The sequence below is a fragment of the Macrobrachium nipponense genome, chromosome 34 (genome assembly GCF_015104395.2).
Source record: "Macrobrachium nipponense isolate FS-2020 chromosome 34, ASM1510439v2, whole genome shotgun sequence".
In the NCBI taxonomy this organism is placed as follows: domain Eukaryota; kingdom Metazoa; phylum Arthropoda; class Malacostraca; order Decapoda; family Palaemonidae; genus Macrobrachium; species Macrobrachium nipponense.
In genome coordinates, this window is record NC_061095.1 from 47710932 (window position 1) to 47843431 (window position 132500).

Consider the following 132500-nt stretch of genomic DNA (forward strand, 5'->3'; position numbering starts at 1 on the left):
CATGACCTATGGATATTCGATTTCTGGAAGTTTGACTCTTCGTAGACGTCTATTGCCTTTTTCAGCTCGTTGAAACTTGAAAACATGTTTTTTGGAGAAAAATGATGTATTAGCCTATTACAAAGTTTATGTTGCTCTGTCGCCATTTTCTTGCTGTCAGTCATATGCCTGAGGCATTAACAAGGGTTTGCGCAAGCACAATTCACAGCCGTACCAATATCAATCGCAATCAGGATACGGCTGCCATACAAATATCCATTTCGTTATGTTTTATGTAAACCACCAAGGGGATGCTACCAAACACATGAGCCCCATTGCAAGGATACTGGAAGTTGCTGAATTTGAATAGTGTGTAGGCCGTGGTAATAGTTTCAAGGCCCGAGATCTGCACCACACTCGAGCAACATGGAACACTAGGCCTGCCTCATGTGGCAATACATACACCATAAAGACAATGGTATTTATAAGTAATGGACTGAAAGGAACGGTCCAGCAAATATGCTAGCCACTACGGATTGGGGGAAGTTAAATGCACTTCGCCATGTTTAGTACTAGCCCCTGGGGGTTCATTAAACTCGTCTGCCAAAAAATAATAATAATAAATTATGTATTACTAAGAACCCAAAATAGAAAAAAGTCAATTTCCAGGGAAATACCCAACACAGCCCTATTACTTAGATCTACCACACATACCTACCGAGGTATACTCTGTATTTTTCCATCTGTCCACACGACTGTGGTGTTTTTGTATGGTAATACTACGTCCCGGGCTTTAGATTAGTTACATCCAGCTTACATTCAACAGTTATAATAATATCCTATTTCAAATATTGATGGTGTCATTCGCATACAGTAAATTATTAAAACACTTTCCAGTTACAAATGTACACTCAGATATCCTTTTATTTACCTAAAACTTACACGCAGCGTAACTATCTAAAGCCCAGGACGCAGTGTTACCATAAGCAAACACCAAAGGCGGGTGGACAGATGGAAAAAACAGAGTATACCTAGTAGCTAGTAATCAAACAACTAAGCAACAACCTCAAACAGATTTTACAAATGGATCCTCAGAAGCATAAACTAATAATTAAAATTGAAGAAGAATACGTATGACGAATATTTTTTGGGTAATTCTAAGCCCTCATTCCGCGGTAAAGCAGACCTATGGCAGTTGACATTTTCCTACGTTATTTTACTTACTGAACAAGAATTTAAAGTAATATTTATTCGGACAATTGTAATTAACACCCAGGGGCCAGTACTAAACACGGCGAAATACACTGAACGCCCCAATCCCTAGTGGATGTCGTATTTGCGGTTATGTTTCTTGCAGGGTAATTCTAAAGAATAGTTCCGCACGGACTGTTAGGAACGTAACCGCGGATACGACATCCACTAGGGATTGGGGGCCGTCCATTGTATTTCGCTGTGTTTAGTACTGGCCCCTGGGGAGTTAATTACAGTCATCCGAATAAATATTACTTAAAATTCTTGTTCAGGAGGTAAAACTGCACAGAAAAACCGCAACTGCCATAGTCTAGGCCGCCGCGGATAAGTACCCTAGATCTACCTTTTTGGTCTTCCAAATAGGCCTACCCCAAACACACCATCACCCTCAGGACCATAGGCCTAGAGCTACATAGGCTATCCATAGGTAAGTAGCTAGTAGCCTAGGTACTACTAGGTAGTAGCTAAGTAAAAGTTACGTAATCACCTTCATCACGACAAATATAGATCTTCTGAAGCGTGAATCAATAAATATCTAAAATTAATGAAATGCATAAGAAAAATATTTTACGTCATCGTAATAGGCCTAGTATCTACTACCTGTCAACCACAACCTTCCCGTCCCCCCAAAAGGTCGTAAGACTTAATTAGGTAAAACCACGCATTCCAACATGCAATTACGCAACCACCTCAAACATAAGTTTAAAAAAAAAAAATCTTCAGAGGGCTGGGCAACTAAACATAGGATTAGGTATTTATCGTCATCCTCATACTACCTATAGCTAGGCCTACCCCAAAGCCGGTCCCTCCTGGGGACGTAGGCCTATAGCCCCAAATAAGGTCACTTACGCAAGCAGTACTAAATTTCATCACAAACGGACGATTAAAAGCGTACATTAAACCATTGTAATCAATAAATAATCTGATTATATATATACAATTATTCCATCAATCAAAATAGGTAGGTAGGCCTACTCCCTAATCTGAGCCTTCGGGAGATCATCAGCTGATTGCGTATGAGGGAGGGGGGTCGTTATATTACTCCCCCGCCCTCCATATTTCGTCGAATACTCACAGCAATCAGACGGCAGGCACTGCCAAACTTCCCCGGGGTTAAAGCCCTGGTGACACTCGCCATCGCAAACACTCGCTCAGATTCTTTCTGGGGATGAAACGGCCTCCGCTCCGCCTTTTAGGTCTGTTCGTCCGGTGATTTAGGTAACAACTAACTACTGCGTGTAGGGGTCCGGGAACGTCGGGTGGGCGGAGCCTAAGCCGTGACGTATCAGCCTTACAGCGTGCGTCGAAATAAACTAACCCAGCGATTCTGCATGTCCACTAACCTATTCCCGGTCAAATTCCTTAATATTCGCCCTGAATTTGTATCATTATATAAATAACTAATCTAAATTAACATATCTATTATTTTATTGTAAGTTATAACAAACGTTATCCAAATTACATAACCCTCCGTTGAGACTTATTCATCACCCTGTACTTTCCTACCATTTACGTCACCACGGTACGGTTGTGTAAATCATAGACATCACGTACAAAATAAACATGACTGCGGATGCGTTACGAAATCGGAAATTTGCATTGTTTTTATCATGATGGACATTCGGAAGACGGTTTGAAATCGTCTTTCTTCAATGAGACGTCAATAAACGATTCATCTCTCAAACTTATTTCTAAAGAGATCTGCCTACTGTAGGTTACATAAGCATAATACGCAACAGAAAAGCAATTCACCATAAGTTTCTTTATTTATTTGTTGGCATCTTGCCTGCACTGTACATTCCCATTATGATTCCAGTTCTAGCGATGAATTAACAATTTGAAAACATGGGCGGCCAAAACACTTTCCAATTTACGTAAACTCTTGCTGAGGTGAAAGTAAAAGTTGAAAATTGGAGTTGCCAGGAAAGATGGCGGCAGATCACGCGCAATCTTTCTTTCCTTAGCTAAACGTTTAACGATATATCTACGATTCAAACCCCAGCATCCAGCTGCTATCATTACAAAATAAATTAATATTACGCAATACTGTTGAAGTTTCTTCGCGTACTCAGTTGTGGTTATCCAATTACAATTGACGATTGAAAATTTAGTGTATATATATATATATATATATATATATATATATATATATATATATATATAATATGTAAAGGTATAAGCCATGAAGGAAAAATAAACAACGGAGTGTCTCCAAGATCTTTCGACTCTACGTCCTTTGAGGAAAGGATGTTGAGTTGAAAGATCTTGTAGAAACACCGTTGTTTATTTTTCCTTCGTGGCTTATACCTTTATTTATGGATTTATCACATTCCAAACTTTCGTGATTCAGTTATCTTACATTATATATATATATATATATATATATATATATTATATAATTAGTATATATATATATATATGTTCATTGAATAGAATGGCTTTCTCACTGTTTACCAGCTTTTTTTGTTGAAATTGCTTCATATTTTCTAAATATTTTCTTTACTTCATTGTTCAGGTTACTAATGGACACATAATGGGGTTCTTCCATTTACTCCAGTATTTTTACACGTGACAGCTGTTTCGTCAACCTATACGTATTGACGTTTTCAAGCGTACTGATACAAATATGTTGTTGTTTAAGATTAAGCTGGCCTTGTGCCAGCACGGGCTCTTGCTCACAGAACAGCCCGTAAATACAAATATGAGCCTACATGCGTTTTGTGACGTCATGAGGACGGAAAGGTAGTACAATTGCCAGATACCTAGTTTTAAGTATTTACAAAAGACTATAGTGAAACATAAAATAAGGACAAATAAATAAATATGTTTTAACAACAGAAATTAAATAAAAAAGTTGAAAGTAAGTTATATATACACATTATACTTAAATATATATTAATTATTCATATATGTTTAATTCACTGAAAGTCAGTGTGCGCTCCTGTCCGCGTGTGGGGGCTTTGTTCCACGCGGTTGAAGGACTGCCTCCTACACGAGGGCAAGGATCGGTCTGCCTCACGTTGGATGTTAAGGCGTGGACGTTGCATTGCGATGCTGACTGCTTCTGATATCAATAAACGATTGTAGTTGCCTTCCTTGTGTATTATTTTGGTGTTTGTGAGAAGTTCTTGTAATGATGGTTTTTTATTGTGGGTATCCACAAGTGCTGATGAATGGCTCCTTGGTTTCTGTGGGCCTGCATGCGACGTTTGAGTGTGGTGGTTGTGTGTCCGATATAGCATTTTTGGACTGACATTGCTCGTCAGCACAGACAAACTTGTGTACTATATCAGATTTAACCTCTTTCTCCGTCGATGGGGCCGTACTATTTTTCATTACCAAAGAGGCCGTAAGGTTTGGTTTGCAGTAAATCCTTGCTGTTATTTTGTTATATGGCGCTAGGGGGTGGTTCCTCTTCGCAGTATACCAAGGATGGCTTTCCTTTCATCTTCGTGGTGTTTGTTGTATGGTATCTGATGGTATATCACTATTTCTTTGTCTTTGTCTTGTGTGTTGTTCCTCGGGGTCGGATTATGGAAAGCCTCTAATCTCTTTTTGACAACTTGCTGGATCATGTCATCTGGATATCCGTTATTTGTGAGCAGCTGTTGAACTCTGTTGATCCCTTCGTTAGTCGCTTTCCACGTGGAACAGTGTGTTATGGCGCGTTTTATGTATGCATTTACCACAGATCGTTTATATGCATCAGGGCATTCTCCTCTAGCATTTAAGCATCTTCCAGCGTCTGTCTTTTTAGTGTATACGGTGGTATTGTATTTGTTGTTCTTTTGGGTCACAAGTACGTCCAAGAAAGGGAGCATCTTCTCATCACTTCTTTCTACCGTAAAATTTAATGTAGAATTTGCTTGGAGTTTATTTACTAATTCTTCTATGTCATTGTCGCCCTTTGTTGTGATAAAGATATCATCAATATATCTCCCATAGATTCTGGGTTTTGGGTGTTCTTCAAATGTGACCTCTTCTGTATGTGCCATGTATGCGTTTGCGAAAAGAACCCCGAGGGGGGAACCCATTGCCACGCCGTCCTTTTGTCGATATATTTCGCCCCTATGTGAGAGGAATGGGGCTTCCTTTGTACATGCTTCCAGCATCTCTTTTAAGATTTTTTCGGGGATCGGTAATGGCGGTTTCTCAGAGCGGTATATCTTGTCCATGATGATTTGTATTGTTTCATCCACTGGTACGTTAGTAAATAAACTTTCAACGTCCAGGGATGCTATGTCTTCGTCGGGTGCGGTGTCTTGCAGTAGGTCGATGAATTCCGTCAATGATTTTAGCGAGAACGTTGAGGGAATGTACGGCGTTATAATTTCATTCAATTTCTTAGCCACTTTATACATGGGAGATGTCATTTGGGATATAATGGGCCGTAGCGGGTTTCCCTGTTTGTGAATCTTGACTGTGCCGTAGCAGTATCCGGGTGCAAAGTCTCCGATGATTTTTGGAAAGCTTACTGTTCTCTGCTCTTTGTTCGCTTTTTCTGTTAGTTTCATCATTTTCTTTTTGAGGTCATTTGTTGGGTCTTTTTTAAGTGGCTGAAACTTATTATTATCACTTAGTATGTTATCCATTTTGGTGTCGTATTCATCTCTATTCATTATGACGTACACTGCGGTTTTATCTCCTTTGCGTATTATTATGGTTTCGTTTTCTCTCAGTTCTTTTGCTGCTTTTTTTAACTGTGGACTGACTATGCGACTAAAGTAGTTACCACGTGTTCTATTGGCCTCACCCAGTAATTCAGCGATGCACTCTTGTTTAAGTTCGATTTTGCGTTCTTCTTTCAGTCGCAGTAGTTTATCGATTAATACTTCTGTATTAATCCTCTTGGATTCAGGGTGTGGTTTTCGTATGTAATGGCAGTTCAGGCCTAGATTTAGTAACTGCTTTTGGTGTTCACTCAACTCTATTCCTGATAGGTTAATATACCCGGCTTTTTTCTCTTCGTTTCTCACTGGTCCACCGTTTAATATCAGAAGCTTTTTGCTATGCCTTGCACTGACTATTTTCGAATGCTTTTCTATTTCTCTTTCCACTTGTTGTTGCACAGCACATTGGGTCTCTGTGGTAGTACTATTACAGAATTCACTCCACTTTGCTGTTCTTTCTTCTTGCAGTTTGGTGATCTTTTCTGCTGATTCTTCCATTCGTCGTCGGAGGCATTTTTCCACCTCGTTCCAACTCGACCGTGCCCGGCCATTATATTTAATACTTCTAGGGCACAATTTTTCACGGATACAACATTCATTGAATAGAATGGCTTTCTCACTGTTTACCAGCTTTTTTGAAATTGCTTCATATTTTCTAAATATTTTCTTTACTTCATTGTTCAGGTTACTAATGGACACATAATGGGGTTCTTCCATTTACTCCAGTATTTTTACACGCGACAGCTGTTTCGTCAACCTATACGTATTGACGTTTTCAAGCGTACTGATACAAATATGTTGTTGTTGTTTAAGATTAAGCTGGCCTTGTGCCAGCACGGGCTCTTGCTCACAGAGCAGCCCGTAATGAACAATACAAATATGTTGTTGTTTAAGATTAAGCTGGCCTTGTGCCAGCAATACAAATATGAGCCTACATGCGTTTTGTGACGTCATGAGGACGGAAAGGTAGTACAATTGCCAGATACCTAGTTTTAAGTATTTACAAAAGACTATAGTGAAACATAAAATAAGACAAATAAATAAATATGTTAACAACAGAAATTAAATAAAAAAGTTGAAAGTAAGTTATTATATACACATTATACTTAAATATATATTATTACTATATGTTTAATTCATGAAAGTCAGTGTGCGCTCCTGTCCGCGTGTGGGGGCTTTGTCCACGCGGTTGAAGGACTGCCTCCTACACGAGGGCAAGGATCGGTCTGCCTCACGTTGGATGTTAAGGCTGGGACGTTGCATTGCGATGCTGACTGCTTCTGATATCAATAAACGATTGTAGTTGCCTTCCTTGTGTATTATTTTGGTGTTTGTGAGAAGTTCTTGTAATGATGGTTTTTTATTGTGGGTATCCACAAAGTGCTGATGAATGGCTCCTTGGTTTCTGTGGGCCTGCATGCGACGTTTGAGTGTGGTGGTTGTGTGTCCGATATAGCATTTTTGGGGGGACTGACATTGCTCGTCAGCACAGACAAACTTGTATACTATATCAGATTTAACCTCTTTCTCCGTCGATGGGGCCGTACTATTTTTCATTACCAAAGAGGCCGTAAGGTTTGGTTTGCAGTAAATCCTTGCTGTTATTTTGTTATATGGCGCTAGGGGGGTGGTTCCTCTTCGCAGTATACCAAGGATGGCTTTCCTTTCATCTTCGTGGTGTTTGTTGTATGGTATCTGATGGTATATCACTATTTCTTTGTCTTTGTCTTGTGTGTTGTTCCTCGGGGTCGGATTATGGAAAGCCTCTAATCTCTTTTTGACAACTTGCTGGATCATGTCATCTGGATATCCGTTATTGTGAGCAAGCTGTTGAACTCTGTTGATCTCTTCGTTAGTCGCTTTCCACGTGGAACAGTGTGTTATGGCGCGTTTTATGTATGCATTTACCACAGATCGTTTATATGCATCAGGGCATTCTCCTCTAGCATTTAAGCATCTTCCAGCGTCTGTCTTTTTAGTGTATACGGTGGTATTGTATTTGTTGTTCTTTTGGGTCACAAGTACGTCCAAGAAAGGGAGCATCTTCTCATCACTTCTTTCTACCGTAAACTTTAATGTAGAATTTGCTTGGAGTTTATTTACTAATTCTTCTATGTCATTGTCGCCCTTTGTTGTGATACTGCTACGGCACAGTCAAGATTCACAAACAGGGAAACCCGCTACGGCCCATTATATCCCAAATGACATCTCCCATGTATAAAGTGGCTAAGAAATTGAATGAAATTATAACGCCGTACATTCCCTCAACGTTCTCGCTAAAATCATTGACGGAATTCATCGACCTACTGCAAGACACCGCACCCGACAAAGACATAGCATCCCTGACGTTGAAAGTTTATTTACTAACGTACCAGTGGATGAAACAATACAAATCATCATGGACAAGATATACCGCTCTGAGAAACCGCCATTACCGATCCCCGAAAAAAATCTTAAAAGAGATGCTGGAAGCATGTACAAAGGAAGCCCCATTCCTCTCACATAGGGGCGAAATATATCGACAAAAGGACGGCGTGGCAATGGGTTCCCCCCTCGGGGTTCTTTTCGCAAACGCATACATGGCACATACAGAAGAGGTCACATTTGAAGAACACCCAAAACCCAGAATCTATGGGAGATATATTGATGATATCTTTATCACAACAAAGGGCGACAATGACATAGAAGAATTAGTAAATAAACTCCAAGCAAATTCTACATTAAATTTTACGGTAGAAAGAAGTGATGAGAAGATGCTCCCTTTCTTGGACGTACTTGTGACCCAAAAGAACAACAAATACAATACCACCGTATACACTAAAAAGACAGACGCTGGAAGATGCTTAAATGCTAGAGGAGAATGCCCTGATGCATATAAACGATCTGTGGTAAATGCATACATAAAACGCGCCATAACACACTGTTCCACGTGGAAAGCGACTAACGAAGAGATCAACAGAGTTCAACAGCTGCTCGCAAATAACGGATATCCAGATGACATGATCCAGCAAGTTGTCAAAAAGAGATTAGAGGCTTTCCATAATCCGACCCCGAGGAACAACACACAAGACAAAGACAAAGAAATAGTGATATACCATCAGATACCATACAACAAACACCACGAAGATGAAAGGAAAGCCATCCTTGGTATACTGCGAAGAGGAACCACCCCCCTAGCGCCATATAACAAAATAACAGCAAGGATTTACTGCAAACCAAACCTTACGGCCTCTTTGGTAATGAAAAATAGTACGGCCCCATCGATGGAGAAAGAGGTTAAATCTGATATAGTATACAAGTTTGTCTGTGCTGACGAGCAATGTCAGTCCCCCCAAAAATGCTATATCGGACACACAACCACCACACTCAAACGTCGCATGCAGGCCCACAGAAACCAAGGAGCCATTCATCAGCACTTTGTGGATACCCACAATAAAAAACCATCATTACAAGAACTTCTCACAAACACCAAAATAATACACAAGGAAGGCAACTACAATCGTTTATTGATATCAGAAGCAGTCAGCATCGCAATGCAACGTCCCAGCCTTAACATCCAACGTGAGGCAGACCGATCCTTGCCCTCGTGTAGGAGGCAGTCCTTCAACCGCGTGGAACAAAGCCCCCACACGCGGACAGGAGCGCACACTGACTTTCAGTGAATTAAACATATATGTAATTAATATATATTTAAGTATAATGTGTATATAATAACTTACTTTCAACTTTTTTATTTAATTTCTGTTGTTAACATATTTATTTATTTGTCTTATTTTATGTTTCACTATAGTCTTTTGTAAATACTTAAAACTAGGTATCTGGCAATTGTACTACCTTTCCGTCCTCATGACGTCACAAAACGCATGTAGGCTCATATTTGTATATTACGGGCTGCTCTGTGAGCAAGAGCCCGTGCTGACACAAGGTCAGCTAAATCAAAAACAACAACAACATATTTGTATCAGTACGCTTGAAAACGTCAATACGTATAGGTTGACGAAACAGCTGTCGCGTGTAAAAATACTGGAGTAAATGGAAGAACCCCATTATGTGTCCATTAGTAACCTGAACAATGAAGTAAAGAAAATATTTAGAAAATATGAAGCAATTTCAAAAAAGCTGGTAAACAGTGAGAAAGCCATTCTATTCAATGAATGTTGTATCCGTGAAAAATTGTGCCCTAGAAGTATATAATATATATATGTGTGTGTGTGTGTGTGTGTGTAAATGTATGGCTGAATCACAAAAATTTGGAATATGATGAATGATAAAGGCAAAAGCCACAAAGGAAAGTGAAACAATGGAGTACCGCTGCAAGGCCTTTTGACTCTCGTCATTTACTAACCAGACGGGTATAACTATGAAAGATAGTTTACAAAGAAAGCTCGTATAAATGACAGAAAGGGATTACAAAAGGAAATATGTACCTAGAATACAACACACCTGAGGGATTAGTAGACTTACCCAACACAGGGGTGCAATTTATGAGGTTTACAAAAGGTTAAGTCCAACTGCTCTGAAGCAGGGACAAGATAATTAAAAGATTATACAAGGTGGTGACTGACCACACGTAAAAAAGGACTATGTTATAAAAGTACATTTCAATAAATTTAATTTTGGTACACAATAACATTTTTTTCCTAGAGTAAACATTTTCACAGAAAAAATTATTGAACATACAGACAGAGAAAATATCCATAAAGAATCTAATTTGCAATTAACTCAGTGATTTCATCTTTAAGGTCATTCTTAAACTTTGTACTTAATACAAAATTCCTCGCTGGACGAGTGGAGTGGTTTTTGCGCTCGGCTGCCAATCCGGTGGTACGAAGTTCGATTCCCGGCTCGGCCAACGGGAATCAGAGGAATTTATTTCTGGCGATAGAAATTCATTTCTCGATATAGTGTGGTTCGGATCCCACAATAAGCTGTAGGTCCTGTCGCTAGGTGATCAATTGGTTCCTAGCCACGTAAAAATATCTAATCCTTCGGGCCAGCCCTAGGAGAGCTGTTAATCAGCTCAGTGGTCTGGTAAAACTAAGATATACTTAACTGTACTTAATGCAAGGGTCCAAATAATACAAGCCAGAGTTAAAGTTAAGATTACAATTGGAAGTACGTCGAAAAATGGTTGATTCTAAATGATTTCTTGAAAAGACATCTTTTCATCTTGCAATGACTGAACTGCCGTTCCAATTTATCCTGTAGGAGTTTTTACTTAAGTGAATGAATATTGCATTGGATGTTTTGATGCCAAAATTTCGAAGTAGATAATAGAATAGGCCTACCAGATCCACTACTTCCTAGAGAGTGGAAATAAAAGACTGTCTCAGTGTTTCACTGGTTCCTATAAAAAAAAATGTTTTTTTCCATTTGTCCATCCGCCTGTGGGTGTTTTCGCATGGTAACACTGCTTCTCGTGCTTTAAATAGTTACGCTATGTGTAAGTTTTAGGTAAATAAAGGGATATCTGGGTGTACAGACGGCCAACGAAGAATTGGCGTAGTTTCTTAATTCATTGTTCGTTATGGAAATACTGCCACATGCAGATGCCAGATTATTTACTTAACAATAAATAACATGGGCACAATTTTCAGTGTCGAAAATGATAACAATGATTGCAGGTCCACAATAATATCGCATGTGAAGTATATAAAGTGTTTAATGATAAGAGCTTTCGAACCCTGCACCAGGTTCATCCTCAGCAAAGTGAACATTATGAAATTTAAAAATCTTTCGAAGTAAACTTCTGAATAGGACAATTATTCCACTATGACGAACGCAAATGATAATGTTCACTTTGCTGAGGATGAACCTGGTGCAGGGTTCGAAAGCTCTTATCATTAAACACTTTATATACTTCACATGCGATATTATTGTGGACCTGCAATCAATAAATAACATTTCCTTTCGAAGGTGCTATACTTGAAATAAATTACATTATTTTGCAAAGTAAGGAAAATATATACCGATGGGTCCACGATTTCTAATTTTATTCTCAACTTTAGCTTCCTGACACCATACCGAAGATTTTGAAGTTGGCTTTGCTGCCGCTCGAGTCTTGACTCAACGTATCGTACTGCACTGGGGTGTTGTCATTTCATCTCCTACAGCCGATAAATAATACATCAAGGTGTTTACATTCTTTGAAACGATGTCTAATTAAACAAATTTTGTCCTTTGATCAATAAAATAATTTGCATGACACATTTAGTGGGCCTAAATTGGACTTCTGATTTTCTCACATGATTAGCCTAGGTCTATACTCTCTCGGATACGTATATTAATGAATATTTAAATCGACAATATATATATATATATATATATATATATATATATATTATAATATATATATAGATATATATTATATATCTATATATATATATATAGTATATATACTGCTTTATTTGACTATTCCCGTTATTCTTGTTTTTATTAGCCATGTTCGCCTTTCTTCTTATCCTTTTCATAATTGCTTAACATAATTAACTCAGACCTAGCTATTCAAAGCCAAAAAGCAATCAAAAAAATCAAACGAATATAATTCAATCTTATTTTTTTATCGAATTCCTTGCATATCATCCTGTTCCATTTGGACACGTTGGAAAGGTGTGGGAATCAAAACTGACGAATGCATTAAGAACAGTGTTGCCAAAGCGCGGAGAAACGACCAAAAGTGCGAAGATTCGAGGGGGAGTCATTGAATGCAGAGCTGCGGACTGCACTCCTTATGTATGCGGCGCTGTAGGTCCACATATATATATATATTTATGCTTTTAAAACTTTTTTCCATTAAAGAAATGATTGAAATTATATCATATTTTCTGAGAATACTAATATTTTTGAAAAATTAACCATTTTCACAAGTCTCGAGTGTTCATGCGCCAATATCAGATAGGTACGATCATGCGATTGTCAAGAACCGATTTTGACAACAGCAGATAACGTAACCCAAACGTGATGTCTTACAATGCATTCATTCTTTAGGTCCAGCTATTTTCAATTTGCCTTTGTAATTAATTATATATATATATATATATATATATATATATATATATAATATATATATATATATATATATCTATATATATATATATGAATATATATATATATATAAATGTTAGTAAAATTTGGTTAATTTGGGAATTAATCTTAGGGTGAAGACTGACTTACATTATTGTAAACTTAGTCATGTCTAATGAGTTTTTATATATTTATTTATTTAGAAAACAACTGCAAATATGTATTAAGCAATTGCATTAGTTGAAGTGATTCAACTGATTATAACCGAATTAGTTTTGATATCAGTATGCTATGAAGTGGTGTATTATAATCGTGGATCTTCTTTATATTAATGTAGCTTATTGATAAAAAAAAGGACCAATTATGATGTGCTCTTTTCCAATTTTTTGAAACTCATAGCCCCGAATAGGGCATTCGTTTGGCTTGGGACTGCCACATGTATACCATAAATCATGCATAATATGCTGTCCATTCTCTTGGGGAAATATCTTATTTCAAAATATTCGTATCATAAAAGGGGGCATATAGACCTACATGTTTCATATCGTTTTTGTCTGTTTACAATGCTTATGGCATTGATTTTAAGCCTAGACCTATGTTATATATTAGGTTGTTTCTTATTATTATTATTATTACTTCAGCAAACGTTTTGATTTAACATACAGCATGTTACCTAAAGTGATAAATGTGGCTTAAAAAAGAAAAGAAGGAATAAACTACTTATGAATATCGAAGGATTTATATAGCTTGTCAACTTACTCTGTGGGGAACGTAAAGAAATGACTCTGTGGGGAACGCAAAGTAATGAATGAAAAGCAACCGTTTTTAGTAAAGAAATACATTTCACTGCAGTTTTTTTAAAACTTCCCACTTTTAGCTGAAAACTTTATGAATAAATTGACTTGCCCGTGTTCACTTCGTGGCCTAATTTACGCATCAAATCATATATAACATTCAGAACTATAAAACAGTAATTATACACACACACACACATTATATAATATATATATATATATATATATATATATATATATATATATATATATATATATATATATATATATATATATATCTATATATATTATATATATATATATCATATATATATAGATATATATATATATTATATATATATCTATATTATATGATATATATATATATATATATATATATATATATATATATATCGAATGTAATAAATCAGCTTCAAGTCTGAACACTGTCCGCGTGTCTCGTTCGATTCTAAATTTGACGATCATTAAAGTTACGTAATGTTTCAGAAGATATGATGCAACTGAATTTCGGTAACTTGATCAAATATTTTCAAAAGGTAAATGTTGTTTTATTTACATTCTTTTGACACTTGAAAGATCATATTTTCAAAAACATTCTCTTCTAAAAATAAATAAATAAATAAATAAAGGTCTCTTGACGGTATGTTAAACCTACGGTCTTAATGGTTCTCACCACCACGCTCCCTCAGATGACGTAGGTGCGCAGAAGAGGCTTAAAATTGGGGAACTGTCTGGCTGACCTGTTATATCTGGACCGTGGATTCTAAATTTGACCATCATTAAAGTTACGTAATGTTTCAGAAGATATGAAGCAACTGAATTTCGGAAAGGGGAAACTATAACTCTAAAAAGGTTTACTTAGTAAACCCAACTCATATACTGGCAAAGGTACGTTAATATAATGTAAGCAGGGTGACTATTTAGTCTAGTTAGTGTAGTAAAATAACATTGTTTGGCAATTAACACTACAACTCCCGGTGCGGAGCTAGTTTCTCGATGATGTGCGGACTTCGCGGCAACCCTGTGTAGAAGAGAGCGGAGTTGGCGTATAGGAGTGATGGAAGGATTAGGCCGATGTTAATAAAGTATCTCCCAATAAAATGTATTCTTTAGGTTTTGAAGAAAAAAATCCATGCATCATTGAAACCGTTTCCCTCCCTATCCGTGGTATTCACTGGCCACCGATAAAAAACAAAACAAAAAGAGTAAGCCTAACTGAATCTCTCATCCATCAAAGATAAGTTTGCTTATTCATTAGACTTATTCATTAGACAACTATCAAAGATTTCAAGTGTAGAGCTAGTTATGATTCCTGGTTCAGCAATGTTGTGACGAGGCACTAGAATTCAAAGTTCACAAATGAATGTTGCTCAGCAACATTTACACTACTGTATTGTCTTGCTCTCTTGTGGGGCTTCGAGGTGTTCCACCTCTAGGCCCATGTTCTAAATTTTGCCGTTCTTTAAACAATTTGATTCATCTATGTATGATTCTCTCCGGTTTATTAGGCTTTCTTGATATCTCTCCAACAGGAACTTGCACCGAATGCAGTGCAATAATTCTCTCGCTCATCAAGGGATGTTTCTTACACCGATAAATGACACATTGACATTAGATTCCCGTGCACATAACATCAAAAGCAATGAGTGAGGTCGCCTGATTCACACTGTTAGGATATCGTTTTTTTTTTCTTTTTGTTTTTAAATTTGATAGCATTTTGTGAGATTCCAATGTTTTCTGTAAAATTTAACAAATGGAATAGTTCAACTACCTTGAACTTAATATTGAAATGATAATTTAAGGACTATGTTTATGCAATACTACTAGTGATAGGTGTCTCCTATCTATTTGGTAATGTATATCTATGGTTGTGATATGACGGTTTTTTATCACTTCGTTTCGTTCACGTCAATTTTGCTATATGGAAAATAGTTTTACACAATAACATAACATAATGTTCTAAAGATATCAGTGACTGTTTTTAACGTCATTACATATGATTTCTTCCATTTTTGAAAAGAAAAATCGATAAATAAGGCATGAATCGTGCGTCAGGCAGGTGAACGAAAAATTATGAAACTCTGCCAATAGTTTTTTGGCCGACAGTACATTTGCAACTGAAAGGCGTTTTAATAATTTACTGTATGCGAATTACACCGTTAATATTCGAAATAGGATATTGTTATCATTGTTGAATGTAAGCTGAATGTGACTATCTAAAGCCCGGGACGCAGTGTTACCATACACAAACACCACAGGCGGGTGGACAGATGAAAAAAAAAACTAGTATAGTTCACTTCGTAAAGAAGGGGGAATGTGGGAGATTCGTCTTCTCTGTTTCCTGTATGTGTTGTTACAGTAAAAGGGTTAACTATAAAGGCTTATATTCCTACAGGTTCTCTCTTGAAGGGCTTCGCTGGTTCTGTCCAAAACCGTCCACAAGCTCTTCCATGGATATTTGTTTATTTATCTAAAATTCTTGGTTTGTCAATCTCTCGCTAAGTTGGTTTATTCCTTTTCTCTGGTTTATTGCCATAAATCTTTATTTACTTATTTATTCATTTATTTTATCTACTTATTCACTTATCTACATCAAAGGTTGAATCATCCTCGTCAGAAACATATTTTGATATTTAATTTGTAAATGTTCAAATGTTTGAATGTCACACACAGAAGGCCCATCACCAGTGAAATGTCCAAATGTTCGTAGGTGACTTGTTCAAATGCCCATCGGGACTTTCCAAACTGGCCGTCCATGAAATTTCAAATTGGCCGTCGGTGAATGCCAAAAGTTAGTAGTTGAAATGCCCAAATGTTCGTAACTGAAATGCCCAAAGTTTCTTAGTTAAAATGACTAACTCTTCGTAGTTGAAATGGCCAATTGTTCGAAGTTAAAACGACGAAATACCCATTACACCAAAATATTACGAAACACCCGATGGAGAGAGAGAGAGAGAGAGAGAGAGAGAGAGAGAGAGAGAGAGAGATCACTTCTAACATTTTCAAGTTTAACCTTTGTTTATGCAAGTCAACATTTCTTGTATGTACTAATACAGGTGGCAACACTGCCCGCAGTTTTTATTGATTGATTTATTTATTTATTGATAATATAGGAGTTCCTCATGAATTCACCTGCTCCAATCCTCCTTTATTCAAAAGCTTTGTGTGAGTATGCAAGCAGCTATATATCTGGCCCTCTTACTGCTGTGAATATTTCGAACTTTTGCACCAGCACCAGAGCTGTAAAAGTTGCCACAGGAAAACATTCAATAACCCAGCCACAATGACGCCAGAAAGGCTTCGTACTTCAGCTGAATTAGTTTTTATTTGATGTTACTCCTTTATATCAATTAAATCAGCTGTTCAGTGAAAAAAATACAATTTATCTTCATATTATAATTGTACAGCAGTAAAACCTGGTTATTTGAATGAGTAAGATATTGTACTTGATAGAAATATCCTAATAAATCGGTTCGTATATTTTTTACTTTAAATTAATAGATTGAATTCAGTGAGCGCTATTTACGAACACACACTGAATATATAAACCACTTCCTTGATTATAAATGGCTGCATAAATGCAAATATAGACATTTTAACAAGGAAAATTGAGAATTTAAGTGATACAAAAGCAAAATATTTTTGTCTGGGTAGATCTATAGTACTCCTATTCCGCGGCCGCCTAGACTATGGCAGTTGCGATTTTCTATGCAGTTTTACCTCCTGAACAAGAATTTTAAGTAATATTTATTCGGACTGTAATTAACCCCCAGGGGCCAGTACTATTCTGTAGAATTACCCTTGTCTGAAAGGATTCTGTTGTGGCCTGCTGAGTGAGGTGCGTTGGTAGACATCACTACCACCACCTCGTAGATCGTGGGCCGGTCCTAGCTGTGCCCCACAGGTAAGACGGAATGACGTGTGACGGAAAGCGGGAAAAAAAAGAAAAAAACCTTACATGAAAAAGTCCCACATTAAGTTTTCCCTCGTCTTTTAAAAAGATATGAACGAATTCTATAACGAACTATCTTACAGCGAACTGTTTCTTCGATACAGCGGAGAAGAAGGTGGAGTATAGTCACTACAGAGCAAACTTTAACCGAGATGGAATGAGGAAAAAGTCTTTCACATTCCCTAAGGAGGGTCTGGTGGTGGTGGGCAAATTGGACGACGCGTCAGCTTGGAAAACCGAACGAAAATACGCTCAGTTATCCTCAGCTACTCTGAGAACTTCGACGAATATCTGGCGTTATTTGACTTTATTCCTGTTTTAGCGAATGTTTGACGTTATTTGTGTTGTGGATTTTTGTGTGTGTGCTTTTAGCTTAGTTTTTTTCGTTATTAGTTCGCGAGACTCAAGTTTTTTAAAATCCAAATATGAGGACACACGACGACGCTAAGGTAAAGGTAATAATCTTGTATTCAATTTACAGGTGTTTCCATGCACTATATATAATATATATATAATATATACTAATAATAAAATATATAATATAAATTATAATAACAATAATATTTATACATATATATATTACTTATAGCTATATATATATATAAATATACGTATATATAGTTATATATATTATATATATATATATATATATAAATATATATAATATTATTTATTATATATATAGATATATATATATATATACTATATAGATATATCGTATGTATGTATATATATATACGAATCTTCAGAGGGTGTCCATGATACTAGTTGTATAAGGATGAAGTTTATTATAATGAAACGTTTCGCACATGAAACATCTGTGCATCATCAGTCTGCAAAGAGCAATAAGACAAATAAATAACATATAAAACCATAAAACACAAACAGAACTCGCAGGAATTAAAATAGTCTTAAAATTAACAAAAAAAAGAGAAAAGTACAAAGTAAAAACAGTAAAAAGAGAGAGAGAACACCCAAAACACTAACCGTCCATGAGGAGACAAGATGGAATGACCTGTCGTAAAAAGCAGGTGACGACGTTAACTATGCCAGGTATAGAGTGGCTGAAGAAGTATTACCATTTAACGAAGGAACAAGTTTCTTAATGTATAATGACTCGAGGGTAGTTAAGTGATCAGGATGTTTGACATGATCTATTATTGTGAACTGTTCTTTCTCAATTTTGCAATTAAAAGCATGGTTCCTGATATTAGAAAATTCAGGTTGTTTTATTCTTTGTCCTGTTCGGAAACTAAAACCTAAATGACTGCAATATCGAACCCTCAGCAACCTTCGAGTTGATCCAACGTAAGAACCTGGACATCCAGGGCATGTAAATTTATATATGACGTTGGATCTCATGAAGGGCTGAAGGCGATCTTTGAAATTAAAAAAGGAACCTATGGTACAAGGATTGTTTGATATTAATTTGACCTTAAGACAGGGAATTTCTTGTTCAATGATTTGTTTTAAATTGGATATGAATTTCAGATCAGAAATATGAGGAACAGTAGCATAAAATAACGTTTTCGGAACATCAAAATTAGGAGACAAAGGCTGAAAAAACCTCGAAAGTATCTGGTTGACAATTTTCAAAACTACGTCTTGTGGAAAAGAATTGGACAAAAAAACTCAGCAAAATGAAATCTCATGAAAAATTTTCCAAGAAGATGAATACTTAAGGGCCCTATTTACCAATGTGTGGATGGTGTTTAATTTAAAAGAATGTTGACAGGAACTATAAAAATTATTAGTAAGTCCTGTATAGGTCCGTTTTCTGTAGACTGACGTGGCAAATTCTGAGTTACTTCTAGTGATTCTCAAATCTAAATAAGGTAGAGTACCTTCTTTTTCAACCTCTACTGTAAACTTGATATTCGGGTGAGCGTTATTAATAAATTCTAAAAATGAGGAACATTGCCAAGGATGCTGGAATAACGCGAAGGTATCATCAACGTATCTACGGTAAAAAGATGGTCTAAAATTAGAACTTCAACCATTTAAAAACTTCGACTCCAAGTCTGACATAAAAAAGTTAGCAAAGATAAGGCCTAAAGGAGACCCCATGGCGACTCCATCGACCTGCGAATAGAGCCGATTGTTAAAAATGAACACAGAATCTTGCACAGCAAGATCAAGTAATTGATTAAAAGTAGCCCGATTAAAACCAGAAAAAATAGTATCATCATTGGAAAAAATTTTCTTTAAAATAATGCTAATGGTTTCATTGAGTGGAACATTTGTGAAAATAGATTCCACATCAAAACTAGCCATAAAATAGTCTCCATCCTGCCTAGAAATTAATTGTTGAAATTCATATCCATTTTTTAAGGAAAATTCACCGTTACAAAATTCGGATAAAAGTCCTGCCAGAAATTTTGAGATGGAAAAAGATGGACTATTGTAAGCAGCCATGATTGGTCTTAGAGGTAGGTCAGGCTTGTGAATTTTCGGTAAACCATAAAGAATGCTGAAAGAGGAGCCAGTCACAAACAGCTGTTGATAGGTATAGTTTCATTTATGATATTATCAAGGTCAAATTAATATCAAACAATCCTTGTACCATAGGTTCCTTTTTTAATTTCAAAGATCGCCTTCAGCCCTTCATGAGATCCAACGTCATATATAAATTTACATGCCCTGGATGTCCAGGTTCTTACGTTGGATCAACTCGAAGGTTGCTGAGGGTTCGATATTGCAGTCATTTAGGTTTTAGTTTCCGAACAGGACAAAGAATAAAACTACCTGAATTTTCTAATATCAGAAACCATGCTTTTAATTGCAAAATTGAGCTTCAGAAAGAACAGTTCACAATAATAGATCATGTCAAACATCCTGATCACTTAACTACCCTCGAGTCATTATACATTAAGAAACTTGTTCCTTCGTTAAATGGTAATACTTCTTCAGCCACTCTATACCTGGCATAGTTAACGTCATCACCTGCTTTTGACGACAGGTCATTCCATCTTCTCTCCTCATGGACGGTTAGTGTTTTGGGTGTTCTCTCTCTTTTTACTGTTTTTACTTTGTACTTTTTTTTGGGTTAATTTTAAGACTATTTTAATTCCTGCGAGTTTTGTTTGTATTTTATGGCTTTATATGTTATTTATTTGTCTTATTGCTCTTTGCAGACTGATGATGCACAGATGTTTCATGTGCGAAACGTTTCATTATAATAAACTTCATCCTTTTACAACTAGTATCATGGACACCCTCTGAAGATTCGTATACATATATATATATATATATATATATATATATATCATACATATATATATATATATTATATAATATCTATATATCATACATAATATATATATATATATATATATATATATCATATATAGATATATATATATAATATAGTAATATATATATATATATATACTATATATAATATATGATATATACATACATAATATAATAATATATATATATATATTATATATATTATATATATATATATATTATATATAATATATATATATATATATATATATTTAGTAACAAGATATAAGATTACATGACTCACCCACTGAGAAAGAATTAAAGTTAGAAATACTTGCCAGTGTTAATGTCAAGATATTAATCACCTGTGTGGGTCAGCTGGTAGTGACCATGACTTTATCTGAGATTCCTGGGTCTGAACCAGATGTGAGTTAGACACATGGGTATTGGGTTGCGTGCTCTTCTGGTCATCAGGCTTAGGGTAAAATCCGAGTATACGAATACACAAACACACACGTAAATCACTGGTTCGCAGGAAATGATCATAGCATACGCACTCTAAAGTAACCGCCGTTGAATTTTCACTCGGCAGACCAAGACATGGCGGCACCAATGGCTGGCGAAGAGACTCGTTGCTGTGTTGGTACTGGCGGCATTAACGGGGACTATAGGATACTTCTTCGCGTTCTCTTCTGCGGATTACGAGGTTTTCCAAAGCCCGAGCTTTGACGGGAAGCTGAAAGAGGTGCGTAAAGTGTGCGATACATTGCCATGGTAGGTGTGTTATTTATCTGGTCGACATTCAGTACTGATCTCTTATTCATGTGATATTCCTTAATTTGCCTTTTGGGAAAGATTTGAGTTCCTGGGGACATTGCTAAAAGTGTTGCCAGCATCTGATGGAGACTCACCAAGTAGTCTGCCCATTAATTCAGTCTCACCTAGCCTAATTCAGCCATTTTTCTTCAGTCTAACTTATCCTCACATACTTTATTACAGTATAATGTCACATTTTGTTTGATTTTATCATACTGTTCCTAAATAACCTCATTTTATCTAACCTAACCTTACCTCACTATTGGCCACAGAGGTCTCTACACCCCCAGGAATCCATAATTATGAGCACAGACCCAGTTTTGTTTAGCATATCACACTTCTCTCACTCCCAGGTGTGCCAGAATCCTGTGCTTCCAATGTTAGAGTACAGAGGTGTACAGAGCTTCTTCGAGTACCTAACACATCCTGATTCTAGTTACTGCTATTCATGGGTCGAATTTGGTGGGGAGAAGATACCCATTCCTGCACAGGTACGAATCAATATGTCTCGTTTTGAAGTTTATTCTCATTTGTCTTGAAAAGCTATTAGGGTAATTGTTCATCATCAGTGTAATTTGTCCATTGGGAGTTATTTCTGAGTTATAAAATCTGATTTGCTCAGAGTTCACCTTGATTTGTGTATTTGGCTGAGAAGTTTGGTTCTTCCTTTGTTAAATTCCTAGATTTCTGGACATCAGTTAAGCTTATCATTGTCAAAGTTTGCTCAAGGTATTGAACCCACAGGGTTGAGAGTCAGATGGTTCAAGCACAAGTCAAAGAAGTTAATAGGCAGTAGTACAATGTCTAGGAGAAAGATTCAGCAACACATGGAGAAAGGGCATAAGTAAAAAGTGTACTTTCAGCACACCCAGTGGGAAAATAGCATGACAAGGGATTCTGTGTCAACAGCATATTTTGACAAAGTATGGACCTCTTCCAGAGTGAACGTGAGTGTGCGGACGAAGTGAGAAAGAGCAAATATGCTTGCTTTAATGACGAGTTCAAGATGACCCATGATCCGTGCCTGATCTACAGCTTCGACAAAGATTACGATAACCAGTTCGAGAGAGACATGGACATGTTCAGTTGCGAGGTACACGCCTTTGACGTCAACAAGGTAAGGTGCCTGCAAGATGGAGAATCGTTATTCAGTACCGGTCATTGCCGCAAACTCATTCCTTGCACTGTTCCAGTACTTAGACCTAGGAAAGCAACAACATTTGTGCCCTGTCTCACAAATACATAAGGCTGATGGCTCAAAATATTCTTCCAGGTGAAAGAAGCTGAGCACGTCCAACGGACAGAGTTCTGGAAGGAACATGCTTGGACCATCGGAGAGTATCCCTACGACAAACCCCAAGATGGTGGTGGCGTGGAGAGAAGGAGATCGCTCGATTACATCACCACAGCTCTGAAACACAGGAACCAGGAAATTAAACTCCTGAAGAGTGATATGGAGGGACGAGAATGGATCCTGTTGCGGCAAATTATCACTCATTCGCAGACCATCGATATCAAACAGGTACGAAATGAAAAGAACTTTGTGGTTTCTCTGAATGTTCTGACAAGTTTTGTGAATACAGAGTGGATTGTGGAGTGGATGCCTTGTAAAGTCTTTTGAATGCAGAGGAAATCTTTGAGTGGCTGTTTTGATAGGTAAATTATACTTAATGGACACATTTTTTCCATTATATCTATTGTTACATCAAAGACATTATGTTATAACACCATTATAACATCTTTGATTTGGATCATCTGATCTTATTCATGTCATTACAACCTTTGTCTTCCTGTCCCATGCAGATAGCTGTCCGCCTTCACATCCCAACAAGCATCAATGTGATGTCAGGAGAATCTCGCCATGAGTACTTCGGCAAACTTTTCCAGGTAAAGGGAGATCTCTGATATTGAATTCACTCGTAATACCTATTCCTCTGCCATACTCAGGCAAGGACGTCCAGTCTTAATCTATGAAAAGTCCTTTAACCCCTGAAAGACCTGCTTCTCTTATCCAGTTTTCTCATCTTCGATACCGATTTTTCCAGCAATGATTTCCCTGATCTCTAGATCTCTCTATACAATTTTTACTCAAGTTTCGTTTTCAGAAGTGAAGTTTGCCACACTGACAGACATACTTGATTTTCTTGAAACTTCTCCTTTATAAGCTGTCTTTCAGCACCCACTCTTCTCTAACAAACCCTTCCATGCAACGCCGGCTAACAGGCCTTCATAATGACCCATTAACCTCAATTTTTCATAACCTGATCTCTTGGTACTCTCTGTCAGAGAGGTTACAACATCAACTACTGAAGCATATGTGGCCCCCTCTGTTTGGACTTTCTTTCTTGTCTGATGCTTTTATGGCATCTGGCATGACCTTCCATTTCCTGTCTTAAACAGAACTGATTTTGTCAGATCATCAGCCACACTCACATCTCTCAATTCTGAAGGGACCTTTTTCTCACTGCTACAATATTCTTCTAACTGTTTTTAACGGCAGTACTCCAGTAACCCTCAGGCGTCCAGACTGTGTCATGGTAGCTACAACTGTTCACATTTGCTCTGTGGTATCTGGTAATCCTTGGCTTGCATGCTTCAGGGAGTGCTGCTTTCGTCAGTTACTCGCCAGGGTTTTAAATTTCCAGCTCACTTCTGTTTTTCCCTCGATCTTAAGATCACCAGATGGTTTACAACCTAACCGAAGATCCCCTGAACTAACCTAACCAAGGACGCATCATATTGCAAATTCAAATACAACAAATTCCAAAAACTGGGCTTTTCTGGAAAAAAAAACTAGGTTAGCAATTCTACCAGCCTGTATAATTATGCAAAATGTTGCGATAGTACCTCTTAGAAGCTATATCACTAAGACTTTTCCGTTCCTTCCCCAGGTATTTCAAGGGCTGGACTGCGCTGGTTTCATTCAGTTAGCCATTCTACCGACAAAATGTTGCTATTGTACCTTCAGACGCAATATCACTATGACTTTTCCTTCTTTCCTCAGGTGTTCCAAGGGCTGAACTGCGCCGGTTACAAGTACGTCCTGGGACGACCAGTCCGATACTACAAAGGAACCCTCCGTATACCAGAGATGACCAACAGGACGTTTTACCCAGCGTACGAGGTCAACTGGGTCAAGACTTCTCAAAAACTCTCTAACCAGCAGTGACGCACAGCGGGAAATATATGAGGAGCGTTGACACTCGGCTCCTGGAATTCATTTTGTCAATACAAAATATGCAATTTAGTTTAACTGCTATATATGAATTCAGCAGATTACGTGAATAGATAATGTAAGGTGAAGTAGACAGAGTGTCCATAAAGTCCCAGTACCATTCTGAGCCATAAATACTTGTAATCACTCTGAACTCAGGAGAAAATTCAATAGCCGTAAGAACATTAATCGTCTGGATCTTTCAGTACCTTACAAAATATAATGAAAACATTAGCAACTGTTTTTTTTTTTCATCCTCAGCAATGACACAAATCTATATTATGAATGATTGGGAAGATTAAATCAATGGATCCTAAAAAACAAAAGTCTTTGGGTCCAAGAAAACTGTGACCACCAGGGAAATGGTCTTTGGTGGTCACCAAATCAAAAGAAAAAATTAGCTGTCATAAAAACTGAAGGTTACTATTGACCATGATAACAATGATCCTTAGTACTACTGAACAGTGGCCTTAATAAGAGAGAGAGAGAGAGAGAGAGCGAAGTGGGTGGCACACTCTAAATTCTTGCGAAAGTCTTTGGTATTCCACAAACATACCTGGCCAAGTTCATAGTAGTATACTAGCTCCGTGTAGGCCTATTCCAGGATCTGGCATGATTCCTAATTTTGGTGGGCCTTATGTATACAGACAGTTAATATTTCCTCAAATATAGGCTACACGGGCCATGTCTTTTCAAAATGGTTTACCCCGTTCCCTGAGTTTTTTTTTTTTTTTTTTTTTTTTTTTTTTCCAAGGTAAAATCTATTCGTTTTTCATAAATCACAGTGTCCCGTATTCTAAAGTGACTTAGAACGCCATAAATCCTGAAAACAGAATGACCAAATTCATTTCAACCTAGATCCTTGTAGCATGAGGTACAACTTTGGTTTGTTATCTACGTGGCACCAGCTCCGAGGTAACAAACATGGCGGAAGCTCCTTGGGACGCTGAGTTTAGTACTAGCCCCTCAGGCTAGTACTTAACACCCGTTTCTGTATTTTGTGGTCGACAAAATATATTAGTAAACGATATTTTCTTGCGGCCGATATTTTACATTTAGGTAAAATAAAGGGTAAAAGGAGACTTTTCCCTGACTGTAGTACCATACGGTGTATAGTACTAGCACCTCAATAAGTGACGAGTAGATAACAAGCCATAGTAGCACCCAAGTTCCCACGTGATTATTTCCCATAAACTTGTATCATAAGCTACTATTTATCACTGCGTTTATCCCAAAAAGGCACAAGTTCAAATTCCTTCAGAGGGAGACAAAGCAGCGATAAATGCACGAGGAAATACAGATATAAATACGATTTTTCCTTCGAACTGAACCAGAGTGTGCTTGGGCAGTATTCAGCGGTCTTCTAAATATAGACGAAGCAAAGAGAATAGACACATTATTATTATATTATTATTATTATTATTATTATTATTATTATTATTATTATTATTATTATTATTATTAGACTGTGGACTGAACAGCAAACTGTTATTTATATCTATTTGAAAACATAAATTTGTCGAGAACGAGTTGACCAGTGCTTCCAAATTCCGGGAATTTGAAAACCAAGCGAAGCCTGCTGCGTAGCCCAATGAAGTAGTGAAATATGTATATATTTAATGTACATAAAATTACCTCCGAAATCCATAAAACACTTAGTGTGGGCCAACGTTTTAAGGATTTGCTTGCAGTGAAGTGATATAGACTTGACCAGCAAGTTCCATAAAAGTAGCTGGTGTGTTCTGCATTTTCATTTCTTATAACTTTCCAGTCAAAGGATTTGAAAGATATCAGCAACATCCATAATCGTGATTCCGGGAGGATCCAGTAAACCTTGAAAGTGGGAGGACTGAGCCAGTTATATATAAGTTAATGAAATGACTAAGCAACCGATACTAAATCTCGTCACTCTAACAATGGCTAGTCTCATGATCACATACGTAATTTTGTAAGTACTATGACTGACTATTTCGTGGACACTTTCTCTCACAATGAAAGTGTTAACTCTGTTTAAAAGTGTTTTAAAATTAAGCCAAAATTACATATTCGCATCATGAGTTCGCCACAGTTTATCTTTTGTTACCTTAGCCACTATAAACACTGAATAGATATGAAGACTTAATATTCGTTTAAAAAAATCACTGAACTTTTCGCATTTCTTCAGCATCTCAGAATGATCAGTATTTGTCAAAATAGGCAATTAACGTTTATGACACGTTCCTTTATCATATATTTCTTTAAAGTTTAATTCAAAGGAGAAGTCGTTCTATAACAGGTGATGTACATATTCCTTTTAGAAGGCTTCTTAAATTACAATGAAAAGTTTGTGGATATTTTTTGGTTGGTCTAGAACAGGGGTTACCAACTGATGAAGCCAGATGAGCCGTAATTCAATAGGCCTACTTCACAAAGCAGAGTAAATAATATATTCTTTCATGCATTACTCTTTCATTTATATGCCACCATTCGTAAAAAAAACTATAGATGCCTATAATATACTTTTAAAATTTGATAGTATTTATTCAAATATGATCTTAATCAGCATTTGGGGTATCTTGGAAGAGCCGCAGGTTGGCCACCCCTGGTTTAGAGGCTGGCCTTATGCCACAACGTGTCCTTGACATAATGTGTGAAAGGGAGCAAAAGGCCTGCTGTGGACCTTGGAACTCTTTTTCCAACCCAAAAGATACGTGCCAGCATTCTATTCTGTGAAAATTTGGTTCCGAGTTTTGTCGATTTTGGTTTATTTACAATTAATAAATACGTATGTTCATATTCTGGGTTAGTTCTTGTTACTGTTAATAATAATATAATAATAATAATAATAATAATAATAATAATAATAATAATAATAATAATAATAATAATAATAATAATAATAATAAATTTCCTCTAGAAATTGGCAAGATATTTAACATAGTGCGTAGACAACACCCAGCGATCTTCTACAAGGGAAGGGTCGAAAAGAAAGAAAGAAAAAAAGAAAAAATGCCACATCAATGCAACAGCGACTGAAGGCAACAGGAAATTGGTTCGGTATCCTACCTACTCACTCAAACCGTGTGGTCGTTCGCCTCAAGGTCTAGACTCGGTTTTTTTCCATCTGTCCACCCGCCTGTGGTGCTTGCGTATGGTAACACTGCGTCTTGGGCTTTAGATAGTTACATTCAGCTTACATTCAACAATAATAATAATATCCTATTTCGAATATTAACGGTGTAATTCGCATACAGTAAATTATTAAAACACTTTTCAGTTGCAAATGTACACCCAGATATCCTTTTATTTACCTAGCGTAACTATCTGAAGCCCGGGACTCAGTGTTACCATACGCAAACACCACAGGAGGGTGGACAGATGGAAAAAAAACAGAGTATGGACTGACTATAGATATAGGGATTACGGCTAGGTGCGTGACGTCACAATAACCACAGTCAGGCCCCTTAACCTATGGCAATCCTGCCTTTACTTTCTCTTTTTTTATTTTTCTAAATAATCTGAGCTATTAAAAAATTACTTAATAGTCAGATGAAGGTTCTTCATTCTACGATGTTATAAAGAATAATCATAAGAGAGATCATTAGAATATTTTTGCCAAATAAAATTGAAATTATAGAAAACTTCCTGTGCTTTCTTCTTTTTTTTCATTATTAAATACTATTATCTGTTTCCGAAGGAAAATAATAGTCAGAATAAACACTATATATTAATATATTAACTAATCATGAGCCAGTTCTAAAGAATTCTAAACAATAATACAAATATATTTCTAAATTATACACATTTAACAGATCTCCATAAAATCACATTTGGCACATACATAGCTATGTTGCTTACTTTTTTCAATCTGAAACTACTAATGTATCTGTTAAAATCTCGAATTCTAAAAACTGTACAGCATGGAACAAAATATTCCAATTTCTGAAGTTATTTGGATGTGACTGCTAATTATATCCGCTAATTTAATTATTGCTCCTTTTAAGGCTGTTAAAGCATTTTTCCACCCATGGTGAGAATCAAACATCTTATCCATACATTTCAAATTATCAAGAAACACTATACTCTGTTTTTTTCCATCTGTCCATCCGCCTGTGGTGTTTTTGTATGGTAACAGTGCGTCCCGGGCTTTAAATAGTTATGCTATGTGTAAGTTTTATGTAAATAAAAGGATATCTGGGTGTACATTTGCAACTGAAAAGTGTTTTAATAATTTACTGTATGCGAATTACACCGTTAATATTCGAAATAGGATATTGTTATTATTGTTGAATGTAAGCTGAATGTAACTATCTAAAGCCCGGGACGCAGTGTTACCATACGCAAACACCACAGGCGGATGGACAGATGGAAAAAAAAACAGAGTATAGGTTTCATTTGCTTGCCCTCCCTAAAGCTTATGGCACCAATCTTGGTGTCACCTTTTTTTGTTACTTTTGCTCCTAAATGTTCCAGTTCAATGCTTCTCTACAGTAAGTAGTTATCCTTATTCCTGGAGACTTCATTGCTGCCTCTAGTAAGTAGTTATCTATATTTATGGAGACTTCAATGCTACTCTCCAGTAAGTAGTTATCCATATTCCTGCCTATCTTCCTCTTTCCCTTGATGCATTTTTTCGTCAATGGGCCCAACTCAAATTTACCCAGCTTGATTAGCTGCGTGTTGATATATTTACCCGTCTAATAAGGGTTAAGTAGGTGTCCATATTTCAGGAGACTTCAATGTTGCTTGCTCTTCAGTAAGTAGTTATCTATATACCAGGAGACTTCAACACTGCAGAACATTGTTTATTTTCTTTTAAAACACATCAAATATATTGCGGATTCAGATTAAATTATCAAGGACATAGTAGAACCCGAGACCAAGTTAATGAGTCAATTGATGTATATTCTGCTCAAGATGTAGGCCTAGGCCAAGGTCAGAAGAATCTGGCCCTTTGGTCTCGAAACCAATGATATATACATTATGAAAATTGTGGCCTCGGCCTAAATTTTCGAGGGCTGAAGACAAAGAGACTATGTCAGTGTCAGTCATGGTATTCTGATGTCAGACATAGGCCTAGGCTAAGGTCATAAGAATCCAGCCTCGTGGACTCTACAACACCTTCAGTGCAGTGTGTGTATATGTAAAACGTTTTTCACTTCTCATATGTAGGTTTGGTTGGCGTTGACCTGCTTAAGATGTTCATGATTGACAGGAAAAGCACCAAAAGAAGGAAGTTTGTGCATCCTGTTGCTTTACTTTCAAAAACACTTTCATCTCATGATTATATCCTGAGCTGTCAGAAAGCTTTATCTGCATCTTATAATCATAATTAGTAGGTTGTAACGGATTTCTTTGCTTCGAAAGGAAAACTAAGGTTGGTGAAATGTCAGTCGAATCAAATTTACTCAGAAAAATAAAGAACAGGTTAATCATTTGTAGGAGCCTTTTGGCTACCATGTCAAGGTCAACACTAAAATCCATTAGACCTAAGTACTGCTGCTTTCTAATCATGAGGAGAATGAGTTAGGTGCTATGGCCAAACCAAAACCCCTTCCCCAAAAAAATCAAGAACAAGAAACAAGATATTAAAATATTAAGGGTTGACCTTTAAACAATGGCAAACAGAACTTATTAGACTGCAGTTCCAGAGCTTCGTAAAAGAGGGGAAAGAATGGTCATGTGACCGTTGAAATATTAGGATTACTGATTTTTCCACACCACATCTCGTGAGGAGTGACCTGGGAGGTTGCATGGCTACCTGAGGATGGAGGGAGGGTGGGACTGGAGAATAGGTAAGGGAAGGGTGGGGGATGTGGCTGGAGAATCAGTAATGGGGGTTGGGGGAGCCGTTGGTTAAACGGACTCTCATTTAATTTGATCCTAACGAGAAGGAAAGCAAAAATTGACACTGACGGCCTAGTCAGGGAAGGGTCACGATAATACAAAGCTGCAATTACTGGAATCAGGAACAATGTTTGTTAAACATGAAAAAGGATGAATAACAATTATAGTGGATGTAGCCAATTGAACTACGTGTTCCCTTCAAGAGAAGCTTGGTGCTCATTTTCACACACAAAAAACTAATCAAATTCAGTTTCAATTAAATTTTTATTTAAAAAAAATTAATGGACAAGGACGCAAAAATAGCAAAAATGGATCTTGGAGTCATTGAACTGACAAATCCACGGGATCATCAATAGTCGACAAATTCGAGACTGAAGCGACAAGAAATCCAGTCACGAATCCCACGAGACGAAAGGCTGAGATAAAAACTCATATAGACTGCAAACTATTTCTTTTTATTCACTCTTGGGTTGGTATATAGGGACCATCAGGGTGGTTAATGTGTGTTGTTACTCGGATGACCCGAGTTAAATACCGGCCGGAGAAATTTCCATCTAGGCTATCATAATTCCCTTTATGAAATTATATTTATAGGTCTTGGTATTGGCGGTTCATAATTTCATTACTTTATAAATAAATAGATGTATTGTGTAAATCAAAATTGTATTTCCATTCAAATAACGTTCTGAAATTGATACTTAATAATGATCTACCATGAACAAAAGTAGGATCCCAGCAAACGCCTGCAGCAGCCACACCTGAATATGTTTTACCATTGCTATTTTTATTGCTCTGTTACTATACTATTTTTCTATCTGTTTAACAGCGACTCATTTCACTGGTAATGTGAACTATTATTCGTATATCATTAACATATTGTCTACATTAGTGATTAGAAAATATGAACATTGGCATCCAATAGCTCGACCATTCACATCCGTCGTTACAAGACAAACTTGCTTCATTGCTGTGTTACCAGACCATTATCATGAAACAGAAGGGGACGGGGTAATGGAACACTTTGAGGCAACTGTACCATCCGGCAATACGAATCCATGGTCAAGAGAATTATTTCTCAAAAGCTTCAATAGATGTATAGAGCATCCACAAACATGTATATTTCTGCTGTTGTCCATTAGATTAATAAAGGACCTTCCTCGTGGTAGCCTAAGGCGAGGTTGAGTTGATGTCAGCTCTCGACCAGCGCAGAAGAAACTTATTTTGGGTCAGCGCTGACAAGACTTTTATTCTCTTTGGACCTTGATTACCTTGACTGGTACGACTGTGTGGAGCATCGGAGTTACTTTACCGTGGCATGGTTCAGTTTTTGCTGTGATATGTTTACTGCTTCTCAATATTTTAGCCTCAAAGACCTTGTAAATTTTCGTGGCCCGTAATGCTGGTAAATGAAATTCAGTCCAGAGGCCACACATTGGGAGCTATGAATTCATCCAGCGCTGAGAGGGAAGCCGAAAGTGAAAAGGTTTGAAAGGTGTAACAGGAGGAAAACCTCAAAGTTGTTGCTCTATGAAACAATTGTTAGGAGAGGGTTGAGGAAAGTAAGAAGAGAGAAAGAGAAAGTGTGTCATCATATCAAGGGGTCTATAGGTATTATATATAAAGAAAGGGGCTGCAGCTAGGGTCCGGAGGGACGTTGCAAAGAACCTTGGGTCACAGGCCTATACAGTGCGGCGCACTGACTTACTGCATTTCCAGGTGGGATTCAAACCCAAGCATATTAGGTTTGAGTGAGGTTATCGGCACGAAAGAAGGCACAACTCAACTCGAGGTCTATGTGGCGTAGTCATGATGACAATACGCTTATTATTCATTAATCATGTCCAGTTTTTCCCCTCGAGATAAGCTGACATTTCCTTTATTCCTCACACCGTTGGACTGTGGAACAGCTTCCCTAGTCCTAATGAGGATGTCGTGCAACTAGAGCTTCAAAAGTTCAACCGAAGATCCAATGTTTACCCTAACACTATTCTCGTTGCATATCAATATATTTCTATCGGTTTATTAATTTGTTTACCTCCTCTCACTTCTTCCTAATGAACACCATATTCTTTGGAAGCTTGAATTTCAATTCAATAATCCCCTTTAGTGGGCTTGTTCTGTATGAATAGGGGTCATCTTCTGAATAATAATAATAATAATAATAATAATAATAATAATAATAATAATAATAATAATAATAATAATAATAATAAAAGTAGAAAATCCAGCAGCTTGGTGATGAAGAATAATCCAGCCCCCACCCTCACGCAGCAGGACCCCTCGAAGAAGACCAACGTGGTGTACCGGCACCCATGCCCCGTCCAAGGATGCCTTGGCACCTACCTATACATTGGTATGACCCCGATGCGCCTCTCGAAAGGAATTTCCTGCCACGCCCAGAGGGGAGCAATATTCAACCATGCCAGGAGTACCCATAATCAGAGGATCTCCCGACGAGACTTTGTACAAAATTTCGAAATCATCGATCAGGCTCCAGACCGCCGCCGCCTGCGCCTCCTGGAAGCCCTTGCATATTGGTAAAGAGAAGACCCTCCTCCTTCCAACAGCACCGAGCACCATAGTACTATATTCCGCCTGTGGTGTTTTCGCATGTAACACTGCGTCCCGGGCTTTGAATGGTTACGCTATGTGTAAGTTTTTGGTAAATAAAGGGATTTCTGGGTGTACATTTGCAACTGAAAAGTGTTTTAATAATTTACTGTATGCGAATTACACCGTTAATAATCGAAGTAGGATATTATTTAAAGCCCGGGATGCAGTGTAACCATGCGCAAACACCACAGGCGGATGGACAGATGGAAAAAAACAGAGTATACCTAGGAGGCGCAGACCAATCATAATTTAGCAGCAGACAAAGAGAATCAACAAGATTCCTCCCAGAACTATTCCAGGGCTCGCAGCAACGAACAACCTCTGCATACGTCTAGAAGGTTTCGCCCGGGAAGAAATTCCTCCAGGCAGCCATTGATAAATCGACCCCAGATCCGACCACGCCCACCACTACAATACTACAATACTTCCAAAAGCACTGTTTTTGTATTTTCACAGATAATCCAGTTACGGGCTGCTCCGGGAGCAAGAGCCCGTGCCAGCACAAGACCAGCTTAATCTCCAACAACAACGATGCCCATTCAGAACGTCCAGATGATGGCCGTAACATGTCGACATTAAAGAAAAAACTGACTCTGAAAATACTAAGTAATAATAGGACAATACTGTATTAACAATTTTGTAGTGGAGATCACCATCTACAATCCCGTTGGAGTCTCCGGATGTATATTAAAATATAACCTGAATACTAATAATTATAATGGTGTAATATATACTACGTCATGTATATCTAGAATGGAAGATAGAATGCAGGGCAAAGGCCAAGCTCTTGGACATATGAGGTCATTCAGTGCTGAAACAAAAATTGACAGTAAAAGGTTTGAAAGGTGAAACAAGATGAAAACCTTTAGCATTGGCTCTATGGATCAGTTGTTAGGAAAGGGGTGAGGAAAGTCAGATGGAAGAAAGAGAATATGGAAGGAGGTACAGTAAAAGGAACGAAAGGGGTTGCAGTCTTCCTCCTTAGGAGTCCATCACTTTTCTCACTGTGTGCGCTGTTTCCAGGAGCACACTCTCTGCATGAGCCCTGGAGCTACTGAAGCCTCTAGCTTTTCCAGATTCCTTTTCAGGGATCGTGGGACTGTGCCTAGTGTCCCTATGATTATGGTTGCAATTTCCACTGGCATATCCCATATCCTTCTTATTTCTATTTTCAGGTCTTGATACTTATCCATTTTTTCCCTCTCTTTCTCTTCAACTCTGGTGTCCCATAGTAATGAGACATCAATGGAGTGATGCTTTCTTCTTGATTTTGTCAATCCAATTATTACTATTATTATTATTATTATTTTTTTTTTTTTTTTTTTGCTTTATCACAGTCCTCCAATTCGACTGGGTGGTATTTATAGTGTGGGGTTCCGGGTTGCATCCTGCCTCCTTAGGAGTCCATCACTCTTCTTACTATGTGTGCCGTTTCTAGGATCACACTCTTCTGCATGAGTCCTGGAGCTACTTCAGCCTCTAGTTTTTCTAGATTCCTTTTCAGGGATTTTGGGATCGTGCCTAGTGCTCCTATGATTATGGGTACGATTTCCACTGGCATCTCCCATATCCCTTCTTATTTTCCTATTTTTCAGATCTTGATACTTATCCAATTTTTCCCTCTCTTTCTCTTCAACTCTGGTGTCCCATGATATTGCGACATCAGTGAGTGATACTTTCTTCTTGACCTTGTCAATCAACGTCACGTCTGGTCTGTTTGCACGTATCACCCTATCCGTTCTGATACCATAGTCCCAGAGGATCTTTGCCTGATCGTTTTCTATCACTCCTTCAGGTTGGTGCTCGTACCATTTATTACTGCAAGGTAGCTGATGTTTCTTGCACAGGGCTCCAGTGGAGGGCTTTTTGCTACTGAATCATGCCTCTTTTTGTACTGGTTCTGTGCAAGTGCCGGGCATTCACTTGCTATGTGGTTTATGGTCTCATTTTTCGTATTGCACTTCCTACATATGGGAGAGATGTTATTCCATCTATCGTTCTTTGGATATATCTGGTTCTTAGGGTCTGATCTTGTGCCGCTGTTATCATTCCTTCAGTTTCCTTCTTGAGCTCTCCCCTCTGTAACCATTGCCCTGTGTCATCGCTGGCTAGCTCTTTAGTCTGTCTCATGTATTGTCCGTGCATTGGTTTGTTGTGCCAGTCCTCTGTTCTTTCTGTCTTTCTCCTGTCTCTGTATATTTCTGGGTCTTCGTCTGCTTTTATTAGTCCTTCTTGCCCATCACTCTTTAGCCACTCGTCTTCACTGGTTTTCAGATATTGCCAGTGTTCTGTCCTCGATGTTGACGCATCCTCTAGGCTTAGTAGTCCTCTCCCTCCTTCCTTTCGTGTTATGTATAGTCTGTCCGTATTTGCTCTTGGGTGTAGTGCTTTGTGTATTGTCATATGTTTCCTAGTTTTCTGGTCTATGTTGCGGAGTTCTGCCTTCGTCCATTCTACTATTCCTGCGCTGTATCTGATTACTGGCACTGCCCATGTGTTTATGGCTTTTATCATATTTCCGGCGTTGAGTTTTGACTTGAGTATCGCCTTGAGTCTCTGCATATATTCTTTCCTGATCGTGTCCTTCATCTCTTGGTGTTTTATATCCCCTCCCTCTATTATTCCCAGGTATTTGTATCCAGTCTCATCTATGTGTTTGATGTTGCCCCCATCTGGTAGCTTTATCCCTTCAGTCCTTGTTACTTTGCCCTTTTGTATGTTGACTAAGGCGCATTTTTCTATTCCAAACTCCATCCTGGTGTCCCCAGATACAATCCTTACAGTCTGGATTAGGGTATCTATTTCCTTGATGCTCTTACCATATAGCTTGATGTCGTCCATGAACATCAGATGGTTATGGTTAATTCTGTTATCTCTTTTCTTGAGTTGGTACCCAGCATCCATCTTCTGCAGTACTTTTGTTATGGGAATCATGGCTACTACGAAGAGTAGTGGGGACAGTGAGTCGCCCTGGAAGATCCCTCTCCTGATATTAACCTCTGCTAGTCTTATTCCAGAGCTTGTAAGTATTGTATTCCAGTTGCGCATTGTATTTTTGAGGAAGCTGATGGTGTTTTCCTCTGCCCCATATATTTTCAGGCATTCTATTAGCCATGTGTGTGGTATCATGTCGAAGGCTTTCTTATAGTCTATCCATGCCATGCTTAGGTTGGTTTTCCTTCTCCTACTGTTCTTCATTACCATTTTGTCTATCAGGAGCTGGTCTTTTGTGCCCCTACACTTCCTTCTGCAGCCTTTCTGTTGGTGGGGGATGGTGTTTGTATCCTCTAGGTAGTTGTATAGCCTTTCACTGATGATACCTGTTAGTAACTTCCACATTATTGGTAGGCAGGTGATAGGCCTGTAGTTACTGGCTATATTTCCCTTACTCTTGTCTTTCTGGACTAAGGATATTCTTCCTGTGGTCATCCATTTGGGCGCATGGTGATTTTAGATACAATGCTGGAGTTGTTCTGCTATTCGTGGGTGTAGGGCCTTGAAGTTTTTGAGCCAGTATCCATGGACTTCATCGGGACCTGGGGCTTTCCAGTTGGGCATTTTCTTTAGTTGGTGTTTGACTGTGTCTGTCGTGATGTCAGTGAATCTTTGTTTTATTCTCCCTGTTTCTTCTGCCTTGACTTCCTGGAGCCATGTTGCATGTTTGTTGTGTGATACCGGATTGCTCCATATGTTTTCCCGGAGTCTCTTACTTGGTTCGGTTTCAGGAATTTCTTGGTGGTTGTCTTCACCTCTTAGTTGGCTGTATAGTCTTTTCTGGTTGGTTCCGAATAGTTTGTTCTGTTGGTATCCCTTATTCCTGTTTATGTATCGTTGGATCTTATGTGCTTTGGCCTTAAGCCTCTGTTTTACATCCTCTATTGTGTTGTTTAGTCCCCTCTCGTGTACTTTGTATTTCTCGTTCAGTTCTTCCCTTGTTTTCTTGCTTCTTAGCCTTTTTTCTGCCATCTCTTTCAGTTTACTCAAGTCAGATCTCATCACCATGATTTGCTTTTCCAGGCACCTATTCCAAGGTGGTTGCTGTTTTGTTGCTGTTGGTTGTTGTGCTGGTGGTGTTGGTGTTCGTGTCCACATCAGTTCTGCTACTAATCTTGCTCCTGCATATGTCAAGTTATTTGTTTCTGTGATATGGTGGTGTGTATTATGCCCATTATTTCATTGACCTCACTTGTTTTCTCCCTTAATTTCTTGGTGTTGTAGGCTTTCATGGAGGGGATCTTTGTTCTCTCTGTGTCTGGGTTCATCCATTGCCTGATCTTTTCTACCCATTCCGTCCTGTCTGTTACTTCGTCGGTGTTTCTTCGTGTGTCGTTGTTTGATACCTCATCATCCCTGTCGTCTTCTGTGGCATCGTCTCTCAGTTCGTCTTCTTGTAATTCGTTGTCGTGTGACATTTCCCTTTCCATTTCTTCTCTTTCTGTTGGGGAGAGCCAGTTCTTTTTCTTTATGTTCCTTACTTGGTCTGCCAGCCTCTGCTCTGTTTGGGGGGTGTGTTATTCCTCTCATTCCAGATGTTGACCAACCTTCTATATCCTCTCTCCGTCGGGTTTGCTTCTGATGTAGCATCTCCATATTTCCTTATTTTCTTCTCTTGTCCATTTCTTCCTTTTTGCCTCTGTAGCTCCAATCTCAGGCTGTTGATTATTGTCGTTGTGGTGATCAGTTGCTGGATGACGACCTCCAAGTACCTGACCGTCTTCCCCTTCAATTGGGCTGAATACCTGGCTGCCGGACGAAGCTCCCCTGTTGTCAGAGGTTCCATTTACGTCGTTGTCGTTAATCCTTCATTTCTTTCCATCATTGCTGAGTTTTTGCTATTATTATTATAATCATTATTATTATTATTATTATTATTATTATTATTATTATTATTATTATCATTCAGAAGATGAAACCCATTCATATGGAACAAGCCCACCAAAGGGTCCACTGACTTGAAATTCAAGCTTCCAAAGAATATGGAAATACAAAAAGAAGAGATCTCACTTATTGGAAAAGAAAATGAAATTAATAAATACGCAAACAAAAATGTATTAAACTGCAAGGAGAATAGTACAAGGGCAGTAATGCATTGTATCTTCGCTTGAACTTCTGCGGTTCCGACTGCACTTCCTCTGGGAGGATGTTGAACACAGTCCAAAGGTGTGAGGAATAAAGGACCTCTGGATCTGGAACTGAAAACTTCCACGGCGAGACAAAACATTTACTGCATATTGGTGCTTCTGCTGTTCACTATAATTGTGCTTCTCTTTTTCAGCTGCAGTGATGACCTGAAGAGAGTTGTTAGGCCTACCCCACGAGGAGAACCTTATCCAGTCGTCCAGTCCCCAGGTGAATCGAAAAGTCTTCAGTCTGACTGCGGCCAATCTTTCAAATGCAACTGTGCATCTTGCAGTCACTGTCGGACTGGGGATAGTAGCCAAACAAAGTTCACTACTTTCGAAGTCCTCCCAGGGGCGTCTGCGAGAGCGAAACCGCCCTTCTACTACTCTGACCTTTCGCAGTTTCTCGAGTGAGTAACCTTTTCTCTCATTCATTTGAAGAAGGGACCATTGTGTTATATGACGTCACACAACAGTGCACGCTCGTCATAGTCATAGATGATACAGTTTGTCTTGTTGAACAAGACAGGACATCAAAGAACTTTATTGTCATGTTTCCGGTGAAAAGAAAGTCCCTTTTATTTTTATTGTCAATTGAGACTTGAGAGCTGACCTGTGCTGCTCGGAACTTGAAAGCTGTAACTGCTGTTTTGTAAACGGCTGAAGGATAGTTAGAGAGATATAGAGCTCTGAGCTGCACTGTCTGCTACTTGAGAGATATCCAATTGTTAATCTGTCAGTTAACCTTTAGATGAATTGGTGCCTAGCTCTTGTGTATTTCCCAATTGCCTTTCTGCGTCAAAAGCATGAAAGTTGACGCAAAATAACTGATAATTGGGATTCGCCTTATCCTCGTTTTTTAACTGTTCGGTTTCCAGGTACAGTATCTACTGGAAAATAATACTTTTGTCAATTTGAGCACTAAAGCACAGCATGAAACATTCTGCATGGGCTCTGAAGCATGTAAGAGATGCTTTGTACTCAGAAGAGAGATCTGACCACAGCAGTTATTAACAGGTGACGCTTGTGCATTCATTTAGAGATTTATCAGAACTTCCATTCTACAAAATTTGACGAGACAGAATAGGTAAGAAATGAAGCAAATTACCAAAGATGTTGACATATGGTTCAACTCCCATTGTGCATCGGGTCTGCTGTAGCCTACTCAGGCTTCCTAAGTTCACTCAACAGTTCTACGTATGACTCTTAGTAAATTACGTTATTGTTTTATCTACGCTGTATCTGTAGAGAGGGCAAAAGACCTTGGCCTATATTACTAGGCCTATACCTCAAGCCTGCTCTCTATGATAATGAAATTTTCTTTTCATGTCGTGTGGTGAAAACATATCAATGCCTTTCCAGTTATGCGGAGAACCCAAGAGTCAAGTGCCCCGAGATGAGGTACATGGGAGGACACAGAAGAGACTCTGGCGATAATGACGGGGAGAAGGCTGTCTGCTTCGCCCCCTCCTACAACATCACGCCCGGCAGCTGCCTCGTATATTCCTTCGGAATCTCCACAGATTGGAGCTTCGATGATGCAATGGCTGGGTATGGTTGCCAGGTCAGGATTCCTTCACAATTATTTTGCTTGAAAAAAAGCGTCTCTCACCTTTGTTATCAAAGATTACAGATCAGTGCAATAACTGGGGACCTCCTTGCAACACTTCTGAGAATCAGCCGTCGTAAGAATTCTCCTTGATATAATTACCATGTGAAAGAAGGCTCTGTTAGTTAAACTTCCTACTCATCACTCATGCCTTTATTCTGCTTTGCAAAACCCTTTCATGTTCTTTTGATCGACTCGCATTTTAGTTTCTCATAGCTTTATTTTCATCTTCACTTCTTTTTTGTGGAGGGTGGGGGTAGCTCATTTTCATCTTCATCTTTTTTTTTTTTTGTGGGGGGTGGGGGTAGCTCATCCCCAAATCCTTCATGTCAAATGCACTGTAGACACCAAGACCATTTGCAGGGTTCAGGTTTGGTAAGTGGATAAAAAAAGGGCTCCTAGAGTGCAGCTATGCTTGGATTTTTCCTAAACAACTACCAGAACCCTATTTTAAAGAGCAATAATCATGACGAGTACTACAATGAAATGTGAAAATATTATTTGAGTCACTTAGACATTAACCACTGTTAGCTAAAATATGACTGCTGTTCAATGGAGTACGTCAAAATGAAAATCAATCATTTTGTAATTGCCCCTTTATCATATATTTAATAATGTCAAATTCAAACCCATTTGTATTTTCCTCGGCTGAAAACCTATGCTTTCATAGATGGGTGGAGTACTCGGCACAAGTGTGATGAGGCTGTCTGCTGACTTAGATTAAAAACAAATGCCCAATGGGTAGGCTTATGAGTCACCTGTGACCCGAGCCGGGATAGAGCTCCATTTTGCGAATCAGCCTTTTTGTTGTTTGTAGCTCTCTACTCTCTCGGCTAATGCGAAGCAGAGGAGGAATACAATCTTCAAAGTCAGGTCCCATCTGATGCTTTCTTGAGAGGTTCAAGTAGAAACTTCCCCAGGAAGGAAAGGACTTTGGAAACATATGTCTCGGGAGACCCTAACTCCTTTTGGGGGCATCTCTCTTCTTAATTAATGTTTGATGGCAGACAATTCCAAGGCATTCAGAAGGTCTGTCTCCATTGGCCTGAAGACGTGAGCCAAGGCAGCTTCCTAACCTTTCACTGTGATGATGGAAAGTCTTCTGCAGTTACACTACTCGTGGTCTTCAGTGTTTTGTAGTCCCTCTCATGCTATCATTTATCCTGGTCCACTCTGGCAGAAGAGGGCCGTTGGATGATGGATCTCGCGATTACCTTGGCAGACCGCTCTGAAAAGCCTCTCTCTCGCATGAGTTGCCAGATAAGCTCCTTCATCCACGTTCCATGACATCTGCCCGCACATTTACAGAACTCATGCTTATCCTCCTTATAGCTATTGGAAACTTTTACACAGATGGGAGCAACAAATGATGCAAGTGGGGTTAACAAGCTAGCTCATACAAGGGAGGTCGCCTGTTGCACAAAGAAAAAGCATAGAAAATGCTTCTCTTCTGCACTAAAAACCAATTTACACTGCACAACGCTAAAGCACAGGGCTACTTGGAGAGGAAACGACACTATTGGGGGCAAGATGCTGCAGCTAGTGAAGAAATGGCGCGAAAACGTTGGGAGATCAGTGACAACCGCACACCAAGACTACTGAGAACAACATGGACGAGCTAACCCATCTCAAGTCACAGGTGATTCATACCCTACCTCCTGTTAGGCATTTATTTTGAATCCAAGTCAGTGAACAGCTGCAGCAAGCTTTGCGCTGGGTACCTACTCCAGCCATCTATGAAAGCTTAGGATTGTATTTGTTCACCATTTACGTTCACCTACACATCTGGTTTGAATGACTCTTCTGATTTTGCTCAATGGCTGACTGATCTCAGTACCCATCATCATTCTACATATTCAGGTATATTCCTTCGACCCAACCATAAAGCTTCCGGACCACAACAGATCAGATGGCGTTCGTTTCTTTAACATTGGGATAGGAGTCGACAACCAAACTCTGATTGCTGGTGCAGAGGAAAGGCAGTTCATGAGTCTCGGTAGCATAATGGACATGCTGGGGCACACAAATAAGGTAATACTGGGGAAAGGCATACTACCATGGCCATTTGCAGGGCACATGGTACTAATCTGAGGGGTGAGCATTTAGTATTTGGGGTGACCATTTTTGTTTAGGGTAATTCCTACTGTCGCATTCCTGTAAACATTTCATGTGGCCGTGTTGCATCAGTTCCAAAGTGTATTTGTGTATATTCATATTTTATGTGCATGTTTGTCGAGATTCTCTTGTGTATTGACCATTGATTTTATATTTATGGTCTTGGTATATACATATTTTATGGTAAATAAGCACTTGCTTACTAACTTTGTCTCTTTTATGATTTTTTTTTAAGTACTACTATGATATCCAACTTCATGGAAGCTTGTCTTTCAAGTCAGTATCCATTTTGTACTTACAGCTTATGAATATGACAATAAAAAGTAATGTACTGTTTAGCTTGGCTTTGCAACCTTGATGATCACTCGTTTATACTGTATTAGGTCCCTTGCCTGATAGGGCGGTTCCAGGCGTGGAGCCATAGCTAGTAAATAGCAATGTAGCAGCTGTCCTTTTCATCCCAAGCTCTTTCTTTGTACTGTGTAACTCAGATTGTTCTCTTCTTTCAGACCATCGATTATGTTAAACTTGACATTGAAAGTGGGGAAATAAGTGTATTCCAAGCCTTGATGGATAATCCTCAGAGATTATTGCAGATAAAACAGGTAGTTCTAATGTTTGCATTCTGCCGCCTCTTTGGACATGGCATGAAAAATATGTTGGGCTTTTCTTGGTACACTATTCCATGACTGTGTATACCCATTTATGCTGCACATATCATATACTGTATGCATATTTTCAGTAAGCATGTAGCCTTTTTTTTAAATTATTATTTAAAACATTTTTGATCTGTTATATTTTTAGAATTCCTTTCCTCCTTGTTTCAAAAAGTCCATGATGTTGAAACTCATTTCTGCTTCCAATCCTGGAAGGATTTTCTACTTATGTCAGTAAAGTTCTTAAGTAGAGTTTCCACTGTTTTCAAACCTCAAGAGTTGATTAACTTTCTTTTCATTGCATTATTAGTCAATCCAAAACCATTTTACTATCTATCCAGTGCAGGTTTAAAAAATGTTTCTAATGAGACCCAGTTTAATTTCCTTCTCTTTCAGCTAGGAATTGAGATACATCCCATGAAGACCTACCACGAACTCTTCTACAACTTATTTGTCTCACTTGAATACCTGGGTTTCACCACCTTCGATGCTCACCTGGTCTCTGTCAAAGGACTTTTGTACAAACATCCGGAGTTTCCGGGTCGTAATTTCTCTACCTGTTACGAGATGGCATGGGCCCAGGTGGAGAATGTTTATTGGTGAAGATGCTCTGTTGCACCAAATCTACGGAATAAATCACGTTAATGCCGTTACCAAACAGTGTTGCTGTTTTTGCAACAAAACTGCATTCAGAAATTCAACAATTATGATTACTAAATACATGCTATCACAATTTCTTTAGTTTTCACTGAATAAAAGTGCTATAGTAACCTCCAAAACTAATGTCTCAATATAAACTTGTATAAAACAGCAACTTTTTGTAAATACTGTACTAGAAATGTTGAAATATACAGGATCCTTGTTCAGCAGGGCATTTAGGAAAATGAAGTTACAAATCAAGTTTAGTTAAAGCTACAGAAAACCTTTAGGATGGCTGACGGTGCAGGAGAATTTGGCTTTCTTGTAGGGTATAATGTAAAGGAAAATTCAACAGAAAAAAAAAAAAAAACTGGTATACTGCTTAAGGAAGCAGTAGAGCCCTTTCCCAAGGTTGAAGGCTTCACGACTGAAGTTACATGAGGTTCAATCCATAAGTTGGGCACAGAGCATTTGCAACTTTGCTGACAAAGCAGGAAAAGAAAAACCTTTGGTGTTAAGCAAATTAATATATTGACAAAATCTGAAAATATAAAACTATATACCAGTAGCTCAATTTGCCACGATAAAAAAAGCATAAAAATTCTAGTATTAACTGTGACCAGGCAACAATAGGAAGCACTGCTTTCTCTCGGGAAATTACAACAGAATTTTTTAAAATTACAGTAAACGCAGTACTGTATAAGTTGCATTTTAACATTGAACACACAACCATTGAGAACAATATATTTGGAATATAAATCTATCTTTATTGACACCATAAAGATAAAATTATAAGGTTTTCAAACAATACATGACCGTTTCGCTGACAAAAATATCAAACTTGACAAAAGCAAGTTTTCTATTTTCTATAATGAATATGACCATCTTTGTGAGAGTAACAATATACTGTTATATAGTTTACAACAATTCTGGGATTAAGAAAACTATCACTATACTGTACCCAATGCGTGATCATCTTAAATTGTAATTAGGCAAAACCAGGTTGAGTTGCTGGTCCCATGTTACCTCATTGTTTTTACTGTACAATGTTCTACTTCATTTGCAAGTACAGGGAATTCCTTATCGACTCCTATTACAAAAGAGACAAAGATATTTGTGCACCAAAACATGAAAGACAAAAAAAACCTCCTAAAAGTACCAGAGTACCCATTGGAAAGGCCTTGTTGAGTCTGCGTTAAAATTACCTGGGGTCAGACTACAAAGCCTTTAACAGATGAAGGAAAACCTAATTCTGGAAAGGAAATCTGTCTGACATATATAGCTACACTGCAACAAGTTGGCAAGATTTGTATTTCAGTTGTTCTGATTTGACAACTTTTTGATAGGCTTTTAAAAATATTTGATTTTCACACACTTCATTGCACAAGTACAAATGTGTCTTCATGACTTAAAAAATGTATATGAACATTCATATAGTATATATTTATGTATATCTATATAGTACATTTTATACCCATCAAAAATCCTGACTATCGTCAAATTATGATGTTAAACAGTCCAATCTAGAAATATTAAACTGTAACTTCATGTAACTTAGATGATAAAATGTGGTAATTTGCAGGATTTTAGCTGTGTATTTTGTGAACTGTTAGTGACCACACATTTTGGGGCATGTCTGCTCCTCTCCATACAATGAAAGACATACAGTGGAATTTGGCAGCACACCTGAGGTGCTCCTGCCAGTCACTTTAGAACAGGGCCAAGTATATGGATGGAAGCGGTATTGCTGCATTCTTCCAGTTTCAGGGCTCTGGGGGGGGTGGGGGATTGCAGTAAGATACTCCATAATCTGAAATTACTGAAGGTCATATGGATATCCACTCAAAAATAGAAAAATGCCGATTAGGTACTGTTAAACTTTACTACATCTGCTTATGGCTTAAATCTTTGATACTTAGAACACTATAATGTAACCTCTTGGCATATAAGATGTACTATGGACATATGTATGTGAATTTATACTTAATATAAACTGATTCACTCTTTCCATACAAAGGACAAGATATTGCATAAATATTTTCCCAGTAAAAGAACTAAAAGTAAGCTATTTGATGGCATATAAGTCCACATCACAAAAAATATCACTGTACTATTTGGGGAGAATTATCTGGTAAGCTAAAACATTTACCCAGCTGTTAACTACTAATGTCTGTTCGATATCTCTACCTAGTTAAAATCATCATCATAATTTTTTTGTTACTACACATGAATAAGTACGGTTTACTTGAAAAAAGAATTACCGATTCTCTAAATTTAGGCAAGTATCTTGAAAAAGAAAAATTGCTACATTTTATAAGTAATTTTTTTTTGAGCTGGTATGGTTTAGCTAACTTGCATGAAAATACAGAATGTTACTTGTCAAATCTCTTCCTGTAATGGACACATTTGTAAAATAATATACGATTATTCATTTACACCTAAAATTTTTAGAACTATCCTTTGTCACTCAAACTTGTATAAATGTGTCACTCAATTTGCACTCAGCTATTGCACTCAGAGCCTATGTGGTATAATTTTAAAGCTTTACATCAATAAGATGACCCTCCGTGAATATTCAGAGCTGTTTTTCTTTTGATAACAACGTTCTTGGACCTATATTTGAATATTTAGAAATAAAAACACCATTTAGATAAATAAAAAATAGTCTCAGTCTTCATACTATGCTTTAAAACTTACACTTTTCCACAAATCAAAAAGTATGTAACTGAAGATAAATGTATTTACACTGCATGTTTGTTATTGCTAAGTACACTGAGGCCTCAGGTTTTACAAAATTCTACCCAAGGATATTTTGTACCTATCATTGGCATTAATATGGTACAGTTAAATTACTAAAACATACTATATTCTGTAATCATGTTTTTGATATACTATGCCATAATCTGTCTTGGAGTATTAACAAATGACTAACAGGCCAATGCTACATTCCACACTTTTACTTGTGCAGCCTATGAACAATACCTAAAGGGCAGTACACAGTATCGGTTTAAGAACAAATTACAATTTGGCATTAATTGTTGGGAAACTGTTGCTTATTTTGGGGGAATTCTTACTGTGACATCTTACCTGGTGAAACCATGTATAAACTTAAGCAGTGCATACTACAGTGTTACATAAGTACAGTGACTCCTCTACATACATGAGTGGTAAATTCCAGAGCCCCTTATGAAAGCTCAAATTTTATTTAAGCTGAGAAAACTCTTAGGAACCCCATGTAATGATGTAAAACTTTCATTATGACTTATACGTTGGCATATCAATACAGATAAGATTATCTATTTAAGCACTACTATGCTGAATAGTAAAGGTAATAGGTAATAATTAGTTTGACCAACTAATTGCACATCCAACCTTTTCATCTACTAGTACTTATGTAACAGTATTATTACTGTTATATGTAAATGTGTTTTTTGTACCCTTTAGTACTAAATAACTTGATTGTGTAAGTTTGAATCATATTCCTTAGTACTCCAAAGTTAGACTATGCTATATTTTGCATCTTAACAGGGGCTGTATTTTGCATATCACAGTTTGTTTATAATGTTGAAGTTTTAACATATAAAATACAATATTGGACCACAATATAAAACATAAAAGCACTTGAAAATGAATAAAAAAAGAAATTAACAAATGACCACACATCAAAACAAAACATTCTGACTCTCCAGTCCGTCAAAGCAATAGTTAAAATAAAAAATTTACTGCAACAATATAATTTATGATAGGGTATATCAAAGGCGCACTTCAAAATCAGTACCAAATAAGAAATAGGACTGTAACGACAATCTACAAACATGCAAGATCCCTGTCATTTTTACTATAAAAACATTCCACTAACTGTATAGTACTGGTGTCTGTTTCTCCTAGTTCTTTCAAACCCTTGTCAAATTAATATGAATAAAAACACACAAGCTCTTTACTGAGAACTCAACGGTGACAAGCACTGTGTGCTGTTTCTTATTTATGATGGTTCATGTCAATTAATGTATCTCTGTTAAGTTTCATATATATATTGACTGACTTTCATTAATGTTTATATTTTTTGAGGGGGCTTATCCCCGAAGCCACTGCCATCTCTGAGTTTACATATGTTGACCCCTGAGCCCTACGTACCTAGACAAGCCTCTGTATAAAAAATATATATGTAATGCCATTTTCACTGGGTATTTGGTCCATGTCAGTACTTCTGTATACCTTATATGCTCAGATACACTGAAAACTCTTCCTAAATATTTCCTCTTGAATGAACAAGAGGGAGAACTTATATGCCATTAAATATTTTCTATGTCAAAACTGTATGTAGGGAATTTGTACTGTTATGATGTATACATGCATATTTATGTAAGTATCTGTATTATCCAATTTCTTATAAACACAAAAATTATACGAATACTTTATATTAAAATGATGAAACATAACATTAAGTTCTTTCATATATAAAATATTAACAAATATAAAAACTCAACTTTCATGTAACACAAAATTCATAGACTTCTGATATAAAACAAAAAAAATTATTGCAAAACAAATACTACAGCACATACAATAAACCTGTTAATCATGCAGGCCACAAACTTTAATAAAAAAAAGCCTAAAAATGAAAATACTAGAAAAATAAAAACATTTTTTAAGCATAGTACGTATGCAAAAACTGTTTCTGTCTACTTCCTGGTTTTTGCGAGTATATCCGGTACAAGAAAACCTTGGTGGTAGCAGTCCATCACATGCTTATTCTCAAGAATATATATATATTAATGTATATATAACATTGTCTTGTTAATTCAGGTAATAGCCTCAACTACTTAAACTGTCCTGACAATCAGGGTACTGTAAAAAATCTTCAGGATGCTCAGCATCGTGAAAAGTACATTCTTATGAAAAAACATCATTTCTGTGGCCTAATGATACTTTGTCTTCCTATCTTACATTTAAGTAAAATAGGTTTGCTTTCAACTACCTATATACAAGCTAAGAAAAAAATAAGAGTATAAAAATAAGAATATTGTGCTCCAAGCAGTGCCTACCATGATTCAATGCTAACATGATTATTGGTGAACTCGTCTTTTTTTTTTCATTTTTACTAACTTTACTGCAGCTATGTACAAACAGAAAAAAAGATCTATCTATTTCTGGTAATTAAAATGACTTTGAGTAAATGAAAGTAACAATCTAAACTGATTCTTAGTACTAGATTTGTATCAAATGTCATAAGTACAGCTTTTAAATATAAAATTGAGTGATAAAGGGGGAAATATAAGGTCTGCTGGTATAATGGGTACAATAACTGCAGAATCTCTGGCTCCTTTTTCAGCGCAGTTTACAACTCTTAATTACTGTCCACATAACCAACGAAGATGGCTGCACAATGGTTAATTTTGTTACTCTGAACGCATTCACATATACAGAAATATGTGACCAAAGTAAGTACACATACAAGTTGAGTAAAATGCATTACAATACATCAGCCTGCAACTCACGTGTTCCAGATCACCCTCAAGGTTTGGCTGACAGCTGATTCAGAAGTTCAATCTCACTCTTTAGATTATTCAGACTATCAGAAGTTGAGGGAGCAGCCATCTCAGGCTGTGTATCCGTGGGAATGTTCTGCAAGTATGGGACATGAACACTCATGCTTACTCCACTTTTACTGTTTAACTTATTCATTTGTGGAGGATGATCAATGAGATTTAGGTTAGAGGAGAGATTCTCTGAGAGATGCGCATCTACCATCGATGCGTTAAAGTCATTTTCACTGGGCAGCAACGAGCGCAGTTCTGCCGAGTTGATGTTATTGATGTCTAACTCAATATTGCTCTGATCAATGTATTTCTTGGAGTCCAAATCCAGTAACTGTGATATTGGGGGACCCTGCGGCGAGCTGCTGACAGACTGTGGGTGAACATATCCTTCCAGACCCACAGCATCAAGGCCTGTGAAACAATTACATATTGATCAAGATATGAAACAGAACACATAATACTGTTTATGTACATACAGTTTGCCACACTTCTTATAAGAAGAAAAAGTAAAGGACCTATGACGTCTGCAATAGTTCATTGACGTGAAGTGTAAAAAATAAAAAACACTATTTTCAAAACTCTTGAAATATAATATAGATACAGAATGATACCTCAGATATGATGTTATCATTAATAGTATATTAATACATATTCAGTGATCATTAACATATATACTGTATACAATAACACTGCAACTGACTGGATGACTAAGCTGTTCATGTCTTTTTGGTAATGCTCAATCTTCTGTAACCCTCAGAACTGATTATGTGAAATCTGGCCACATTTTGCAGCAATAATAACTTTCGTTTCTTCTGTACGACGCCAAAACTACAAAAGCTTCATTTATATACTTGAAGAATTCTCTTCAGACAACTGACTGAGTGTGGCTTTACATGTGAATTCTATGTACATGTAGTCCCCGGTTATCGGCGATCCAATTTTATGGCACTCGACCAATTTATGGCGCCATAACAGGCCGAGTTCCGGTTATCGGCGCCATAACATACCTAACTCAGAAACCCCGCCTGTATACCACAATCTATCCATGAAGCGTTTCCACTGTTAACCAGTTTAACAAGACCAAAAATACATGCTTACCCTCCTCATGAAAGCCCATATTGCTTGTTTTGTTACTCATATACATATGCACTTTCATTATTGAGAAGAATGATTTAAGTCACACTAAAGTAAGAGAACCATACTAAGGGGAAGGACTAATAAGGTTACACCCAAGTGACTGGTAGGAAACTGATGACAAAAAGGCTATAAATGTATGCTGTCAAGTTATTTACAAGGACTCATCTCCATGGCTAATAAAATCGGTGACCAGTACAGAACTGATTACAAAAATGTTAAAAATATGTATGTATACTCAAGCTCTGAATATGAATTAATTTTTCTTTTTTTTGGCTGGTAAGTTTACAATTCTTCAAAACTGCCATTTTTTTCCTGATGGACAACATTCAAACAGCAAACAATATCTTTCAAAATTTCTTTGTCTTCCTTTTGAGATTCTGAAGTTATCCACTTACAATACTAATTGGCAAGATTTGGCATATTTTGACGTTTTTGTTAGTTATCATTTTTAACATACTAAAAGTACAGGTATCCAGCTTTACAACATTAAAAATAAATTCTTTGGCGCAAATGAAGAAAACATTGCTATGTTCATTATCAGTCAAGAGTGGGCTTTGCCAGAGACAAATTTTATGACCTTACCAAAATGTCAAAGGGTTAGCAAGCTAGGTTGAATATAGGGAGCTAAAGGAAAACACTATAAAATCATCTATATCAAAGTATTTACACTAAAAGCTGATTAGCACTATCATGAAATACATTAATTCACAAAAAGTAGAATAAAATAATGTTTATTTACAAAAAGATTTTGGAATCCTAACTCTATAAAAATCATGTGATTCTAGTTAGACTATATCTTTTCATACATAAATTGTATATAAAACTAGAAGTGGAAACTACTCAACACTGTAAACAAAAAGCATAACCACTGTTTGTCTTCAAAGAGTTATTTTTATCATCTCACCAGGGTCTGCACATGACAGACTAACCAATGTTAAAGAATTCACTCATAGTTAGTCTTGGCCAGAACAGGTGTTGAACCACGGTATAGCAGGGTTGCTTGCTTGAGTTAACTTTCCCCATCAATTTCTATTCTTTGTATCTTCCTTCTTCTCTCATTCCCACCTCACATATACCCCTCCTCACCACATCCATCCATCATATCCAATGACTCTCCACACTTCTCCTCCCCATCACTGGCATGGTATTAGTTCTCTTGATTGGTTCTGCCGCCTCTCTTCTTATTACATGACCATAGCATCTCGGGTGAGCTTCCCTAGCCTTCTCCTTTGCATCACATATACCACACATTCTTCTTATATCTTGACTCTCCCTCCTTTACAGTATATACATAGTGATATTCCAGCAATCCATCTCACCATCCTCATCTTGGTTCTATCCAACAGTCCTTCCCCTTTCCTCGTTAAGTGCCCAAGTTTCTGCCCCCATAGAATACTACGGGCCTGACATTTGTCTTATAAATCATCATTTTGAACATTAATGGCATTTTCTTAACTAAAACAACTCCAGTTACTTCTCTTCATTTTTGCCCCGTTTCTTTCACTCTGTCTCACTGCTTTCTCAATACCTCCTTCCTCTGTTTTTATTGATTCCAAGTACATAGTTGAACTCATTGTTCTGCTTCAGCACTACCATCTTCCACTTGCTTGAATGTTTACTTCTTTCTTCATGTCCTTCTCTACTACTAATCATTAGCTCTGTCTTTCCAATGTTCACTTTCAATCCTTTCCTTTCTAGGGCTTCTTTCCATGCTAAAAAACTTTCTTACAGTTCTTCTTCTGTGTCTGCTATAATGATTACATCATCAGCAAACATCAGTTCCCACACTCTTTGTTGTCCCTTAATTCTGATGTCAAATGTCTCTATAACGATGAGGAACAAGATTGGACTCAAGAGCTGGCCCCTGATGGAGGTCAACCTCCACAGGGAATGCCTCAGTCTCCCACTATTTTGTCTGTACAGTGGTTCTTGGCCTTCATACATCACCGTCACTAACCTTACCAACTTTTCTAGTACTATTCTCTTTCTCAAATACTGATAGACTACTCTTGTTGGTACCCTGTCATATGCCTTTTCAAGATCCACAAAACACATGTAAAACTTTCCTGTTTCCTTCTAGATATTTCTCTTGGACTTGCTACTGTAAGAATAGCATCCCCTGTGCTCTTTCCTTTCATAAACCCAAACTGCTGCTCTCTCAACCTTCCTTCTATTATTCTTTCTAGTAACTTGAACACATACTCCAAAAGCTTTATTCCTCTGAAGTTCCAACAGTTTAGCAGGTCTCCTTTTTGTTTATACATTTCAATCATCCAACTACTATTCCAGTCCTCTGGCATTTCCTCTACATCCCAGATCTTTTCCAGTAGTGTGCGCACCCACTCTGCCTAGATTTCCTAATGCCTTAATAATTTCTATTGTTACTCTCTGACTTTCCTGAAGCTTTATTTATTTTACCTTTCTTTATAGCATTCTCGACTTCAATTTCCCTGATGTTTGCTATTGGTCTTTCTACTGGAGGAACATTTTCTAGTTGAAACAGTGGTAGAATATAAATGGACTCAAAGTAGGAGGGCTTTTTCCCTCGACCCTTTTCACACAGATGTGGCAACAGTGACTGAATTCAGTGTTTGCCATTACCACAGTAAACCCCTGGATTTGCGGGGGATGTGTACCACAACCAGCCCCCCTGGAATAGCTAAAATCTGTGAATATTTAAAACCCCCTCTAAAAGTAATTATACCTGAGTATTTTAATGGTTTTATCACAAAAAGTATATTTAGTCATGAAAAGTATATGAAAATACAGTAATTAGTGCATATTTCTCAGTAAAAAATACTGTGAATAGGCAAAATTTCTGCAAATATCGTGTAGTATGTTCCATAGAAAAGTCTGCAAAGTGCATGTCTGTGAATCTGGGGGATTTACTGCACAGGCAGTCCCCGGTTATCGCCATAAATTGCCGAAACTTGGCAATTTATGGGGCTTAGTTGATAACCGGTTAATGGTGCCTCTATTAAATATGTTGTGGCACCTTAACTTTATTAAGGGCACATTATGGCGCCAATAATCGAAACTCAGCCCGTCATGGTGCTACAAATCGCCAGTCTAGTGCTATAAAACCGGACTGCCATCAATCAGTCCACCAATAACCAGGGAATGCCTGTCTTAAGTCTCTAACAATGTAAACAAACAACTAGGTGGCTCCTTATCCTACGGAAAAATTATTATGCTCAGTCATGTCATTCATAGCTGCCTTCCCAAATGTCCTTTTTTACAGGACTGCTAACCGTTGGGGGCAGATAGGTTATGCTGCATCCTGTCCTGACTTATTTAAGTCACCCTAGAGCCACAGGTATAGAACATGCTTGAGTTTTCTCCACATCCCACTTCCTTAATCAATTCTGAATGGGAATCCTGAATAGAAGAGTAGCAATCACTCCTGTGACTTTACTGTAGCCTGGCTTTTCATCTGGCTCATTGGGATACCTTAATCAGGGGCCAGGCCATTGAAATCATCTGTCAATTTCTTTGATATGATCCTTTGAGGATGAACAGTGGCTATGGCAAATGAGAAATCTTGTTTTTGATAGCTGCTGTGAGAACAGAACAGAATATAGTATGTAGGACTGATGGTGTAACAGGACAATCTTGCAGTTGCACAATGAATCAATTGTTAGGAGAGGGTGGAAAGTGGAATGGAGAAAGAGACTATGAACAGAAGTACAGTAACAGGAATGAAAAGGATGTTGCAACAAACCTAAAGTTATGCCTACATTTCACTGCATGAGATACACTAAAAGCACTAACCCCCTATGGGGTAAGCTGCCATGAGTCCTCCTACTTGCTTTTCTTGACAAAAAAAAAAAAAAAAAAAACATGGGAATTTGTGGTGGGTGTTTGGCAAGTAGTGACCCAATGTACGCAGGAGAAAAGGCCCTACTGCCTTGAGTTCATTTATACTCTATCACTGTGTCAAAAGGTACTCCTATTCTGGCCAAGAATAATTATGAGAGAATTCTTTGATACTGGTTGGTCTGTCTTAAGGAGACCTTGGGGGAATCCTAAGGATAAATCCTTTGAGGACGGACAAAGGCTACCAAATAGGTTTTCCTATGTTATAACCTGTTTTATAATTAATCAAGCAATAATTTATAAGCAACAATACAGTAATTTGAAAGCTGTATTACAATAAATAATTGTAAACAAGTTCTTATTCATTATAATACTGTATTGCAAAAAAAGAAAAAGGTGGGTTTTGCAGGATAAAATAGCCAAGCCAAATTCATCATTTATGCAAATGATGCAAGCATACATCTCATTACAGCCTTTTTAAAATAACTCACAAAAATTCAAAGCACGATTCAAATTACAGGCAGTCCCCAGGTTATGATGGGCTCGGCTTATGAAGTTCCGAGCTTACAAAGCTCTTCAAACATATTCATAGAAAATTATTTCCAAGGTTACAATGCATGTTCTGGGGTTACAACGCTGACGATTCTGATTTGATGGAAGAAATATGGCTCCAAAACAGCAGAATAGTAAAAAATTTGGAGTTTCTGTTTTATAAAAATCTGAATAAAAAGGTAGATTACATCATTTAAGGCATCCAAAGGATTAAAAGGTTTTCTTATGAATTTCAATGATATTTCAGGTTACATTAATTTTCGACTTATGACGCAATGTAGGAACGGAACCCCCATTGTAAACTGGGGACTGCCTTACTACTTGTAATAATATTGCAATCACAAAAAAAATATCAGCAAAAATATGGAAGTTACTTTCATTATTATCCTTCAGTTATGCTAATTCTATAAAAATGAGTGGCTTTAAAATGGTCATAAAATTCATGACGGTAATATTCGTGAAGAAAGCGGGGAAAAACGTCAATGTCAAGGGTCTCTTAATGCTGAGTGAACCTGTCAGACTATGGTAGCAAACCATCAATTTCATTTCCAATAAGGTCTATGAGATGAGAAAGGAGGGAATATTGGAATATGAGCCTCACACCAGACACTTCACCCACTTCCTTAATTATCATTCTCTGAATTATTAGACACACCACCCTACTTACGAACATTCAAATTACAAACGAACAAGATAACAAATTAAAATTGTGTTCAGTGCGCTCCCCTTGCCACCTGTAGGTTTAGATTTTGATTTGCAAGCCTATTCTGTACATACAATATTGTATGTACAATGTGTTATGTTTTAGGATGAAAAAACCTAAAGTATTGTATTATATATCATACAGTACTTGAATAGGCATGAAGAGTGGAGTTACCAACTTAAAAACATTTCAGTATACAAACGGTTATCTGGAACATAACTCGTTTGTAAGTAGGGTGATGTCTGTGTAACAAACAGTTCAACTTGACCGCTGAGTTAAGATTATCTTTCACGAGGCTAGTCCCAAAGGTTTGCTCTCAATAAATAAACCATACGTATCTTTTTTAATAAATAATATTCTGGTAAAATTTTAATGGCAGGATAAACTGGTAATACATAGTATTGAAGACTAACAATTTCTTTAAGTTTTTCCCCTAAACTTGAGAATTTGCTGCTTGTGGAAAAATGAACAATTACAGGCAGTCCCCAGTTATCAGCAGAGGTTCCATTCCGGTGTGAGTGTGACAATAACTGAAAATCGGCGATAACAGTCCCAATCCCTGGTTATCTGCGCCACTGATAAATGGGGATCAGCGCTGATAATCAAGTTATCGTCGCTAGACAAGCTCCGATAACCGGGGAATGCTACAAAACCAGATAAAATACCCGTTATCAGATTAACTATTCAACAAAGCAAAACGTTTACACAAAATGATAGGTTTTAAGAGAGTTTAAGTATCAAAGACCATAAGAGGAAAACAATATGCTTGATCTTATCAAGGCAATTACAGTGGACATCCCGTATTCGCTTTCTCAGCATTTGCGGACTCAAGCATTCGCGGATTTCTCTACGGACCATATCTACCCGTTATTTGCAGGAAATTTGCATATTCGTTGTATTTTTCTACAAGAAATATCTACAAATTCCAGTTTTTTTTTATCAATTTCATCATGAAATGCACTTTTTGCAATAAAACTATTTAAAAAAACCAGGTATAAACATTTCTAGTTGGTTTTTCTTGAATTTTAACTAATAAAATAGGCAGTTTTAAGCATTTTTATAAGGGGTTCAACTATTTGCCCGGTGGGTTTCTGGTACGCATACAGTACCTCTCAGGGCCCTCACTCTCACTGTTCACACACATGGGAATATGCATGAACAAAGAAAGCAAGTGCCCTGAGAGGTATAAGCATTCCACCATCAGCGCCTTCATCAGGAGGGCCCTCTCACACTGCTCCTCCTGGAATGACACGCAGGAGTTGGAGCGCGGCGCCCATGTCCTCGTCGACAACAGGCACACCAATCGTCTGTTGATGAATCGATAAGGAAGAATATGGAAGTCTGGTACTACCAGGAACCCTGCCCCGACGTTGCAGAGCCCATCAAGCTTTTCTACAAGGGGCACTTCCACCGGAGGTACAAGGAGGACGAACAAGCCCTCAAAAAACTTATCGAGGAAAACATCAGCCCCAGCGACCCAGACAAAAATATTAAGCTAGTAATATACAGGCAGTCCCCGAGTTACGACAGTGTCGGCTTACGACGTTCCGAGGTTACGACGCTTGTCAATAGACGTTATTTCCAGGGTTACGACGCCTACAACGCTCATCTGGGAGATGAAATATGACACCAAAAATGCAAAATAATCAATATTTGAAGGTTTTTTTGATGAAAAATGCCATAAGAATGCAGTTTAAATAGTTTTCAATGCACCCAAAGCATTAAAAGTAAGGTTTTCTTAGGATTTTTGACGATGTTCCGACTTATGACGATTTTCGGCTTACGACGCATCTCAAGAACGGAACCCCTGTCGTAACCCGGGGACTGCCTGTACTATAAAACGAAGAAGATGAGCAGCCTGGTGATTCAAGACAACCCTTCAGCCCCCCTGCAGGAACCCTTGAAGACTAGTGTGGTCTACCGATAAACATGCCCGGTCCGAGGATGCCTTGGCAAATATGTCAGTATGACCTCCATGCGCTTCTCCAAGCGAATCTTCTGCCACGCCTAAGAAGGAGCCATGTTTAACCACGCCAGTACTATTCACATCAAACGAAAAAAGATAAATTATGTTATCCCTAATATCGAGATAATAGACCAGACAACAGATCCCCAATGTCTACACCTCCTAGAAGCCCTCCATATAGGAAAGAAGAAACCAAATTTAAACATCACACAGAAAACGTTTCTCCTTCCCATCGCTGCCCAGAGAGCTGCAAACAACCCCCCCAAAACCGTGCCAGATAATCAGGAGCCCCCACAGGATGATAGGACTCCTGCTACAGACAGAATTCCTGACGTCCATCCCCAGGCACACTACGATGGTGCTTGCACAACAGAATCTCCGCAACCATCAACGCGAGATCCAAGACTTCGCCAAAGACTGGCCCGACCAATGAGAGTTCCACCCTAGGTCTGAGCCCATTATAAATACCGCCATGCAGACTCTCTTGCTACAGTCCTTCAACCGACTCTTCAAGAAGATGACCTGCGAGGAGGTCGAAACGTCACGATACCAGCTATACCAGCATCAACACCAGCTCTAAATCAAAGATAACCCTGGCTCGGAATTGAACTACCCCTACAGAATAATGCCGGCACTGATGACGACACCTCCTTGACCTGGACCTGAGATCCTGTTTTAATAAAATAAAAGATCACCTTCAGCATTTTTATAATTTGTAGGAATTGGCCAGTTACTCTGAAACATCGCTGAGCCTGAGAAGCGAATTGTAAGGAAGATAAAAAAAGAAGCGAATTGTAAGGAAGATAAAAAAAACAATATATAAAACCAACTCACTTACAATCAAACTGCCCAATGGGCGGAATGTACAAACTAAACAATGGTTATCATATTCTTGAATCACTAATTATAGAACACCTGGTGTGAAACAATTTCCATCCTTTGAATTATTTCAGGACTGAAAATATTGCTAAGAATGTTATTTAGCAGAGCATGGCTGAGGCAAGAGAGTGGGAGATGGGAGACAATAGGGTCTAATTAGTGCTGCTTATTTCTTACCCTTGTTCTTTGTAAAAGCTGCATAGATATCAACCTCTGTTTGCAACCAACATGATAGTTCTGTGCAACTCAGTCAGTTTAGTTGCTTTTACAACTCTTTACACTACAGAGTAAGTCAATCTTCTGTGATTATATACATTTACAGTTTTTCATATTGTATACATTATTAGGCTGGCACTTTGTCCCATACAATTTCATTATACATCATGTGAACTGCAACTTACTGTGTGTTTGCACAAAATAAAAAGAAATAGAGAAAACAGCATGAAAGCAAAAAAGAGAGACGACTTGGAAACGTGCAAACACTAGTCAGGCTCCGAAAACAATGGCCGACAGTAGGTCAGGCCGGGCCACACCATGTGACCCAGGTAGCGTCAAGACTGTTTTTCCAAAGACGCTTCAAGAACAGCTGAAGCTACGTCAGTGCTGATTACTCCATATATGAAGGCGTAGGTTCGTATGTGTGTTGGAACAATTATAAATCTGTACCAAGGAGCTTCTACCATATTGTAGGCACTTGCTCTTAGCTCCATTAATTTTACCCTCATGGTCCAACTGGCATTCTTTTTCAAAAAGCTTTGAAGCAATGATCCAACTTTCATGTGCTATATATGTATATGCCTATCCTTCACTCATTAAGGGAAATATACAGAATTTATCTTCAAAGGAAGGTAACATTAAAGTATACCAGAAAATTTTATAGCAAAGGTAACCTGAATTCCTCTTGAAAAGTACAGCAATTCCTAGCAATAAAAAAAATAATATGAAAGACCCAAGGCAAGCAAAGCAAACTAACAGGGTGCGGCATACTTTTAGGTGTTCTAAATGTGACAAATTTATTAAATTAATTTGTATTTTTCATAACTAACAAACCTGAGGTCTTAACATAGGATGAATTGTCTAGTAGCTGAAAACCGGTAAAAAATCAATAAAATTGTAAATACAAGGGGACTAGTGGCATCTGTCATCAGTCACAAGACAGTGAGTCACCCACTTCCCCAGCAACGACTTGTGTTCTCACCAGTTACTCTTTTACTGCCTTTGAATGAGGATGTTTTGTTCTCTCCCTCCTAACTAAAGCTGGTTTGATTTGCCTGCATTTTCTGTCTGCGTTGCATATGTAACCAAGATATTTAATATTTACTAATTAACGTTTATACTCGTGTATCATGCGACTTTTGAAGACCTAATTTTGGAGCTAATTTTAAGGGGGTCACATCATACACGAGATATCAAATTAGCGTATGTAATATTCACATACTATTATTGCATGATAAAATACAAACATAATGTATATGCGCATCTTTTTCATGGATCTTTTAAAAAGTAATGCTTTACTTCACTGCATCCAATAATATTGTATTTATTTTCATATTACTATTGTATTACAAAATACAAACATAGCAATCAATGTTTTGGTTTGGAAATCTGCTGAGAGCGATTGCGAGTTAAGTTTATTTTGCTGTATTGAACTTAAATCAGAGTGATTTTCTTGCTTCTAGTTAGCGTAAATTAATCTCGATACTCTACTGATATGGGGCAAGGTTATTTTATGTTAGATGAAGTGTTTTCAAGTCAAAATGCCACTTGAATATGTATTGTTATGAACAAAATTAGTAATTTTTTTTTCGTTAGTAGATGGTGCTGAGGGCATGTTTATTGCGTAAAAAAAATCAACAGATTGGTTCAATATTTTCACTTGATTTCATCAGAATACTAAGAGCTTTAAATATTTATCTTTTACTGGAGTGAAACAGTAAAATTTGTTCTTTCATGCCAAATAGTTTTGATTAAAACACTTTTCTCTCAAATTTTGTTTATGGCTGAGTGTGATGGTTTGCAGGAGTTTCATCCATGTTGCCGATGCACGATAATGGTCGCTAGCAGATGAACATTCTTTCCTCAGCTTCAGCTACAACTTGCTCTTAAATTTAGCCATAGTATATGCCCTTGCTGATCTTTTCTCCATAGCAAATAAGGATGTAGTAATGTAAAACCATCAGTCCTATTTTACTTAACGTCATTTGTAACACAGCTACAGTAATTTTTTACTATCGTACGATGGTTGAAATACAAGCAAAATCGCTGTTTACATCGGATTCGGTCGTTCATATCAAATCAGCTATTTCTGGCTGTATGCGTTTATACAATAAGTACTATTACATTACTAACGATACTTTTAGCATTCTCTTACTTTTTTTAACTTAAACTAGAAGTTGGGATAGACAAAGAGACGGAGGAAAATGGGTTAGCCTAACTAGAAAATGGGATAGATAAAGAGGAGGAAAACTGGTTAGCATATTGTAATTTAGTCTCAAAAATTGAACTCACATGTTACACGTTTACACGATCAAATCGAATTTTACGGGTGAAAATTTGGGGGTTGCACGACATGCGAGATCGTATGTTACACAATTATACTATATGGTAATAAAATGTTAAGAATGTATGTCCTCTGCTCGCAGAAATTGCAGCATGTTCTTTACAAAGTGGTAACTAATATACTAAATCTACCATACAGGACCTATCATGTCAACTTATAAGTATACCAAGCGTTTAAAATCTGTCTTCATAACTCAAACACCTACTTTTATCAGTGTTTCCTCAAAGCTCACAGACAAAAACAGCAGAAATATTAAAAAAGATGACAGGTGAATCAAAGCACACAAAGCTTTTAACAAATGTGACATGTCTAGCTTTGCCAAGCTAAAGTAGAAGTTAAAACTTCCACTGACGGATAAAGCAAACGTCACGTAAAAACACCAAAATATACCTGCTTACACATCACAAACATGAAGGTCATTCTGTGGCATCCAAACTGAAAGGTAAGGTGCTACATACCAGCCATACCAGGGTCTTGCGAATAGGGAGACTGAGCATCGTGAACGTGGTAATAAGGTTGGCCTGGTGAAGAAACTCTTCGATCAGGTATGCCTGGTGAAGGCATCATGGCCACCCCCACTGCCTCATTGTGTACAGGGGACTGCTGAGCATAATATGTTCCATGGGGTACAGGACTCAGTGACTGGCTTGGTACAGTGTACAGTGTACCTCCGCCGTAATGTGGCGACACTGACTGATTTGCAGGCGATTTAACCATGTTGAAGAGGGGAGACACAGGAGATCCGATATCTGCGATGGAAAAATATTTGAATATCAGTTTATTGCCAATTTAATCATTGACAAAAAGGTACAACTAATTCAAGTATAACATTCAAGAATTTTGGTGGCATTTACAAAGGACAACACAAAACTAATTCAATGCTCCTCAGAAAACTTCAAGCTGCAGCAAGAAAGCTCCAAATGGAAGATTAGACCACAACAAGTCTTTATAATAAAAATGAAAAACACTAAAAGACAAATGGTGGGAAAAGCCCTCAGAGACTCATAAAAGAAAATACAAAGTTATACGTATTCTTACAAACTTTACGACATAAATGGTGTTTCTAACTCATTAAGAATTTATAAAAATATCTTATGTAACATTTAATTGTTAAATGGAATCATGGAGATGGGGGAAAATTACACAAATAAAAACTTATGCGGCATACGTACAAAGATCAGTTTCAGATGTCAGCATGAAAACTAAGTTATATAAACAGACAAACCTACAATTTGATGTCCTTACCTGTTGGCTCCTTCTTTATTCTATCACCAAATTTTGTTCGATTCGCGATTATAACAGGTCGCTGCACAGCTCCAACTCCTGACATAGCTACGTCCCCATAAACTGGAAAAAATACATTATAAATCCTTTCATTATGAAAAATATGGTAAACAATAAAAACAAGTAAAAAATATGTCAGTTTCATTGGCGTAATAAAGTTTTCTGTACAGCTGTATGGCCACTGTCCATGAAACTTTCAGCCATGCCCTGTCCTATCGAGTTGCCAGACACACAATCATGGCTAACTTTAACCTTTAAAATAAAAACTACTGAGGATAGAGGGTGTTGTTTGGCTTGTTTGATGACTGGAGGGTGGATGATCAACATACCAATTTGCAGACCTCTACCCTCTATAGTTTTTAAGATCTGAGGGCGGACAGAAAAAGTGCTGACGGACAAAGCCATCGAACATGTAGTTTTCTTTTACAGAAAACTAAAAGCCTACATTTAGGCGTGTTACGACTACATCAAAAGCTGGATTATAAATCTGATATGAATCAAGGTGCAGGTCTTCGAAAAAGGTGTTAATCTGGATCATCATATAAAACCCCAAATCTAAAAGCTTGGTTATGGTCGCATATGGCCACAAACACAGCTTTTGCAGATATCAGAATTGACAAGCATGCATCACTTGTATACCAGTAGGGCGCCCTAAAGGGGATAACTGGTGAAGCTTCATGTTAAACCATCAAAGCGTTAACTAGGTATCTCGGACCTCTCTACTACAGAAGCGTTTTTGTTTATTGCATTTAAAATAGTCTTCCAACATCAAAGTGCTAATAATACGTATAACAAACTCTACAATGCAAAATGATTCTTTTTAGCGGAGGTGAGAAGACATAATTTAACTAAGCCAAGTATTCAAGAAAACTATCCAGTTTAGTGCTGAATTCATAAAGTTTGAGAAAATGATTAAAACATCATTTGAATGTGAATTTATGATATTCTAAAAATAAATCTTATATGGAATGAAATTTAAAGACGTAAGGTTTTATCTGCCGAAAAAATTTTTCTTTTATCTTCAGTACTTTTGGAGATACAGTGGTCGCCCCCCCTTATTCGTGGGGGGATGCGTACCAGACCTCCCCCGTGAATAGCTAGAACCCGCGAATAGTTGGAACCCCTACAAAAATGCTTTAAACCTTCTATTTTGTTAACTCAAGAAAAACCCACTAACAAATTTTACACACGTTTTTTTAAGTTTTATCACAAAAAGTGCATTTTATGATGAAACTGATAAAAATACACGAATTTGTGGATATTTCTCATAGAAAAATATCACGAATAGGCGAATTTTCCACAAATAATGCTGGGAAATGTTCCAGAGAGAAATCCGCCAATGCGTGAGTCCACAAATCCGGAGAACACGAATACAGGAGGTCCACTGTATTAGCATTTGAAGTGTTAGGGCTGGGCCATGTCGGGCTGAGCTGCCAGAAATGAGCCTGTTTCCAGTAATGACTTTACTTCATTTGTAATAAAGATTACAAGAAAAGATAAAGAAAACAATGAAAACAAAATTGTTACAGACCAAATAAAAAATATACCAAATTAAAGAGAAATCTGTATTTTTCCTAACATAACCTACACTTTCATATATGGAGTAATCTGTGCTTACTTCTTGCATAATGCTGGTACTTGGTTCCAGAACATGCAAGTAGAAAAATGACAAATTGAATACGTACCGTGTCTTGAAAAACAACATAGAATTCTTAAAAAACTCCATATCATTATTAGTACCACCACAAAGAAATAATCAAAACCTCAGAAATAAAGAAAGCTCCATAATTCCACTATTTTGCAATATTTCTCATAAAAATGCAATTTCCCATCATATTAATGTAAATAACACCCAAAACCATCCACAAAAAAAAAAAAAAAAAAAAAAAAAAGCCAATACCTTGTTGACCAACGTAAACTAGAGTAAACAGACACATAGTACGCATGTACGTATAACTTAAATTTTTTCCTCTTTTTGAGGAAAATTGCTGTAGGACCGAAAACAAAGGAGCCTAAAATGATGTAAGGCAAGGCATGAATATTTATATAAACTGAAGCATATGATTAGGAAAAAAAAACTCCATCATAACATCTCCTTTTCAAGGAACCAATTCGAGGAATGGCACTGTTGTTGTTAGCCCAAACTGGATGTTGAAATGTTACATGATCTAAGAGTCAGTACTTTGCATTGAAACAGTTTTTAATACCATAAAATTACTGCATACTGACATCTACTGGTAAAAGTTGGTTAATTTTTCATCTATCCTGGAATGATAGTGGATTACTTACCTAGGGTTCTACGGAGTAGGGTTTTAATTTCTGATGATTTTTACCCAAAACACTATTGGAACATGGGAGGTGACTGTATAATTTTGATTTCTAAAGACTTCTCATCACCACTTCTGCTTCCTATCATTTAAGTTATTGTGTCACCATATTGACAGTAAATGTGGATGATTTAATGGGAAGCTAATGATTCCTTTTACTCAGTTGTAAAAAAATGCTGAGAAACTTAACTTTTGTTCTAGGTAAAGATAATCGATTTCATCTAATAATTTATAAATCTTTGAAAATTCAGCTAGTAGTATTTTGTTTCCAAAAACTCGATATCTGTTGTTAGGTGTAAACGTGATAAACTGAACATGAAATATGTTTAACTGAGAGTATTGTTCTGCCTTATCTTTGTATGGGATTGGATACAGTAGGTTATTCAATAAATATTCATGAATCAAAAGTTTGATGTACTTAAAGATGAGATATTAACTTATATGTGGTTTTATTTTTAAATTAGGAACAATACACACCAAGAGTTTGTTTTATCTGTTTAATTAAAAATTACTCATAGTAGCATGACTCTTGAAATGGGGAAACAAATACACTTATACATTAAAAAAATAAAACTGTTCAAAGAGCTTTTGAGAATCTGTTCGATTCCCTAAAGTTGGATCGAATAGATTCCCAAAACCTCTTTGCAGAGATTTGTTTTTAAATATACGTACCCATACACAACAGTGGACTTGTTTCTCCAATCTATTCAATTTGTCCTCAAAATCACTATTTTTCATAGCTTGCCATTCATAAAAGATCCCTTACAGGAATGGGTTATTCAACCTAGTCATTGGTAGTTATAACTTTTGCAGTTCAGCATCGTCATTTTCTACGAAAATATACTTCTCCTCCCTACAAAAATATACTTCTCCAGTCTTTAATAAAGGTTAAACAATCTATTTCTCATTATTCAGACCTTGAATGTAGGGGTTAAAATAAACCCCAAAACATCTGCCTCTGTGTAAGAGAAAACATTGTTGTAAGAGGGATGTGATTGTTTGGGGTGGCGAAGCTGAGCTTACGAAAACCCTTACAACATTAACCAGACACTTGGCTTAGGTGTCTACCTTAATCATTCCTTGCATATCTGTATGCAAGAGGTTTGTTAAATACATGCTAAAAAGTTTGCTAAGCTGTGTGCCTCTCTTGTTGCTAATCTTCTCGTCCTTATAAATCTGCTGCATATTTGGTTTTGCTTTCCTTTAGTTCTACTATGTACATATACATAACCTTTCAACTTTTGGGAATACACATACATTCATATGATTGCTTTCATGTTTACTTTCAAGAATTGTCTCAAAAAAAAAAAAAAAAAAAAAAAATCTGTTTGGCTGAATTATACATTGTAAAGAAATGGCCCAATTAAACAGTATTGGAGGAAAATATAAAAATCACTACTCTTTAGCACTGGTATTTTTCTTCACAGTTAAGTTTAAATGCTAGGTACACCAAGTAAATTTAAATAAGGCAGTCCCAGGGTTATGACGGGTTCGCCTTACGACGTTCCGAGGTTAAGGCGCTTTTCAATTATATTCATCAGAAATTATTTCCAGGGTTACGACGCCTACAATGCTGATCTGGCACAAGAAATATGACACCAAAAATGCAAAATAATCAATATTTAAAGTTTTTTTTTTTTTTTTATGAAATATGCAATAAGAATGCAGTTTACATAGTTTTTAAAGCACCTAAAGGATTAAAAGTAAGGTTTTCTTAGGATTTTTTATGATGTTTCGGCTTATGACGATTTTTGGCTTACGACGCATCTCAAGAACGGAACCCCGTCGTAACCCGGGGACTGCCTGTATTTTGAATAAATACCATAAGAAATGTTTTCAAACCTAATGAATGTAATACTAAAATAGTTCAGTAGCTGAAACTGTTCTGCTTCCTAAAAGCTAGGTGCTTTTTCTGATAAGTTCTTTAGATTAGCATTAACTTTTTAGTTTGAAATATGTACTGCTCTCCTGTTGAGGTGCCCCATCCTTTTCCAATTTGCCTATTCTCTACCTCCCTTTTATCTGCTGTCTCTTCCCTTTGTCTGCTATTTTGACCAACAGACACCTCCAGATGGCATTCACAAAAACCAATTAGATGCCACAGCCATAAATCCAGATAAAACAGAATGCTTAGGAATGTAACGAGTTACAGGGAGGCAGATGTCAATAGTAATGATCATTATCTAATCATTGCCATGATAAAGCCGATATTAATAACACCTGACAAAAAAGTGTCAGGGTTTAATAGAGTAATGCATCTTGAAAAGATAAAATCTAGAAGTTTTTGCAACTGTCAAAACAGATTTTCAGTCCTAGAAATAACACCTGAGGACTGACAGTCAGTGAGGATTGGTCAAGTTAAGAAAAGAATATCAATCTGCTGCAAAGAAGTTTTGGAATATGGGGCAACAAGATGAAAACCTTCGACATTGGTTGAGACCAAGGATACCAAAAAGGATTATCTACAGCAAAAAGTATTTTAGAAAAATGCCGAAGATGAAGGATGCAAAATAGAGCGTGTAGCTACTCGATAGTCTGGAAGGTGAAGTTAAATAAGTGCAAAAAATGAGAGAATATCTGGAAAAGTATGAAGATGTAGCTACTCGATAGTCTGGAAAGTGAAGTTAAATAAGTGCAAGAGACAGAGAGAGTATCTGGAAAAGTATGAAGATGTTGCTGACAAAGCAGGGTGTGCCATTGGTGTTTGGGTAGCCACACAATTATTACTGAAATATACATGGGTGAAATGAAAGATGTAAAATTGAAAAAAAAATTAAGGGATGGGTCATTACTTATGTCAGAGGTAGAAGAAAGACAGTGCTCAGAGGGACATTTCTGAGAGGTCATAAATAAGAAATGAAGGGGTAATTTTATGGATATGCCAGAATGCATTTATGAATGAATTTACACTTTTTAAAAGTGGAATAAATACTAAAGAAACTTAGTAGATAGAAAACACCTGGTTAAAATAGAATCACTACAGAGATGATTTTAGCTGAAACTGAAATGACACCTCGTACACCAAATAGACTGTTTTGCAAAATGAGGAAACACAGCCTGATGTAGGTTTATTCTTAACAAGCTGGAGTAAGAAAATGATAAAATGCTCTGAGATAAACAAGCTGGTTTTATGAAAATCAGTAGGTGCACATATTAAATGTTTTAAAACACTGTGCACCAGTGAATGAAATTTGAAAATCCCCTTCTGGTGGCCTCTGTTAATTATGAGAAAGAATTCAAGTGCCCACACACCAATATTATGGATGGTCTTGGGTCAAATATGGATTTTGTTAAAAATGTCAAGCTGAAATCATCCATGAATGAAGTAGAGGCGAAGCTGATGTCAAGTGAATCTGTTTGTGCCCTTTATAGACTTTACCATGGGGAAAATAGAAATTTGTATAAGATTGTTTTTCAAGTACTTGCCTCCCTATTATGATAGGTCTAATTCCCATGTCAGGCGGAGGACGATGGCGTGCAACAACTAAAATATCAATAGGATTATTTAGTTTGAACCATCTATTAACCCATCCCTTTTGGGTGATTCAAGTGTTCACTGTTTACCATTCAGTGTTTTCTCTGTCTACATGAATGGGGAGGTTGGGAAATGATATATAATAGATGTAATTACATTATAAATTTTTTTTATAAAAATGTTTATTTTTGAAATTAATTTTACACATTATAATAGCTGACTCACACACAGAAGAAAGGAGGTGGGAACAAGGTGCAAGGCCAAATAACTGTAACCCACAAATAAACACAAAACTCCACCAAGAATACGATGCTTCTTACCTAATGATTAGAATCCATCTGCTGGTACTGTAGCCAGGGGAGAAACAATTCATTAAGATGCAAGGATCTATGAAGGATGCTGGAGGGAGCCTTGCAAGGAGTTTAGAAGGGATACCACTCTCACTTTGATGAAAGTGGAAGAAAAGGCCTTGTGCCTTAGCCATCAGAGCAAAGATGGTAAATGAATGAAGGCTTTTACCTATTTCAAAATATGCACCTTCATAAGTAAATAGTAAAGGCTAGAGTATAGCTACCCTAATCATTCAGAATATGAGTTCCACTGCTGTTGTGAGGGGTGAAAATGCTCTACATGATTCATACTGAATTTTCTACATCTCGCAAATAAGGTGAGGCAAATATGGAGTTACATCTCCAGTAGGCTGCACTGATAACACTCACAAGCTGAAAAATGATATTGTTAAACTACAATAAAGTTTTGTACATACTTACCTGGCAGATATATACTTAGCTATAGTCTCCGACGTTCCCGACAGAATTTCAAATCTCGCGGCACACGCGACAGGTAGGTTAGGTGGTCTACCTTACCCGCCGCTGGGTGGCGGATGTACGAACCACTCCCGTAAGCTTGTCAGATTTTTCTCTTCCACCTGTCTCCTGAGGGGAGGCTGGGTGGGCCATTAATCGTATATATCTGCCAGGTAAGTATGTACAAAACTTTATTGTAGTTTAACAATATCATTTTTGTACATGAACTTCCCTGACAGATATATACTTAGCTGATTGGCACCTTGGTGGAGGGTAAGAGACAGCTCAATAATACAGGTAAGACGGGAAACAACTAATGTTGTAGGATATAACAACCTTGGGTTCTCAACCTTTTCAGGATGAAGACTTCATAGATACTATCTCTGAGTCTGCATTGCCTGGAGAGCTACAGCTAGGACGTGACCTGATGCTGAAAGACTCTCGGATCTACCACTGGGATATGTGATCCCCTATTGTGGTAGAATCCAAGTCGGATGCTGTTAGAGGGCCTTGTCCGCTTACCTAACAGATCCTTACCACTACCTCTGCAAGGAGCCAAAACCCACCAGACCACCTAACCAAAATACAAAGGGTTAATATTACGACAAAAAGAGGTGCCTCCTGCAACCTCTTTCAGAACCAACCAAAAAACAACAATATAAAATATAGGGTAACATATAAAAATTTACACAGGATAAGTTTTCAGCTCACCCTGCCCCAGCACCGAATCCGCCGATACGAAAGGACCCAAGGCGAAGCATTTATCATATGTGATTTTCACATCACGTAGGTAGTGGTTGCGAAAACCGATTGGCATCTCCAAAAAGTCGCCTCCATCAAGTTCCGCACAGACATATTTTTCTGAATGCAAGCGAAGTTGCGATGGCTCTCACCTCGTGAGCTTTCACTTTCAGTAGTCTAAAATGATCTTCCTTACAGGCAACATGTGCCTCTGTAATAAGGCTTCTCAGAAAAAAGGAAAGAGCATTCTTCGACATGGGCCGAGTGGGATCCTTTACGGAGCACCAAAGTACATCTTGATTAGCCTTAAGTTGTTCCTTCCTCTTAAGGAAATACTTCATATTCTCATAGGCAAAGATTCTCTTTCAGGCTCTTCCCTACTAGAAAAGATAAACTACGAACTTCAAAGCTCCTGGGCCAAGGGCGTGATGGGTTTTCATTCTTTGCAAGGAAACTTGGAAGAAACGAACACACCATAGAATCTTCCTTAAACCCTACATTGCCCTCAATAGCTTGGAGCTCACTCACTCTTTTAGCTGTAGCTAGGCCAAAAGGAAGATAGCCTTCTTCGTCAAGTCCTTGAAAGAGGCTAAGCCAGGAGGTTCGAATCTAGACGATCCAAGGAATTGTAGGACTACGTCTAGATTCCAGTTCGGTACTACATGAGGACGCTTAATGGTTTCAAATGATCTAATAAGATCATGCAGGTCCTTATCATCGGATATATTTAAGCCTCTATGTCGAAATACGCCGCCAACATACTGCGGTATCCCTTAATATTGACACAACCAGATGACATTCTTCCCTTGAGGAAAATAAGGAAATCCGCAATTTGGGTCACAGAGGTACTGGAAGAGGAAATGTTCTTCCTTTTGCACCAACGTCTGAAGACATCCCACTTTGACTGGTATACACGCAAGGTGGAAGGTCTCCTCGCTCTTGCGATTGCTTTAGCAGCTGCTGCTGAAAATCCTTTCGCTCTGACCAAACTTTGGACAGTCTGAAACCAGTCAGACTGAGAGCGAGGAGATTTTTGTGGTACCTGTCGAAGTGGGGTTGTCTGAGTAGATCGCTCCTTAGCGGAGCGATCTTGGAAGGTCCACTAACCATTCCAGTACCTCTGTGAACCATTCTTGGGCCGGCCAAAAGGGAGCGATTAAGTCATTCTCGTTGAATCGGACTCTACGAAACTTCTTGATAGTTAGCCCCAGGATCTTGAAGGGGGGAAACGCGTAGACGTCGAGTCCGTTCCAGTCTAGAAGAAGAGCATCTATTGCTACTGCCTTTGGATCCGATATCGGAGAGCAGTAAGGATCCAGCCTCTTGTTCTTTGACGTGGCAAAGAGGTCTATGTGTGGCCTGCCCCATAACTTCCACAGGCTCTGGCATACATCCAGATGAAGGGTCCACTCTGTGGGAAGGACCTGATCTTTCCTGCTGAGGAGATCTGCTCTTACATTCCTTTCTCCCTGCACGAACCTGGTGAGAAGCTTGATTCCTCTTTCTTCTGCCCACAGAAGAAGGTCTCTTGCTGTCTCGTACAGGGAAGGAAGGCGTCCCCCCCTGTTTCCTGATGTATGCCAGAGCTGTAGTGTTGTCCGCGTTGACCTGCACTACCGATCTATTCTGACTTTGGGCTCGAAAGCCTTCAGAGCCAACCACACAGCCATCAACTCCTTTCTGTCGATGTGCCAGGCTACCTGGTCCCCCACCCAGGTACCTGACACTTCGTTGGTTCCCAGAGTTGCACCCCACCCCATGTCCGACGCGTCGGAGAACAACACCAGGTTGGGGTCTGTGATTGAAGAGACAGTCCCTTTTCGCAAAGAGGTTGGGATCTGTCCACCATAAGAGATGTTTCTTGATGTCCTGGGATAACGACAGGGAGTACGCAAATCCTGAGAACGACGACTCCAATTCCGATGAAGAAAAATTGGAGCGGTCTCAGGTGCAACCTTCCTAGGGAAACGAATTGCTCCAGAGAGGAGAGTGTCCCCAGCAGACTCATCCACTCCCTCACTGTGCATACTTCTTTCCCTAAGAAGGTTGTTACTCTCTCGAATCCTCGGGGCTATCCTTTCCTGCGAGGGAAAGCCCGAAAACTCAGAGAGTTCATCTGTATCCCGAGATACACACACTCTTGCTCGGGAATTAGTGATGGACTTCTTGAAATTGACGAGAAGTCCCAAAGCCTTCGTCAATTCTAAAGTTACTTGTAAGTCCTTCAAACAACGATCTTCTGAATTGGCCCTTATTAGCCAATCGTCGAGGTACATGGATATCCTCACCCCTTTCAAATGAAGCCATAGAGCCACATTCCTCAAAATCCCCGTGAACACTTGAGGGGCCGTTCGAGAGGCCGAAAAAACACAGAGCCTGAACTGAAAAATTTTACCCCCCCATCATGAATCTGAGAAACTTCCTCGAAGGACTGGATCGGTACGTGGAAGTAAGCGTCCCTGTAAATCCAAGGAAACCATCCAGTCCCCTTGGACGAAGTGCTGCCAGCACTGATTGAAGGCGTTTCCATCACGTGAACTTCTTCTTTTTCTTACGAATGAAGTTCAGGGCGCTTACATCCAACACCGGTCTCCATCCCCACTGAGGACTTCGGAACTAGGAAAAGGCGGTTGTAGAAGCCCGATGAATGATGGTCTGACACTAGTTCGATATCCCCCTTCTCCAGCATCTGATCTACTGCCAGATGGAGAGCTTGATTCATGATGGGGTCTCTGTACCTGGCCGTCAGTTCCCTGGGATGGTCGTCAGGGAGGTCTTTCGACGAAAGGGATGAGGTAGCCTCTCCTCAGAATAGAAAGGGTCCAAGGATCCGCCCCTTTTTGGGCCCAGACTTCTGCAAACTCTAAGAGTCTGGCGCCCACCGTTGTTTGAAGGACTTGCAAGTTATTTGGGGCTTTAACAGACTTGGCGAAAGTCTTACCCCTTCTTGAAGGTCTACGACCCTCTAAACGTAGAGGTTCTTGATGAAGATGCCCCTCGAAAGGGTTCTCGAACACTTGCCTTTTCCTTCTTAGCCTTGGTAGGGAAGGAAGGGCGAGGTTTTTCTTGCCGACTGTGCCAAAAGGTCCTGGGTGGCTTTGGCCGAAAGTGACCTCGAAATGTCCTTGCACTCGATGTTTTCGGGAACAACTGAGTAGACAGAGGAGCAAACAGCAAAGAAGACCTCTGAGCATGGGAGACCGACTTCGTTAAGGAAGGAACAATAAACCGACCTCTCTTCACGATCCCGGCCCCATAAAGGGAGGCGATTTCACTCGCTCCGTCTCTTACTGACTTGTCCATACAAGACAAAACACACATAAGATCATCTGGTGAAAATTGGACTCTGGCACTTCAATTTTCTTGGCTAGGACTCCCAACGACCAATCAAGGAAGTTAAATACTTCTAGCACTCTAAAAACCATACCTTTGAGCAAATGATCCAATTCATTCATTGCCCAAGTCGTCTTAGCAGAGTTAAGGGCAGTTCTTCCTTGTCGAATCTACCCAGCGCCGAAAAATCCGAATCAGCCGAAGACGGTAGACCCAATCCTAAGGGCTCTCCTGTTTCGTACCAGAAACCAGCGCGTCCTGATAACTTCGAAGGAGAAAAGCGAACATCGTTTTCCCCGCTTCTTCTTTGGAAGCCATCCAGGAACCAAAACTCCTCAGTGCCTTCTTCATAGAAAGAGTTGGCTTCATCCTCACACAAGAAGAACTCTTCGCTGTCTTCGCCCGTTGAAAAAAGTGAGTGAGGAGAAGGAGGAGCCGTAGGCGTAAGGGAATCCCCAAAAACTTGTAAAAGTAGCTCTGTAAGCTTCTTGTAAGAAGAGACAGCAGCAGAAGTGTTCGGTTCCTCATCTGACCTTCTAGGACGTCTGTCGAGGCGAGCGCAGAAGATCCTTAGGTGACGAGGGATCCTAGCAGGAGTTAGCGAGAGGTTGGAGAACGCCCTCTCTTAGAAGAGTTCACATCCACTGGAGAACGATGAGAAGATCTGGGAAGTCTACGATGAGACTCCCTCTTCGAGGTATACGGAATCTCAGCCGAAGGAGATGGTTAAAGGGCTCCTACTCCGAGAATCCTCGGAAAGGGCATCCGCAGGGCGCTTACGAGGAGGCGAGCGCCTACTATACTCTATGCACCTATCCTGAGGCGAGCGGCTGCCAGGAGAAGAGCGCCTATCGAGAGCAGAGCGCTTTGCGCGGCTCTCACTACCTGTCCAGTTTGCGTACGATCACGGAAGTTCGACTGGAAGGCGAATGCGCCTACTAGGAGAAGGCTGCTTGCGAGACTCTGACGTCTAACAAGAGGGTAACATTCAGGAGAAGGGCGCTTCAAAACTAACGAGCGCCTACTTGGAGAAGGGCGCTTCCGGGATTCCTGGTGCCTACCAAGAGACAAACGGTCAGGAGAAGTGCGCCTAGAAGCGGGAGAGCGCCTACACGGAGAAGGGCGCTTGAAAGACTCTTGTTGTCTGCCCTTAGGAGAATAATCAGGAGTATGACGCCTTAAAAGAGACGAGCGCCTATTAGGAGAGCTATGTGCAGTAGGCTCTTGGCGCCTACCTTGCGGGGAGCGGCTAACAGTAGGCCGTCTATCATGCACACGACTCCTACCAGACTCTAGATGCCTGTCAGGAGAGAAGTCACGATCCGATACTCGAGGAGAGTGACATCTGGAACGAAGAACGCCTACTTGTATAAGGGCGCCTTCTATAATCTTGAGGCTGCTGAGGAGAAAGTCTCACGCGATTAGTTGAAGAAATCGCGTGATGAGCAGTGTAGTGCGCTTACCGGAAGCGGGAATCCAATCTGGAGAAAAAACTTTCTTTCTCATAGAGCGTCCTACCGATGTTTGGCGCCTTGAAATTTGAAAGATCCAGCCAGCGAGCGAGGGCGCTCCCGCGAGCGAGGGCGCTCCCGCGAGCGAGGGCGCTCACGCGAGCCCCCACCTTCATACGAAACCTCCCCATATGAAGGAGAACGATCCTCTGAAGAGCGGCGCCTAGATCTCTTGATCGGAAGAGAAACGTCCTTTTTTCTCTTCCTACGAGATCTAACTGCTAGAGAGTCTGCTAGCGCCGTGATCTGAGCTTGAAGTCCCGCGAGTACTCTCGTAGAGAATCTTCTAGTTCTTCTCGGAAGGAGCAGGCGCCGAGCGCGGAGCGCGAAGAAGAACGATCACAGGATTTCTTGGGTTTCTTCGCCTCCACCGACGATTCTTCCGGGAAAACCTCCGGACTAGAAGCCAAGGACTGCAGGGAGCCTTCCAAGCCCTCTTCAACGGGCGCGACGCATCCGGGGAGTTCCAACCTCTCTTCGGAGAGGGAGACGACGAAGAGGAGAAGCATTGGCGTAGGGAGCTCCTTCTTGAGGCGATCCGAGGCAGCCTGGGAGCGTACTTCAGGATCTGCCGAGGGGACGCCCTGACCTCCGGTGGGGGCTCTCCCTAGCCCTCCTGCGGCTTTCGACCTTTCCTACTCCACTGGAGGAACTGGGAGTCTGGAAGAGGTCTAGGCCTAGAGGCACTAAGGAGCCGTCAGACGCACCCTCCACAACACTGGGGACACTGCACTGATCACTACACTCTCCTTACCTTCCAACTGACGAATCTTCTGATCCACAGAACGATTCTTGGCTTTCAGAGCTGCCGCCTCCGAAGGCGAATCTTCGGCTTCGGTGCGGGGAGCCGGGGCTGCAACTTGGGAAGAAGGTTCTAATTCTACGTTAGTACTATTAGGATCCACATCCAACTCACTCATTCTAGATCTGCTAGAACTTCTAGAGGAAGCCTTACGCACTCTATCACGTTCCAACTTCCTAACATAAGAAGAGAGAGCCTTATATTCTTCTCATTCAATCCCTTACATTCACTCAAGGGTTAGCAAAGCACATTCATTCCCCTCATTTCATGCAAACCGTGTGGGGGTCTACCGAAGCTTTCGGCAAACCTCACCTTACATCCTTCATTCACGCAAACCCTAAACAAAACGAAATATTCACGTTCCAACTTCCTAACATAAGAAGAGAGAGCTTATATTCTTCTTCATTCAATCCCTTACATTCACTACAAGGGTTTAGCAAAAGCACATTCATTCCCCCCTGCATTTCATGCAAACCGTGTGGGGGTCTACCGAAGCTTTTCGGCAACCTCACCTTACATCCTCATTCACGCCAACCCTAACAAAACCGAAGTTTTAACTACCGATTCTAGATCAGACATCGTTAAAGAAAATCAACTCAAAAAAAATCAAACCGGTCCACAAAATCAGCGTATGCCAAGCAAACAAAGCGAATACGTCACCAAAAGAAGTCCAAATTAACTCCAGGCAAGCGAGAATCGAAAAACTATCGAGAGGACCGACAACAGTTGTTTATCGTTCCCGCGACAGAGAAAAATCTGACAAGCTTACGGGAGTGGTTCGTACATCCGCCACCCAGCGGCGGGTAAGGTAGACCACCTAACCTACCTGTCGCGTGTGCCGCGAGATTTGAAATTCTGTCGGGAACGTCGGAGACTATAGCTAAGTATATATCTGCCAGGGAAGTTCATGTACAAAACTGAAGGTAGTACTACATAGTTCCAACTGCTCCCACCTTGCAAAGCTTACCTTCAAGAGTGGTAAGAAAGGGGGGCCTAGATTAGTGTGTGCTTCCTTGACCAGGTTCTCAAACAGAGGCACCAAGGCACTTTTCGCTATAAGTCGATCTGGTTTAGATCACTGGCTGAGATCCCTGATCCCTCGTCCTTGGCTGACACAGGGAGGATTTGACTAAACTGTCACCACGGAAGACAGACTGGGGACACTAAAAAATCAAGGAAGAGCCCGAGACTAAATATTCATTCTCTGCCCAGAAGGGTAAAAAGGAAAGGACTGTTCCTTGGGAAGTAAAGCTCACACTGCAGAGAAAGCCTGAAATTCACTGATTGTCAAAAGTATTAATCATCAAATCTTTTATCCAGGGTGACTTTAAAAATTTCAACGGAGGCATACTGAAGCATTTCAGCATTACATTAAATCCCAGCTGAGTGGTTTCATTGGATTAAGGGGGCTGGCTGGCTAATGCCCTTTTTTAACGACAGGGCTTTGACATTCATACCAAACTGCTTATGATTTTCGCCTCTGACCTTCGGTTTTGTGACTCCAGGGCAATTTACCCCGAAAATAACCATTTTCCAAATTCTATCTCCTCCCTTGACATTTAATATTAAGACATGGGATTACTACCATATATAGACCTGATGTCGACCTCCAATCAAATGAAGTTTTTTTTCTAAAAGTAATTTTTTGGTTAGATATGAATTTTTCATCAAGGTAAAAAAATAAACCCTATAAATCAGGAAAAAAATATATATATGAAAAAAATTGGAAAAAGGGGCTCTATTTGATTGTTCTATAATGTCTAAGTAATATACCAAATTTCAATGCTATAACTTTAAAACTAAGTGAGAAGATAGAATTTGAAGGTCAATAAGTATAGTTTTGAGATACGGGCATTCAGTTTTCCTTATTATTTTTATAAAGACAGTGTTAATAAATAATGATTATTATGAATGTATATTTCTTTTTTTGGGTATTAATAAACCCAAACTATGTTATTAATCATAATTTAATCATAATTAATGATCCCTTTGCTCATATATCGTAGCCTGGGGCACTGCGTCAGGCAAGACGGGGCACTCCTTCCTATGCAACACTCTCTCCTACACTAACTCGGCTTATTACAGCGAATTTTCTTCTTCTGTATGTTATCAAGATGTTTTCCTTGTATTTTCCTCTTTGGCATGATGAAATTCTTGCCGAAACAAAGATAAACAAACGTAAAAGCAAGAGAATGTCAGAGGTGAAACTCGAATGTGTACTCTCTTTTTACAAAGACAATGCTAATAAATCATGATTATTTTGAATTTCATATTCCTTTTTGGGTATTAATAAACCAAAACAATGTTATTTATCATAACTGAAGATCCCTTTGCTCAAACATCGTAGCCTGGGGCACAGTGTGACGTGTGCGTCAGGCAAGACGGGGGGCATTCCTTACTATGCACCCCTCCCTCCTCCCTCTCTCTCTTCACTAACTACACTAATATCACGTATATTATGATATTCTGTAATCATATTAGAGTGAATTTTCTTCGTCTGTATGTTAGCTAGATGTTTTGCTTGTCTTTTCCTCATTGGCATGATGAAATTCTTGCCGAAACAAAGATAAACATATGTAAAAGCAAGCGAATATCAGAGATGAAACTCAAATGTGTACACTACATGAGGTTTGTGCTCGCTCTGAAAGGTGGTTGGTAGCTGACTTCCCTTCTGCAACTCATGGAAATTGCTCACAATTTCTTTAACAATAATTATCAAAATTTACGCTAACAGAAGAAATATTGCATTTTTTTGTACGGATTAATGTTTTTGGCTTATTGAATTACGTTTACTAATTACCCTGTAACTACGAAAGTAAGAGGAATTTTGACGAAATATTTCGTATACGTATTCTCCATTGCCATACGAAGCTCCATGAATTTTTTCATGACTGCATCTTTTGCCATATACCTCCATATACTATAAGGGTTCCAGCCGGCCCCCTTAAGGAACTGGATTCCATAATGACAGGTTAGCAGAGGTCCAGACCAGAATGTCTTAATATGGATGCTAATGGAAAAAATACCCCCTTAATAGCATGAACAAACAAACCTTTAGTGTAGCATAAATGAGTAAAGAACTTAATTAGGTTATTATAGAGGGATGGGTGCAGGAAATCTTTTTGGAAAAGCACCAAGTTCTAAAGACTGACCACTGTCTCTTGTAAAGTGCAAAAGCTGATTGCCTACTGAAATTAATGACTGATCTGTATTCCTAGGAAAAGCCTCTTGCTTCCAGAGAATATCAAGAGCCTCTACATTGTCAAATGAAGAATAGGGAGGCTCTGGTGCAATCTCATGCATCCAATTCCTCCGTAGTGAGAAGGGTTGGGAGCATTTTATCAGTTGAGACAGAACATTTGGAACCAATCCTTGCATGGTGACCATGGAGCCACCAATGTCATGAGTGAATTCAATGTTAGCCAGAATTTGCTAGAACCCTTTGAATCACAGCCAAAGGGGAAAAAGTATGAAGGTTCAGATAAGATCAGCCCAAGAGCATGTGTCTACTACCCAAGCTTTTGAATCCTAAACTGGGTGAATAAAGCAGAATCTTGTGATAGAAGAGATCTACAAGGGTTCCCCCCTCAACTCCCATCAACCCTTGCCAACTTGTGGATGCAAATCCATTCTGAGGACAAAACTTGATCTTTACTGTTCAACTGACTGGCCAAATATTTATTTCTTGGCACAACTGAGAAAAAGAGAAATGTTCCTTCCTTTTGCCAAGGTGAAAATGTGAATTGATCAGGAACAAAACTTGAGTTAGTGCCTCTTACCTGCTTAGGTAAGACAGTCCTTGCCACGCATTAGCTCTTCCTATGCTAAAAGGATCTTCTACACTCAATGTCTCCAGCTGATGTGTATGTAGCTCTGAACCCTCCACAAACCAAACCCGATACATGTCTGCCAGTTGCAACCACACCCTGATTTTCAGGTGACAAACCTGATTACCACGTGAGGTCTAAGCTCTTCAACAGGAAGAAGGCACCTCATGAATGATGAGGTCAATGACTCCTACATCTCAAGGGCTTCTAACCCTTGGAAACCAGAAGTGCATGAAAACTGATTGCCTTCTTATTTCACTGATTCTTCAGAAAGTATTGGATTGGCCTCATCCTTGAACTTGTTTGTTTCTCTAAGGAAGCCATTTGTCTTAGCAGGCACAGCCATTTGTAATACAGGCAGCCCTTGGTTAACGGTGGTATCAGTTAACGGCTATCCAGTTTTACGGCTCTTGTCTAGCGACGCTGTTCACTGGATTTTCGGTGCCAATCTCTGGTTAGCAGCGCCAATCTCTGGTTAATGGTGGCGATATTCGGTTAGAGGCGTTGTTAAGCAGGTCTTTGGTTAGCAGCATCAGCTGGGAACAGAAACCCCCCCTGTTAACTGAGGGCTGCCTGTATCTATTATTATTCCATCACAGACTTACAAATTTTGAAGACTGACTTTTGCCCTCAGGCTTCTCCTTGGCTTCTTCCAGACTCAGACAGCTGTCTATAAAGAGGAGAAACAGGAGAGTCCACTGCTCAAATGGGACAGGATTCTTGTAAAAACTTGGGGAGACGCAAAACCGGGAAATTAGCATCCAGCATGTCTACCAATTGCATCCAGCCTTTTTCTAGGTTGCTGTTAAAAACAAACTTGTCACCTCCAGAGTACATAATAGAAAAAAAAAAAAAAAAAAAAAAAAAAAAGTTTGATTTGAGGCATTCAGTGCTAGCCTCTATCTCCCCTGATGAATTGATACCAGAAACAGGGGATTGTAGAAGGTAACAAATTCCACTGTCCCTTGCAAGCGAAAATTTACATCTCGCAGCAGGATATGGAGTTTCTCCTTGAAGTCCAGGTAGGAGGGGAAAACTAACAGTGAACTCACTAAAGGAGCCTGAAAAGGAAAGGAGAGCTATAATACTCCTGTTGGTACTCTCCACTATCATAAAAAGCAGACTGTTGCTGTGGTTAAGGGCGTCTAAATACCTGTGAGCAATATAAAAACTCCCTAGGCTCTACTTCATTTTCTGTGCAATAGTGCCCAAAACCGAATCCTTCAGCAAGGAATGAATGGGTGTCACATAATGGTTCTGAGCCACAGTGACTGATATACGTAATAAGAAAAGAATAAACTGTTCTCAGTACTCTACCTTAGCATTGTAAAAGTACCTTACCATTGTAAAAAAGTTCAAAACAGCCAAGGAGAGAACTCGGCATTGGCACTCTCCCATGTCGAAGAAGTGGAGGCTGATGCCAATGGCGAAGGAGTATAAAGTGCCAACAATGTAGCAACTAGTGCCTAGTGAGGTGAGCGGTGGCAAAGCTGAGAGCATCTTTAATGTCGACTGTTCAGGCTGGTGCTAACACCCAGTTAATGCCTGTGGGGATGCTGGCACCCAAATGGCAGCTGGCATTAATGCCAAAAGCATCTGAAGAGCTTACAATATGATGGTTTAAGCCCAAGGAGACGCTGGCACCCAGACGGCAGCTGACGCTAACACTGAAAGCGTCTGAAGAGCGGAGAACATGGTGGGTAACATTTGAGGGGATGCTGGCACCTGAGAATACCTTGAAAGTTTCCTCAGTGACTAAGAAGCAGCTCATGGCATTCATAATGTTAAATGTGGTTCAAGAAGATGCCTATAATGCTCAGGAAGAGCCAACGGCGACAAAGAAGGGGGAGGAGACTGCAAGTGTAATGCCTGAGGAGAACAGGAACTACCATGTGGTGCCTGTGCCCTACACACTGCGAACAGTGAACGTGATTTTGAATAAGAACACAGGCTTCACCTTTATTTTATGCAAGAAAATAGCGCTCTCTTACAAGACATCAAACGTTGATGAGAACATCTGAAAAATAAAGAAGAAAGTTGGGAACAAATAGGTTCACACACCCAATCAAGGCTACTTGCACGAACCTCCCTCACTTTGCAAGGGTCTGGAGGCAAGTGCCTCCAAGAGAACATCAAATCCCTTTCCAAAGAAGGACCATTTGAAGATCCTGGATAGTGACTGCTGGGAGGATGTGGCCTCCAGCAAGGAATAAGGGAAACAGAATCAGATATCGAGTGAGTGTACTTATCATCTAACTCCAGCCTATGCAAACATCGCTTGATTTTGCTGCATGTCTCTTGGCAACCCTATGAAGGTCCAGATAATCATGGAGGGGGCATCAATGCAGGGTAGAGTGGAATGAAAAAAAAAAATGAAGTGAAAATTCTAATATTACTTTGCAATTTGGAACAGGTCTACTCTGCATGACTGGTGCACATGATAACATTAAGACAGTGGTGGTATCTCTGTGTGATCATACTGAAGAACTCTTAATTCTCAGTGCTTCAATATTCCTTTTTTTTATAATTGCTTAAAAGCAGTGGTTCCCTTACTCCATAGCTCCCAATCTATTCTTGCACCTACAATCTATTAACCAAGCTTTATTTCAAAATGTCTAAAATGTATTTTTTTAGGAAAGAAAAAAAAAAGGCTTAATAAACTTGCTGTTTATCAGTATCACATGGTACTCATTCTGTGGACAGTATTCCCTCTTATTCTCATTCCTGTCTCTGTTCCTAATTCAAAATGCATCTTGTAGCATCTTCCTTGTTTTGCTATCTCTTCCCTTATTTAGTTGCTAATGAGGGCTCAAACCATCTTGACTTTGAAACACCTCAAAGAGCTACTCTTTAGTTCTGTTTCAGTTCCTGATCAAAATAATTCATCCTCACTTCTGAGAAAACACCAATAATGTGTACAAGTTACTTTTGAAGAATAATGATAGGAAAGAAAAAAAAGTGCTATATTTTTTTATGATCAGCTGCACACTTGACAGACCAAAAGCAATTATTTACACAACACTCAGAAATAGAATAACGATTGGAAGTGAAGGTGTATGCAAGGTTTGTTGAGTCAGTTGCGGTTACAGGAATAAGGCTGCTGAGAGAGGATGATTTTTACATAGTGGACAGAGAGAATGAGAAGTATGATTTGTTGATGGGATATGCATTTTTGAAGAAAAACATGGTAAAAGTGCACCCAGAGCAAGAGACATGGTAGAAATACGAATGGGGAAAGAGACAAGTGTCTAGTTGTATGTGGAGGAGGATGGACAAGTAAGTTTGAAGATGATTTCTGTAGTAGAGGCTTATGCGATGGAGGACATCCAATTGCCAAGAGATTTGGGGAGTGTGTGGAGTGTGAAAGCAGGCTGGAGAACCAACGTTGGAGTCATCACAGAGTCTGGGTGAAATTCTCATGTTGTATGGTAGCTCTGTGTGTTATGAGATAAGGAGGGTCGCACATGTGTTCGATGGAATTAAGGATGTTAAAGACCCAAAGGTGTGTGTGTGTACAAGTGTGTGGTGATGCGAAAAAGAAGAGGTGGAGAGGTATACATCTGGGTGATAGGTTGGGAAGCTTGAGAAGTGTAGTCGATTTGAGTAATGGTAAGCATGTTAAGGGGCATGATGTGATGGCTGAAGGAGAAAGGTCAGAAGAGTGGAGTAAAGAAATGCTTAGAGAAAAGGTGAGGTTGAAGGAGAAGTTGGGCGTGAAAGAGAAAGAGCAAGTGTATGAGTTGTTGAGTCAAGGTGATGAGGACTTTTAGGTTGCCGGAGTTCTGGTAACATGAGAGGTTGATGAGCAGTGTGAAGAGTTAGAAAGGATAGGAGTGACTGAACCCAGTAAGAGTGGTTGGAATAGTCCAATTGTGCTGGTAAGAAAGCCTGATGGGAGACTGCAAATGTGTATTGATTATCGAAGAGTAAATGAAGTGACAGTGAAAGATTTCCTATGTGTGTGGTGTCTGACTGTGAGTACAGTATGGATGGGATGAAAGTGTTCAGTAAGATGGATCTGGTAAGGGGTTACACTATCAGATGTCAGAAACAGTATCAGTTCTGCAATCTTAGTTTTGGTTCGACAAATGTGCCAGCAAAATTTAAGAGAGCGATGAATGTTGTGCCAAGAGGTTTTCCCAGCAAAAATGTGCTGGTGTTTCTGGTAGTGATTAAGACTGTAGAAGAACACAAGAGGTTGGTACGAGTGGTACTGAAGTAGTTAGAGGAGGGGGGGGGGGGGGTGTGAAAGTCAAAGTGAGTTATGTGAGTGGTTCATGAATGAGGTGGTTTTTGGGCCATAAGGTGAGTGAGTCTGGTGTATGAAAGACAGTAAAGTTTGTAAAAAAAAAAAAGTGAGAAATTTCCTCAACCTAGGACTGCGAAAGTTGCGTGGATTTTTGGGATTGATCAAGGTTGGAAGAAAGTTTGTGGAAGGTTGTTCTGGAATTGCAAAACTGTTTTCAAAATGGACAGGATGTAGGAAGAGTACAGTTGTGAGGTGGGATGAAAGGATGGTGAAAGCGTTCGAGAAATTGAAAGAGGAAATAGTGAAGGATGTAGAGTTGGCTTACCTTGACTATAGTGCAGATGCCAGTAAGTTAGAAGTGTACTATACAGATGGAGTGGAGTATCAATGGGTGGATGTTTGATGCAAAAACAAGTGGTAAATAGGATTGAAATAGATCCAATGATAGCGTATGTAAGTAAGGCATTTAGTCTGGCGAAGTGAGAGTACTCGACTGCCGAGAGAGAGTTGGCTGCATTGCGATTCTGCGTGAAGGTTTTATGACTGTTTCTTTATGGTGGAAGGTTCGTGGTACATACAGACCACCAACCTCCAATACATCTGCAGAGAATGAAAGGAGTTGATGCCAGGATTGTGCAAACAGTAGAGGATTTGTGTGATTTTGATTTTGTTGTAGAGTACATCCCAGGTAAGAGGAATGTTGTTGCGGACATGATGTCAAGACTACTACCTGGGGAAAGGAAGGAAGAAAACATAATAAGACCAGAGTATCTGCCGAGAGGATTGGTGGTGACTCGATGTTTGAAAGTGTGGTACGGATTGAATGATTTGGTATATGAAGGTTTGAAGGTGTGGGTGCCTGTAAGTGTGAATGAACTGAGGGCTGAAGTAATTGAGGAAGTTTGCAAGAGGCCTGGATGTTTGGGAATACCAAATGTTGAGCAGTATTGTAAGAGTCTGAGAGCTATCATGTGTCCTGGATTGGCTCCATTTCAGGAGGCTTTGGTGGCAGTAAGTAAGAAGTACTATAAGGTAATTGTGTTTGTACACATTGGGGGGTGAGAAACCTATAGTGTATCGGCACGAGGACGTGAAAGAGAGCGAGTGTGAGTTGCATTTGCAGTGCATAAGTGAGGTATACTATAACTGGGTTGTAGAAAAAGTTATGAACGGAAGTATGAGGAGGAAAATGTTGAAGACAGAACATCCGAGTCGTTGGAAGTGGAAGACAGTAGTAAAGATGTAAGTAAAGAAATGTAATGATTATGGGAGTGGAGGCCAGCACTGTGGTCTGGTTGACACAGGAGCCCAAATGTCATTGGTGAACGCTGGTGTGATTAGAGATGTTGAGAAAGTGAATTGAAACGCTAAAAGGAGAGCGGTGAGTGTGTCAGTGTAGCATGAAAGTCAGTTGGATGGGAAGAAGTGAGGTTGGAGGTAAAGTTGGGAGAGATTGAGGTGGTAGCATGTTTTGTGGTACTGAGAGATGAGCAAATGCCGTGTTGTTTTCTGTTTGGGATGGATTTTTTGAAGAAGAATGGATTAGTAGCGGAAGTTGGGAAAAGACTTCTATTGAAAGATGAGGTTGTAGTAGGGAGAATTCAAAGTGAGGCAGTAAGCACGGCCAGGTTTGTGGGAGTGATTAGTAGAAGTCTGAGTGAGGAGGAGGATATAGTGGAGTTGGATAAGTGAAAATGAATTGCTAACGATAGGGGGGATTGAATGATTTTGTGGTAAGTTGAGAAGGTGTATTGGAGAGGGAGTACCTGGGAAAAGATGGCCTTAGTAAATGGATGCAGTTTACCGAGAGGTTATGTTGTTTGAAGGTGTGGTGTATTTTTAAGAGATGGGAGAGTTGATGTACAGTATGTTCTAGTGTTCTCGATGAGTGGAGCAGTGGGGATGTGCATGTTAGTCCATGAGAAATATAGTCATATGGGGAAGTTTAATTAAGTGTATAGAAGAGAGTCTGTTTTCTCTATATTTGAGGAAAATTTGTATGGACGTGGCAGTTACGTGCGAAGAATGTCAGAAAGGAAAGTATCAGAGTGTATGCTAGCCCACCTGTTTTAAAGTTGAGTATGAAAAAACTGTTTGAGTTGGTGGCAATTGATTGTGTAGCTTTGCTGGGAACTGCAAGAGGAAATGTAAGAGCAGTAGTTATGGTAGGTCATAAAATTAAGTTTGTAAGTTGTGCAGCTGTGAAGAATAAGACTAGTGAGAATGTTACAAGAGTAGTCAGTATGTATGGTCTTGTTGCCTGCATGTGTGAGGAAGCCAGTAAGAATGTTGAGTGATAATGGGCCAGAGTTTGTTGGTAGACCTTTTGAGAGAAGGTTGGGTGATTGGGGTATCAAACATATAGTAACAACTCCATATATGCCGAGCGCGAATGGATCGGCGGAACAAACCAAAAGGACTCTGAGTGAATGTTACAAATGTTGACCGATAGAGAGAATGAATGGGATTTGTTGTTAGGAAGAGTGGTATAATGGGGCATTACATAAAAGCACAGGCATAGTTCCAACTGATTATATGTGATGAATTATGAGAGGTATGTGTTTGTTTGTATGTGTTTTTACGTTGCATGGAACCAGTGGTTATTCAGCAACGGGACCAACGGCTTTACGTGACTTCCGAACCACGTCGAGAGTGAACTTCTATTACCAGAAATACACATCTCTCACTCCTCAATGGAATGGCCGAGAATCGAACCCGCAACCACCGAGGTGGGACACTAATACCATACCAACCACGCCACTGAGGCGTATGTGAGAGCGAGGTTAGATGTGAATGAGGATGAGCAAGATGTGTGGAGACAAATGAATGAAAGGTTTGAGAGTTTCAGAGTAGGTGATAAGGTGTTGATGGAAGTGGCTGAAAAGGGAAGATTGATAATGAGTAAGATACATGAGAAGTATGAAGGTCCATATTTTGTGGAAACAGTTTGGTCCAATGGATTGAGTCATGTGCTAGAAGACAGGAATGAAGAAGGAAATGTAAGGGTAATACAAGGACATCATAATCAGTTTAGACGATGGAGAGAACCACCAAAATACATATTAGAGCATCCCATTAGTAAGTTATTAAGGGAGGAAAAGGAAAGTGAAGAATTACAGAGTTGTTTGCAGAGAGTATATGAGATGGGCTGTTTGGTTTTGAGGGGTTTGAGAAGCCAGTAGGTGTGAGAAGTGAAAATACCTTTCCAATATTGTTGGGCATTAGTGAGGAATGAGGGTGTACGTATTGACTTGAGTGAGATGTGGGAGGAATAAACTTGGTGAGTACAAGGAATGTGTACGAGGATATGCAAGAGTTGGGTGAATTGGAAGCAATGCCAAGTTATGGGGAAGACGGTATGTACAGTGTGTGCGAGTTCCCTTTGACTGATAGTGTTGAAAGAGTGAATGTGGGAGTGAGTGTGAGTGAGGAGGATTTAGAAGTAAAGGAAAGTGTTAATGGAAAAGTTTTGGATAGCTTGTGGAAAAGTGTAGCAGAAATAAATGAGAGTATGGAAGTGATGATAGCAGCCACGTCAGGTGTTGGAGAAGTAGAAGCCGATGTGACATAAGTCTCCAGAGTTTAAATGAACTTGGTGCAAGTAGTTTGGAACCAAGGCTAGGTAAATCCAATGTGGTTGGAGTAGAAATCAGTGAGCAAGAGGTAGTGGTAACGTGAAGAACCATGGACCCCGAGGACAAGGTCCGTTCCCGGGTTGTAAAGTGGGATAGTTAGAAAAAAAGGGGTTTAAAAGGTTTTAAAAGGAAAAATAAAAAAGATTGTGACGATTTCCCTTTATTTTAGTCCAGGGGTGGTGTGGGTAGATATGAAAATTTTGGGTTGGGTATTCGTGTGAATGTGGAACTGAATGTTTGAATTTTTTGTCCCTTCTTCATGTTTTTTCGTTTTCTTTGCTGTTATTAGGTTGATTATGTTAAGCAAATTTTGAAACTGTTCAGGATTTGTCTTTTATCATTGTTTTTATGTTTATGTTCAGCTTCTGTGTGATGGGGTTATTTAACTGATGTTGGTCTTTTCTTTTTTCACTGCAGTTTGGCAGATGGGAGTGAGTGAGAGCTGAGGCCCCCCCTTCACCTGTGCTCTTGCCAGTTGGTTGTGGTCTTTTTTTTTTTTTTTCTGAGCCCAACAGCACAGTGGTACTAGTATGCTGGCTGGCTGATGGCCTACAGGCGATTGTGGTTTTGCTGATTGTTGGGGAAGGCCTTTGCTGGAGCCAATTGGGAACAAGGAGTCCGTACCTTAAGCAACAACAGGCTGTCATCGAGGATCAACTTCAAGAAATTGAGTACTTGAGCAAGCAGACAGCTGCATAGTGGGAGGTCTATGTAGGAGATGCTGACAAAAGGAAAAGCAAAAGTTTATGCAGTATCATTGCAATATTAGGACTAAGGAATTAAGTTTAGATTCATAGGTGGTCGGGGTAATATTATGTTAGGCTTAGTTAGGTATTAGAGGATAAGATTAGATTAAGTTGCGTACTGTAAAATTTATGTTAATATCAGGTTACAGAGAATCAGAGTTTTATGAACCTTTTGCTGGTCTAAATCAACCAAGGACCTAATGCCATTAAACAAATGTTCTGCACTGCTCAACCATACTTACTGGATTGGGAGAGGATGACTTCTCCAACTGCGCTTTAGGATACTTTTAGGTGGAGGGGTAATCACATCCAGGTGATAACTTACGAATAACAAAGACTAGTCTAAGTGCCGCATGATATCTTCTAAACAAGGGTCTGTGCGAGCAAAGGAAAACGCTGATGAATCATACGCTATAGGAACAAAGAGTCCATATCCAAGTATGCACAACACTCAAGTACGTACGTAGACACAGTTGAGTCCATGGAAAAGACTGAATACATGGAGGCAATCTTGTGCACAGAAGGGGTTATGTAACCAACAACTGAACATAACAGGGATTCTGTTGGAAACCAACAGAGCTTTGGTATAGAAGTGGCAAGCCTCCTAGGAAAATGCCACCTAAGGTTAAGTAGTGACAGACATAAGCAGGAAGACAGCAGGTGGCATACATGGTACACATACAATAAAAAGCAGCCAAGAACTGGGCCTGAAATACAAAGACAGCCTTATCCTGTACGAAAGCACAGAAATTTTGAAGCAAAAAAGTATTGGGCTACTCCTCCAAATTAAAAACCAAAAAACCCTGTCCCATAGTAATAGTGTTTTTGATACAATCTGCCTCTCAATGGTTGGGCCGCGGGAAAAAAAAAAAAAAAAAAAAAAAAAAAAAGAAAAAAAACAAAAAAGCGACCCTAGTAAGTGTTGAGTGATTTCCCCGCCAGCTTTCCATCTTCCCCACAATGTCGGTAGCCCACGTTTTCTGAAATGGTCGGATGGTTTGTATCCCCACCGGAACAAAAGGCATTTTGATTTCAAGTTACCTAAAGTGAAACTTGTAAGGCACTGGTTATAAACTTGGATTTATGTCTAAACTGTTTATTTTTTCCATTAAAAGATGTTCCAAAATTTTACATTCTAATGATGACATCTGTGGAAAATTTTTGGAAAACTTAAATTAATCGATTTGAATTTATTTGCTTCTTTCTGCCTTTGCACATAATACAATAAATAGCACATACTCAGTTTTAAAAATGGACAACCGCATCAAATGGGGGCAAAGTCATAACAAAAAAACAAATATTGGCGCATCGGGCCAAGCAATTTGAATTTGCCAACAGGTTATGTTCTGGGAAGACACTCCCCTGGGATCTCAAAAGGGTTAATTGGTTTACTCTCATCATTGTTTTCCAAAGGTATTCCAAAGCTCCTCACAATTATTCTATCTATTTTTTCCCACACACAAACATTCTGTTCTGGGAACATTCAACCAGCACAATGACCGCCCTTTAGGTTTGACTCATTGGAACAAGTGTACATTCAAAATGATATAATTTTTTCAGGTATAAAGTCTGTGTCTGTTGTTGTAGCATTTATTTTTCTGACTTTTAGCTATGTGGCTTTTAAAACACACACACCAATCGCCCCCAAACCCCGCCCCGAAAAAATAAAAATTATTTTTACTCTTGAAAATACAATTGCCTTAATTCTGTGACTGATAATGTTCCAATTCTAGGGTGTCATGAAATACTGTGACTATCCAAAAATCACATGTTTTCTCAAAATAGAACTAGTACAGTGTCAGGAATCTAGTGTTATTTTCCATTATGTTTGACGCAATGAACACTATATTCCAACATTTCTTAAGATTCTTGCTAAAACCTTTTGTTTGTTTTTTGTTTGTAAGATGCTTTTACCTTGCATGGAACCAGTGATTATTCAGCAACGGGACCAACGGCTTTACGTGACTTCCGAACCACGTCGAGAGTGAACTTCTATCACCAGAAATACACATCTCTCACTCCTCAATGAAATGGCCGAGAATCGAACCCGTGACCACCGAGGTGGGACGCTAATACCATACCAACCACGCCGCTGAGGCGCTCTAAAACCTTTTGGTATGCACCACATTTGATGGCAAATATATGGCACCTTGTTCTCCCCCAAAAAAGGGTGGAAAAATATTACCAGTCTATAAAAGTCGAGACGTCTGGTAGAGACATCTGGTACGCTAATGTCTATCCATTCATGATGAAGCTACTGAATTCTCACAATTCGACAATGACTCAAATTTCTTATAAACTGTTTCTTATCAACATGTTTCATACATACAAGCCTGCTTTCGTGTATGATATTTTTATTGTAAACAAGTGTCCTCCTTGTCTGATTTCCAGCTTCACTGGTAGCTCATGTTTGTTGCTATACCTAAGGTGCTTTGTTTTTCTCTTGTAAATTGCAATGCAATTATTATTCAACAGAGTTTTCTTCTAGTCTTTAGTTGCATGTTTTTTATTTCAGTTTCTTCTCTTGTGCCACATTGTAGCTATATATTTCATTAACATTAAATACACGAAACAGCTTTTTTATATTCCCTGTTGATTTCTGGGTATTTGTGGGTAGTGGGGGTGTGCCCTTTTCTGTATTATAGTAACCACCATTAAAATGTGTAAATTTAAAAACTAAAACATGCAACACAAAACATGCATAAAGTAGACACCATCCTACTCACAAACATTCAACTACAAACATTTAGACACAAACAAAGTGGATTACAAATTTAAATTGTGTTCAAAGTACTCCCTTTGCCACCCATAAGTTCAAATTTTGTTTTGTGCGCCTATCCTTTACGCAAAGTACTGTATGCAGAGTACATACAATACTGTATGTATAGTTTATTGTGTTCTAGGATGAAAAAATATACAGTAATGTCTTCTTTCCCACTGTTACCCCTACATTAAGAGTCGCTTAGCCTGATGCGCCTTCTCCGCTACCATCTATCAAAGGCATCAACCTCCACCAAACATACAGCACTGTATTGATATTACTAAATCATAGTGTACTTGAATAGGCATGAGGAGTACAGTAACCAACTTACATAAAATTCAATATAAAAACGGCCGTCCGGTATGTAACTTGTTTGTGAGTAGGGTGGTGTCTGTGGAAGCAACCTCTTCAACTTAAGATAAAAAAAGCTAAAATGTCTTCACATAAATATAAGAGGGTGACTCCAATCATGAGTATAAATTCATAAAAAAAGCTAATATAAGTTTAAACTGCACACAGTTATAAAATAAAGTACCTACATTAGTTTGCAAAAACAAATACAGTGCATTGCCGTAAGCAAATACGTGTCACCAACTTATGTGACACTAACTTACAGCGGATTTGATCTTACAAAACTTTTTCAACGCTGTTAACGGCATTTTCAAGCACTGTAACTTGATCTTGCATCACGTTATGGCAGCATAGCGCTGCTGACGGCGCTAACGGCAACAATAGGCATTAAGTTTACAGCGCCATAACTTAATGTAACATCAGTTATGGCGCTGTTAATATTAAAGAAAAAGTATTTGCTAAAAATGAATGAAAAAGGGAGATCTAAAAATCAAAATTCATTGTCTACTCACCTCCAGGACCAACATTCTCAGCGACAAACTTCACCAATTTGTCCGCATTGTTGCTGTTTCCCAGCTTAGCCACTTTTCGTTTCACATACAAAGGATCTAAAACAAAACCGAGAAGAACCATGCATAAAATAAAGGTAAAGCAAAATTGCAGGCTATAATTCTTAATAAAAACAACAAACAACTAAGTGGGAGACCAGTCGTGTTTGTAAATGCAAAAATAAAAATCATGCATAACTACTTGGTTTCTAGGAACTCAATATGAGGTGGTAACAAAATTGTAAAACAACTCTACTGGACTAAAACTTTAACAGAAAAATCATTAACTAAACAAACAAGGCATGCACAAACTTCTTGAAAGTACCAGCCAATAATCCTTGACAAATTTTAATATTTTATTCTGTAATAAGTCAATACACATTCAGTTGAAAAAGCTTATTTCTAAGACACAGAAATCAAATATGATTTAGCATTAAACATCATATGTTAACAAAGTTACTTTACAGAGAGTGAGATTGAAACAAAACACTGTGTGGAGATTTTAAATCTATCATAACATATCTTCATAACAACTATTCTCATTATTATCCTGATTATCACAAATTTCAGTCAAGTGATTTACACAAGAAATGCCACTTACTCTGATCCTAATTACAAACACCCCCTTCTTTCCGAAAGCAATTATTACACATCACTGAATTTCCAATTTACCCAATTTCACCTTACAAAGACAAGAGTCAAGCAGAGAGAACATGAAATAAATATAATATTTATCAAACACATTTACTAAAGTATAATGCATGAAGACTGCTTTCATCTTCTTCAGTACACTGTATCTTTAAAGTTGTGTTCGTTAACAGAAATCTTTTTTTCTTTCTTTCTGCTGTGACCCATTACTTTACAGTGGTCTTTCTCTGTTTGATGTGAACAACACACCACCACATCTAAGATATAATATTGGAGTCAACTCCCTTGTTTTATACAGCAATTTTTCTCTACTTCCACTTTCATCCAAAATTCTTGTCAGAAATTGATAAAATTTTCAACAACCTTATGTATAAAAAGAAGCAAATGTACAAAGATTTCTTCGCCACCAGTCACGACATTCAACAGTTAGTACAAGTGGGAATAGAGTACATCCCTTCAAAATCTATAAGCAAGTTCTGTTAAAAGTCTTATTTACATGGTCCAACAAAATGCATATATAGACACTATCATTGCAAACAAAAATAGTATGCTTTACGCTTCCTATTCCAGAAGAGAAAAACAGGATTTATACATGACTAGGTACTGAAATGTCAGTAAATAAAGTGTATCAGAATCAATAATATTAAGAGTTAACATTAAACTATTTTCTGCTTTAAAAACCAATCCTATCAACAAAGTCACAACAACACAACCTATGGCTTACATAGACAGCACAGGTCCAGAGGCCCAACTGAAATCCATAATGCATTCCCTCCAACTCTGGAGGTCATTTCTTCCACTAGGATCCACTACACAAGTTCTAAGCTTTCATTCAGAATTATGTACATACTGTATAAGATACTGTTAACCTGAGCACTTGTCATGACTAGAAAAATTCATACAGCACTGTGACAATGATTAAATAAAATATATTACTTACTTAACAATTATAGCACCAAACTTATGGCGAGGGCCAAATGAACTGAATAGCACTGAACCAATGACTAAAAATATCTCTACTTCAAGTATAGTTATACCATAATTCCCATTCATCAGAAAGAATATTCATTACCAATAGATGTCTATCAGATCCTTTAGGCTTTACTTCAGAAGTCTACCCTTCAAAGTACATTCTCTTATGACAATCCCAACTCTACTCACACAGCATGGTCTTGCAAGGCCAGATAAAATGCACGACGCTCCCCCTTCTTGTACTATAATTTTATAACTTCTAAAGAGCACATTACTGTACAATAATTTTACTATTTATCATTCCCCTTGTGTTCAGTGGTTGAAAGTTAGGTTTACAGACTCATATGGGAGTCATCCACGACACTTTTTCTTGGAATGAGGGCAAAACTCAAAAGAGTAAGAGCACGCTAGATATTGGACAGCAGAACAAACAAATGACATGTAGAAGACAGACAAAAAATGAGCCGATAGAAGATGAAGGAATAATAAGAAGCTCTAGTTCAGCCTGTGTGTTGTTCAGAGCAAGTTATGCGTAACAGGTCCTCATGGGGGAAGTGAAAGGTTTGTATGATACCAATACATACAAAAGTAACTGTCTTATCTCAAACATTAGTATATATATAGTTTATATATGTGTAGGTTTCCTTAAAGAAGTTATGGATCCTTTACACTTTCAATATTCACTAACCTATTCTGCATTCAAGACCTCTACTGTTCTCAGATAGTTTAACCATACCACTGCACAGCTGAGTATGATTAAGACTTCTTTGGTGCTGATTATTTCATAAAAATTGTGATGATAAAATTGTGATAAGAGCATAAAACATTTAATTAAGGCAATACTCCAACCAATATCTAATTTATCTTCAAACCCTCTCCTACATTAATTTAAAAGTTTCCCGTATGGCTGGCTGCCAGTATTAAAATGAGCATACTATATGAAAATCAGATTTAACTACAACTTCAAAATACAAACAAACTGCTTAATGTATCAATTTTGAAAGTAACAAAGAATCTACTGATTCTTGTTGAGTACAGACAAAAGTTCAACTGATAAAAAACACAGGATGTTGCTTTTGCTCTCACCAGATAAAAATATGACAGGAATACCAATCTCTTTTCAGCAATGGCAAAACAAATGCAGAAAAAACCAGAGCCACCAACAGGTATATGGACTTTAAAGCTAATGAAATATCAATAAGCAAAACCTGAAACATTGATAAATTGAGCATCATTGCTATACGTATTTTAATTTTTTGTGATGAAGCCGAGTATACATTTTTTTTGAAAAAATTTCCTTGGTCTATAAATATTCACAAAATGCATCCCAGAAAATTCATTCCCTACACCTTTATGACAAACTGACACAGCTTTTTAACTGTAGAGAATAAAACTACTCAAGTTGAGATAAATACCATCAACCTCCACAAGTATGAACCTGTAAGGCTTGTTAAAACTACCTCGTATGGTTATAAAATTCCAAATAGTAGCTACAAAATAATTAATTTGTACATTTAACCTGAATGTACATTCAAGAGGCACACCTACATCAATTAATCTAACTAAAAAAAAAAAAAAAAAAATAAGTTTCCTACACACTAAGCATAACATAAAATTTTCAAGGCACAGAAACTATCAATGAATCTAGAAACCCCTTTGCATTGATCAGGGAAATGTCGCTATACTGTACTGTACTTTTATTTACAAGGGTCAACAGGTTTTGTCCATGTTTCCGAAAGCACTGTCATGCAAGCTTTATGAAGATAACATTACAATACTGGACTCAATTGTTTCAGCATTTGATAATTGGTTTAAATAGTACAGTGCCGTGTTAAAACATACAAGGGGGCCCTTGCAATGATTGAGTTTTGTTCGAATTATTCACCTTAAGTTACTTTGCAGTTGGATGCAGTTATTTCCAACTATAAACATCTTGAAGTGAACCCCAAACTTCATATCCATGAGGGTTTCATCTTGCTTGACATTATAGAAGTAAAGGGGATTGCTACAAACATTTAACGGAGCCCTTTAAGGACGAGTATTTTCAGCTTAAAAACAGTTTGAATACTTTTGACGACTTGAATTACTTTGACCTTTAGATATTAACTATGGCTGTAAATGCAATGCAAACTTAAATTGCTTTATGATTAAGACTAACATCTAACCATTTACAAAAAATGTAAAACAAATATACATAAAGAAAATCATATAATTTTCAAAACTAGACCTCTGGTGGAAAATAATTGGCTTCCATGTCTAAATATCCTACAGGTTCAAAAACTGTAAACTTTCTTCAAACTACTTTTCAAAGTACATAATATAAAAAAAAAGCCTTTACCACCTATTTTGTTTTTTTTACCACTATGTGTTTATAATATGCAGCTCATATCCCAAAATGGACAAAAATTAACTTGAAACTGTCACAACTGTCCCCAAGTAATAGCTTATTATCAAGTTGCATAACTCAATATGTATTGAGGTGCAACACTACTTCCTTGCTGTGTGTATAAATCAAGAGACAGGAACTTCCAAATCTACAGGATTTGTCGGATGGCTTCAAATTCCTGCAGGGAATATTGCAATACATCTCCACAGGAAAGCTTCTACCAAAAAATTGGAAAAGGTACAGTATTGCGTATTACTTGTTTTGGGAAACCAACAGTACTGATACTTCTTAAGTTTGTGACAAAAAACAGGGTGAACTAATATGACTGAAGTCCCCTTTAACTGGACTGAGGAAGACATGAAGCCATTAAACCAAATTGCAGGACTTGAACATTAAATAATCATAGCTTGAAACAAGGAACCATAATCACAGATAGACAATTTAAAGCTTTGAACCATAAATAAACCTGAAATATTGGGCCTTACAGATACTGAAGAAAAGTTTACAATTATCAAAAACGTGTCAGTATAGTGAAGAAAAAAATCTGATGACTTTCAAAGCTGGCAAGATCTCCTATCCACCTATACGAGAGGTTATACTGTAATCCACAAGTAAAACGAAGAAAATGAGAGAGAGAGAGAGAGAGAGAGAGAGAGAGAGAGAGAGAGAGAGAGAGAGAGAGAGAGAGAGAGAGAGAGAGAGAGAGAGAGAGAGAGCGAGAGCTTCACATATTCTAGAAATGAAACTCTTCCATGACACAAGACAAGAAATACACAGACAAAAGGAAAACAAACCTGAGCTGTTTCAGTGACTCCTTGCCTTCATTAGCAAAATCAAGATGCAACCCTCGAGGATGGTGGAGCTGGTTTAAAGTTTTCTCTTCTACCCAATCAATTGTAAAAACATCTTGCAATGGTCAAAAAGCGTACATACTAATATTGCTATGTTTTAACGTAACACCAAAAGTTGTTGTGTCAACTTACCAAAGAAAACATCTACAGTGCAAAAATACTGCCAAATTTCCGCTTACTTTATCGTCAGTAAAAATACAGTACTCTGATATACATATGGGAATCCTTAGTCTGTGAAATATATGTAAGGAAAAATACAGAGAAATGGTAAAGGGGATGGCATTAATTCATAGGAACATACAATATTTGCTTCCACTGTTTGAAGTGATTTCCAGTTATCAACTGCACATAAGTAAGCATCAATGGTAAATGACTTCGTATTTGCTACATACTTGGTGTTGAAAACAAAGTCAGTACCAAAAAGGAAGACAAAGTGAACCATTAAAAACACAATATTCCTCTCAACTAAAAACTGCAATAAAAAATTTAATTCCTTACATGACTGAAAACCCCCACTTTAGTTAATGTAAGCTCTGACGGTTTATCACTCCTAGTTGTTTCATTATATAAACATCAAGTGGCCCGTTTGAAAACCTGAAATCATTATGCATTTGTATGTATGAAGAGCCTTCCCAGAGCATGCATACATTATATGCACTGTAGATTTGATATTAAACAAACAGATCTAGGACGGTACGCGGCAACTGTTCGTCAGTGCATTCACGAGTCTGGTTCGAAACTTCGTCCCACATATCTTCAAGATCACCGCACTCTGATGCCCCTCCCTGAGGAACCTGCCCACCAGGGTCATAGTAAAGAATATTATCAACACTTTGATTATTTGTTGGGTTCTGATTAGTGCTTGCTGCTGCTGTAAAGCCTCGTTCTAACAGTAATGCAGCTTTGTTTGCATGAATGGGCTGTCCGGAGGGTGTGCCATAAATACCAAAATCATCTTCAGGCTGAACGACAGACCCTCGTGGGTTTTTCTTTGGCGGTAAGGCAGGTACCACCTCCAATTTTGCTGGACTATCACTTGCACTAATGAGAGAAGCCGTAGAGCCTCCAGCAGACGCCGCACGAGCCTGACCCATTACAAATTCCAAGTTTGAATAACATGATGCATATGATGCATCTCCATACACAGCATCTGGCTGTAAACCATTGTTGTTCGAAGAATCTAGGGGTTCTGTTATGTCTTCGTATACGGTAAAGCCTTCGCCAACCGCAGAGAGCAAATCATTGACACTACCCTGAGAGAGAACATCATCCAGCATGTCTGTGTCAGAGTAAACGCTCGTGTCATCCGACCAGAACGGAGATGGACGAGGTGGCCCTGCCGAGGCCCTGGGAGAAGTTGCCCCTGTTTTCCGTCTTTCTAATGTAGCTGTCAACCTCTGCCGAATATCATCAACACTCTGGTCTGGCGACATCAACAGAGGAGGAGATGAACTCTGCCTTGCAAGAATGGCAGAACTGGCAGCAGTGGGGGGGGAGCCGGGCTTCGCTTGAGAGAGAAGGGGAGGCGAGGTAGCTGAGGGTGGACGAACCGGGGCCTGCAGAGCTGTTGCTGGAAATCCAGGCAGCTTCAGATCTGTCGGTGGCTTGGGCTTGGCGTCTTCTGCTAGGACATCAATAACTTCTGGCGATCTTGGAGACTGAGATGGTAGTTTTCGACGTAGGGTGTCCTCACCGGAAGCAGCTATTGAGGCTGGGGAATCCAAACCCAAAATACGTTGGAACAAACCATAATTGTTCTTTAGCCTCTTAAACGATGTAAATGGCCTACCTGAATCCAGAGGCAAGAAATGGAAGTTCCGTGGTTCGCTGGTGCTCTTGTCCGTTGGTCGTAATAGTTGAACATAAACTTTCACAGGATTTTCCACCTAAAAACAATATCAGAATATCATCAATACACAGCAATTTATTTAAAGAATACAGTAAAAATGGTCTTCGCAATTATACATACAAATCGAAATTACATAAAATATATAAATGAATGTTAAGTAAATGCCACAACTTGCAAAATCAAAAGACAGATAGCTAACTAAAGAAAAAAAAAAGCACTTAACACCTACTAGTTTTAGAAAAAAATTCCCATGATATTGTAAGTAATACCTCCAATTACAACGATCAAATGGTGTTTATTTCCTATTATTGGTACTTTCCTCCTACCTTCATCTGCTCATTTTAACCTCTTCCTACTTGTAACTCTCCAGCTTCTCCAACCTAACACAGTTATCTTAATCTCTTCCTGTTTTAAAACTGATCCCTAAATATTACATGACAACATCTTTATACAAACATTTCCCTTTATGGGGCTAAATATGAAACGAGTTCTTTTTACTCCCTTTTGTTCTGTGCTTTTCATCTGAAATCCCACTCTGGCTTCAAATGGTCCATAATAATGTTCATAAGGCTGTGCAGTTATATTAAAGCTAACCTATATATAATTTATCATATGCTTAAGATACACAGGACTCATTTTCTGTATTACACTGCATTCAATAACGCTCACATAATCCTCGTTCTACACAGCCCTAACCCCGGCAGATAAATTTTGCTAAAAATGTACAGCATTTTCACTTAAGCAAATATATGTTGCACAGGCAATGGACAGTCAGGTACAGTCATTATATATCAATCTAAAGTAGTTTAACCAAATCACCAGTCATTTCTAGAAACTTAAAAATAAAATGTTAAAAATGCAGGCATCATCTTAATGCTACATGACAGATATAGAACTAAAGAAAAGATATGTTCATGGGAGCCTTTTCTAAAGAAACGGAAAACACACAAAACATTCCAACTGCAATAATAAAGACATAGAAGAAACAAGTCATGCAATTTAGCCATGAAAAAAATCAACACTGAACACAGAAATCTGCCACAATGCTGTTTAATAAAATTAAAAAAAACTGTGACAACTGAAAACAAAGGTAGGCAATAAGTAACCCACACTCAAGTTAAAACCCATGAAAGTGGTGCAGTTGAAATGACCTTAGCACAAGCACAACGGTGGCTGTGCAAGTCACCAATACATATATTTTGAACCACAGCAAGAAGTAATCATATTTTTGTGTTTCAAATGTATTTGAGTAACTTAGACACTTTATGAACTAGTTTTAACATAATAAAAACTTTTCATACAAATCTGAGGGAATAATGTGAATGATGGGTTTGGAATTTACAACTTTTATTCTAAATGATGAAGTGTTTGAATTCTCAAAAGACCGAGATAGTTTGGACAAATGAAGAGAATGGGTGAATCAGAAAATTGGTAAATACAAAATAGCAAGATGGCCCTGAAAATCATGGAATAAAATATTTTAAATGATGAAAATGACTCGGTAGAAAGTGCTCAAGAAAAGAGACGAGGGAACTAATTTCATGTCTGAAACGGTGAAGGAAAACCTACTAAAAATGAAGTTTATAAACAGGTTTCAGATAAGAAAGAAATCTCATTGAACTAACCTCCAGTGTCTTATATCTTGGGGTTTTGAAGGATATGGCCACCTGTTTATGTACATCAGAAGCCTGAAAATCTCCAAATGCCTCCCACTCTATCCTTCCGTCTTTGACTTCATAAAAGCGTACCTGGATGTCTTCTGTTGAAAGAAATTGAGAAACAATTAGCGTACAGTTTCATTTAACAAAATACAAGAATTCTGAAGGACTTTACATCATACATTAAACATCAATTACTTATCAATCTAATAAACAATTTCCTAGATCAAGGATAAACTTTTCACTCACTAAACCACGTCACACTTACAGAAATAAGCACCTTTCAGAACTGATAAAAGTTCAGGTCCCTAGTTTTAATGCTTTTAAATGCTAAACTTTTACCCAAATTTACCACTAGGGGATGGGGACTCCTTATGACAAGGAATTCTCATGAAAACCACACCTGACTTTGCACCATCTGGATAAGATGATATTTAATGTGAGCTCTACATGAACTGACATTTCTGTTGCCATTTACATTTGTTTGTTTCAACCTTCCGCAAAGGGGTGAAATCATCTTTGTTTCCAGACTTAAAAATTTTTGCTAATGCTCAAAATTATCTCAGTCCTGTGGAAGGTTTTCCATTGGTATGTTTATTACCGAGTTTTGTAATGGAAAATGTTACAATAAGAGAGAACTGTCATATCCAAAGGCCATTCACAACATACCTATGACAAAATACTTGTGTGTGAGCACTTACATTTGCAAACTTTTGGGTCTGATCAAATTAATATTTCAGGAGTTACTCCTAGAAGGATTTAGCTACAATCTGGGACCCAATAATTTTGTTGTAAAATACCTTAACGGCCCCCGCCAATCGCCCCCCTGAGAATTTGAAAAAGAATTTAGGGTTGTGGTTTTAGCTTTCACATAATCTCCAGCCTACATGAATGTCCTACAGCCACGCATTACGCTTATGCTTCCATGACAACTGTGTCTCGTGCGTAAAAGAAAGTCTCTGGTAAGAGACAATACGAGAGGACTATGCCATTGGTGGAAAAAGAGTTGTTGAGAGGAGCAGAGGCTTGTGAAGACAAAAGCCTGGATTAAGGGGGCAAAGTTACCATTCCTGGCTCAAGAGCTATCAAGGACAAAGTGAAAACTTGACATACCTTTAGTGACTTTCTCACATAAGAGTATTATTTCTTTACCGCCAGCAACACTACTCGTGCAGTCACTCAATTTGCATATGTTGAGATCACAGGCGGCTTCTGAAAATGAAAGAGAAGATAAGAATTGCATTTTATTGAAAGAACTAGCACACACCTCATTGCTGGACATGTCTGTGCTTTGAGGTTCTTACTGCAAAGAATGTCACCTATAAGATCCAAAGGGTTGTAATAATAAATATTCCACAAATGAATTCCAAAATTTGTTGAGGAATATACAAAGGACACACAAATTCACTTTTTCTGAGTCATTTTAGTACGAGATATGGAATAAATAAGAACTGTTACTGATTTAACATTCAATAGCTTAACAAATTACTAACCAGAGAGTTCACTCCTATGACTGACCAGTTTTACCAATATATACATCATAAATTGCAGATATTTATTTCTATTTATCCATGTATGCATGTCAACCACTCATACACAGATAGGAGTTACCAAAGCAATTTTAATTATCTAATATTTAATAAGGATGATATTACAAAGACCTTACATCGCTTCCCAAGTTTAGCTTGATAAAATAAATTTGAAAAAAAAAAAAATGAAAAAGATGGATGTTGCATTATCCTCCAGATGTTTGGTGGCTCGATTCCAGAAGGTAATGTTTAAATCATGATGACTCGATGTGTCAGTTTTCACCATAATCAAAGTCATTTTAGACTATAAACCAAATATATTACGCAACTTGCTGTATGTCCGTTTTTATAACAACAATGGTAAGTACCCTCGACATTATGCATAAATGTACAAAAGATGCTATATATCAGATAATGATTATAACATGAGTTCATAATATATCTGGTATGATCACTGCATATTGCTGATACTATTTAGGAGTAAAGAAACAAGATGAAGCACAAAATCTAAAACTGGTTCACTGCTGCTAAAACACCCTCAGTCAATATATTTAAAAAACTTACTTTTGTCATATATAGGATCAGACACCACTGGCTTCAAGGGGAATGTAAATTTCCCCTTCTCAGAGCCTTCGAGGAACACTTGGAAACACAGTCTTAGTGAATTTAGGTCGATACTCTGAGGTTGGTTTCGATGGCTGAATCCAGCTGTGGGAAAACAAAAGATCAGCAGTCAAATGGGAGCCTAATTCCGACATGTCACTGGAATAAAACAACCCCATTTAACGCTTTTGTAACAACGCTTCTTCCCACCCTTTGATGATGTAATGCATGGCACAACATTGCACAGACAGGCAGCCTTCTGAACCAAACAGGTCCAAGTAAAGAAACCAGGTGATAGGCTACTATGAAACAAAGCTGGATTTGCCAAACTTATCTTTCAATCAATTATTGCAGTTCTACTCTAAAAATATTTCTGTCTATTATAAAGCACCACTTTTATAAGTAAACAATCCTTTTTCACTTTACTCAAGAACCACCTTTTACACAGAAATGGGAATGAACCACATTTCTGAAACACTGCAACATGCAACCAAGGATAATTATGCCTTTCCCCTTCTGCACTCACTTTGAAATGGGTCAACACGAATCTCTTCTCTGAGTTTCAGAGCGTCTTCCACGTCACGCTTTTTAATGCACTGTATTCCCAAATTTGAGAACATGCACTGCATAGTGTCACTGTTGATCGTCATTGTACATATTCCTTTTTTACACCCTTCTTTCCCAACAAGGTTATGGGGATGCGGTCTGTAGGGAGGGTCAACAGTTACACATGACACTACCACTACTGCAGGACCCTTGTAACCAACCACCTGTAAGAGAACAAACAAATTCATCTATGATACTTCTACAGGGACTAGAATGCTGTTTGGAAAATTCATTTCTGTTGTACGTAACAGCTACAAATAAATACAATCAGATAAAACATACAACTACAAGGCTAACATGTCTAGGACTTCCTTATGTATGGGGATATGTATATACAGTGGACCCCCGTACCAGCCACGCCCCAGCCCCGGCGAATAGCTAGAATCTGTGAATACTTAGAACCCTTATAAAAATGCTTAATAATGCCTATTTTGTTAGTTCAAACTCAAGAAAAACTCGCTAAAAATGCTTATTCCTTGTATTTTTAATAGTAATATGTCAAAAAGTGCATTTAACCATGAAATTGATATGAAAATAAAAGTAATTAGTGAAGAGCTCTCATAGAAAAATACTGTGAATATGCAAATAATGGGTATATAAGGTCCACAGAGAAATCCAAAACGTGAATCCACGGATAGCAGGGGTGGACTGTATGTACAGAGCTCAGGAAGACAATATGTAAAATCATCTTTACCACCTACAAAGAAAATGTGAATCAAACATAAACGTTATAAATACAGACACAAACCCAGCGAAATCTAACAAAATACCTAGAGCATTTATTGAACTCCAAGAACGCTTTTAATTTAGTTTTTTTTATTACCTTCTAAGTTACATTATTAATGAATAATTTAACCTGACAGTGAGTTAACATTAACTTCATAAGGATTTGTCATTCATAAATAAATTAGATTTTATCCAAATATGTTGCAACTCCTCAAAATTTAGGCTAATGATTGGATAAATAGAAAATGCTGAATATTCAGACAATTTTTTTCAAGGATCTATCTCGGATAAAAATGCAAGTTGCTGGACGAAAACTGCAAAACTGCTAAAGATATGTTTCACATTAAAAGTTCCTCTCCATTCTCTACATTTGGGGACAGGGCCATATGGGTTATTCACTACATACCCATGATTCAGAGGAGTGCGACTGATTCAAAGACTGGCTAACATTACTTCAAAGTGGTTTTCTTTTTAAATGAATGAAATCTTGATCAGGTGGCTAAAGGGATTTAAGGAAGAGCATCTTCTGTGATGCATTATTTAAAATGTGAACAACCAAAAGCAAATAAGAATAGAGAGTAAAACCTGATGAACACAAAAATTAATAAGTTAAATTTAATTACTACTGGACTTTTAAAAAACCACTGAGAAAAACCCCACAGTTGATAGTATTCCATTTTATAAGAAAACTCACATTCAGAATGACCAGTTTCCAACACAACCAATAATAATGACAATCCTTAGCAGTGAAAGTAAACAAAAGCTCACCCACCTGTATGCCTGGGAAAGTTTTATTATCTGCAGTGCTTCGAACTCCAGGTATTGACCCAGCCGAACGACCCTCGCACATATAACGAAATCGCAGAGCTTTGGCCTGAGGCTGCTCCAATATTTTCACCTGTATAACATATGTATTGAAATAAAATATTACAAGCAATAATGAAAATGAATAAATTATTATGCTAAAACATCTCCAACAATTGCAAAATGTAAATTGCATGACAAAAAAATGAATACCATGGCCGAACTTACGTAAGCTTTCCTTTTGAGTGCATAATCAGGATCGTTGCATGATTCCTGTGTCACGACAGAGTAATTGTCTTCACTGCCTATCGCACTTCCGACTACGGCTCCTCCATATTCTGTGTCTAAGCCTTGGTAGTCTTCTTTGATAACATCAACTGTAAAGTATGGAAGATTTTAGATGCACACATAACGCTCTTCACCGAGTCTAACATTTCTACACATAGACAAATTGACGGCACAATTTTTGCTAAGAGGAATTTGCTCTACTGTGTGTGAGAGAAGCCCCCTAGTCAGATATAGCCTCCAATCCTCTTCGCTCTTTTTCGGTATGAAACTGTTGCAAAATGAACTCATCTGGTTACATGAACACCAAGGGCATAACGCTGCCAAACATGCACTAAAATCTCTCACACCTTCTGTTTTATGCTTTTCACATTCATGATTTTGTAGGTTGTATTTGTACTTCAGCACAAAATAGTGCAATGTAGTACAGGCAGTCTCGGCAGGCGTTCCATTCTGGACGGCGTGACAGTAACCAAAATCGCTGATAACTGAAAATCAGGGTTAACAGCACCGATAAGCGGGGATCGGCACATATCGGCACCAAAAATCCAGTTATCGTCATCACTAAAGAAGAGCCATAAACCTGGATCGCTGACAACCGGGGACTGCCTGTATAAGGAATTGTTTTATGTGCATGCACACTGACAATTCTAGCAAATCCTTAAATGCATATTAGTACACACACACACACACATATATATATATATATATATATATATATATATATATATATATATATATATATATATATATATATATATATATATATATATATTTGAACATAAATAAATAATACTCTTGGCAGTTGCACAACAGAAATTCATTTTGTGAGACATACCAGAGTTTTTCTGCATCTAAGATAAATCAGACTGCATGAATTTCCTTGCTTCCACACTCACAAGGGACAGAATTTGAAATTTAGGCCAAAGGTCAAGCACGTGGCCCTATGAGGTCATTCAGCACAGGCAGGAAAACCACGAGTAAAAATGTTGGAAAGGAATAACAGGAGGAAAACCTCAAAGCAGTTACACTATGAAACAATAGGTAGGAGAGGGTGGAAAGTAAGGAAGAAAGAGAATATGAAAGAAGGTAGAGTACAAAGAACATAAGGGTTGTGGCTAAGAACCTTAAGTAATGCCTACAATGCACTGACGGAACTACTACTCCCCTATGGATAAAACAAAGGACAAAACAAATGGATCCAAAAGGTACTCACTGATATCGCTGATGTTGTAGTCGAGCGTGTTGGTGTTCCGCATGCTCACAGACCTTGGATCCGCCATCCCGCCAGCACCTGAAAGGACCGATGAAATAATCAGATGACGTCACGTAATCGTCAAGAAATAAAAACACTATAAAATCCAACAGTAAAAAGTGACTTACAGACAATTAAGCAAATTGTTCAGTGGAAGGAGAGAGAAGTCTCCCCGAGGATGTCCAGCAACTGGAACTTCAAAACTTCAAGCGAAGATGCAATGCACTACTAACCTAAAGCTAATCTTCTTGCATTTGAATTCGTTTATTTATTCATTTATTTTGTCGTTTTAATGAGGGAGATCACCTCTTTATGTATTTCCCTTTACCTTCTCCTCCTTCCTAATGAACACCATATTCTTTGGAAGCTTGAATTTCAAGTAAATAATAATAATAATGATAATAATAATTAATACCACTCTCTATATATACTGTATAAACATCACCAGACATTCATACAATTACAATGCATGAAGTTGAAAGTGCAAGTACTAATCATTCGGCCCCAAGCGACTGAACATTCAAGGCTGGTGTGAATACATTCAAAGTGAGGAAAAAAGTAACAGTAACCAGGCTAACCTACCTGAAAATCATGTCTTTTTACTGTGTATATTAATCAGAAGCATTCAAGAACTTCGGGTAAAGGTAGCCCATCCCACCAAAGCCACTACCAGACAACAAAGGTATTGTGTACTGGACCCCATTTTCTGTGTACAATACTATAAACACAATACACAGCCTTGGCATTAACAGACTGTATTTACTGTTAGTCAACAGTGTGCAATTTATCCAAGATTAAGTATTGACAAGCAACAAGTAGGAAATACTCAAAATATCCCGGGAAAGTAATTTTTCAATTACCAAGAAGAGGCAATACTACAACCTTAATGCAATTTTGTTTACTTCTTTGCCATTTAGTTCAATTTATCATACATAAAGTCACATTACAAGGTCATACTCGTCTCCCCCCCCCCTCCAACAAAGTCACGCTAAGTGGAGTATGGGGAGGTACTACTTAGAATATCAGAAAGCTGTTCTTTGAACCCAGCCTCTAATGGTATATTGATTGTTCTACCCTTGAGGCCATGCAGTCCAGTTCCTTGATGATTCAAACACCAACATGAGTATAGTGGTTTCCATGGCAACTGCCCATGAGTAAGTTTATGGGGTTAACCTTTTCCTTCCCATAAAGAGATGAGGTCCAATACAATGGGAATCAATAATAGTAGAGAAACATACATTTAATGATCAACTACAGATAAGTTACCTGACTAAACAATAATCTATCATGTTTTCTCTGTCTGGAGAGGCTGTCGTGTACATTTCCCAGACTGGTGGATATCACCTTTAGAAAAAGATTCAGTGCTTGAAACACCAGACAAGACAGGATGTACTCAAGTGGGACCAAAGCAGACTTTGCCATGCAGGTTGCTCTCTGGGCAGACCTGAGAGGAATAACAATGTGACAGGTGCTGTTGCCAGGGATTGCAACCAAGTGACAATGGTTAAATTCAGCCAATTAAACGGTACGTCCTTTTTGGGCAGCGCTGTTAATATTAGGTGAGACAGGTTTTCTAACATAAAATTTAGGCCAAAGGCCAAGCACTGGAACCTACGAGGTCATTCAGTGTTGAAAATGAAACAGAGAGTAGAGAAGTTTGAAGGTTTTATAGGAGGAAAACCTTGCAGTTGCAACTTTGAAATAATCATTAGGAGAGGGAGGAAAGTACGATGGAGAAAGAGAATAAGAATACGTAGAGGTAAAGCAAAGGTGTTGCCGGTGTTGCCGCTATTGGCCAAAGGAATGCTACAAAGGACCTTAAGTAGTGCCTGCGATGACATTTTTCATAGGATCAAGCTACATGACATTATCAGCACATTTCTCCCATAAGTAATCATGATATATACTTTGGTACTAGATGTGTGGGATTTTAATACGCTTCAAAACAAAAACAAAACATATTAGGGGAAATTCCATGAAAGGTAATCAATCTGAGGCATGCTTACTCTAGTACTTAAGTCCATTCAGGTCCCCTCCCACTCCTACTAGATTACAAAGCATTGTTGAATTGTATCTGAAAAGCATGACTTTCAATACTCCAGGCAAGCAGTATGAATTCTACTGCATTTTATTTTACATATATAATAATAATCATTACGATAACAATTAGGTAGATAGAACGATGGGTGATCAAAGAAAAGTAAATAAGATGGGTGATCAAAGAAAAGTAAATTAAGTCTGTAATGACATTACTATTTTGATTATGTTTTCAACAAACAAAGGCCTCTCAATGTCACAATAAAAACTTTTTTGGATGGGTGGAGTATGAAACGAGTATATACTCTCCTCTATCCAGTTCCCTTTCAGTTTGCCCTCCCATCAGGTCTAGGTTTTTACATATCCCATCCTTATGCAACTTCTGGGACCTGATTACAGATCTCCATCCAACTGCTTACATATCTAATGCTTGTAGGACTGTTTTTCTCATCCCTTCCCATTGCATATTCAAATATAATCTATATAAATCTTAAGAGATCTCTGTTTTCCAGTTGGTGAATCATATCCCTCCATCATGACCTTCCCATGACACTATAGCCATGATTTTAAGACTAAATGATGATACCTTTTCGAAGTCTCTTCCATTTTTCTTATCTGTACTCATGTTTTTGTTACATCAAGCAGTATAGGCCTTACCTACGCATTGTCTCTCACTACCAATGGGGTACTTTTATTTAACATTCTTCAAGCTAGCTATTTCCACAATCTAGGTGGCAGCTATTCTTTTTCTTATAGCCCTCTCATTCCATGTCCCATTGTCTAGTGTACCCAAGGTAACAGAAATACACTACCTCTTCTGAATCTGTCAATGCATCACATGGTTCCACTTTTCCTCAATGTATATTCTGTACCACTCAGCATCTCTTGGAGCTACAACTGTTAAACTCTGTACACAGTAATGAGATTACCCATACACCTTTCCAAAAGCAATCATGTGGCCACTTTCCAAACAGTACTCTTTCCTTTGTATTCTTTCCTACTTTGTTTTGTTAATGTTCTACTCTCTAACCTTTTAAACATTTTCAAGATTTCTTCCTCAAATTTTGCAGTTCACAAGTTATCTGGATACAGAAGCCTTACTATTGCTCTTTACGCATACCAAAAGCAGTTGGAATTGGAAGACAGTATAAAATCTAGGCCAAAGACCAAGTGCTGGGGCCTGTGAGGTCATTCAGCACTGAAAGGGAAATTGAAAGCATAAAGATTTTAAAGGTGTAACAGAAGACCTCACAGTTACGCTATGAGACAATTGTTATTAGAGGGTGGTATCTAAGATGGAAGAAAGACATTAAGGGAAGTACAATAAAAGGAAAGCACCCTCACTACACTAATGGCACTACTCCCCTAAGGGATCAAATTAAAAGGACTCTGGGCTGATCCTTAAAGAACTTCAACACTGACCTAAATCAACCTAAATGCCCTGATACACCTGCCACTGTCCTCGCTTAAGATTTAGATCTTGTATTCTGGTAAATCAAACATCACTAACCCTGACATGTCTTTCAGGAACCCTCTTCATTTTTTAAAACCTATAATTATCATCAATACTTGACTAGTGACGTAGCTCCAACCCACAAAGAAATATAGAAGTACGTAAAGTTACACCAATCGGAAGAAATATAGACGGACGAACAGAACAAAACAGAAAGATTCTTATCTTATATTGTCAGTCAGAAACTGAACACTAACTTAAGAGCACATAAATAAACTTTTCGACATCAAAACTTTGCATGTTTATTCTTAATAAGAGTGAATAAAAATGGACATAATATTTGTGCACTAATGCTTGGCATAAAACTTCCATTGGAATAATGTATAACTACATTCACAAATTGTAAGAGAGTTGCGCTCCTGAAAAGCAAGGCATAAGACATCTGAACAAGGATGTTTCTGAACCTAACCTATTCTAGGAAGCCATGCCCTGAAGTGGCCAGGTCAGAAGTGGGGGAGGGGGAGGATTTAAAACCATGATTTTCTTAAACTTTTCTGCTGCGAGAACACTTCACTGTAGTCACGGACACCATTTTAGTTTTAAAAGGCTGCAATGAAGCAAGCTTATTCCTTGCATCAGGAAAGAGACTTTGTCAGAAATGGCAATGTAATGACTAAAGGAGGGTTCCATTCTTGCTAGGTAGCACTTGGTGCCTTAAGTTAGGTTAAGGGAGTTAAAGTTTGGGATTTGAATATACAACATAGGCCAAAGAGCAAGTGCTCGGACCTATACAGTCATTCAGCAGTGAAAATAATGTTGAAACAACTGTTAGGAGAAGGTGGAGGAATGTATGATGGAAAAAAGAGAATATGAATTGAGGTACTATATCGTAAAAGGAACAAAAGGGGTTGCAGCTACGGGCAAAAAGGACACAGCAAAGAACTTAAATTAATGCCTAAAGAGTACCGTATGAGGCACTACCTCCCTACGAGGGAAGGTAAGGTTTGTATGGATGCATCCCTGCAACTGATCTCAAGACATCTTTGACCTTCACCATGCGTTATGTGATGGATACCGATTAACGACACAAACTACATGATTTTACAATGGAAAACTTCTGTGTACTTTAAACTATACGTTCATGTGCAAAACACTTTTTTTTGGTCACTCCATTAAAATATCTAGCTTAGGATAGAGTGATTCTAGTTGAGAGCTACACATAAGATATTGCCAATTAATGACTCTCTTTGACCAAGCATTATACCAAAGGACGTGTACGATGCAGTACAGGCACAATATGTAACTTTAAAAATTAACCTAATGTGAAAAATTTATCATTGTCTTATGCAGTAAATGTAGCAATACGGTTAACGTAAAGGAGATGGCCACATGTAGATATGTATTGATGCAATTTTTTGGCTAAGCAATACAGAAGTGGGTGTATATAAAAACATGCAATTTTTTGGCTAAGCAACACTGAAGTTGGCGTATATAAAAACAAGGCAAGTTGTGGTTTTTCTATGCAGTTTTACCTGCTGAACAAGAATTTTAAGAACTAATATATCGGACGAACCTGTAATTACCAGGGGCAGTACTGGACGACTGTTAATATACAGCAATACCCCCCTAACACGGCCGAAATACACTGGACGCCCCAATCCTAGTGGTAGATCTAGGGTACTAATCCACGGCAGCCTAGACTATGGCAGTTGCGGTTTTTCTATGCAGTTTTACCTCCTGAACAAGAATTTTAAGTAATATTTATTCGGACGACTGTAATTAACCCCCAAGGGCCAGTATTAAACACGGCGAAATACATTGGGCGCCCCAATCCCTAGTGGATGTCGTATCCGCGGTGACGTTCCTAACAGTCCGTGCGGAACTATTCTGTAGAATTACCACTGCAAGGAACGTCACCGCGGATACGACATCCACTAAGGATTGGGGCGTCCAATGTATTTCGCTGTGTTTAGTACTGGCCCCTGGGAGTTAATTACAGTCGTCTGAATAAATATTACTTAAAATTCTTGTTTAGGAGGTAAAACTGCATAGCAAAACCACAACTGCCACAGTCTACGCTGCCGCGGATTAGTACCCAAAATTACCAAAACTAGGTATAAACAAAAGACAGGAATTACTATATTAAAAGTTGCCAACGCCAAGCTACGTCTTTTGATAAAGATAACCATAATCTAGGTAATGCAACTTTAAATAAACAACTTAACATGGCTTAAGATAACCAGCCCAGCCTAACACAGCCCGAAGTAAACAGCCTAAACGAAACGACCTAAAGTAACATACAGTAACAGTCTAACATGGCTGAATATAAACAACCTACGGCAGACATCCAAACATACCCAAAAGTAAACAGTCTAACATAGCCTTATGTAAACAACCGAACACAGCTTTATGTAAACAGCCTAACGTCCCCTGTGGTCTAACAGCCTAACATAGCCGAAGACATACAGCCTTAGGTAAATAGCCTAACGTATCCTACGGTAAACTGACAATAGTAGTAGGTACCTGTAGTAGTAGCTAGCCTAGTTACGTAGGTTAGGTAAACAGCCTTAAGCCCTAAGGTAACACACCTTACTACAAAGCATTAGGTAAAAAGCCTAACATAGCCTAAGGTAAACAGACAGTGGTAAGAAGCCTTACACAGCCTTAGGTAAACAGCCTATAAAGTAGCCTGAAGTAAACAGACAGACAGACAGACAGACAGACAGTCGTAAGAGCCAGCCCCTCCCCCTTCCCCCAGTCCCTTCCTTCCATCCTCCTCCACCTCGGGACCCGGAGGACACTTTGGAACCTCATTTCGGGGCTCCTCCTCCTTCGGACTTACTCCTCGGCCCCTGGGGACGTCGCTGAACTCGTCGCCGATCGGCCTAGAGGTCCATGGCGGGCAGTCAAGGCCGAATGTCGCCGAAAAACTGCCGAAGAAGAAGATAAGTCTCCACCGAGTGATTATTCCCCGTATTTTGGTGGAGATGACTAAATCTATTCCCAGAACCAGATCACAACAACGCTCCTGATTGGTCGAGGTGAGTCACGTGACCGCGATGCGTTCTAGCGACCGTCGGCACGCATCGTTCTTTTCGCTCGTTTCTTCGTCAAACGGGACTTTTGGTCACAAACTATTACCGCAAAATTATCCAAATACTCTTTTCTTTTATTAGGATCTAACTCGAAAGAGTCTCGGGCACTCCCAAGGTGGCACTCGTCATATTATTTTCGTCCGTGTTCTGATGAATGACGTCAATTTTTTTCATTTATAACATTATCTGTCTTATCCGATTATATAATAATTTTCATTAAATATAATATGGAGTTTACACTCTTATCTAAAATTAGATGGCGCATACGGAAACAAGACAGCTTAGAATGCACTCGTTGTACACTAGAAACTCAGCACATGCAAGAGTAATTTCAAGGTCACTCACTACACCCACTGCATCTACAACAGGAGACAATAATAATTACACAAATGCTTAAAAAGAGTCACTGCCAAGTGACGCCCTCATCGCCCAAGGGACCAAACCGAACAGAGCCACAGTTAGGTCTACTACTGGGCACTGACTGAAGATCCTACCCACAAATGTTTCGTCAGAGATCTGGCTGTGAGGGAGCCGTGGGGGGCGGGGGCCAGGGAAGACCCTACCCACCACCAGGGGAAATCCCACAAAATCCCAGTTTCCTGACAGAAGTGCGGATTAACTACAGGCCAAAATCGCCCCTGACACCTTATCAACTGGTTTATTTGTCAAAAGAAACTATTATCTCGGAATATATCCGCATTTTGGGTCATTTTCACACCGGAATTGATTTCTACGCACAAGAATAGTAGCAGCGGCTAGGGATCGAGGGTTGGGGAGGAGGGTCACGGCGTCTGGTGTCTAGGTATACACCAAAAAAAGAAAGAAAAAAAAAAAGGGTGTCTTGACTGAGTAATCCGCGGACTAGATCGATGACATGCAGCACTTTTACCTGTTCCTATTTGCGTCCGTTTCCTTCAGGTGGGCGAGGAGCTATATAGGTTTGACAGAGGTTTGAGGACCTGCGCTTGATCTATTTATAAGTCACGGCAGTAATATTCCCTTTCAGAATTCGAGAACTTCGTAGATAGGACATATTTTGAAATGTGAGGTACTACCATGTGGGTGCCATCACGTAGGCAGTATTACTTGTCAGTCAGTTGCTTCTTGACGTAATTGAAGGAGAATACGACTACCTTTGACTCTGATTCCAGAAATATCATCCAGGAATTTATAGTTGTAGGCTGATAACCTAAATCTGGAAGATTGTGTGTCGATTATCGGCCAGGTATATACGCCATTGATTGCTTAGGTGCACAGGAGACTCTTAAAAGAGAGGGGGTTGCGGGAATCTCCAAAGCGTTTAAAGTTCTCGTTGAGCCTGGAGCAACAACACAGCCTCAAGGTGTTCGTAGAACTTTTACCAATGGAACACGGAGAGAGAGAGAGAGAGAGAGAGAGAGAGAGAGAGAGAGAGAGAGAGAGAGAGAATTGTTGCTGAATGGGATGAGGCAGAAGAACCAAAAGGCAAAACGGCGACAATTGTGAAAACAGTGCGACAAAAATAGTAGTATTACTTTTTAAAGGCTTCATAAAGTACCATATATCAAACCCCAAACTGTCGCTGAATGGGTTGCGACAAGAAATACTTCAAAAGTTCAAAATTGAGAGAGAGAGAGAGAGAGAGAGAGAGAGAGAGAGAGAGAGAGATGAGATAGGGGGAGCGGAAGGAGAGAGAGAGGAGAGAGAGAATGGGAGGGGGGGATGGGAGCATCAAATAACCACTGTTGATGGATGATAAAAATATAAATTTACGTAACGAGACATTACGTACCGTGCAGAAGACAGCCAGGACTAAGTAAGGCACCTTCCTTCTGCGTAATTATAGGGAGGTCAATGGCGAGGTAGGGAGGGTTTGTTTGCTGACAAAAAAACGAACAACAACAAACAGCGAGCGATAAAGGCCCGGTGCATCATCACCAGCCAGCCAGCTGCCTTTCACGGGGATAACCCGCCCATGACTTTCACCCAGCCAGTCCAGGAACCTTAAATTTAGGAGGGCACGAGGTCCCATGATTCCGGAAACTGCTATATCCGCGTTCTTACTGCCACCGAACCTTCTGCCATCTAGACACCCGACGAAGGGGATTGGGGAGGAGGAGGAGGAGGGCTTGGATCAACTATTCCACTCGATTGTATTCAAGGCCATCCATCGGTCGAGGCGTTCATGCACCGGTCACTTGGCATTTATATTTCTTTTTTTAAAAGATCCAACAGGCCTCATGTCAAAACGGGCCTTTACCGAAATTTGGCGGTAAGGTTTTACAGGGGATGAAATAAAAGTCGCAAAGAAGAGAAGGCTGGTTTAGACCTATGAGCCCTAGCTATAACCACGGCATAAATAGTACACTAGGCCTAGTGTCATCATTATCGTCATATCTTTCTGAACGCGTAACGTGTAAGCAAAAGTGGTTCAGAAGAACTCGAGTTTGTATCACTCTCAGCGAATAAAAAGCTTGTATCTTTATATATTCTGCGATTTAACGCACCATCTACTCTCAAAAGAACTCGTTGTTGGAAAATCCTAAATTCACTGTGACGTAGAAAGAAGAAGAAGAAACCTGAAAAAAAGTAAATTTTCCCGTTTTGTTCAAGGATCGCTCTGGCCGAATCTGAACTGGTATGACCCATGCATTCTCTCTCTCTCTCTCTCTCTCTCTCTCTCTATCTCTCTCGCGTTCTTTAAAACGTGCGTTTACGTTTGCTTCAAAATATAAACAACATGCGTGCGTGTGTGTGTATATAATATATATATATATATATATATATATATATATATATATATATATATATATATATATATATAGTTATATATATATATATATATTAGAGAGAGAGAGAGAGAGAGAGAGAGAGAGAGAGAGAGAGAGTTCTCTTTTCTCTTAGCCTTGAAAGAACAAGATACTATAAGAAAAGGAGAAAAAGAATTACAGTGCAAACTGGTGCTTATTATTGAGTTTCTCTCTCTCTCTCTCTCTCTGAAAGCATGCTTTGTTTTATCCTTATAATAAACATCTGTTTATTTTAAGGAACAGGCGAGAGGAATATTGGTTCCATTCGACAAAGTCATGGTTGGTTGATCACTCAAAAACTAGAAAGAGCGAATGATAGAAGATTTATTTCCTATTATCTTCAGTAACTTCCTGCAGATGAACGCCATATTCTTTTGGAAAATGCCCAACTGGAAAGCTCCAGGTCCCAATGAATTCCATGGATACTGGTTCAAAAACTTCAAGGCCCTACACCCACGAAGAGCAGAACAACTCCAGCATTGTATCACAAAACACCATACGCCCAAATGGATGACCACAGGGGGAACATCCTTAGTACAAAAAGACAAGAACAAGGGAAATATAGCCAGTAACTACAGGCCTATCACCTGCCTACCAGTAATGTGGAAGTTACTAACAGGTATCATCAGTGAAAGGCTATACAACTACCTAGAGGATACAAACACCATCCCCCACCAACAGAAAGGTTGCAGAAGGAAGTGTAGGGGCACAAAAGACCAGCTCCTGATAGACAAAATGGTAATGAAGAACAGTAGGAGAAGAAAAACCAACCTAAGCATGGCATGGATTGACTACGAGAAAGCCTTGAACCTGACACCACACACATGCTAATAGAATGCTTGAAAATATATGGGGCGGAGGAAAACACTATTAGCTTCCTCAAAAATACAATGCGCAACTGGAATACAATACTTACAAGCGCTGCGATAAGACTAGAAGAGGTTAACATCAGGAGAGGGATCTTCCAAGGCGACTCACTGTCCCCACTACTCTTGGCTCCCATGACAAAAGTACTTCAGAAGATGGATGCTGGGTACCAACTCAAGAAAAGAGGCAACAGAATCAACCATCTGATGTTCATGGACGACATCAAGCTGTATGGTAAGAGCATCAAGGAAATAGATACCCTAATCCAGACTGTAAGAATTATATCTGGGGACATCAGGATGGAGGTTGGAATAGAAAAATGCGCCTTAGTCAACATACAAAAGGGCAAAGTAACAAGGACTGAAGGGATAAAGCTACCAGATGGAAATAGCATCAAACACATAGATGAGACTGGATACAAATACCTGGGAATAATGGAAGGAGAGGATATAAAACACCAAGAGATGAAGGACACGATCAGGAAAGAATATATGCAAGACTTAAGGCGATACTCAAGTCAAAACTCAACTCCGGAAATATGATAAAAGCCATAAACACATGGGCAGTACCAGTAATCAGATACAGCGCAGGAGTAGTGGATTGGACGAAGGCAGAACTCCGCGGCATAGACCAGAAAACTAGGAAACATATGACAATACACAAATTATACACCCAAGAGCAAATACGGACAGACTATACATAACACGAAAGGAAGGAGGGAGAGGACTACTAAGTATAGAGGACTGCGTCAACATCGAGAACAGAGCACTGGGGTAATATCTGAGAACCAGTGAAGATGAGTGGCTCAAGAGTGCATGGGAAGAAGGACTGATAAAAGTAGACGAAGACCCACACATATACAGAGACAGGAGAATGACAAACAGAACAGTGGAATGGCACAACAAACCAATGCAATGCACGGACAATACATGAGACAGACTAAAGAACTGGCCAGCGATGACACATGGCAATGGTTACAGAGGGGAGAGCTCAAGAAGGAAACTGAAGGAATGATAACAGCGGCACAAGATCAGGCCCTAAGAACCAGATATATCCAAAGAACGATAGATGGAAATAACATCTCTCCCATATGTAGGAAGTGCAATACGAAAAATGAGACCATAAACCACATAGTAAGCGAATGTCCGGCACTTGCACAGAACCAGTACAAAAAGAGGCATGATACAGTGGCAAAAGCCCTCCACTGGAGCCTGTGCAAGAAACACCAGCTACCTTGCAGTAATAAGTGGTACGAGCACCAACCTGAAGGAGTGATAGAAAACGATCAGGCAAAGATCCTCTGGGACTATGGTATCAGAACAGATAGGGAGATACGTGAAAACAGACCAGACGTGACGTTGATTGACAAAATCAAGAAGAAAGTATCACTCATTGATGTCGCAATACCATGGGACACCAGAGTTGAAGAGAAAGAAAGGGAAAAAATGGATAAGTATCAAGACCTGAAAATAGAAATAAGCAGGATATGGGATATGCCTGTGGAAATTGTACCCATAATCATAGGGACACTATGCACGACCCCAAGATCTCCGAAAAGGAACCTGGAAAAACTATATGCTGAAGTAGCCCCAGGACTTATGCAGAAGAGTGTGCTCCTAGAAACAGTGCACATAGTAAGAAGAGTGATGGACTCCTAAGGAGGCAGGATGCAACCCGGAACCCCACAGTATAAAATCCATCCAGTCGAATTGGAGGACTGTGATAGACCCCCCCCCCAAAAAAAAAAAAAATAATAATACATCAATAATAATAATGATAATAAATCCATAGAATAGTATGTTATTGTATAGGGTGTTGAGAGTATTCAGTACAAATGATGAGGATTTGAGACATTGAAAGTTTTTTTTTTTTTTTTCTAAAGTAAAAGTGAAGCATATGATAAAAATGATGTAGTCGGGAAAGTGACCGGTTAGGTGTAAAAGTGAATCAGAGATGTGTTATATCTCCTTAGGAAGTCAAATATCTTTATGGATGGAACGACTAAAGAAGAGTGAGAAGGGATAGTAGATGTAACTGGTAATGGTGTAGAGAAACTGAAGAAACTATGGAATGGAATAGAACATAGAATTTAGGCCAAAGGCCAAGCGCTGGGATCTTTGAGGTCATTCAGCGGTGAAAGGGACATTGAGAGTAGAAATGTCTGAAAGGTGTAACAGGAGGAAAACCTTTTGCAGTTGCACTATGAAGCAATTGTTAGGTGAAGGTGGAAAGTAGGATGGAAGAAAGAGAATATGAATGGAGCTACAGCAAAAGGAATGAAAGGAGTTGCGGATAGGGGCTGGTGGGGCGCTGCAGAGAACTTTAGGTAATGCCTATATTGCATCGTGTGAGGTACACTACTTAGTACTACTCGTTCGTAACCGAACCTGAAATAAGAAAAATAGTCTCATCTGTTTTCTCTACCTAAACTTTGAGAAAGTTATTCCATACACTCATTCCTTTGGAACCTTTCCCTCATCCAGATATACCTTACACACCCTGGTCAGACACTCAATCACGTAAACCATTCTGTCACAGAATGTCGCTTGGAATCCGATCAAGATATACCTTGCACACCTTGGTCAGGAACTCAATGGCATGATCCACTGTGCCGCAGAATGTTACTTGGGATTCAACTAAGGTATACCTTACACACCTTGGTCAGGCACTCAATCGCGTAAACCTCTGTGTCACAGAATGTCACTTGGAATCCAATTAACCCTTTGTTCATCCTTTCTTACTTCAGCTTTGTCTCTTTTGCTCTGTCTTCCACTTCTGCCATTCTCCAAAATACTCACTCCATCGACTGTTGTATTCACTTCGAAAGCATCTCTCTACTCGTCTCTCTTATTCTGAGATCTCTTTGTTCATCTCTTTCTCTTCTCTCTTCCTTTACTTTCCCGTCTGAGCTCACTTGTACTCCTCTGATTTCATTGCTGGTTTTGATTTACTCCTTCTGTCACTTTCTTCTCAGCTGCTTTATTCACTCTCCTGCAGACCTATCACGCAGTTGTGCTCAAAGTAATATCCATTTTTTCTTCGCTAAAATGCTCAGTTCATCGTCCCATACTTTGTTCCCTTATCCTGTGACTCAAATGGAATTCTCCTCACAAGCGCGTGCACACACACACACACACACACACACTTACATACATGAATATACGAGCAGATCGCAGGCACGGCAGTAATCCATGACACTATTTACAAACCGGTGATCACTCGGAAAACTTAGACGCTTAGCCTAAAGGCAGAGGAAAACCTAAGAATGGGTTGTGATTCCCTTGGGAGAGGCAAAGTGCTTCAATTTTTTAGAAGAGCCCTTTGCGATTAGGGCTGTAGCAAGAAGAGAATGTCCCCAAGATGTTAAAAGGTTATATAGATATGTGAGATTTGTGGTCTGATTATTATTATTACTATTATTGTTATTCAGAAGATGAAACCTATTCACATAGAACAAGCCCACCAAAAGGGGCCAGACTTGAAATTTCAAGAAATGGTGTTCATTAGGAAGAAGTAAGAGGAGGTAAATGGAAATACAGTAAGAAGAGATCCCACTTATAAAGGAAAAAGATAAATTAATAAATAGACAAAAATGCATCAAAATGCAATGAGAAGAGTATTAGGGTACTAAGGCATTGCACTTCCCTTGAACTTCCAATTGCACGACTTCCTCTGGGAGGCTGTTCCTCAGTCCAACGGTGTGAGGAATAAAGACCTCTGGAACTGAGAAGTTCCCACAGCGAGGTAAAATTTACTCCCATTTACTCCTTCTATACTCTCTCTCTCTCTCGCCAGGTCAAGGGGACCAGAGATCAAGCAAGCGTTTCAAAGTCTTGCGATTGGGAGATTTGGAGCTCGGACAAGGACTGTTTAACCAAGTGTTCTTTACGGAAGAAAAGTGTGGGTGCATAAAAAAAACATAGATGAGAGCTGAATTGATTTGAAGGTGATATCTGCACGACAAATGTGGAGAATTTGATTGATTTCTGAAGATTAGGTGCCTGAAGACCTTGGAAAAAGGTATAGTTGGTGTCCTTGGAGAAGAACAAGGCATAAAAGGCTAAAGACACCTATGGAATGGAATGGAATGGAATGGAATATGAAATTTAGGCCTAAAGCCAATCACTGGGCTCTACGAGGTCATTCAGTTCTGAAAGGGACATCGAGAGTAAAAAGGTTGGAAAGGTGTAACAGGAGGAAAACCTTTTGCAGTTGTGCTATGAATCAATTGTTAGGCGAGGGTGGGAAGTAAGATGGAAGAAAGAGAATGTGAAAGGAGGTACAGTAAACGGAACGAAAGGGGATGCAGCTAGGGGCCGAAGGTGCGCTGCAAAGAACCTCTTAAGTAATGCCTACAGCGTACCGCATGAGGTGCACTGAGGGCACTACCCCTGTACGAAAAAAAAAAAAGCCGTGGAGTGAGCCTATTCAACAGGAGATGAGTTCTGCACCGTTGCAGGTCAACCGGAATTGAATATAAAGTTCCATTTAAAAGATATAAGTTCACGGGTTCGTGAACCTTTCCAGTGTGAATTATTTACGTATCTAGACCACGAAGCGCAGGATAAAATAAACTCTGCCTTCGGTCATTTCGAGAGAGAAGTTATATATAGTATATATTATATATTATAATATATAATATATATATTTAGGTATTAAGTATAAGGTATTATTAATATATATTAGGTATAATAGATAAGCAGAGAGAGAGAGAGAGAGAGAGAGAGAGAGAGAGAGAGAGAGAGAGAGAGAGAGAGAGAGAGAGAAAAGTTATGAAGCTCTATCGGCCCTACTTGGGCTCGTTATCTACGCGTCGCCTACTCCTATACTCTGTTTTTTTCCATTTGTCCATCCGCCTGTGGTGTTTGCGCATGGTAACACTGCGTCCCAGGCATTAAATAATATCCTATTTCGAATATCAGCGGTGTAATTCGCATACAGTAAATTATTAAAAAAACTTTTCAGTTGCAAATGTACACCCAGATATCCTTTTATTTACCTAAAACTTACGCATAGCGTAACTATTTAAAGCCCGGGACGCAGTGTTACCATGCGAAAACACCACAGGCGGATGGACAGATGGAAAAAAACAGAGTACAGGTGCTAGTACTAAACAGGACTAAATACCATATAGGGTAAATGTCAAGTAGACGGACGCACGAGGACATCGTTTATTAATTAATATAATAATCTGTCGACCACACAGTATAGAAATAAGTGTAAATAATACTTCGATCCCAGAGGGGTTAGTACTAAACAAGGCGTCCCAAGGAGCTTCCGCCATGTAAATTTAGTACTATAGTAGATTCACATCAATCGTGCATTTGATGTCTAGGCCAGTCCCTTACGACGCTCCTGATTGGCTGTTGATAAGCCAATCACAGGGGTGGAAACTCAGTCTCTCTCGAAAGTTCACATGGGCAGGATGTATATTCCACCTCTCCTGAGGGATACTTTTGAAAGACGTACCCCTCAGGAGAGGTGGAACATAGAGCCATGTGAACTATCTCGAGTGACTGAGAGTTTCCAGCCCTGCGACTGGCTTATCAACAGCCAATCAGGAGCGTCGCAAGGGACTGGTCTTAGACATCAAATGCACGGTTGATGGGAATATATCATTCTAAAGAGATTTCTTATACCCAATTCGATTATTCGGCAGTTGCATGAATAGGTCAGCGACAGGGGACTTGTGTTTCCTGAGAGGCAGCCTTCGAATTTCATAGAAGCTATTCTAGAAATTCACGCAGAGACTCGGAAAAAGCGCGAACACACTTATATACACACATGCATTCACTTATGCTTGCGGTCGGGGAATTCTGAATATACCTGTGTGCATGTCCATCTTCCACGCTCAAAAGATTTACCTGTGTGTGTTTGTGTTTTTTTTTCGCTCTTCTGCCTTTATTTTTCTCCCCTCTCTCTCTTTCGTTTTTTTTTTAACATTTATTTGGCATTCTTTTCGTGTATAGTATTTCTGTCTCTATTAGTCTTATATATGTTGGTCATTTTTGACAATTCTCGTGACTTGTTTGTATGGTGTTTTTACGTTGCATGGAACCAGTGGTTATTCAGCAACGGGACCAACGGCTTTACGTGACTTCCGAACCACGTCGAGAGTGAACTTCTATCACCAGGAATACACATCTCTCACTCCTCAATGGAATGGCCGAGAATCGAATTCTCGTGACGCGTGACTTTCAGATCTTAGAAATGACGAGCTGATCGAGGGGCTTTCCATCCTCTTTCAATTCTCGGGAAAAGTCTTCTTGAATACTTCGTTGGTGATTCTTAAGAATTGCATGTCCTGGATATTTTTAGACCTGAGCAAAAGACCCGTATTGACTCGAAAATTTGGAAGTTCAGTCCCCCAAGTATTACGCAGGATTTTGTCTTCTGTTTCTCATACACACATACACACATATAATATATTATACATATACATATGTATATATATATATATTAATATGTATATATATCATATATATATATATATAGTATATATCATACTACATATATATATATATATATATATATATATATATATATACACATATATATATATATATATATATATATATATATATATATATATAGAGAGAGAGAGAGAGAGAGCGAGAGAGAGAGAGAGAGAGAGAGAGAGAGAGAGAGAGAGATTTATAAAAATCCTAGTCCTGAATGTGGGCCGAACAGCTACTAGTTCCTGGAGCCCTCCAATTTATGCACCGAAAGTGATAACCTTCAAAAATACAGCTATTTGGTGGAGAATCTAGTTCGGCATTGGGGAACTTCGGATTGGCGGCGGCCCCCCCACCCCATCTCTTAACCCCCTGGACGAAAAAAAAATGTCTGGAAAACCCCTTCCATGTACCATAGCAAGGTGAGACAAATCCCAAAAATTCCAGGTAAACTTCTAGGAAATACCCGGGTGTGTGTGCATGAGACATCCCCAACCTGCTCTGGAGTCATGACTTCACTTCAGTCGGGGGAAGAAGTCCACGAGTGAGTGACACATAGCTGCCTGTCGGGCAGCCGCCAGATCTTTCAAAAATTCGCGGGCTCTCGAATTGCAGCTCCGTAGCTCTTTTCCAGTTATACTGAGGCGATCGTCACCTCGCTAGCTTCCAGTCGTGGAGTCTCTTGTACGTTCCAGAAATGGGATCAGAGATCATTCAGCAGTTTCATTTGTGGAATCGACTATTTTTTGGAATCCCACATATCATTTCAGTAGCTGAATCAGACATTGTCTGTTAGTTTCCAGGCGTGGAATCAGTCATTATTCGTTAGTTTCCAGGTGTGGAATCACACACTTTCCAGCAGTGGAATGATGTATATATATATATATATATATATATATATATATATATATATATAATATATATATATATTTCCATAATCCCGTATTTTCTGGCAGTTACGACAAACGTAATCCATTACATCTAATAAGTGGAACCAAATACTACCATTATCTGTTTGGTGATATTTCTAATCCCATGTTTAATGTGTTTTTGGACAAAGTGAATGATCATGGAATTACCAGGAATCAACGCTTTATTTAGTGCTGAGATGTTATAAGTTTCATTCATTACATAAAGATATATACCTAGTTTTCACTCTGCAGTTTCGACGTAAACATTAACTGTTGTTAACTTGTTTCTGTGAATATGGAATTGTTTTTTTTTAACTTAATAGTTTTGGTGATTATGACATTATTTTTCATTGGTTTTGGTGAATATGGAATTGGTTTTTTAAAACTAGTTTTGGTGTCAAAATCTGTTCGTCTGCTTACGAGTGCAATTGCTTCCAGGTTATGAAATCAAGCATTAAAAGTGCTCAGACAACGATGATGGTGTTTAAATCTTGAAGGAAAAATAATAGAATCTACAGCTACAGAAAAAGAGAAAATGAAAAGGGGAAAGAGAGACAGAGAGAAAGAAATAACTGTCTTTTACACGTCGAAGTGACGCTTCCAGTCCTGCTTCAAAACAAAGTTTGAATTGTATCCAGCCTCCAAATGGCGAATGTCCACGAAAGAAAGGATACCCTATCCCTATGTCAGCCGGACCCTCTATAAACACGTCTTCGGTAAGACTTTGATTCATTTTTGTCTCCATATCTTTTCTGCGTGATTTCCACACTGATTGCAAGGACCACTCAGCTTTCTCGAAAATATTCCAGACGAAAGGAAGGGAACCATTTTCTCCGTAGGCACGTCCAGCCGATAGGGCTTGCGTAAGAAGATGTCGACCACTTGATGCCAAGTTCTCATCTATTTTTCGAAATGTCGGCCTTCCTATCCTCTTCGCTTTCGGACGAATGGTGCCAGCGGGTGTGTGTGTGCCTTCCCTGGCCGTCTGTCACTTCGCAAGCTGTAGTTTTCTGTCGCCAAACGTAGATTTAACCTCTGGATTAGGTAGTCGGCAACCGCTTATAAATCTACCACTGTTTTGCTGTGCTTTCGTTCGTGTGTTTGCTTGCAAGCTCACGCATGCGTGTTTGGGGATGGCAAATACTTTGAGGGGGTTAGTTTCGCAGTTATTAATAATATATAATCACACAGTTATCATCACCGTGATTATTCGGCGTGTCAGTACATACAAATGGTACATTGCAATGCGGTCATTGGTCATTGACTTCCGAGACTAGTCCGGAGGACTTTCACGAAAGCCAGTACCCAAAGGAGAGTTGGTGGCCCCGGAGTTTTTCTTCTTCTTCTTCTTTTTTTTTTTTTTAATAAAACGAAACATATTTAGATTACGAGACACTTGTGCGACTGGATTATGAGGGTAAATGGAAGTAAAAGAACAAGGGGAAGGTGAATAATTATAAAGGATTACTATACGTATAGCTAAACGTAATCTAACCAACCAAATGAATGAGAGAAAGCTACCTATTATTAAGATGGCGGCCCCTTATCTATTAATGTCTGATTGATCAGGAAGGATGCACATTCAATGTGTACGATAACGATAATTTAATAGTAACAGAAAATGAGTTATGGCCATGAACTTAGGACAGTTACCCATATACTCAAGCGTCAGTTCCTTCTCTCACGAACAGCAGGAAGTTGACAATATCTTTTACAAGTATATTAGTGAGACGAACGGCAAATGAGCATTTGATAATCATAATCGAGATAAAGACTTAACCCTATTGAAAATAGTAAAGAAAGTAATAATAATTCTTTATCAAACATACGCCACTCAGTCTCGTGACCTTTCATAATAAGAATGAATATTTTACGTATCTTTCATAATGAGAGGTCATTTGCCCGGCGGTCTCGGAGCGTGACATGGCGTTAAAAAACAGGTCGCATATCGCTGTTCTATTGTTTTGTCCTATTCCGAGATAAAAATGAGCATTAGCCTAGATGATTGAGCCTTTTTTTCGAGACTGGGAATGATTTAAGCGGCTGGGGTTACGGATACGAACGCCATAAATGGAATAAATAAGTTGAGGTTTTGATTCAGCGGCTCGAGGCTCGCGAGGGCTCGGTTGCGAGCGTTGAGAAAAAAAAAAATAGTTTCTTCTTTTTGCAAGTTTGAGAACCCATCTAGAGACACTAGAAGGATGTAGATACCTTGGTCATCCCACTTCCTTCAGAGGACCACGAAACCCCGAGGAAAGAACCGTGCGGGCCCCCCGAAAATCCGAGCAATTTTCCTGGGAAGTTCCCCGGGTTCACTCGAGGTCCTCCGTCTCATCTACCTGACACGCTCGGGGGAAATCTCTCCTCCGGCTCGTCATCCTTCCGAGCCTCCTCCTCCTCCTCCTACCCCCGCCTGCCTAAAAACGAGTATTCGTCCGTCACGGGGAACCTATCTGTCTGCTGGATGTCAGTTCTCTTCGCGATCGGGTAAAATAAGCCTTAAAAAATGGATTGACCTATATATAACAACTCGTGCTTGCTTGCTCCGGTTTCGAGAGCGCGCGGCGGCGGCGGCTTCCATCTTGCTCGGTCGGTCGTCACCTGCCGCGCGTATTTTTCCTAAAGTTGGCCCTATTGTCGTCCATCGACGGGAGTCGCTCGCTTGCTTATTCGCGGCCCTTAAAGGATAAAGCTTTCAAAAACACTCACGGTTCATCAGAAGGAGAAGGGAGGTGACAGACTGCCTCCGCCGTAAGGACGCCAGATGACGACGATTCGGGGCGAAAGTTGAGAGGCTCCGTGGAGTTGTTGCCGAGTGGCGTTGCTGGCGGTGTGGGTTGGTTGGACTTCCGCAGTGGAAGAGACGACTCCCTCTCTCCTCCTTCGCCCTCACTGGATGATGATGTTCTCCAGTGGCGAATGTCTAGGAAATGTGAGGGTATTTCCCCCTGCCCCCCCCTAGAAGCCCCCTTTAGAGGAGAAGACTTTTTTTTTTTTCTCCCTTGTTTCATGACCTTTATCTTATAACCCGATGACATAAGCCTATCATCGTATGCGAGATGCATCAGGTGTAAATTGCTGTGACGTTTTCATAATATCTACCAATTGCTCTAAAACACTGACGCGTGTTCATAGCAAGACATATGCATATCAAATATATGTTTATGTCATTTTGTAAATGATTTTGTTTACGAAAATATGATACGCGTTTTGGAACACGCCGAGTGCCATTCATTTCGCCATGGAAAAAGTGAATAGCGCCAGGCGCTTCATCCCCAAGGGAAATCGAAAGATTTGGGGAACAAAAAAAAATTATTGAAGAGTTCCAAAGTCCAAATCATAGACGAAGTGACCAGAACAAAGGACTGAAGAAACGGGTTAGGCCCTGGTTTTATATGATTCTCAGAGGAAGATGTCTAGTACCATCCTAGCAGACACACAGTACGAGACTTTCCTCAGCTATGTCTTCAATGGCTTCTCTGGGCATTGGCTTCGGTGCCAGATACCCAGAGAAGAAACGGGCACATATTCCCATTTGAAAAGGACTGAGGGTCACCCTCATTAAAAACACATGCGCACATAAAGCACATCCTCTCATAAGGAGGTGACATGGAAACATACAAGGCAATGGGCACTGGCTTTGGTGCCAGATACCCAGAGAAGAAATGGGCACGTGCTCCCTGTTGAAAAGGACTGAGAGTCACCCCATAACAAACATATAAAGCACATCCTCTTATAAGTACAGATTTAGGAAGGTTATTTGGAAACATACAAGCAAATGGACTCCAGTGGAAAAATGGTAATCTAACTGTGCTCTCTGTATACACAGATGAAAGAAATGTGTAGATTAAAAGATAACACGTGTGGAAAACTGTATGTAGCCTTAATAATTGTTGATCTCTCTCTCTCTCTCTCAAGAAATGAGAAAGACATCCCACAAGAGCTCTTCTCCTAAAATAAACTCTCTCTCTCTCTCCTCTCCAAGAAAGAGAAACATTCCCAAAGAGCTCTTCTTCCTTAAAATAACTCTTCTCTCTCCTCTTCCTCTCCCTCCTCTCTCTTCTCTCTCAAGAAAAGAGAAAGACATACCCACAAGTCTTCTTTTAACCAAAATAACTCTCTCTCTCTCTCTCTCTTCTCAAGAAAAGAGAAAGACAATAAAACCCCACAAAGAGCTTTTTCTTTTAAAAAACTTCTCTCTTCTCCTTCCCCTCACCCTCCTCTCTCTCCTCCAAGAAAGAGGAAAGACATAAAACAAAAGGCTCTTCTCTCTAAGTTCTCTCTCTCTTCTCTCCTCTCTCAAGAAAGGGAAAGAACATACCCACAAGAGCTCTTTTCCTTAAAAATAACTTCTCTCTCTCTCCCTCTTCCTCCTCTTCCCTCCTCTCAAGAAAAAGAGAAAGACTACCCACGAGACTCTTTTCCCTTTAAAATAAACTTCCTCTCTCTCATCTCTCTCTCAATCTCCAAGAAAAGAGAAAGACATTACCCACACCGAGACTCTTTTCCTTTTAAAAAATAACTCTCTCTTCTCTCTTCTCTCTCCAGAAAAGGAGAAAGGACATAACCCACGAGAACTCTTTTTTTCCCCTTAAAAATAACCTCTCCTCTTCCCTCTCTCTCCTCTCTTCCTCGGTAAGAAAAGAAAGAAACATACCCACAAGAGCTCTTTTCCTTTAAAATAACTCCTCTCCTCTCTTCATCCCTCTCTCTCAAGAAAGAGGAAAGACAAATACCCAGGAGAAACCTTCCCTTTCTTAAAAATCCTCTCCCCTCCTCTCCCAAGAAAGAGAAAGAACATAACCCCCCCCAAAGAAAGCTTCTTTTTCCTTTAAAATAACTCTCCTCTCCTCTCTCTCCTCTCCTCTCTCTCCCTCTCCCTCAAGAAAAGAGAAAAGGACCATACCCACAAGAAGCTCTTTTCCTGAAAATAACTTCCTCTCCTCCTCTTCTCCTTCCTCTTCTCCAAGAAAGAAAAACATACCCCCAAGAGTTCTTCTTAAAATAACTCTCTCTCTCCTTCTCTCTCTCCCTCTCTCTCTCCTTCTCCTCTTCTCTTCTCTTTATAATACAGCATAAACTTTGTGGATGCAGGAAAGGAGTTGGTGTATTAAGGTCAAAATTAGGTATTATTATTATTATTATTATTATTATTATTATTATTATTATTATTATTATTATTATTATTATTATTATTATTAATGAAATTCAAGCTTCCAAAGTACGTGGTGGGCATTTGAAAGAAGTTACAGAAGATACTAAGAAATATATATATATATGAAAAAAGCAGAGACCAGATGTTAAAAAAGAAAAAAAATGAACAAATAAATAGATGAAAATATAAATAAATTGGTAATAATAAAAATAAGCACACATATTTATGCAAATACGTCTGATTACAGATATTTAGAGATAAAAGTTTTTACCACATAAAATTCTGCCAACAAAGTTTATTTCATAGGTTAGTATAAATTCAACTGAATGGCACAGTCTTAGCTTATCCTATATATTTTTTTCAAATAATGACTAGTTTTTGCAGACTTAGAACCTGTGTTTTGAAACTGACTGTGGTTGAGGATTTTTTTCATGAGTTACAGTACTAAGGACTGTTGAGTATTCTTAGCTGGTTTTTTCATCAGTTATGTTATTAGGAACTTTTAAGTATTCTTAGCTGGTTTTATTACAAGCATAGAGGATATTTATTTTATCAGTTCTGTTACTAGGAACTAGTTGTCTAACAAACATTGAAAATTTGTTCATCATTTCTATTAATAGGAACTGGTGGCTATTCTTAGCTGGTTATTGAGGATTCTCCATCAGTTCTATTACTAGGAACTGGTGGACATTCTTAGCTAGTTTTATAACAAACTAGCTATGAATACTCGACAGTTCCTAGTGACAGAACTGATGGAAATCATCAATGTTTGTTATAAAACCAGCTATGAAAACTGTTGAGAATTCATAGCTGGTTTTATAACAAACATTGAAGATTTTTTCATCAGCTCTATTACTAGGAACTATCGAGTATTCTTAGCAGGTTTTATTAAAAAAATTGAAGGTTTATTCGTCAGTTCTGTTACCAGGAACTGTTGAGTATTTTTAGCTGGTTTTATAGCAAACATAGAGGTGTTTCCATGAGTTCTAGTACCAGGAACTAGTCAGTAATCTTAATTTAATTCAATTTTCAATCCTTGCACGCAATTGCCTGATGAGAGCCATCGTACTGACTTCATATGTCACAGTCACATCAGAATTTATGTAGTATAAACAAAGGAAGTGACAAGGCACAACACAAACAAGACGTATCTACAACTGATTGTATATGGGAAACTGAGACTGGCTTTGCACATCCAGCCTCAGCTTCACAATATGCGTTGTTACTTGGTTTGTTTATATTTATAAATTCTGATGTGACAAATGAAGTCAGTGTGATTGCTTTTGTCAGGCAATTGTGTGCAAAAAGTGCAAAAAAACTGAAGTTCAGATCAATCACTCGTTTATAGTACTATACGTGCTGACACAAACCTCAATGTTTGTTATGAAACCAGCTAAGATTACTCACTAGCTTCTAGTACTAGAACTGTTGGACAACTCCTAAATATATGTTATAAAACCAGTTAAGATTACTCACTAGCTTCTAGTACTAGAACTGTTGGACAACTCCTAAATATATGTTATAAAACCAGTTAAGATTACTCACTAGCTTCTAGTACTAGAACTACTGAAAAACTCCTAAATATTTGTTGTAAAACCACCTAAGAATATTCAATAGTTTCTAGTACTAGAACTGTTGAAAAACTCCTCAATACTTGTTATAGAACCAGCTAAGATTACTCAATAGTTTCTAGTACTAGAGCTATTGAAAAACTCCTCAATATTTGTTATAAACCCAGTTATGATTTAGTCACAAAACTAGCCAAGATTACTGACAAGTTTCTAGTACTGGAACTAATGAAAAAATCCTAAATGAAAAAAGATTCAAGATTGCTCACCAGTTTCTATTCTGTACAGCAGTTGGCCTTTTCAGACCTTGAATAGCTTGACAGAATTCACAATTACGTAATGTCAGGTGCTGATTGACGTCCAAATAAGCTCCCCACTTATTTCAGGGCTTGAATACGAAGACCATCCTTCTACCATGGGAACTGTGCAACGCTGGCATTCAGATGAGAAAAGTATTGGGTCACAAGGCTTCCCACGACAGCATCAGGTGCTCCACTTATGTACGAGTATTTTGGAATCACTTGAAGAGGTTCAAAAACATACTTTGGGTGGTTGGACTTGCAGATGAACCTGCAGAGAAAGGGCCCTCTACAATTTGAAATCATGGTCAGCGATGTTCTGAGACGGTAGATAGATGTCCTGTAGTACTTAGTGCATGCATGTCTGGTTTTTGGGAACATTAATGAAAGGCGAGCCAAGAACACGTAGAGCCGCTAGAGAGGCAAAGGATTTGGAATGCCCAGGCTCGAAACGAAATTCAAGAGTATGACTGTAGAGAAAATGAAGGCATTTAATTAGAATATAGACAAAAGGGCTCTGAGGGAAAAGGTTGTTCTGTTGATATGTGAATGCAGATGTTAATGAGCAAATGGATCTGAAATTATAATATAAAATATGTAAATGGAGCGGTTGGAGGACAACCTGAGGAGAATACGCTCCTGACTCGAAGGAATGAGTATTTTGAAGATTTGTTGAATGTGGGGAATAGGAGCAAGACAGCTGACTGATGCAAGGGTGGAAGGGGTCAGAACTTTGTGGAAATGATGCTGAGGATGGAGAAGCATCAGGTTCCAAAGGAATATGGGAGAGAGAGGAATGACTATTCCTTTGCATAATGGTAAAGCGATGAAGGATAAAGTTATTCAGTACATCAGAGAATGTGTTTGGTAGCAGTCACAGAAAAAGGCTGTGAGAACGGTGCCATATATATTTGGAAGGGAGGGCGCGACTGAAAAGCTGTGGGGGGCGATTGCAGGGGGGGAAATGGAATGGGACCTATTCATATGGAACAAGCCCAACAAAGGGGGCCATTGACTTGAAATTGAAGCTCCCAAAGAATATTGGTTTCAACCCTCCCACCGCAGCAGTAACTGATCATGATAAAGAGCCAGTGATTTTTCATTTCCCTGGGGAAGACGCGAACCCGTGACATCTGTGTTTAAGGCATGACACGACTCTAACCTCTATAGGAAAAGTGGGACAGAATGAGGGAGGCAGAACCATGAGAAGAGAAGTAGAAAGAATTAACATCAATAACTAACCTTTTCTGAGTCTCAAAGCAACAGCCTTCCGTTAATGTATTCACTTGCCATTGTCCAGCCTAGGGCCAGACTCTCCTTCCACTGACCCTACGTGGGTACACAGAATTAAGGTACACCTTAGGCATGGTTGATGTCATGGTTACACTATATATATGTGTATATATATATACATATATATATATATATATATATATATATATGTATATATATGTATATATACACACACACATATGTATAATATTACAACCTTTCTTTATTATTATTATTATTATTACAAAGAATGAATAAACATACCTAACATATCTAGAGAGTCAAATGTTAATTTAAGGTTACAATGAAGGACAGTTTTTACATCAAAAGATAGTTTTACAATGAAAGAGTTTTACAATGAAGGCCAGTTTTATATTGAAAGACAGTTTTATAATGAAGGGAAGTTTTACATAAAGAGAGTCTTACAATGAAGGACAGTTTTATATTAAAAGACAGTATTATGATAAATGAGAGCTTTACATTTATAGGACAGTCTTATAATGCATAATGAAAGGAAGTTATGTAATGAGTGACAGTTTTGTATTAAAAGACAGTTTTATAATGTAGGACAGTTATGCATGAAAAGACAGTTTTACAATGAAGGAAAGTTTTACATGGAAAGACAGTTTTACAATGAAAGATTTTTACGATGAAAGAGTTTTACAATGAAGGCGTGTTTTATATTGAAAGACAGTTTTACAATGAAAGATTTTTACGATGAAAGAGTTTTACAATGAAGGCGTGTTTTATATTGAAAGACAGTTTTACAATGAAAGAGTTTTTTTTGACAATGTTCTGCTTTATATTAAAAGACAGTTTTACAATGAAAGATTTTTACGATGAGGGTCTGTTTTATAATGAAAGACAGTCTTACAATGACAGATTTTTACAATGAAGGTCTGCTTTACATTAAAAGAGTTTTACAATGAAGGACAGTTTTACATTAAAAGTCAGTTTTATAACGAAAGAGTTGTACAATGAAGGCCAATTCTACGTTAAAATGCTGTATGAGCCGCGGCCAATGAAACTCTCAGCCTGGCGAGGTGAGCTGTGTTGTTGCCTTGCCTTAACCTTAAGTAAAATCAAAACAACTGAGGCTAGAGGGCTGCAATTTGGTATGTTTGATGACTGGTGGGTGGATGACCAACATACCAATTTGCAGCACTCTAGCCTTGGCAGTTTTTAAGATCTGAGAGCGGACAGACAAATCCATCTCAATAGTTTTCTCTTAAAAATAGATATATACTTGATAAATCTTAATGGGGGAAACCCGGAAATATTTTACATTAAAATACGTAGATTATTTGAAAAAAGTACAAGATAAGATTTTTGTTAAATTCTAGTAAAATGGTAAAATAGTGTATATTTTC

The 132500-nt window shown here is 38.7% G+C and overlaps 4 protein-coding genes across 9 annotated transcripts in view; 2 read left to right on the forward strand and 2 right to left on the reverse strand.

The window, feature by feature from the left end:
• Positions 1-2475, reverse strand: part of LOC135208027 (succinate dehydrogenase [ubiquinone] iron-sulfur subunit, mitochondrial-like) — a 62699-nt gene extending 60224 nt beyond the window's left edge. The window contains 1 exon segment of the mRNA XM_064240139.1: positions 2306-2475. Within this exon segment, the coding sequence (XP_064096209.1) occupies positions 2306-2368 (63 nt within the window). The 5' untranslated portion in view covers positions 2369-2475.
• A 15409-nt stretch (positions 2476-17884) lies between these two features.
• Positions 17885-25169, forward strand: LOC135207710 (uncharacterized). 2 transcript variants are annotated; one of them, XM_064239544.1, is made up of 7 exons: positions 17885-18124; positions 21493-21645; positions 22070-22207; positions 22657-22833; positions 22990-23238; positions 23520-23603; positions 24721-25169. In XM_064239544.1, exons 1-7 carry the CDS (start codon positions 18095-18097, stop codon positions 24883-24885), a joined length of 996 nt encoding a protein of 331 aa, XP_064095614.1. In that variant the 5' UTR covers positions 17885-18094; the 3' UTR covers positions 24886-25169. The 2 variants fall into 2 exon arrangements, with proteins under 2 accessions (XP_064095614.1, XP_064095615.1); XM_064239545.1 differs by having other exon boundaries at positions 17886-18118.
• A 14688-nt stretch (positions 25170-39857) lies between these two features.
• On the forward strand, positions 39858-43587 carry LOC135207711 (probable methyltransferase-like protein 24). Of its 2 annotated transcripts, XM_064239546.1 has the most exons (4): positions 39858-40053; positions 41959-42129; positions 42723-42818; positions 43266-43587. In XM_064239546.1, the coding sequence occupies exons 1-4, from the start codon at positions 39886-39888 to the stop codon at positions 43470-43472; spliced, it is 642 nt and encodes a 213-aa protein (XP_064095616.1). In that variant the 5' UTR covers positions 39858-39885; the 3' UTR covers positions 43473-43587. The 2 variants fall into 2 exon arrangements, with proteins under 2 accessions (XP_064095616.1, XP_064095617.1); XM_064239547.1 differs by lacking the exons at positions 39858-40053; positions 41959-42129 and adding an exon at positions 41302-41737.
• A 435-nt stretch (positions 43588-44022) lies between these two features.
• Positions 44023-112318, reverse strand: LOC135208028 (proto-oncogene c-Rel-like). Of its 4 annotated transcripts, none has more exons than XM_064240141.1 (13): positions 112200-112318; positions 105191-105268; positions 103918-104066; positions 103658-103783; positions 102080-102323; positions 101515-101658; positions 100535-100633; positions 99389-99522; positions 97704-97800; positions 91022-91117; positions 61907-62008; positions 61120-61410; positions 44023-49459 (listed from the first exon to the last, which is right to left on the reverse strand). In XM_064240141.1, exons 2-13 carry the CDS (start codon positions 105255-105257, stop codon positions 49023-49025), a joined length of 1986 nt encoding a protein of 661 aa, XP_064096211.1. In that variant the 5' UTR covers positions 105258-105268; positions 112200-112318; the 3' UTR covers positions 44023-49022. The 4 variants fall into 4 exon arrangements, 3 of the variants coding, with proteins under 3 accessions (XP_064096211.1, XP_064096213.1, XP_064096210.1); XM_064240143.1 differs by lacking the exon at positions 112200-112318 and adding an exon at positions 111562-112193 and having other exon boundaries at positions 61129-61410; XM_064240140.1 differs by lacking the exon at positions 112200-112318 and adding an exon at positions 111562-112193.
• Positions 112319-132500: the final 20182 nt, after the last annotated feature.

Bases quoted from the DNA above. Each gene is read 5' to 3' on its own strand.
- LOC135207710 (XM_064239544.1), top strand. From the start codon at position 18,095: ATGAGGACACACGACGACGCTAAGGTAAAG. The intron at 21,646-22,069 runs GTGCGTAAAGTG...TCTCACTCCCAG, and splicing joins TTGACGGGAAGCTGAAAGAG to GTGTGCCAGAATCCTGTGCT. The intron at 22,834-22,989 runs GTAAGGTGCCTG...ATATTCTTCCAG, and splicing joins ACGCCTTTGACGTCAACAAG to GTGAAAGAAGCTGAGCACGT.
- LOC135207711 (XM_064239546.1), top strand. From the start codon at position 39,886: ATGAGGTACATGGGAGGACACAGAAGAGACTCTGGCGATAATGACGGG. The intron at 42,130-42,722 runs GTAATACTGGGG...CTCTTCTTTCAG, and splicing joins TGCTGGGGCACACAAATAAG to ACCATCGATTATGTTAAACT. The intron at 42,819-43,265 runs GTAGTTCTAATG...CTTCTCTTTCAG, and splicing joins GATTATTGCAGATAAAACAG to CTAGGAATTGAGATACATCC.
- LOC135208028 (XM_064240141.1), bottom strand. From the start codon at position 105,257: ATGGCGGATCCAAGGTCTGTGAGCATGCGGAACACCAACACGCTCGAC. The intron at 100,634-101,514 runs GTAAGTTTTTTA...TTTCATTTTCAG, and splicing joins TGATCCTATATATGACAAAA to AAGCCGCCTGTGATCTCAAC. The intron at 61,411-61,906 runs GTAAGGACATCA...TTTCCATCGCAG, and splicing joins AATAAAGAAGGAGCCAACAG to ATATCGGATCTCCTGTGTCT.